Source organism: Bos javanicus, chromosome 15 (genome assembly GCF_032452875.1).
Source record: "Bos javanicus breed banteng chromosome 15, ARS-OSU_banteng_1.0, whole genome shotgun sequence".
Taxonomy (NCBI): Eukaryota; Metazoa; Chordata; class Mammalia; order Artiodactyla; family Bovidae; genus Bos; species Bos javanicus.
This window is the reverse complement of record NC_083882.1, coordinates 80984015-81089669: the sequence shown is the minus strand read 5'-3', so window position 1 is coordinate 81089669 and position 105655 is coordinate 80984015. Positions and strand designations below refer to the sequence as shown.

General features: G+C 56.7%; 3 protein-coding genes across 4 annotated transcripts; 2 read left to right on the top strand and 1 right to left on the bottom strand.

The window, feature by feature from the left end:
• Positions 1-8520: 8520 nt before the first annotated feature.
• Positions 8521-42728, bottom strand: P2RX3 (purinergic receptor P2X 3). Its single transcript, XM_061381519.1, has 12 exons — positions 40853-42728; positions 32776-32911; positions 31542-31613; positions 31318-31381; positions 30263-30356; positions 29956-30033; positions 29053-29194; positions 28147-28283; positions 11036-11129; positions 10715-10780; positions 10099-10176; positions 8521-9691 (listed from the first exon to the last, which is right to left on the bottom strand). The coding sequence occupies exons 1-12, from the start codon at positions 40969-40971 to the stop codon at positions 9578-9580; spliced, it is 1194 nt and encodes a 397-aa protein (XP_061237503.1). The 5' UTR covers positions 40972-42728; the 3' UTR covers positions 8521-9577.
• A 146-nt stretch (positions 42729-42874) lies between these two features.
• SSRP1 (structure specific recognition protein 1) lies at positions 42875-53020 on the top strand. The gene is made up of 17 exons (XM_061381518.1): positions 42875-43013; positions 43444-43566; positions 43996-44181; positions 45117-45222; positions 45499-45689; positions 45776-46006; positions 46130-46233; positions 46329-46457; positions 46664-46885; positions 47821-47893; positions 48285-48423; positions 48541-48586; positions 50418-50547; positions 50972-51142; positions 51304-51392; positions 52087-52273; positions 52523-53020. Exons 2-17 carry the CDS (start codon positions 43513-43515, stop codon positions 52592-52594), a joined length of 2130 nt encoding a protein of 709 aa, XP_061237502.1. The 5' UTR covers positions 42875-43013; positions 43444-43512; the 3' UTR covers positions 52595-53020.
• A 2090-nt stretch (positions 53021-55110) lies between these two features.
• TNKS1BP1 (tankyrase 1 binding protein 1) lies at positions 55111-78193 on the top strand. Of its 2 annotated transcripts, none has more exons than XM_061381516.1 (12): positions 55111-56367; positions 57366-57473; positions 58537-59167; positions 60592-60661; positions 64798-66489; positions 68633-70650; positions 75183-75525; positions 75701-75851; positions 75958-76085; positions 76715-76869; positions 77090-77162; positions 77787-78193. In XM_061381516.1, exons 2-11 carry the CDS (start codon positions 57380-57382, stop codon positions 77148-77150), a joined length of 5343 nt encoding a protein of 1780 aa, XP_061237500.1. In that variant the 5' UTR covers positions 55111-56367; positions 57366-57379; the 3' UTR covers positions 77151-77162; positions 77787-78193. The 2 variants fall into 2 exon arrangements, with proteins under 2 accessions (XP_061237500.1, XP_061237501.1); XM_061381517.1 differs by lacking the exon at positions 55111-56367 and adding an exon at positions 56841-57019.
• The last annotated feature ends 27462 nt before the right edge of the window (positions 78194-105655 follow it).

Genomic DNA, 105655 nt, shown 5'->3' with positions numbered 1-105655 from the left:
GGCTTTCCAAAATGCAGGGGTTGTGTCAGATTTGAGAACTGGGAGGAGCCATGAGGTCGTGCCTGGGGCCCCCATATGATGGGGCAAGGAGAAAGGGTCTCTCAGGGCGCCTGGCTCTTCCAGCCCTGAGCTGTTTTCACCTCGGAGACTGGCCGGTTTTCTATTCTCCCACCTGCCTGCTGCTGTTCAGGTGCTCAGTCATGTCCCATCTTTGCGACCCCATGGACAGCAGCACACCAGACTTTCTGTCCTTTACTAAGTCCCGGAGTCCACCCAAACCCATGTCCATTGAGCCGGTGATGCCATCCAACCATCTCATCCTCTGTCGTCCCCTTCTCCTCCCACCTTCCATCTTTCCCAGCATCAGGGTCTTTTCAAATGAGTCAGCTCTTTGCATCAGGTGGCCAAAGTATTGCAGTTTCAGCTTCAACATCAGTCCTTCCAATGGATATTCAGGACTGAGTTCCTTTAGGATGGACTGGTTGGATCTGCTTGCAGTCCCAGGGATTCTCCCAAGAGTCTTCTCCAACACCACAGTTCAAAAGCATCAATGCTTTGGCGCTCAGCTTTCTTTAGAGTCCAATGCTCACATTTGAACATGGCTAAAGGAAAAACCATAGCTTTGATTATACCAATCTTTGTCAGCAAAGTGACAAAGTGCTTTTTATTATGCTGTCTAGGTTGGTCATAGCTTTTCTTCCAAGGAGTAAGCGTGTTTTAATTTCGAGGCAGCAGTCACCATCTGCAGTGATTTTGGAGCCCAGGAAAAGAAAATCTGTCACTGTTTCCACTTTTCCCCTTCTATTTTGCAGGAAGTGATGGGACTGGATGCCATGATCTTAGTTTTCTGAATGTTGAGCTTTAAGCCAACTTTTTTCTCTCTCCTTTCTCTATCCTCTTTCACTTTTATCAAGAGGCTCTTTAGTTCTTCTTCAATTTCTGCCATACGGGTAGTGTCATCTGCATATCTGAGGCTATTGATATTTTTCCCGGCAATCTTTATTCCAGCTTGTGATTCATCCAGCCTGGCATTTCTCACGATGTACTCTGCATATAAGTTAAATAAGCAGGGTGACAATATATAGCCTTGACATAATGCTTTTCCTATTTTGAACCAATCCATTGTTCCATGTCCAGTTCTAACTGTTGCTTCCTGACCTGCATACAGATTTCTTAGGAGGCAGGTCAGGTGGTCCGGTATTCCCATCTCTTTAAGAATTTCACAGTTTATTGTGATCCATGCAGTCAAAGGCTTTAGCAATAAAGCAGACATTTTCCTGGAATTCCCTTTCTTTCTCTCTGATCCAAGGATGTTGGCAATGTGATCTCTGGTTCCTCTGCCTTTTCTGAGTCCAGCTTATACATCTGGAAGTTCTCGGTTCACATACTGCTGAAGCATATCTCGAAGGCTTTTGTGCATTACCTTGCCAGTATATGAAATGAGTGTAATTGTATGGTTTGAACATTCTTTGGCATTGCCTTCCTTTGGGACTGGAATGAAAACTGACCTTTTCCAGTCCTGTGGGCACTGCTGAGTTTTCCATATTTGCTCGTGTATTGAGTGAAGCACTTTAACAGCATCATCGTTTAGAATTTTATGCAGCTCAGCTGGAATTCCATCACCTCCACTAGCTTTGTTTGTAGTGATGCTTCTTAAGGCCCACTTGACTTCACACTCCAGGATGTCTGGCTCTAGTGTTGTGATTATTCGGCCCATTAAGATCTTTTTGTACAGTTCTGTGTATTCTTGCCACCTCTTAATAATCCTCTTCTGCTAGGTCCTTGCTGTTTCTGTCCTTTATTGTGCCCGTCTTTACATGAAAGGATGCCTGGTATCTCCAGTTTTCTTGAGGAGAACTCTAGTCTTTCCCATGCTGTTGTCTGCCTCTATTTCTTTGCACTCATCCTTGAGGAAGGCCTTCTTCTCTCCCCTTGCTGTTCTCTGGACCTCTGCATTCATTGGGGAGATCTTCCCCTTTCTCCTTTCCCTCCTGCTCTCTTCTTCCCACAGCTATTTGTAAAGCCTCTTCAGGCAACCACTTTGCCGTCGTGAACGTCTGTTTCCTTGTGATGGTTTTGGTCACTGCCTCCTGTCCAACGTTACAAACTTCTGTTTGTAGTTCTTCAGGCACTGTGTGTGCCAGACAGAATCCCTTGAATCTATTTGTCACCTCCACTGTATAATCATAAGGGATTTGATTTAGGTCATACCTGAATGGCCTAGTCGCTTTCCCTACTTTCCTCAATTTAAGTCTGAATTTAGCAATAAGGAGCTCGTGATCTGAGCCACAGTCAGTTCCAAGTCTTGCTTTTTGCTGACTGTATAGAGCTTCTCCATCTTCAGCTGCAGAGAATACAATCAATCTGATTTCGGTATTGACCATCTGGTGATGTCCATGTGTAGAGTCTTCTCTTGTGTTGTTGGAAGAGGGTGTTTGCTACGACCAGTGCGTTCTCTTGGCAAACTCTGTTAGCCTTTGCCCTGCTTCATTCTGTACACCAAGGCCAAATTTACCTGTTACTCCAGGTATCTCTTGACTTCCGACTTTTGCGTTCCAATCCCTTATGACAAAAAGGATGTCTTTTTTTGTGTGTTAGTCCTAGAAATTCTTGTAGGACTTCATAGAAAACAATTGGATTAAAAATATACTGAGCATGGCCCTGCCCTCCAGAGCAAGACCGAGTGTTTGCCACAGCCGGTCTCTCCCGTCAGGATGGTTGCACAAGCCTTTTATCCTTATCTGACAGAAGGCAGACAGAAGAAGGGAGAACTACAAACCCAAAGATTCCAGAATGAAAACTCCAATCACAATATGCTAAGCAAAATGATCACATGGACCACAGCCTTGTCTAACTCAATGAAGCTCTGAGCCATGCTGTGTAGGGCCACCCAACACGGACGGGCCATGGCGGAGAGTTCTGACAAAATGTGGTCCACTGGAGAAGGGATGGCAGGCCACTCTGGTATTACTGCCTTGAGAACCCCATGAACAGTATGAAAAGGCAAAAGGATAGGACACCGGAAGAACAGACCCCCAGGTTGGAAGGTGCGCCATATGTTACTGGGGAATAGTTCAGAAAGAATGAAGAGGCTGGGCCCACATGGAAACACGGCTCAGTTGTGGATGAGCCTGGCAGTGGAGGTAAAGTCCGATGCCGTAAAGGACAATATTGCACAGGAACCTGGGATGTTAGGTCCACGAAGCAAGGTAAATTGGATGTGGTCAAGCAGGAGATGCTAAGAGTGAACACTGACATTTTAGGAATCCCTGAACTAAAATGGACTGGAATGGGTGGCTTTGGTTCAGAATTTAATTCAGCCACCTGGAGGTGAGTCCGAGGCCCAGCTCTCTGCGAGACGGCTCCCCGACCACATCCTCATGGGAGGCTGTCCTCCTCGCTCCCCTCCATCGTGCATCCCCTCTCTTGTCCCCAGCCTCCCTCCCCTCCCTGGAGGGGCCATGGTCTCAGCAGGGAGCTGCCTCGCTCCCTGAGGGGCATGGGGCCCAAGTCAGGCCGTGTGCAGCCAGGTGGCTCCCGGGCTGGCTCTCCAGCCCCGGGTCTCCCGGCTTCTTCCATATTCTCGGTCCGGGGATCACTGAGACAGAACAGTGTTCCTGCTCTTAGCTTCATCCCAGGCTGGGCTCCAGGAAGGATCAGAGCTTGAAGAAGCAGGAAGCTGAGACTGCAAACTGGGTTCAGAGGGCAGAGAGCCCTGGGTCGTGAGAGAGAGAGTGAGAGAGACTTCCTGGGGGTGTGGATCTCCGTGGGGCCCAGGGAGCGTGCTCAAGGATGTCTGGGGCACCTGTGTACACGGGTGTGTGGGTGTCTTGGTGTGTGCATGAGTAGTCTTCATACACCTGTATATGTCTGTGTATATGTGAATCTGTGCTTGTAAATATGCACAAATCTGTGTGAGTCAGCGTGTATTTGTGTGTTGCTTGTGTGCACATTTTCTACATCTCTATGGAGACGCTCGTATGTCCGTGTACATCCCTGAGTGTGTGTATCTGTGTCACTTTGTACCTTAGACACCTGATCCGTGTCGCACACCTCCATGTGCACCACTGTGTCTTTGGGCAGCATGTTTGGGAGTGTGTGTCCGCGTCAGTGTGTGTCTGAACAGATCTGCATACAGGTCTACTTGTGTGAGTATCCGTGTGTGTATCTATCTGTACAGGCCTCGGATGAGACGTGGAGTCTTAGGACTGCACCGTCCGGGGACTTCCCTGGTGGTCCGGAGGGTAAGACTGTGCTCTCTAATTCAGGAAGCCCAGGTTCCATCCCTGGCTGGGGAACTTGACCCCACATGCCTGCCGCAACTTAGAGCTCGTGTGCCGCGATGAATACCCCACGAGCCACGACTAAGACCCAGGGCCGCCAAAAGAAACAAAGAAGACAAATGTTTAAGAGAATCCAGTTTTGCAGGCTGTGCCTGCCTGCAAAGGTGCTGGAGTTGATGGAGGAGACAGGACGGGAGACCCGCAGGGGAAGTGGTTGGTGTTGAAGCTGCAGGGTTGAGGCTCTCGGACGTGAGCAGGCCTCTGGAAGTAGGAGAATGGGCCTTGGTGTTGCCTTAACCGCACCAGGGCTGGGTCCTGGGGACTGCCTCGGGGTGAAGAGGCCTGTCCTCAGCGGAGGGGTCTGTCCATCTGCCTTGCATGGAGATTGAGTCAGGAGGCTCCTAATCCAGCATCTCAGTCTCTCCAAGGGCAGGGAAGGGGAGCTGCTTTGGGGTCCGGTCACACCCATGTCCCTGCTTTGCAAACTGCAACAGCCTCAGTCTGTTTTTTAGGATTGATTTACCTCATTTTGGCTGCGCTGGGCCTCATTGCCGTGCACGGGCTTTCTCTGGTTGTAGTGAGCGGGGGCCACTCCTCACTGTGGTGCTTGGGCTGCTCACTGCGGGGGCTCCTCCTGCTGCAGAGCACAGGATCTAGGCGCATGGGCTTGAGTTGCTCCGCCGCATGTGGCATCTTCCCGGCACAGGGGTCGAACCTGTGTCCCCTGCACTGGCAGGCAGATTCTTTATCTGCTGTGCCACCAGGGAATCTTTATCAGCGAGGTCCTGATTCTTTGCCAGGGAAGTCCAACAAGCTGGTTCTTGAGACTGTCCTTCTAAAAGAAGCGGAAGCACTGGGGCGGGATGGCAGGGAGGGAAGGCTAATCTCTGCACAGGAGGCTCTGGGACTGGTATTCCTGGGTCTTGCTGAATGGCAGTGAAAGGGAAAGTGCTACTCGCCCAGTCGTGTCCGACTCTGTGCGACCCCATGGACTGTAGCCCACCAGGCCGCTCTCTCCATGGGAATTCTCAGGCAAGAATACTGGGGTGGGTTGCCATTCCCTTCTCCAGGGAATCTTCCTGACACAGAGACTGAACCCAGATCTCCCACATTGCAGGAAGATGCTTTACTGTCTGAACCACCAGGGAACCCAGATTCCCTCCTCTCAGCCTTCACTTATCTCCTTGACTGGGAATGGGCTCTAGCTAATCCCAGTGTCCCAATATACGACCAGCCAAGGTCAGAGAAGGAGGAGGGGAGGAGAAAGGGATGGCAGGAGGGCTCAGATCCTTCCAGACTGAAGCTTGCTTGAGGCAGGCCAGGGTAGTAGATAAAATGTGCTTCAAGTATCCAGTCCTGTCTCTTATTCACCCTCAAGTTCAACCATTATATATTCTTTCCTTTGGCTGTTTAAGGCCTTTCACCTTTGAAATCCTTGACTAAAAAGCAAATATTCTTAGGAGAAGAAACTCCTGAGTGTGTTGTCTGTTAATACCTCCAGGAGATTGATTGATAACTTGCCAAGAAAAAGGTTTTGTGAGAAGGAACACAGAAGGGAAAAATGTGTGTAACCGTTAGAACACATGTTGGGGGGAGGGGTTGTGGAGAAGAAGAGCTATTAACAAGGAGCCAGCGAAGCCAAGAGTACTGTGTTCACCATTTTCTTTTCCTGGGGACCTGGGAAGCCTATATTTCCCCGGTATTCTTTGAAGTAAAGCTGGGTTCTGCAGCACAGCACTGAGTCTGACCAGTGAGAGGCCGTTGGAAGTGATACAAAGGCCAGACCTGGCATTTATTTGTTTGCTTATTAAATATTCATTTATTTATTTAGCTGCACTGGGTCTCAGTTGTGGCACGCTGGATGTTCGGTCTTCATTGCTCACGCGAACTCTTAGTTGTAGCGTGTGGGATTTAGTTCCCTGACCGGGGATTGAACCCAGCCCCCCTGCATTGGGTGACGTGGAGTCGTAGCCACTGGACCACCAGGGACGTCCCAGGCCTGGCCTTTAAATGACCCTCTATGGTCACCCATGACCTTCCAGTTCTCACTTCCCTTGCTGTAGTGATCTGGGGGTTCACATGTCTCAGACGGCATAGCTACCAAGTGGAAGGGCTGTCTGACCTACTTCATTGCACAACATTCTGAGATTTCACGATTTGTTCCTGCAGCAACAGCAACTGTTTTTGCCTAACACATAGAAAAGAAGGGGCCAACAAATTCCTTCATTTTCCCCAGATGGATGTGGCACGCAAGTTGCGACCCCAGACTCCAGGTTCACAAACGTCTGGGTTTGAGTCCCAGATCTACCATTTTAGTCTAAACCTTAGCCTCAATTTCCTCAACAGAATGAAAGTTGAATTAGACAAAGGCTACTGCTCATTTAACCCACTGCTTGGCGATGGCCGGTTATCACGGAATGTAAACTTTGCTGCTGAGCTGTTAGGAATGAGCATGGGTTCTGGTTCAAATGCCCACATATTGCAAATTTATTTTTCTATTAGGGCTAATGACAAACCACAGCAAGCTCTTCCCTGGTAGCTCAGATGGTAAAGTGTCTGCCCACAATGCGAGAGACCTGGGTTCGACCCCCAGGTCAGGAAGATCCCCTGGAGAAGGAAATGGCGACCCACTCCGGTACTCTTGCCTGGAAAATCCCATGGATGGAGGAGCCTGGTGGGCTACAGTCCATGGCGTCGCAAAGAGCTGGACACGACTGAGCGACTTCACTGCTTCACAGCAAGCCTGGGCTTCCCAGGTGGCACTGGTGGTAAAGAATCTGCCTGCCAATGTCGGAGATGCAGGAGACGGGGGTTTGATCCCTGGGTCAGGAAGATCCCCTGGAGAAGGAAATGGCAACCCACTCCAGTGGACAGAGGAAGCGGGTGGGCTGCAGTCCATGAGGTCGCAGAGAGTTGGACACGAATGAGCACAGCGCAGGGGTGGGTGGGGCAGCAAGCTTATCCGGGTTAGGGGCGGAGTCAGTGACGCGAGTGCTGAGCACACGTGATGAGGCCGAGGTAAGTCAGTACTGGGACTGCTCTTGATGCCAGCCCTGAGTCTTGCACAGGGAATCCTGACCTAATCGGCCGTGGGGAAGACAACATCAGGGTCACACGTCCACACGTGCTGGCCTGGGATGGGCAGAGGCGCTGTAGGACTGTCGCAGTCTGGAGGGAAGGGAGGGGCTGCAGGAGAGGGTGCCCCCAGGACGGAGCCGCCTCCATCCCCTCATCAGAGAACAAACACCGCTGTAACCCCAGGCTTGGCCCAGCCTCCTGAGAGCTGGGTTCACCGGGAACGCGGGTGGGGCTCCTGGCTGGAGAGGTCAGCTCTGCCTTCACTGATCCCTCTACTGTTCAGGTCTCCGGACGCTGCCTCCTCCTCTGGCTGGTACCTGGGGAAGTGTCACCCCAGCATCCTGAGGACAGGGGCTGGACTGAGGCAGAGCAGAAGGGGCGACGGGCCCCCTGCGGGGAAATCTCACCCCTTCTCCCCATGCGGTGGGGGTCACAGGGGTCGGGCCTTCCTAAACGACTCCCTCAGGTGCCCTGACCCCCATTTCCCTGCACCTTCTCTGGAGGGACCAGCCCTCCCCGTATAATCAAGCTCTGCTAAGACCTCATGGTCTGGCCTGGGTGCCCATCTTTCTGCGGCATCTCCCGTGAAACTGGTGGCGCTCCCACTCCAGAGCTGTTCAGTGGCACGAGCCCCTTCCCATGCCTCATGTTGTAGTCTTTTCCAAAAGATGACTCACAGAGCGTATGCCTCAGGCTTCATAAGGGCTTCCCAGGGGGCGCTAGTGGTGAAGAACCCACTCAGCAAAGGGGGAGATGTAAGAGACCGTGGTTCAACCCCTGGGTCGGGAAGATGCCATGGAGGAGGGCATGGCAACCCACTCCAGGATTCTTGCCTGGAGAATCCTGTGGACAGAGGAGCCTGGTGGGCTACATACAGTCCACAGGGTCTCAAAGAATCGGACACGACTGAGTGACTTAGCACAGGCTTCGTAATGCTTAGCTGGACCTGCCCCTGGTGACCTTTCTGGGCCCCTAACACAGAAGGAAGGGGGCGACTGGGCACAGGGAGGCAGCCAGGCTGCCCGCGTCCGCTCCTGGTTCCCCCCTGCCCGGCCCCGAGCGGCAGGACACCTCTGGTTTGCTAACTGCAGGACCACGGACGAGCCATTCCCATGGCCTCGGTTTGCTCATCTGTAAGGAAGAGAATCAGACAAGAGGGTCCCTAAAGCCCCTTTAGTTTCTGATGTCACAAGGCCGACCACCTCGTTCGGGCCCCGCGGGGATAGGCCTGCTGACTGGCTGCTCACGGGGTGCTGGGTCTCACCCGACCTTTTCATCCATGTGATGGAGAAGACCCGCTGACCTCCTGGCACAGGGCGCCAGGTGGGGAAGCCCACTCTGCACCGGGCAGGGGAGTAGGTGCCTAGTTGGGCTCCTGAGTGAGGGGCCTGCATGTGTATGACCCTGTGGGGGTCCCAGAGAAAACAAGAAGGTTCCCTTCTCCGGCTTGAGGTGAGGGAAGGAAAAATTCACCGACGGTTACGTCTCCTGTTTCCTTCTGTGTCTGGGATCCACCTAAGTCAGAGAAAGGGACCCTGCACCCCCGTCTGACACGGGGCCTGCCTGAGTTGCTGGGGACTGCAAGGGCCGCCCTCGTGAGGAAGCGGAAACGGGATCGTGGTCAAGGTCCGGGAGGCTGAAGGGGAAGGGCAGACAGATGCCTCTGGTGTGCCCTGTCTCCTGGTGGGGTGGGAGTGATGAAGTGAGTCAGACCCGGGTCCAAATCCCAGCTCTCTCGATTCCTGGCTGTTCCTGGCTGTGTGTCTGGGGCAAATGACTCAGCCTCTCTGAGCCTCCACTTATCTTCAGAAAAGGGAACCTAATACCTACCTCGCAGGACTATTCTAAGGAGTAAATGAGCTAACACGTGTGAAGGTGCCTGGCACTTGGGCTCCTGTGGGCTATGGTTATTCCTATTTTTATCTCTTACTCTTTGGAAGGGGGACGGCCAGGTACCACCGCCCTGGGGGTCTGGGGAAGCAGAGCGGGGTGAGGCAGGGGGTGCAGGTGAGACGGGGGTTTTCGTGGGAACAGGACCTGTCTGCAGGGTGGCGGGGCGGTCAGACCCAGGCCTCGGCTGTGGCCCCTGTGGGTGGGCAGCAGAAATGAGAGCTGTTTCCCCTCCCATCCCCACCGCGCCCCGCTGGGTCTCCTGGCTGGAGGCTGGGCGCCCCAGGCTGAGCGTGCGGCCTGGTGGGAGAGGCCACGGAGAGGTCCTAGTGGCCGATAGAGTAAGCGCCTGAGTCTGTGGACTGCTTCTCCTCCGTGGTCTGGTCGCTGGTGTCCCCGGGATGGGCAGAGGCTGGGACCCTCAGCGTGGTCTCGCTCACCTGCAGGCAGAAAGGCTGGCGTGAGTGGGCTCCGACCGCGAGTGGGGTCCTCCCGTGGGCCCCCGTGTGGCGGACTCAGCCGTCGCGGGTCACGGCCGGGTCCGAGGAGAGCGAGGGCAGATGGATGTGACCCCAAGATTCTTCCCATGCAGCTAAAGGGCAAAGCGAACCCCAAGGCAAGCAGGGTCTGCCCACCCCCGAGGGACGACGAGTGGGTGGGGATGCTGAGAGCGATGACCACGCCCCGCGCTCGGCCAAGGTACGCCCGTCAGACACCCGACGTGCACTGAGGCCCAGTGAACTCCCCTTCGTGGACCCAGGACAGTCCAGGGTCCAGCTCCCTCCCTGCCCCATTCCCTCTCCCTCTAGAGGACACCTCCCTCCCCCCCCACCCCCCCACCACTCACCTCCTCGAACTTCCTGGCCTTGTACTGGTCGGCCCCCTTGAGGAAGTTCAGCAGGATGATGTCGCAGAGGACGGTGCCCTGGTGGAACAGCGGGCGGCCCTGAGCACTGCGGGCGGGGGCAGGGTGGGGGGAAGCTGGGGCGGGGGCAGGACTGCCCTGGGGGTGGGGCGCGACCTCCAGAGCTGCCCGGCTGACCTTCCTTTAGGAAAACGCCCGAGGGCTTTGCTCTGTCTCTGGGACCCACCTCCGCAGCTCCGGGGGGTGGGCCCACCCTGAAATGCGCCGGGAGAAGCCGAGAGAATGCGGGGGACGGGCGGGGCGGGGGCATTGTTCCCGACTCCGGGGAGCGGGCTCTGCGCCTGCTCGGCTCTCAGGTCTGGGAACCCTGGGGTCTCCCCCAACCACCCCAAACCCCGCCACCTTCACGGTGATGGGGAACTCGGACTTGGTAACAGGGGGGACGCTGGCCACGTGGGGGTCAGGACAGGAGATGCTGGCCCAGCGCGGAGGGGATGGCTCCAGGCAGCAAAGGGCGTCCCCCTCCTTCTCCAGGCTGGCCTGCTTCCCACCCACCCCGCGCCCCGGGCGAGACCGAGCCTGGAGGGCCCGCACTCACCACTCCCACCGAGGTGAAGGCCGCCACGGAGCTGATGATGGTGGGGATGATGTTGAACTTGCCAGCCTGGTGCACAAATACCAAGGTGAGCGCGCAGGGCGCCCGGCAGGGCCGGGTGAGGCCTGAGGCTAAACTTGGACTCCCAGCCAGGGCGGCCGTGGAGCCAGAAGGCTCTCGGGGGACCAGTGGGCGCCTCCACCCCCACCCCGCTGCAGAAATGTGACCAGCGAGGGTCGCTGGGCGGGTCAGCCGCAGCACCCGCCCCCGACGGCGGGCCCGGAAAGGGCCTTGGTCTCGCCCCGCCCCCGGCCCGGAACTCACGTCTCCGTACACCAGCACGTCGAAGCGGATGCCGAAAGCCTTGAGGAGGGTGCGGTACTCACTGCCGTTGTCCATCTTGTAGTACTTGGCGAACCTGGAGGCCAGAGGGGAAGGCGCAGGCTCGTTGCGGGCTCCCGTCTCTCCTGCTTGAACCCTCAGGGTCCCCTGGAGCCCTGCAGCCCTCGTTCACAGCCCAGCCCTGCCCGACGGTGGGGCGGGCCGCGGTCCTCCCCGTGTGGTCAGCTGGCTGCCTGCACAGCCATCACCTGGAGGGTTTGTTAAGGAGGCAGATTCCAGGCCCGGCCCTGAACCCAGAGAACCAGCAGCTCAGGACTAGGTCCCGGGAGGCTGCCTTCTGAATGACTCCTCTAAGTGAGTGTGACGTGGAGGCCAATGAGCCCAGCTGGACTCCAGGCTTCCGCGGTTCTCTTTCTCTGGGAGTCCTCTCCCAGGCGGGTGTGCCCCTTGCCGTGGGCGTCTCGGCCCGCTTGGATTCAAAGCCTGCTTCTGCGACTTGCCAGCCGCCCAACTTGGGACAGTCACTAACCTCTCTGAGAGTCGATTCCTTCATCTGTGAGTAAGCATAATACAGAAGTCCTTCTATGAAAACAATGAAGTCACACTTGTCAGGGGCTGAGAACAGGGTCTGGAACAAAGAAAGCCTGGGGAGAGGCTCCCTGGTGCCGACACTGTGAAGGAATACACTGATTCCGAAAGTGCTCTGTAGAGCGGCTTTAAAAAGTGCTTTTAGGAATTTTCTGGCGGTCCACTGGTTGGGACTTTGTGCTTCCAATACAGGGGATGCAGGTTTGAACCCTAGTCAGGGAACTAAGATCCCTCATGACACAGGGGTGGCTGAGATGATGATGATAATAAATGCTTTTAGACACTGAATCTCATAAGCCAGCGGGATAAGGGTGTGACTGGCTCTAGGGGTTAAATGACTGGTCCAGGGTGACTCACCTGGCTGAGACCTAATGCTGGATTTGCCCCTCCTCCACTCCTTTTCAAGAACTCGCTCTCTGAGCTTTCTCTGCTGTGTGCCCGGAACCACGCGGAAGACTGATCAGAGTGATCACATTTCATTCTCACTGAACACAGTGAGGTGGGTATCATACCATTTAGGGATACCTGTGGTGGTGAAGGGGTCTACTTGCCGTCTCACTGTCAGCAAGGACTTGAATTGCATTTATCTTTTGGTTTCTAAAGCCAGTGCGTTTCCCGGGCCTCTCCCAGAACAGAGGACAGCTGAGAAGCTCAGTCCCTGGAAGTGTCCAGCGACTGACACGACGCCCCTCCCAGGGATGTTTGCTTTCCAAACTGTCCAGCGAGGGGGGGGATGAAGTGCTGAGCCCAAGGGGACAGATAACAGAAGGATCATGGGGTGGGGCGGGGGTGGGGGGGGGGGAGAAGGTCACGTGTGGTGGGGGGGAAGAGCCACTTTAAATTGTAAATGCCGGCTACTGCCACTGCTGGCTGGGTGGCTTCCCCTGTGGCCCATCAGTAAAGAATCCGCCTGCCAGTGCAGGAGACTTCAGTCCCTGGGTCGGGAAGATCCCCTGGAGGAAGAGCTAGCAACACGCTCCAGTATTCTTGCCTGGGAAATTCCATGGACAGAGGAGCCTGGCGGGGTACAGTCCGTATGATTGCAAAGAGTCAGACACCACTGAAGGACGCAGCCAGCACGCACGTCAGCTCTGGGAACTCCGGGGTCAGACAGAAAGGAGCTTAAATCCTGGTTCCACCACCACAGGCTGCAGGTGTGGGCTCTTTCCTGGGACTCAGCCCCTGAGGTTTCACTTCTGGCGTCTATAACCGGGGTGTGCTGAGGCCTCCTCTGCAGGTCAGTCAGTGAGAGGGGTGACCCCGAGCCCACCCTCTGAGGTGGGCGCGCTCCTGACCTGACCTCCGTGTCAGACGTCCTCTCTGTCCTTCTCTGCAGAGACCACTCCCGCCCAGCCCCCTGCCCTCGGGTCAGGCTGGTCCAGCCAGTGGGAGGTGCCCGCGCGTGGCCAGAGGGTGAAGGGAAGACAGGCAGGGTGCTTTTTGTCTCCCAGCTCCTCTGCGGGGCCTCTAACCAGGCTGGCCTCCCCGCTGAGGCCCAGAGCCCGCAGGGCAGCCTGCCTACCTCTGCAAAAAGTGCCTCCATGCAGTCGCCCCTTTTGAGAGCCCTGACTGTTCCCTCCTGGGACTCTGGCCCTTCCCTTCCCCACTTTACAAGCAGGAAGCTCGGGCCTGGAGAGCTCTGTCTGGGTCAGGAGGGCGCGTGGCCGGAGGGGACCCACCTTCGGTTTCTGCCTGTGCCCGAGGGAAGCACCTGTCTGCTGACGGAGGCCTTGGAAAGGCTGGAAGGGGTTCGGGGAGAAAACAGCCTCTGGGGAGGCTGAGCCAGGCGTGTGTTTCCTGCAGGGGCTCTGCAGCTGGAGGGAGAGGCTGGGGAGACAAAAGGGTCCTCCTGACACTGAGACCCAGAGGGAGAACAAACCCAGGCCTGGGAAGGAGGCTGTGAGAAGGGCAGCCACTTAACCCCAAGGGCAAAGCCTTGGTGGGGGCGTTCCCTGGCTGGCCAGTGGTTAGGACTTGGTGCTTTCACTGCTGGGACCCAGGTTCAATCCCTGGTCAGGGAACTAAGGTCCTGCAAAATGTGCAGTGTGGCCGAAAAGGAAAAAAAAAAAAAAGATTTGGAGGACAAGGAAATATGGCAGCAGCTACCTCATCCTCAGAAGTATGGTAAGTATCAGAACCTCGCTGGTGGTCCTGAGGCTATGAGTCCGCGCTCCCAGTGCAGGGGGTCTGGGGCTCCATTCTTGGACAGGGAACTATATCCTGCCTGCCGCCACTAGACCTGGTGCAGTCAGATAAAGAAATATGTAAAAGAAAATTAGGGTCAGTGTGGTCTGGGTGGAGGTGGTAGAGAGCTTTACAGAGCAAGGCAAAAAGCACCAAACTCGAACCACACCAGCTGTAAGAGAATAGGACGAACAGCAGAAAGGAAATCATCTATGTAAAAATGAAGAGGCCCCAGAACCTAATTCTGCCAGCAGACCTTGCAGGAGAGTTCAGGAAGTTTGCAGAAGAAGGGTCTGGCGTGGGCAGAAGGCTCCAGAAAGTCCTTGCTGTGGCTTTCTCAGGTTGGCCCAAGGCAACGTATGAACCAGCTCCATCTCCCCACCCACATTCACAGAGCAGCAGAAAAATACACATGTCTCTCGAGCTACTCGGGAAATTTCAAGAAGGCAGTGTTGGCCCATTTTGCAGATGGAGAGACAGTTGACAAGGTCGCTTGCCTGAACTGGAATTCCGATGCACGCCTACAACTCCTCAGTCTGTGTTTTCAGCCAGAGCTATCTTGCCTCTGGGCGCTAAGTGGCGGTAATTACTCTTTTGTTCTTGCCTTTCTTTGGGAAGGACAGAGCACCAGATCTGAAAGCCCTTCTGTGCTCTGAGTTCTGTCTCAGGTCACTGGAGCACTCAGGGCCCTTGTCTGAGCGGCAGCTGAGGGCTGGGGATGGGGCGGGCGGGCGCGCGGGCGCAGGGCCGGAACCGGGACCGCGCTCCTGAGGTCTGCGTCCCTGGCTCACGGCCGCAGTCGTGGGGAACGCTCTGACATGGGCTCGGAGAACAAGAAGTCGGTATCCTGGGTACCGCCGCTCAGAGCGGGGCTGGCTAAATTTATCTTGGGAAGGAATGTGAAGAGAACAGAGAGAAGAACCAAAGCGGACTTGGTTCCCCTCCAGCACCTGCCTTCCAAGAGGCAATAAGCACGCTCAGATCATTATCTCGCCGCCCACACGCCCTCGGAGGAGGCTTGGCAGGGATGGGTTCTCCTCCCGGGAGGGCGGGAGGAGGAACGGCTTTCGGCCGGGGGGTGACGGGAGGCCCCGGCTGCAGACGTGGGAGCGACCCAGGCGTCCTGACTTCTGCACTCCGTGTGGCTGCAGTTGTGGGGGGAAATCACGGAATCCGGCCCCACCCTGCGGCAGACACAGGCTCCCTGCGCACCAGGCTAGGGGTTATCTTCTGTCTCGGCATCCGGCTGGACCGGGTTTCCCAGCCCCCTCGCCGTTACCTGGGCCCCCAGGACCAGTTCTTGTCAACAGACAAGTGAAGGGAAGTGATGGCTGTTACAACTGGGCTGGGGTTTGTGAGAGCCGTGTGCCTTCCTCATCCTTCCCAGCCTCATGGCCGGGTGCTTAGGAGCCAGGGGAGAGCTCAGGCCCCAGAGGAGGCTGACCCATGGGTGGCAGGACCCCCAGAGGACTTTACACAGCTCTCCACCCACCCTGACCCACAGGGCACGGGGCCTTGAGCAAGGCATAAGCCTCTGCTGAGCCACTGAGCTGCAGGGCCTATTAAGGCAGCTAGCAGTACTTACCCTGACTACTACAAACTCTTCCCTCATAGCTCAGTCACTGGGAAAGAATCTGCCTGCAGTGCAGGAGACCCGGGTTCAGTTCCTGGCTTGGGAAGGTCCCCTGGAGAAGGAAATGGCAACCCACTCCAGTATTCTTGCCTGGAGAACCCCATGGACAGAGGAGCCTGGTGGGTGACAGTTCACGGGGTCGCAAGAGTAGGTCACGACTTAGCGACTAAACCACCACCATCACGTCACAGCTCAGAAGACTGAGGCTCAGAGGGAAGAAGTATTTGTAGAACAAAGAATGAGCTAACACTGGGGAGTCATTCAAGATTACAGAGGGCGAATTCCAAGGACACCACATTGCCAGAAACAAACCCTCTTAGAAGTCCAGGAGGTTGGCGTGTGGGTCCCTGGCTGTCGTTAACCAGCTTTTTGACCCCGGGCAAGTCTCTCAACCTCTCTGAGCTTTTTGCTTTGGTCGATAAGTGAGACTGAAAAGAGCCGCAGGAAGGGCGGAGACGGGATGGTGCCCAGATGGACATCGTGAGTGCTCAAGGCACGTCTGTTTCCTCATCCTGAGAACAAGGCAAAGTGAAACCACAGAATCGAGGGGACTTCCCGGTGCGCCAGTGGCTAAGATTTCGTGCCCCCACTGCGGGGGGCCCGGATTCAACCCCTGGTGAGGGAGAACTAGGTCCCACATGCCGAACGAAGAGGTCACATGCCGCACCCTAGGATCCCACGTGCCACAGCTGAGACTCGGAGCGGCTGAATGAGTAAATAACGAATAAAACAAACATTTAAAAAGAGCATTGGTGAGCCATGAGGCGTCCAAAGAAGGACCCCAGCCACCTCACCGAAAAAGGAGAAGGGCATGGGATTCCCTGGCGGTCCAGAGGTTCAGACTAGGTGCTTTCATTGCCACGGGCCTGGGGTTTGACTCCTGCTTGGGAATCAGGACCCCACAAGCCATGTGATGTGGCCAACAGATAAAAAAATAAACAGAGAAGTAAACGAAAGGGCTGAGCTACCCCATACCTGCGTGCAGGCCTAGTCACTTCAGTCGTGTCCGATTCTCTGTGACCTTACGTACTGTAGCCCGCCAGGCTCCTCTGTCCATGGGATCCTCCAGACAAGGATACTGGAGTGGGTTGCCATGCCCTCCTCCCGGGGAATCTTCCCCAACCCAGGGATCAAACCTTCGTCTCATGTCTCCTGCATTGCAGGCAGATTCCTTACCACTAGTGCCACCCAGGAAGCCCCACTCCATGGCTGAGCCCTGATTTTCCCCAAGTCCTCTGATTCCTGCCTCTCTGGCTCCGGTCTTCTTGGCTAGGAAATGAAGTCAGTGAGGACGGTATCTGCATTCAACTCCTCGGCCTGGAACGCCAAGCCCCAGGTCTGCCGTCCCAGCCTCACCCCCAGAGGCCCCTCATCGCCTGCACAGCACGCTGCCTGCTTTCTGGACCCCCGAACACACTCCGTAGACGCCGACTTCTGTGCGTCTGTCCCTGATGGCCCTTCTCCTCCCGTTCCCCATCGCGCAGACCCCTGTTCATCCCGCGGGGCCCAGCTGCACGGCCGGCACTTCTACTCCCCACAGCTCTTCAGAGCACCCTGCTCCGTGCCAGCCGTGGTGCTGGGCACCGCTGACGCACCACAAGCTCTGCTCTCAGGTGAGGAAGGGAAACAGGAACGAGCCGCGCAGACCCACACTCAGGGAAAGCTGGACGCACGAGCACAGGGCATGGAGGCTGGCGGGTCAAGGAAGGCGCCCTGCGAAAGCGACGGGGATGCTGAGACTTGAAGCGCGGGGGGCTGAGAGGTAAGATGGCCGGAGCTGGGCAGCTTTCCTGGCTGAGGGGTCTGCAGGCCCTCTTGAGGGCAGGATGCTGCGTCCTGAAAAGCTCAGCGACTTGGCAGGTGGAGGACAGAGAGGAAGCAGCCCTGGCTGGTGCACCTCGCCCCGGGAGCCCGCCTGTGTCTCTCTTCCCACTGCCGAGGTCAGGGGCTGCGTGCTTTGGCTCGAAATTGACCACGGTGGTGCATTTACACCACGGAAATCGGCAAGCAGTACAAATCAGTGCTCTGTTCCCCCCGCCCTGCCCAGTGTGCTGGCTTCCCTGGCTTCCACAGGTGGCTCTAGTGGTAAAGAACCCGCCTGCCGATGCAGGAGACCTAAGAGATGCAGGTTTGATCCCTGGGTCGGGACAATCCACTGGAGGAGGGCATGGCAACCCACTCCAGTATTCTTGCCTGGAAGATCCCAGGCACAGAGGAGCCTGGTGGGCTACAGTCCACGCGGTCGCGAAGAGTCCGACACGACCGAAGCAACTTAGCACGCGCACACGCTGGCTTACAAGTGCAGCACTGAAGCTGTAACACCCTTTGGGCTGCCTTTCCTGTCTCTGCTGGGATCCAGGCCTCTGCTCCAGTACCTGCCACCCCAGACTGTAGCCAATAATTAGGACTATCGGGACTTGCCTGGTGGTCCAGTGGGTAAGAAGCCGCTTTGCAACGCAGGGAACGCAGGTCTGATCTCCGGTCAGAGCCACTAAGCCCACACTGCAACTCCTGGGCCCGTACGTCACACCTAGAGAGCCCGTGGGCCGCAATGAAGATCCCGCGTGTGGCGACAAAGACCCACTGTGGCCAGATAACACAGAAATAGTTTCTAAAACACTAACCGGGGACTATTAACTACAAGCTGGATCTCCCCGTCTCTCTTTGCCCAAGGGGCTGCCCAGTTCAGCAAGGAGTCGGAAAAAGCTTGCTAGAGGGGTAAATGGATTTCTGAGATTCCTGACATCTCACAGTGGACCTTCGCAAGGTTGGCCTCTGAGTTTCCTCCTACCGACTTCTCCCCATTCGTCAGGTGGAGCTAGGACAAGGCAGGAACAAAGGCTTTCTCTCCCCAGCAGAAACGTTTAGATCTGACAGCTGGCTGGGTGGGGAAGTAGATGCTATTGGTGGGAACAGTGTAGGAAGTAATATACGTGCAGCACTTTCTCCCGCTAAGCACCAGGCCTGCGGCTTCCACACCCGTCATTTCATCGAGGCCTCTCACAACAGCAGCTCCATGGAGCAGCTGGTGGCTTAGGGGCCCTGGAATGAGACTGTCCTGGGCTGGGATTCTGGCTTTGCCACTTGGATGAGCTACAAAACCTGGGGCTCAGGGCTTGGGTCTCAGTTTCCCCAGATGCACCATGGAAATACAGCAAGGGGACACAGCTGGGATCCAAATGGTGCCTCTGGAATCCACAGCTCCCTGCCCACCCGCTGCCGCTTCCCTGCGAGAACAGGCTTTGAAGGGAGGGTTGGCTGCAGCCTCGGAGCAGGCCAGCAGCTCGTTCAGCTGGTGCCTGCAAAAACACGGCGGCCGAGGAGGAAAGCACGGTGCGGCTCCGACACGATGATGCCAGGACTATCGGGGGGAGAAGAGACCCCGGACACCTGCCTGTGCTGAGCTGGGAAGCCGGGGGAAGCCTGGGAGAGGGGCACCGACTGGCAGGGCTGGGCCTCGGGGTACAGGGGGCCCCCGGAGCCCAGCTGTTTGAAGGGTCACCTGTCTTAACACCCAGCCTCTCTCTCTGCTGTTATGACTGCGCCGTGAGGCAGGAGGGATCTTAGTTCCCTAAGTGGGATTCAACCCACGCCCACTGCACTGGGAGCTCGGAGTCTTAATCACTGGAACTTCAGGGAAGCCCCCCAGCACCCAGTCTCTGCTCTCCGACCTCCACAGGCTGCCTTCCTGCCCCGACTCCTCCCTGGGTTCTAGTGGGGGGCTGGTGGGTGGGAGGCACCGGCGGGGGACCGGCGGGCGGGAAGCAGAAGGTGGGGTGTGAGTTCCACCCGCTGCTGCCGCTTCGCTGGGGTCCTGCCTGGAGCTGGGTCGCTGTGCGGCTGTGGCCCGTTCCAGGCTCCATCCTCTGCACTGACTTGGGGGCCAGGGGTGGGAGCCCTGCGTGTGCTTCACAAACCCCAGCTGAGCTGGGGGCTCAGAGGGGCCTTTCCCGCCAGGCCCCTCGCAGAGACACCTGTTCTGTGGCCAGATAGGATGCCCTCAGCACAGGACTGAATCAGACACTTCTGAGGCCTGACAGTACTGAGAAGCTTGCGTGTGTGTGTGTGTGTGTGTGTGTGTGTGTGCACGCACACATGTGCACACGCGTACTTCCTCCTGCCTCTCCAGCAGCAACAATGAGTAAGTTATGAGCGTCAGCTACCGTAATAAATCACTTGTCAGAGGTGCTGCTGCAGGGCAGTGTGGAAGCTTCATTCTTGGGGTGGGGAGGGTACACATCACAGGTCTACAAATAAAGAGCGCATGCTTCAGCGGCCTGAGTCTCCAAAGCCCTTCCCCAGACCCCCACACAGACTGAATCGGGCTTAGAGACAGTCACCTGTATCCAGCCCATTTTACAGAGGGGGACACTGAGGCCCGCAGAGGGAACGAGGGCTTGCCAAGAAATCACACTGAGTTTTTGTGGCAAGGCCCGAACCACCGCCTGGACCTTCCTTCTGCTTGCCCTCTATTTTGCCTTTACTATTCTTGGCTCGCCCCAGCACCAGATCTGTGTGTGTGTGTGTGTGTGTGTGTGTGTGTAAACATTCTCGTTATTTGAATGCAGGTTTATTGTCTCTACTAGATTAAAGATTCCTTGACTGGGTCTTCCCTGGGCGTCCCATGGTTGGGAGTCATCCTGCCCACACGGGGAACGTGTGGGCAGACCAGACCAGACCAGATCTCTGGTCTGGGAGGATCACACAACCCACGTGGCAGTAAACCCGTGCTCCACGACCCCTGAGCCCACCTGCCCTGCATCCCGTGAGACCACTGCAGCAAGCAGCCCACTCACCGCAGCAAAGAACCAGTGCAGCCAAGAATAATAAACAGATAAAGTTATCTTAAACCGGGGCTCTGTGACAACCTAGAGGGGCTGGATGGGGAGGGAGGCGGGAGGGGGGTTCAAGAGGGAGGGAACGTATGTATACCTATGGCTGATTCATGCTGATGTTTGGCAGAAACCAACCTAATACTGTAAAGCAATTATCCTTCAATTAAAAATAAATAAAATTTTTAAAAAGTTAAAAAAAAATTCCTTGATCCTAGGAACTGGTCCTGCTCTCTCCAGGTCAGCCACAAAGCCCAGCACACGCTGTAACTGCAGGTTAAAAGAAAGCCTCAAAGCCCTCCCCACTTTAGCCTGGACGGGTCTCCTGCCGCTGCCTGAACACCTCCAGTGACGGGGAGGCCCCAAGGGTGGGAGCTGCCCAGCTCACCTTTGGACAGCTCCAGCCCTGAACGGGTTCCCTTGTGGCTCAGATGGGAAAGAACCCGCCTACAATGCGGGAGACCTGGGTTCGATCCCTATGTTGGGAAGATCCCCTGGAGAAGGGAAAGGCTCCCCACTCCAGTGTTCTGACTTGGAGCATTCCATGGACTGTATAGTCCACAGAGTCGCAAAGAGTCGGACATGTCTGAGCAACTTTCGTTCACTTCCCTTCACTTCAACCCTGAGTGGTGCTTTCCCACGCTGAGCTGATATTTGCAGTCACTAAACTGAATGGAGAAGGGTTTTTATCATCATGTACAAATCCCTTGGAAGCTCTCAGACATCTGTTTAGAAATGATCCATCTCCCAAGGAGTGGTGGAAACTCCTTCCCAAAGCAGGGACTCGTAACTGTTACAGCAGCAGGAAAAACAGCAACGAACGTGCAGGATCCGGTTGAACCTGCGAGGGAAAACCTGGGCCTGGAATTTGGGTGTCTGAGTGAGGGAGGTGGCATTCTCAGCAAAGCTTCTGCCTGGTGGGAAGTAATTTGGCCAGCCAAAATATACTTTTACAGTTGATTTTTTATACTGACGGGAAAATATCTCCTGGCAGACTCCTTGCATGGGGCTGAGGCAACATCCTTCCAGCAGGCAGGGACTCCTCCCCTGTGAGAAGAGTCCCAGGTTACATCGATTGATTCACGTTCTAGGAACCTAATCAACAGCAAAGGCAGACATTTAAAATATGGTGTATTGGATCTCTTTTTTAAAAAATACTATTATTAATTTATCTTCAACAAGGCAGGGAAAGGTCAATGGACACAGAGCTGGAAAATACACCAGACAGCCAAGTTACTAGCTGTTTGATACTGGGAGTGATCTTTTTTTTTTTGGCCTCAGTTTCCTTATCTGTAAAATGGGGGTGACCACACCAGTCCTGCCAGCGTACTTGGGGCCGTGAACATGAGCTCGGGGGTCAGCCTGCCAGAGTTCGGATTCCAGCTCCAGCACTGTTTGCTGTGTAGTCGGGGGGCAGATAGATGCAACCTCTGAGCCTCAGATTTCCAGTTATAAAATCCTCCCTCTTCAGAGTCGACGGGGTAATCCCCAAAGGGCACTTGCCAAGTCCCAGGCTCATGAGTGAGCACCCAGGAGTGCCAGCCAGTAGCCTCTACCCATCCTGTTGGCTGTTGCGCGGGTGGATAGACACGGGAGTGAGAAAGGGCTGGATGAATTCAGGGTCCCTCTAACTGCCTTGCCTCTCACGGTAAGCTAAAGGAAGCAGAGATGAAATCGGAGGACAGAGAATTCCAACCCGTAGCCCGGAGCCGAGAGGACCTGCACGTGTTTCTGCAGAAATGATGGAAATGACTGATTTTATCACACTTTCTACGGCTTTTGGAAGGAGAAAAAATCCAGATTGCAGAAAGCGCGCTCAAAGCCAAGGGTGCCGTTCGATTCTGTCTCTGTCAATCGGCCCGAGAGCTCGCTGAGCTGCAACATGGAGGCGGAATACACGCCAGATTTCCGAGTTTTATGAAAGCTGCGGTGGGGACGTTTCCAACACCAAACGATCGCTAGAAACACCTCCGGCACGAGGAACATCTCGTAGCTGAACAGTGTTTTCTGTCCCAGACTGAGAGAGGAAATCCAAAACTGCGTTGCCTTTTAGTATAGCAGAGCTGTCTTGGGAGCTCTCAGGGGAGGAACGAGAAATCCAATTGTGCTAAATGCATGGTTCTGATTCTGTCGTTCCAGCAATCAGGGTGGGGGTGGGTGACTATATCCCTGACAGCTGCTGAGTGGCCGCAGATCAGGCCCCTGGGTTTGAGGACTCATGTCCTCTTCACTGGGCCGTGTAACCTTGGGCAAGTCTCAAAATCTTCCTGAGCCTTCCTTGGGGGTGAGAGGCAGATGATGAGCTCTAAATCCTCTCAAAAAGAGGTCTGAGAGGGCTCTTCCTACTTAACTCTAGGGGCTCCCAATCTGAGGTCCAGGGATAAGCTTTTCAAGGTCTTCAAAGCCCTGGAATTCTATGCTGTACGAATATAAATGCAGAGAAAGAAAGAAAGAAAAAAAAAAAAGATGGCCAAACTGCCCAGGAGGTTAACTTCCCGTAAAAGGAGCAGAACTGGGGGAGGGGAGGGTGCTTCCCTGGCAGTCCTCTGCCTTGCATTTGCTATTCAGAGAGCGGACTTCACCTTATTCGTAGAAATCGAGGATCCTGTCCAGAAAGAAATCGCCTGCCAAGTTGCTCACACGTGTGAATACGTGCATTTTTCTGGGGCAATCAAGGTTTTCTTACGGGCATGGAAGGCTCAGAGGCCTCCATGAGGTAGGGCAGAGCTGGGACCTCACAGAGGAAAGCTGTCAGGCTTGTGCTGAGTGTCTCAACTGACCTGCTCCTCCCAGCCTGACCCCGCCCCTCCGCCTTGCCCCGCCCCGCCCTGGGCTGCCCCGGCTGCTCCTCCCTGCCTGACCCCGCCCCTCCTCCCTGCCTGACCCCGCCCCTCCTCCCTGCCTGGCCCCGCCCCACCTCCCTGCCTGGCCCCGCCCCACCTCCCTGCCTGGCCCCGCCCCTCCTCCTTGCCCGGCCCCGCCCTGGGCTGCCCCGGCCTTTGCTTCTCTTGCTGGCTGCTCTGTGGGCCAGGAACCACTTCCTGCCCTCTTATCTTCAGACCTGGACCGTCACCAGCGTTATGTTGCTGCCCCCTTTGTGGACAATGTACTGTCCATTGAGGCTCTCCTCTCCCTTTACCCAGCTCTCCTCCAGTTACCCAGTGGGCATGTGCCATCCGTTTCCTGCTGAGACCCTGACTGATACAGGATTTTCAATTCATCTTTGTACTGTCTCTGCCTAGCCACTCAAAGACTCACACGTGTTCCCTGACACACTTTCACTCAGCCTCACCGACTCACACAACTGATGCACGCACTCACTCTCACGCACTCATCCCCAAATGCACGCACACACCTGTTCCGGGCAGCAGGACAGTCAGTGCCCCCACAACACTGCCTGCCCCAGCCCTCTGGGGGATGCAGTCAGTTCTCTGGTTAAAATCCCGCCCCGCTAAGCTGTGGGGGCGCCCAACACACAGAAGCCCTTCTGCTGGGGTGGCTGTCACCTTGTGCACCCTGGAATTGCTAACTCTCGCCAGTTCTTATTTCTTAAATTTTTTAAATCCTTTGGCCACGCTGCATGGTCTGTGGGCTCTTAGTTCCCCAGCCAGGGATCAAATCCATGTCGGCTGCATTGGCAGCGGGGAGTCTTAACCTCTAGACCTCCAGGGAAGTCGTGCCAGTTCCTATTTTCAGAAATGCTGAGCTCTGTCTGGGACTGATGTGGACGAACCCACCCACTGCACGTTCTCAAGGTACTTGGAAAGGAGCTTCACGATAACACTAAGTTAAAATGGCCTTTGGAACCTTACACCACGCTGACGAGACCTGGGAGTAAAAATAAAATCTTTCCACTCACTTTCAGGTAGGGACAGATGGGAACCTTCAGGAGATCACACAAAGAAAGATTAATTTAGATGGACCGCACCAGGTGCTTTGGGTGGGAGTGGAAGGGAGACGCGTGTTAGCTCAATACGAGGTCACCTTTCCAATGACTGGAGCCATCAGTGACGGACACATCCCGTCTGGGGCTGCATCCAGAGACTGCCATAGGAACTGGGAGCTAATGACCTCTAAGGCTCCTCTAACACGCACCTGTGACCTTGGCCTCATCACCTCCCCCTTCGGAGGGTCTACTTCCTTATCCGTTAAATGGCCGAGTTAGTCGAGGTGCCTTGGACAGCTATAAATTCTCTAAGTCTCTGACTTCTGCAGGCAAAGATCCTCAAGATCCTTGGGGTGGGGGCTGGCATTTGGAAAGGAGCTGCAGAAGTAATTAAGGATGGAAACTCGAGTCTCTAGCTGCCTCTGAACGTCTGAGTTTGCAGATTAAGAGAAAGCTGAATCTTGCCTGAATGATTTCATTCCCTCCAGAGCAAACGGCAACAGCAGGACGTTGGGAAAAAAAAAAAAAAAATCTAGCCTCTTTTGGAGATGAGGAAGCCGATGAATTTGACTGGGAGACAAAAGACTGGGCTAGGAATGGTGCCTCCAGCAGCAGCAACTAGTCTTTCAGCCTCCCTGGACCTCAGATTCCTTGTCTTTAAAGTGGGGATGAATGCATTCATCCTGACCGTCCTAAAGGAGAACGTGTCTAACCTTCCTGGTTGGGTTGGAAAGCAGCCAAGAAAACAGGTTTGCATCCAGGCGCCCACGCTTACCGGCTCTGTGACCTCGAGAGAAGTATTTCACTCGCAGGCCTCTGCTTTCTCAGCTGTGAAGTGGGGGGAGGGAAGGTCCTCCAGGCAGGGGGTGAGGAACTTTGAGCAAACGCACATGGGACCCTTCACACACTGGCAAGGAGCCTGGTGAGACTCTACGGAGCAGACACACAGGATCCGCACCGCGGCTGGCCTAACCCTTGTTCTCTTCTCCGAGGTTTTGGATCGGTGGCCAGGAGCTTCCCCGACAGGTGACCTCAGCTTAGCATTGGGTGTTCGTGTGGCGCCTGCAGTTTTCGGCAACACGAGGGCAGTGGCTGGCTCCCCCGGGGTGGGGAGTGAAGTTGGGGGGTGCTCTGAGGGGGCAGAGCCAGGGCCACAGAGATGCTCCCTGTGCCTTTACCCTTTTGGGCTCGATGCTGCTGCTGCTGCGTCGCTTCAGTCGTGGCTGACTCTGTGCGACCCCATAGACGGCAGCCCACCAGGCTCCGCCATCCCTGGGACTCTCCAGGCAAGAACACTGGAGTGGGTTGCCATTTCCTTCTCCAGTGCATGAAAGTGAAAAGTGAAAGTGAAGTCACTCAGTCGTGTCCGACTCTTTGGGCTCTCTGGAAACTCTTAAACCATAAGGGTCAAATAGAGCACCTTTGCCTCTTCACACTCGAGCCAAAATCACCATGGACAGTGACTGCAACCGTGAAATTAAAAGGCGCTTACTCCTTGGTAGAAAAGCTATGACAAGCCTAGACAGTGTGTTAAAAGGCAGAGACATTAATTGGCTGACAAAGGTCCATATCATCAAAGCTATGGTTTTTCCAGAAGTCATGTACAGATGTGAGAATTGGACCATAAAGAAGGCTGAGCAATGAAGAATTGATGCTTTTGAACTGTGGTGTTGGAGAAGACTCTTGAGAGTCCCTTGGACTGCAAGGAGATCCAACCAGTCCACCCTAAAGGAAATCAGTCCTGAATATTCTTTGGAAGGACTGATGCTGAAGCTGAAACTCCAATACTTTGGCCACTTTATGCAAAGAACTGACTCCTTGGAAAAGACCCTGATGCTGGAAAAGATGGAAGGTGGGAGGAGAAGGGGACGACAGAGGATGAGATGGTTGGATGACATCACCGATTCAATGGACACGAGTTTGAGTAAGCTCTAGGAGTTGGTGATGGACAGGGAAGCCTGGCGTGCTGCCGTCCATGGGATCACAAAGAGTTGAACACGACTGAGTGACTGAACAAAAACAGCACTCTAGCCTGGAGGTCTTTGGTGGGGTCAGCTATCTGGGACCCCCACATCTTAGTTTCCCTTAGGCTCCCAGGGATTATGCTCGCAGGGTCCTTAAAGACCCTCTGACCTGTCTCCCCACATTTAACCCAGGCTTATTTAGGACTGGCCTTCCCTTGTGGCTCAGCTGGTAAAGAATCTGCCTGAAATAGGGAGACCTGGGTGCGACCCCTGGATTGGGAAGATTCCTTGGAGAAGGGAAAGGCTATCTACTCCAGTATAGTCCATGGGGTCACAAAGAGTCGGACACGACTGAGAGACTTTCACTTCACTCATTTAGAAACAGGTCTAACTCATGTCCTGCTGTGCCTAGGGTGACAGAGGGTAGGGGTGCAGGGTATGTGTGGGTGAGCCCACCACGACCAACTGAAGATGAGAACTCCAAACCAGTTCTTCTTTGAATGAAAGACTTTCTTCTAAAGCTGTATGAGACCGATAGTCGGGGTCTTCTTCCTAGCTCTACTCTTCATAAGCTCTCCTGCCAGATGAGTTAGCTGGAGTGCTGAAGAATATCCACTGGCCAGAGGGAATTTATGAAGATGAAGACTTGCATTTTAGATCACAAGAATTTTTATTAATATGTTACTATTTTAAGCCACCATACAAATATCCTTTGTATTGATTTCAGTGTGATGTACTGACTGAATAAATATGACAATTTCTGCCAGGGAGCCAAACAGTATTTTTAAACTACTTTAAATTATGTGTTGTTTCCTATGGTTTTTTTTTTTTTTTTTTAAGTTTAGAGTTGATTATAAAAGCACTTTCAATTTAAAAAAATTCTTCTTTCCAGAGAATACACACATATTTTAAACTATTAATTGTAAAGCTTGTTGTTGTGTTTAGCCTCTAAGTCATGTCCAACTTTTGCGACCCCATGGACTGTAGCCTGCCAGGCTCCTCTGTCCATAATGGCGTGGATAACTATTTTTTTTAAACTACAAACAAAAATTTTAAAAGGCAAAATGATTTTTTTTTTTGCTTATGGATGCCATTATGTTGGATAATACCATTATAATAGAGAAAATTTGAATATATATATAATTGAAATACATTCTTAATCATATTTCCCCTGATTCCTGCCTATTTACCTAATTTAGCCTGTTTACAGTATATAACACTGTGTGCTTAACCAGGGCCCTGCCAGAAACTTCAGGACCTTAAAAAATTAAGGGAAAACTCCCCCAGAGAGCTGAAGTCTTCCACACATTGTCTGATCAGCTCCTCAAGATAATAAAGTTCATAGATAAGGAAATGGGGATGGAAGGTCACAGGCTTTTCAAGGGCTTTCAGCTGGTTCCCAATAGTTCGCCCAGAGTTCTCTTTTCTCCCTTTCTTCAAAATGGGGAGAGGGATCCCTTATGTTTCAAAGCCATTGGGAATGTAAATGAGATGGTATTTAAAGACTGAGTTCTTGTTTGGAAAGTCACTGAAGAGCTAACAGGAACAGTATAATCATTACTTGTCACTCAGATGAAATCTCTTGGTTACGGACAGAGATACAAAATTTCCACCTTTTGAGAAGAGGATACCAGCTATCACCATTGCTTGGTGAAGCAAGAAACCTCAGAAAATTCTGGTGCAGTAGACAAATGGGACGACCACAGCTTCCGAGCCGGAGGAGCTCAGAATGGGTTCAGAATCACGGAACGTTTCAGGAGGCCCTGATCTTGGGGCCTAACCGCCAGCTGGCAGTGTGACCCCTCCGCAGGGTCCCTGCTCGTGGCGGTGAGCTCGGAGGACGGCACAGGGTCTCCGAGGGGCTGACGGCTGGAAAGTCCTCCCTGATTTTGAGCTGAACCCCGAGGGGGTAACGTGGTGCCTTCTCTTCCTGGGGTGCACTGCGGCCTGACGTGTCAGGGTGCCCGCCTCCTTCTCGCAACGTCCCGGGGGCGGGGCGGGGTTACCTGAAGTTGTAGCCCGGGGAGACACTGCTCTTCTCGGAAACGCCGTCCAGCCGGGTAAAGGAGTATCTGGGGACGCACTCGTCCCAGGCCTTGTCCAGGTCGCACGCCCAGCCGATCTTAATGCCCAGGACGCCGCCCTGGAAGGACAGGGGGCGGACTGAGCCCTCCGGTGCAGTGGGGTGGGTCCCAGCGGGGTCGGGAGGGGGGGGGGGCAAGGGGCGGACTGTGCCCTCCGGTGCAGTGGGGTGGGTCCCAGCGGGGTGGGGGGGGGGTGTGACAAACGGATGGGGGATTTCCTGCCATTCTCCAAGTGGAGGGCAGAGGTCGGGAGAAAGAAGAGGGCTTTGTCACGCGTCGCTTAGTAAAGAAGGGCTGTAGCTGAGGGTCACAGCCCCTGAGCCTCTCAGATTCCTGCTTTCAGTGTCTTTTTTCTCCCCGTGGCGCTGGCTCTTGTCGAGCCCTGCCCTTTAGCTGCGGCATGTGGTCCTAGCTGCCCCACAGCAGGTGGGATCTGAGTTCCCGGAGCAGGGATTGACCTGCTGTCCCGGCATTCCGAGGCGGCCTCTGAACCGCCGGACCACCAGGGACGTCCCTGGGTTTTTTCTTTTGGTTATCTTTAGTCCCTTAGTTCCCATGCAGAGAAGTGACCACTGATCCATCTTCCCGTGGTGTGGGTGCTCCTGGGAGATCGGAGGCCTCTGCCTGCACGTGGAGCATGAAGCCAGGGGCAGGGGAGGGGGGCTGGGGGTGGGCAGGAGCTAGGGAGGCAGGAGCATGGTGGGCACAGGTCTGGGGTGGCCCCACCCAGGGTGCGGCCACCCTGCAGCTCCTCCCCAGCTCTCAGGACTGCCTCCATCGGCCAAAGGGCCCCCTGGGCCCCCAAGGCAAGAGCGGCTGGCTCCTCACCGTTTGGGCCAGCTTGGCAAAATCCTGCCCCGCGAACTTGACCACGTCGCCCACCCGCAAGATAGGGCAGAAGGGGGCTCTGTCGGGGTGGAAGCGGCAGGTCTTCACATCGGCGGCTGTCAGGTCAGGGAGGAGGTTCCCCCTGGGGAGTGGAGGGGGATTGAAGTGTGGGTTTCCTTCCAGCGTCAGCCCTCTGGATGCTCGCCGCCCCCCTCACCTCCGCCCTGGCGCCTTCCCGATGGCCCACACCGCCGCCCTCCTACATGAGGGTGGGTGGCCTTATCCTTGGCTCCTCTGCTGTGCTCTGCACGTGGACACCCACCCAGGAGGGGCTGAACTGGGGCACCACTGGAGAGGGGCTGCCCCAAGGGAAAAGGGACACCCCACCCACACGTGGGCTTGAGGTGGGGAGGAAAGGACCCCGCCTTCTTCGGAGGCATCCTCCGTTCCAGGCCCAGAGTCCGCTGTCCCTGCCCCCAGCCCCCCTACCCAGCAAAGCCCCCGTGTGGGTCCTCAGCCCCGGTGCAGGAGGCTGGTGGAGAAACTGTCCCAGAGTCCACCCTGGGGAGGTCTCCCCCTGGGGAGCGGGGAAGAAGGGGTGTCCCCTTCCCGGGGGTGGGGAGGTGGCTGCAATGCTTTTTGGCTTCAGGAAGGAACTAGGACTCAATCCTTTGGCCCCCTGATGTGAAGCGCTGACTCCTGATTCTGGGAAAGATTGAGGGCAGGAGGAGAAGGGGATGACAGAGGATGAGATGGCTGGATAGCATCACCGACTCAGTGGACATGAGTTTGGGCGAACTCTGGGAGTTGGTGATGGACAGGGAGGCCTGGCGTGCAGCGGTCCAAGGGGTCGCAGAGTCCGACACGACTGAGCGACTGAACCGAACAGGACTGAGGACTCACTTCTCGAAATTGAAGAGGGGGAAACGGATGCTGTTCTTGATGAAAATAGTGAAGTTCTCGGCTTCCATCATGACAGGCCTGCAGGCGGGGCGAGAGCAGGAGCCCTGAGCTCGGGAGGAAGGAGGCGGAACCAGGAGGAGGGACCACCTACCTCCCTGGGAGCACCTCCTGACGGCCACGTAGTCGTGGTATCTCGAGGTCTGAGGGAGAGCGGGGCTGGGGGAGACTCTGTCAAGGGCCCCTTCCCTGCCCCAGGGGAAGACGGGTCCGGGGGGCCCAGAGGCACAGGTTGTGCCCGGATCCTTACGTCTCCACTGTGTCCACCTCTGCCGGGCACCAGCCCTGGATCTCGCAGGTCCGGAGCTCAGAGCTGTAGTTGACGCAGCGGCCGGTGAGGATCCCTGCGAGAGTGGAGCCGCGATCGCTGGGTGCATGCCCAGCCCTTCACCCCTTCCCCTCTCCCCATCGGGGACGCCCCCCAACACACACAGGGATCCCGCAGGCGGAGGGAAAGGGCAGGCTGGGCCAGGGAGGTGGACTGGGGGCCCCGTGCTCCTCAGAGCTCCTCCTGCCTCGCCTCCCCAGCCCTGGACCGGGCGGAACGGAGGGGACGACCTATCCCTCCCGAGTTCCGAGCCCCTTCACGGTGGAGACCCCTTCACGGCGGAGACCCCTTCACATGGAGACCCCTTCACGTGGAGACCCCTTCGCTGCAGGCTCTTTCCTGCCTCCGAGCCTTGGCTGCTTCTGCTCCTCTTGCCTAGAATGCCCTTCTCGAAGCCGCCTGCCAAATCCTGCCTGTTCTTCAGGGCCCATCTCAAATGTCCCTGACTCTAGGAAGCCACTTGGGGTACCCACCAGGAACCAGGGCCTCCCCTGGTGGCTCAGCGGTAAAGCATCTGCCTGCGATGCAGGAGCCACAGGAAACCTGGGTTCCATCCCTGGGATGGGAAGATCCCCTGGAAGAGGGTACGGCAGCCCACCCCAGTGTTCTTGCCTAGAGAATCCCAAGGACAGAGGAGCCTGGTGGGCTACAGTTTGTGGGGTCGCAGAGCTGGACACGACTGAAGCAACTTAGCACGCACACGCCAGGAGCCAATCTCTCTACCCCCAGCCCCCGCGTCCCACTGTGCGTCCGTGACGGCCCTGCCCACCTTGGGCGCACCTGTGTGCACCCCATCGCTGGACTGGGAGCTCTGGGGGCAGCCCCCGCTGGGCTGGCACATGGTGGGCTTCTGTCAGAGTGGGCAGCAGCCCCCGAGACCCCTGATTCCCACCCTCTCCCCTGGCGGGGACATGCTGCCCTCCGGGTCCCGCTGACTCCGTGGGGTTGGGAGCGGATGGGTAGGGGGCCACACTCACCTCCCCCCGGGAAGCGCTCTGGTCCGCACTGGCTGTCCGACACACAGCGGAACTTCTCCTCGCTCTGTGGGGAGACAGGTGTGGGGAGGATCCATTACCCCAGGGGGCAGTGCGGGGGGCGCTGGAGGGTGGAGGGGTCCCACGCAGCTCCAGGGGCTGGACCCTGGGCCTCTGCTTGCATCCTCAACCCCACGCCTCCCCCAACCACACTGCCCTGCCCTCACCTCTGGGCAGAAGCCTTGCATCTGGTTTTCCGTGACAATCATCTTGGTGATGATGACAAAGACAGAGGTGCCCTTGGGAGGAGGAGGAGGGAGAGGGAAGATGCAACAGTGCCAGTTTGAGAGGTGAGTACGGCTGTTACCCCCACTGTACAGATGGGGAGACTGAGGCTGTTATCCCCACTGTACAGATGAGAACTCCGAGGCTGTTATCCCCACTGTACAGATGGGGAGACTGAGGCTGTTATCCCCACTGTACAGATGGGGAGACTGAGGCTGTTATCCCCACTGTACAGATGAGAACTCCGAGGCTGTTATCCCCACTGTACAGATGGGGAGACTGAGGCTGTTATCCCCCACTGTACAGATGGGGAGACTGAGGCTGTTACCCCCACTGTACAGATGGGGAGACTGAGGCTGTTATCCCCACTGTACAGATGGGGAGACTGAGGCTGTTATCCCCACTGTACAGATGGGGAGACTGAGGCTGTTATCCCCACTGTATAGATGAGAACTCCGAGGCTGTTATCCCCACTGTACAGATGGGGAGACTGAGGCTGTTACCCCCACTGTACAGATGGGGAGACTGAGGCTGTTACCCCCACTGTACAGATGGGGAGACTGAGGCTGTTACCCCCACTGTACAGATGGGGAGGCTGAGGCTGTTACCCCCACTGTACAGATGGGGAGACTGAGACTGTTATCCTCACTGTACAGATGGGGAGACTGAGGCTGTTATCCCCACTGTATAGATGAGAACTCCGAGGCTGTTATCCCCACTGTACAGATGGGGAGACTGAGGCTGTTATCCCCACTGTACAGATGAGAACTCCGAGGCTGTTATCCCCACTGTACAGATGGGGAGACTGAGGCTTGGACCCGGAGATCTGGCCAAGGTCACGGGGCTAAAGGCAAAGGTGGGGTCCACGCCAAGCTCTTTCCAGACATCCTCCCGACCCTTCTTGCTCCCCCCAGGGTGCTGTCCTTGATTTCAGGACAGGTTGTTGCAGAGCCAGGGAGAAACCCGGCTCCCTGATGCCCAGTGCTGCCTAGCAAAGTCGGAAGGCAGGCCCAAGCCCCCAGCACCTCCCAGCTGCTGGGAAGGGGTCCCCCAGATCCCTGATGCCACCGCGTCTGGTCTGGGAATCCCACTGGCACTCCTCGCCTTGGCCCCTCCTCGCCAACCTCCCCAGCATGGGGACGCCCACAGGGTCCTGGGCTGGGCAGAGGGACGCACCTGGGGTGGGGTCACGTAGTCAGACACGTCCATGACTCGGTTGGCATAGCGTCCGAAGCCCTTGACCTTGGTCACCACCGAGGACTCGATGGCCGTGTCCCGCACCTGGTACGCCTTCTCGTGCAGGAAAACCCACCTGGTGGGGGGAGCGGGGGCAGAGAGCAACAGAGGAGGGGCGAGGCCCTCAGACGGAGGGCGGGAAAGGCCACTTTCTGTCCGCCTCCAGAGGGCATGGGGCGCCTGGGCTGCAGGCCTGCGCCAGCCCAGGGTTGGCTTAGAGTCACGTTCTCCCCATTTCTGCACTTCCCCCTACTGCTACTGCTGTCACTTCAGTCGTGTCCGACTCTGTGCGACCCCAGGGACGGCAGCCCACCAGGCTTCCCCGTCCCTGGGATTCTCCAGGCAAGAGCACTGGAGTGGGTTGCAATTTCCTTCTCCAAAGCATGAGAGTGAAATGTGAAAGGGAAGCCGCGCAGTCGTGTGGACTCTTTGCGACTAAAGAGCCCTTTTAGACTTCTTTTGTCCCCCTCAGGGAACCCCTCCTTGAAATTTTAATACTACAGATGCCATTTGTACACTGTGTGTTGTTTTCTGCCTTTTACATAAAAAGAGTGAGCTGTTTGGACTTCCCTGGGGGTCCAGTGGTTAAGCGTCGGCCTGCCAGTGCCGGGGACTCGGGTTCAATCCCCGGTCCGGGAAGATCCCACGGGCCCTGGGGCGGCTGAGCCGAGCACCACAACTACTGCAGCCTGGGTGGTCTGGGGCCTGTTGCTGCACAGGAAGACCCAGCGACGAGAAGTCCTTGCATTGCAGCTCGAGAGGGGCCCCTGCTCTCCGTAACTAGAGGAAGCCCGTGTGCAGCAGCAAAGACCAAGCGCGGACAAACAGTAATCAATTTTTTTTTAAAAGCATTTTTAAAAGAGTAATTTTTTTTTTTTAAGTTTTCCAAGAACCAGTTTTCAGCTGTGCTGTCTCTCTCTCTGGCGGCTTCCGGAGAGAGGACGCAGAGGGTCATGGGCCTCTGACCCCGGTGCCTCCCAGGCTTTGCTAACGGCTGTATCTTAAGAGCTGGCACACGTCAGGGATTCAGCGGACAAGCCAACGCAGGCCCTGGGCGCTGGATGAGAAGGACCGGGCAGGACGGCAGGGACCTGCCAGCTCGCGCCTGGCCCGTGACGGGGGTGGCTGGGAAGGGAGGCGGGGCCGCTTATTTCTTGGGTTGTGCTGCCACCCAGTGGACATTTACCGGTACGGTCGAGATGGAGTAAGAAACTACGGTCCTTGTCCCCCAGACCTGAGCCAAAGAGTAAGTTTAATAGAGAAGTGAGAAAACGCAAACACGAAGGGGAAATACTCAAAGGAGACCAAGTAATAATTTAGCAAAGCCCAGGAGCTTCAGTTCCTGCGCAGGGGCTAGAGAAAACCCTCTGAGCCCTAATCTTCGAGCTGTCTTGTAGATATGGAAACCCCCCACCAGGTGGAAGAATTTGCTTAGGTGGTGAGCAGACTATAGCCGTGACATGAGCTGCAAAAATTCTGAGAACTGGCCTCAAAAAAAAAAAAAAAAAAATCAAAACAAACCAACCCTGGAACTGAAGATGAACTGAAAGCAATCGAGATGCTGCCGGTCAGACCACTGATGACCAATCTCAAGACGACGGTCAGAGCTGACAGCGCTGTTTCTGCCTGCAGCTTTGCCCCCTTCAGGCGATAAAAGCTGAAGCTCCCTGATTGTCGGGGTGGGGGTGGTGGTGTGGGGCGTCTGCCTTTGGAGAGCATCTGGCATCCCCCGAAAAGCAAACTTTCCCTTCCACTGACCTGGCCTCTTTACCAGCTTCGGAGAGGCAAGCAGCTGAGGCTGCTGTCAGTCACGCGGCCCCCCCCCCACCACCGCAGCGTCAGGGCAGACAGGGACCACGTGGGTCGGGGAGGATGCCCTGGGCTTCTTCCCTTCCTGCCTCCCTCACGGGCCTCCCAGCCTTCTCCAGCAGCAAGCAGGGGCTGCCCCTGGTCCCTTGCTTTCCCCTGGGTTTCGGGGAGTCAACGCCCTGCCCTCGGGCCTCAGGCCACTCTCAGCCTCAAGGCCACTCGCGAAAGTTCCATCTGCTCCTGATGGCATGCGAGGAGGCGTCTTCACTGTTCCCGCTGTGCAGATGATAGAACTTCCTTCAACATGTTTGCAAAACGCTGCGTGTGCCCCGCTCCGGAGACACAGTGTGACCCCTCAGGGAATCTAGGGGCGCATGTGGGGAATATGGTGTTGGGGTCGCCTCTGATGCTCACCAGGGCGATGGCTGGCGGGGGAGCCCTGTGAGATGAAGACGGGCAGGAGGAACGGAAGCCGTGGAGCAGAGAAGACAAGGCTGGGCGGGGGAGGCTGAGGGCTGGGAGGCGGCTGCAGCCGGAGCCAAGGGGCTTAGAAGCAGGGGCTGGGACTGCAAGCTTGGGAGCTTTCTAACCTCTGGGGTCCCCTGATGTTGGGAGACGCAGAGGGGAGCAGCTCATGGGTCGTGCTGGGGTTGTAGTCACTCGTGGGGCCCTGCCTATGGGACTGAACTTTACAAGCGGCTCCTCGTTCAGTTTTCAGTGAGAGGGTTTGCAGTCATCCCCTAGTGGGGCTTCCCTATGGCCCCTGAATTCTTTTTAAAAAATGATATTAATTATTTGGCTGCATAGGGTCTCAGTTGGGTTTCCCAGGTGGCTCAGGGGGTAAAGAATCCGCCTGCAATGCAGGAGAGGTAGGTTCGATCCCTGGGTTGGGAAGATCCCCTGGAAGAGGGCATGGCAACCGACTCCAGTATTCTTGTCTGGAGAATCCCGTGGGCAGAGGAGCCTGGTGGGCTACAGTCCATAGGGTCGCAAAGAATCGGACACGACCGAAGCGACTGAGCACGCACACACGCAGGGCCCCAGTTGCAGCACACGGGGTTCTATGGTGTTCCACCGTAGCTGCCTCAAGACACCTGGGATATTAGTTCCCTGACCAGGGATCGAACCAGTGAACCACGGTCCTCTGCATTCGAAGGCAGGTTCTTAACCACTGGACCGCCAGGGACGTCGCCGGCGCCCGAGTTCTGAACGCTGTCTTGAGTGGGAGGGAAAGGGTGGTGACCACCAGCGCTGGCTGAGGGCGCCTCACCTACCTTGCTCTTCCTGCCTTGTTCCGGGCAGCGCCCTGAGTAACGAGCCATTAAGAGTTCTCTCTGTGCTTCCGAACCGCTCCCTGGAACACCATGCCTCTGTGGAAGTCTGCAGCGGGGTGAGCTTTACTTCCCTTGCCCTGCCTTCTGTGTTTTGCAATGGGAGGGGTATCATCGAGGTCTCAGGAGAGAAGGCGGCTCATGGAGACGTCCCACCTGCCATCTCGTATCCCAGCAGAAGGGAAGGGAATGATTATGGAAAACAGGGACGTCATCCAGAAGAGCGGGGACATCGTCCAGAAGAGCTTTATCAGCGGGCTGCGGCCCTTGGAGCCAAGGTAGGGAGGGAGGTCCGACAGAGCACCTCTGCGGCTGTGGTGCCCTCGCCCGGGTTGGGGCCACGGGGGCCACACACCCCCTGGACCTCCGTGTGCCTGGCCGTGGAACGGACACGCCTCTGTGTGTCCAGCAGTGAGATGACCGGCCTCTCCTGTCCTTAAAGTCTGGGAACCTTTGGGTGAGAAGCGGAGTTCAGATGGTCACCATCACTGCAGGATCAGCACAGCATGCTAAGGAGGCAAGAATCCTTACTCACCACCCAAGGGGACTGCTGTGGTATCATCCTCACGTTACACACGGAGGAGCCCAGGCCAGGGGTGGGGCACCGACTCGCTGAGCTGCGCGCATGCTCTGACCCTGGATCACCCCTGCGGGGTCCCTGGCAGGGTCCCGCCCCCCCGGGGCCCTGGTCCTTGTCCTGCTGGCCTCGCCCCATCAGCCGGGAGAGTGGCCCTCGGCTCAGGGACGTCTCAGGAGGAAGAGCCCAGGGCCCAAGGGACAACTGTCCGGCCTCTCTCCTTCTCCTCCTCCTGCCTCACGGCTCCTTTCTATGCCCAGGCAGGGTTCCCCCTCCGAGTTGAACAAGCGGAAGCATTCCAGTGCCCCCTCGGGGCATGCAGGCAGCTGGAGAAGGGGGGGTGTTCATTTCCGGAACAGAGGGGCCGAGTCTGTCTCCAGAGGCCAGGGCTGAGGAGACGGGATGGCACTGAGCCTCCAGTTCTTGGCACTGACTCTGCTGCTCTGACTTCTTCCCTCGCGTTCCTGGTTCATTATTTATAGAGCGGGAGGCGGGCGGCAGCTCCCTGGCAGGTGGGATGTGCAGGTTGGAAGTCCGGGCAGTGTCCTGTCCTGTCCACCTCCCGGGAGTCATGGAGGAAATCGGGAGGGTATGAGGGTGTGTGTGTGTGTGTGTGTGTGTGTGTGCGTGTGCGTGAGCGTGCCCGCAGGCATCAGATGAGTCTCTCAGGAAGGTGTGAGCTGGGCCTAGGGAAAGGGGGGCACGCCGGGAGCCTGAGAAATGGCAACAGTCACCAGCTTCCCGAGTCACCCAGCCCAGGCACTGCCATGTGTCACCTCCTCCCTCCAGAACCCTCAGAGGTGGCATTGTCCTGATACGGGGGCTGAGATGTGGAGACGGAAACTGACCTGTCTGAACCCCACTCCTGTTGGGGTCAGAGCCAGGCTTCTGACCAGGTCTCCCCATCTGGGGAGATGGGCGCGGGGCAGGCAGAAAGCAAGCCATGGGATCCCACGCCCCTCTCTGTAAACTGGATCAATTCCCCCCTCTGACCCCACGCGCCCTTTTAACGGCTTTACATGATGGACGTCTTTGGAAGCTTTGACCTGAGGCTGAACGTCATGAACCAAAGTGAGAGGCCGTGCAGATGGGGGTCTTGGTGTGGGAGAGCCAGTGCAGGGCTGCGATGGGCTGGGGGCGCCTGCAACCCCAACAGGCCCTTCCCGGGGCGGAAGGGGCACCCCAGAGGCGGGAGGCCCTCACCCCTGCTTTCCAGGCTGTGGGCTTCCTGAACGAAGGCCCCGGGAACCAACCCCAGGCCGGGCACTGGCTGGCGCGTCTGGGCACTCAAGCCTCAGGGATTGTCTCCTTCCTTCTTAGGTGCCCGCGGGATCCAGAAAAGGGGTCGGCTTTTAGGAAGTCCTCCCCCCACCACCACCGCAGAGGAGACTGCGCATTACGAGCTGGGCCCAGAACAGGCACGAGAAAGGCCCAGGAGTCCTCACTGAGACACCTCCCTGCACTGGGGCGGGTCAGGAAGCCAGGGATGGAGGGGCGGGAGCCACAGGCAAGCAGCTGAAGCTCAGGCCAATACGTGTGTGCGTGCACGTGTGTGTGTGTGCGCGTGGGTGTGTGTGGAGTCGATCAGGTGATCAGGCGGCGTGTTGCTGTACGTACACAAGAGGAGTAATTGACTCCTGTCACTCACGCCCTAGGTAAAGCTGTGCATCTGGTCTACCTGGCAGGGCTAATATGGAAGCGATTCAAGTCAAGCATTAACCTCAAAGCACTAAAAATCCTTTCAAATCCTCCTGAGTTGGAGCCACGGTCACCTTTCTTTGCCTGACTGCCTGGCCTCTTAACGGTTTCTCCTGTGTCCACTTCTGCCCACGCCAATCCCTGGGGTGTCAGCCAGGGCTTCCCACCTCTCCCCCTACACACACACACACACACACACACACACACACACACACACAGGTTGAAACGCACCAGGAGCTTCCATCACAGCCCATCACCCCTCTGCAGCAGTGAAGGATCGGAGGTCCAGCCTCCGCCTGTGGCTGCAGCCCCGTCCTCCACCATCCTCTCCTTGGCTCCTTCTGCTCCAGCCACCAAGACCCCTTCTCGTCCCACATTCACCAGGCTCTTCCACCTGGCAGAGCCGGCCTTCTCTGTCTTGAACCTCCTTCCTCCCCTTCTCGCATCTGGTGGCTCTGACTCATCCTTCAGCTCTTGGCTTCAAAGTCTCATCTCCAGAAAGCCTTCCCTTACTTCCCCGGCTGGGTCAAAGGCAAATCTCTCGGAACCCGCGACCCTTGGGGCACTGCGTGCCCCTTCTTCAACCCCGAGCCACAGCTGCCATTTTACATCTGCTCGTGGAGACGGTCTGATTAGCATCCATCTCTGGCCGGGTCAGCTCCATGGGGGTGAGGACCCGTCCCGCTTGGGCCCACTGTTCCCGTCTCCGTGTCAGGAGAACACGCTCGATACACTCCTGCTACCTTCCTGACCACAGACGGGCGTCCGGGCTCAGGTGCACAGAGATGCGGCTGAGACCAGGGGCTGGGCTGAAGAGAGCGCTGATGGAACTGCCAGGCGCTGCTCCGTGGGGAGCTGTCAGACTGGGAGACGGATGGGGCTGGATGTCAAGACGCCAAAGTGCCTCTCCTACCCGCCCAGCAGGCCAGCCTGCAGCACTGAGAATGGGGCGCTGGACTGGATCAGGGAGGGGGAGAGACAAGGGCGGTGGGGGGCGTGGGCGATGGAGCCCGCTGGGTCTCTCCTCCATCAGCCTCCGGCCTGGAGCCCACGGAGCCAGGCCAGGCTGGAAGGTACTGAAGTAGCTCTGTGCTCACCTGGACCAACAGACCATTCAGCGGCAACGAACCACAGCCGTGCACACACAGGCGAACGTGGAGCCTTAAGAACCAACTTTGAGCCAGGCACCGGAGATGCCGACGGAGAGCACGTGCAAACATCCTATCTCGTGAAACCCCCGTGTGGGAACAGAACTTCATTTAAAGCCATTTAATCTCATCCCAAAGCTTGAATCCCTCCTCTCATGTCTCTGCGAGGAGACTGCACGTGCAGCCTCGTCTACACACCGCATGAATGAAACCCACTGGTTCTCAGCACGCGTGTGGAGCTGCTAAAAATTTTCTTCATCCACGGCCACCCGTCTTTCCACGCGCTACTCCAGCCTGGCGGGCCAGCAGGTCCCCTCCAGCAGCCCCAGCCCGCACGCACACGGGTCTCCTTTGACCTCCCGGCACAAACTCCTGATGGTCATCGGCGGCTTTCTGTCTCCCACACACAGACCCGTTGTCTCAAGGAACAGCACGAGGCTAGAGACCCACATGCCAGGGAAAAAGAAACAGACCTCCGAGGTTTCTGTCCCGCTTTCCTAATTTGAACGACCATGAGAAGGACAGAACCTGTGTTTCCCCCCGGCCATTGTCTGTTTCATGAACCTTTGTGTGTACTTTGTATGTACACATGTATACGTGTGTGTACGTGTGTACATTGTGCATCTGCAAGAGGGGGGCGCCAAGAGCGGGTGTTTGGACCTCCCTGGCTCTTAAGCAACTCCCAGGATGGATTCTGGGGCATGAATTCAGGCGGACGTAGGGCACTGATGCTCTCTGACAAAGGGGAGTATTTCTGGTCCTTGAGGGGGGCGGTCCCCTATGTCATGCTCAGGAAAGCCTCCTTTCTCTGCAGTATATCTTCCCTGGAGGGGTGTTTGCACTCGTTTCTGCCTGCCGCCAGTCCCCCCACAGGGGCAGGGTCCCCAACTCTAACGCTCTCCCTCCCTGTCCTGAGCTCAGAGAACGAGGGCTCCCCTTCCGCATTCTCGCAGCATCTTGCCCAGCCCGCCCCTTCTCTGTGTCCTCTCCGCCATCCACCTGGTCAACCTGTCGCGGATTCCCTTGTCTCATTGCCTTCCCCTCCCTTCCCCTGGCTCCCTCATCTTTCTGAGACCCCTGAAGAGTTGATTGAAGGCAATGGGAAGATGTGTGTGTGTGTGTGTGTGGGGGGGTCTGTTCTCTGGCTGGGGCTGGGGCTGGGGGAGAGGAGAGAGGGAAGGGGAGATGGTGGAAGGGCAAGAGCTCCCCTCCTCGGGGTGATGGCCACGGTCCAACTAGGGAGGGTTTAGTGGGAAAAGAACTCCCCGATGACGGCAGTGGAGGACAGCGCCTGGGACAGGTCCCCACAGATGAGGCTGCTGCCCCCCAAAAGCGGAGACACTTAGGCAGCTGGGCAGCAACACTGAAGGGAGGCAGGGGAGGATGGGACCCGGGAGTGGCCCTCGGGGTCACTAGGACCTCAGGTTTCTAGGTCCTGGGGGCCAGAGACTCACCCCACGAAGTAGGAGATGATGAGAAGCTGAACCGCTCGGTTGATGATCCCAATGGTCCAGCTCTTCACGACCACCGACTTGGTGGTCTCGTAGGTGAAGAAATCTGAGATGCAGTTCATGCTGAGAGAATGACCCCTCAGGAGAGACCCGATGGTGGACTCAGGAGGGAGGGGTCATCCGGATGGAGGCTGGGAGGGGGGGCGGCTTAGAGGGGGCTTGAGGAGCCTGTTCCTTTAAGTCAGGCAACCCTAGCTCAGGGCTCAGCTTCTCTCTGCTCTCAACCCTGTGGGCTGCCAAGAGTCCAAGGCCAGGGTGGGGGACCCCCTTTTTGTTGGTCTCCACCCCACTCCCCTATGATGTCACGGCAGGGGTGGGGTCTCCAATCCCAGGCTCCTGATTGCCTGGGATGCAGCTGGCTGGGGCCCTCTGGGACTTATGCTTTATCTGCACTCTGTCTACCGCTTCGGTTCTGTTCTCTTGTGCTGCGTCTCCATCCCAGCTCACCAGCTGCTCCACGCTCTCCTGAAAGCCCCTTGCAATACCCCACCCCACCCACCTAGCAGCCTGCTTGGGCTGAGTTTATTCCTGTCTTCCTATAGCGCTCAGTTCTACAGACACCCCGCTCTTTTCAAGAGCTGCCATCAACAGCCTGGGTTGGGGGAGGGGTGGTCTCCTGAACCTTTCTCCTGGTCTCAGGGGAGAGGGTAACTAAAGAGTCACTTAGTTTCTATTTCCTATTCATCCTGGCAGTGGCTGAAGTTCTACTTTCAGCATTGCATTATAACACTGGGTGTTTTTTTTTTGGGGGGGGGTTGTTTTACTGTCAATGTATTTATCTGAATCATCTGTTTGATTACATGCTCCTGGAAGCTTGGAGCTGTTTCCATCTTGCTTGCTAGTTTCCTCAAATCCTACCACTGTGTGGGAGCTCAATGCGTATTTATTGAATTTAGTTGAATTTATGTTGCTAGAGAGTGTGGGAACAGCCATCACCCAGAGGGTAAAGCCATGAGTTTTGGGAACAACGGTGCGTTTACTTTGTCTCTTGTCCCAGGATCAAAGCTACTGGTGTAACCACAGGTCAGACTGTCAGAGAAATGTTCAAGTTTCAACATTCTGCCCTAATGTCTCCATGCACGACACATATCGTCAGTCATTCTGAAATAGAGTCACGGTGAGGATGACAGAGGAGAGCTCGACCGTGGTAGGTAGATCTGTCTTCAGCTCTGTCGCCAACTGAGACCCCAGGGCTCCTCCCCTAAGGGCCTCAGCTTTCCCCATCTGCAAAAAGAGGTTGGAGCATAGAAACCCAGACATCTCTCCCAAGTCCGGCCGCCTCTGATTTTGCAAGATGCACCCCAGGACTCTAGAAGGTGGGGGTGTGGGGGTGGCTGGCTTCCGCAGTCCCAGGGTGATAGGCTTTCAAAGCAGTTGTGGCTCCGTGATGAACCTGACACCAGCGCTTGAACTTGGCATGGCCGCTGGCCAGCCCCTTCCAGGCAATTCACAACTTGTAGGGGCTGCTGGAAGTTTCGGGGGTGCAGCGAGCTCATTTGCAAAAGGACCCAGTCCTCTCTGGACAGGGGAGTGTGGTGCAGTCACAGCGACATCAACGCCTGCATTCTCCTGGAAGCCAGTGGGAGGGGGCACTTCTCTGCACAACTCTTCCAATCTTTTCCTTCTTGGGTCAGACTCCTTTCGGCTTTACGGAAACCACTATTGTACAGGAGATACACGCCCTCATTGCAAGGGCCACGCGCTTCGGGGCCCAGTCTGATAAAAAACACTACGCAAATTCTCTTCTAAAAAGCCTAGGCATCTTTAGCGTTTAAGGGGCCCCCGATTTCCGGGCCCGAGGGTCGGGGGCAGCGCGGGCGGGCGGGCGGGCGGAGCCGGGGTCAGCGGTCGCGCGGGCGGGCAGGGCCGGGTACGCCCCGCGGGTCCTCCGGCGCTGCCGGCACTCTAGCCGGGCGCCTCGCGGGCGGCGCCTCTCTAGCCGGCCGCCGTCTCTGTGGCCAGCGCTTCCGGTGGCGGGACGCGGGGCCGCGCACGCGGGAAGAGCCTGCTCAGCGCCCCTGCCCGGCCCCCGCCCGCGCCGTCCCCCCGCCCCGGCGCGCTTACGGCCTGGGCGCCGGCGGCCGCGAGGCTCCGGCCCGAGGAGGTGGGTGGTCGCCGGCCGCGTGCAGGGCGCGGCCCCGGCTCCCCCGCGGGGTGCGCGCGGTGGGCCGGCCCGCGTTGGAGGCGGCCGGCCGCGGGCTAGTCCATTTTGGGGGGCGGGGGGACCTGCGGGTCTGGGGGCGCTGGGAGGCCTGGGGGGACGCCCTGCGCGCTGAGTCGGCCGGGCCCGGGGGGCTGCGCTGCTCGGTGCCGCGGCGCCCGGTGCAGCGCCCAGGTCGGGTGTCGGGTTGGGGGGGGGTGGTGTCAGCACTTCTTGGGGCAGGCCTGGCACCCCAGGAATGGGCCCGGCACCCCAGGACTGGGCCCGGGCCCCCGGGCGGAGGAGATAGGACGCATGCCCGGTGCAGCGGGCCCATCCGGGGGCACCGTGAGCGGCTCTCCTTCCTATCCACCTCTCTCCCTCTCGAATCCAGATCCCCAGCGCGCCCTCCGTCTGCGCGCCCACCCAGGAGTTTCGGGGGTACCAACAGGGCTAGGTCAGCATGGCAGAAACCCTGGAGTTCAACGACGTGTATCAGGAGGTGAAGGGCTCCATGGTGAGAAGGGCCCCGCGGAGGGAGGGGAGCGGACCTGCAGGGCCACTGATCATGCCCGTGCTCTGCATGGGCATGCTGGTTTGGAAAAGGAGTCAGAGTACTCGTGTGTGCTTAGGGTTCCCGGCCACTGAGAAGCGGTGCCCAGGGAAAGGACCAGAATCAGGTCCGCTTGAAGGGCCTCACAGCTGCTATACCGAGTCCTGGAGCCTGGAAAGTGAGACCCTGCAAGGGTTGTGGATGCTTGAGCCAGGATTAGAGCCCAAGGGTCCTAGCGAGCTTGTCTCCCTTTACCGGCCCTCAGGGCTCCTCACGGCTGCTGCTGCTCCAGTCTGTGGATGTCAGACGGGCCCAGACGGGGCGCCAGGTGGGACTGACCCTGGTCTGCTGCGCTGCGGCGTCCCCACACATTTGGGCCTGTTTCCCCCACAGAATGATGGTCGGCTGAGGCTGAGCCGCCAGGGCATCATCTTTAAGAACAGTAAGACGGGCAAGGTGGACAACATCCAGGCCGGGGAGCTGACCGAAGGCATCTGGCGCCGGGTGGCTCTGGGCCACGGGCTTAAACTGCTCACGAAGAACGGCCATGTCTATAAGTATGACGGCTTCCGGGAATCGGTGAGACACCCTGTTGCCATCGCCCCCCCTTGACTGCCATCACCCCCTCTTGACTATGTATCTCCTTTAGTTTTAATCCTCTAGACAGTTACCCCTTCTTCTGGTAACTGTGCGATCGCTGGTTTGGGCTCCTTACAGCAGGACCAGTGAAGCTGTTAAGCAATCAAGGTTCAGTTTTGAGTCAGTCTCAGGAGTTTCTGGAGAAGGCAATGGCAACCCACTCCAGTATTCTTGCCTGGAAAATCCCATGGACGGAGGAGCCTGGTAGGCTGCAGTCCATGGGGTGCTAAGAGTCGGACACGACGGAGCGACTTCACTTTCACTTTCATGCATTGGGGGAGGAAATGGCAGCCCACTCCAGTGTTCTTACCTGGAGAATCCCAGGGATGGCAGGGCCTGGTGGGCTGCCGTCTATGGGTCACACAGAGTCGGACATGACTGAAGCGACTTAGCAGTAGCAGGAGTTTCTTTGTGCCCTGACTCCAGAAGTTTTTCTGCTGTTTTGATTTTGTTTTTTTTTTTTTTGGTGTCTTCTGCTTGTTGTCTTTATCCAGGTTCTGGGTCTTAACCTGATGCTTTAGTTTGGGTTTTGTTTTTCCATTGTGACCTGCGTGCATTCAAGACTTTACTTCATTTTCGTTTCCATTTTCGCTAAAGCCATACCTGTACAAACTCAGAAAAAAACATTGCGAGACCCCTGACTGGGAATGTCAGCCCCTTATTGTATTCCTCCCCCAAGCTGAGAAATAACCCAGAAATAATTTCTTCCCACAGTCTTTTAAACAGTTTTATAGCTGTGACTCTTAAGTCAGCAAGGATTTCTGATACAAGGTATACTGGGACAGCTTCTCAGAAACAGATAATCCCAGAACATTCAAGTTTGTGTTCAGGCCATCAGGAGTTTACTGGCCTGGTTCTCTTTCCTTTCCCTACAGGAGTTTGAGAAACTCTCTGATTTCTTCAAAACTCACTATCGCCTGGAGCTAATGGAGAAGGACTTGTGTGTGAAGGGCTGGAACTGGGGAACCGTGAAGTTTGGTGGTGAGTCCTGCGGGAGATTGAGGTTTCGGGGGAGGAGGAAAGATGAAAGATTTCCCCCTTTAACTCGTCTTGCTCTCTCTCTGCTACTGCCTCTGATCTCTTGTCCGTTTGTAAACGATCGTGTGTTTATCGAGGACCAACGGTGTATTAGGGGGTCTGGGATAAACAGACAGCCCCTCAGCCCTCTCCGTAGGGAGCCTACAGTCTGGTGGGAGCGCAGTTTATGCTGAGCCAGGGGAAGGGCCTGTGGATGGATCGTCCGCCTTTTCCCCACAGGGCAGCTGCTTTCCTTCGACATTGGCGACCAGCCGGTCTTCGAGATCCCTCTCAGCAATGTGTCCCAGTGCACCACCGGCAAGAATGAGGTGACGCTGGAATTCCACCAGAACGATGATGCAGAGGTCTCCCTCATGGAGGTGCGCTTCTACGTGCCGCCCACCCAGGAGGACGGCGTGGACCCCGTCGAGGTGAGGCTTTCTGCGGTGCTGAGCGGGCCCTGGATAGCCCCGCGGCTGGGTCCCAGCGGCTCGATGACCCGCGTGTGCTTCGTCAGGCCTTTGCCCAGAACGTGCTGTCGAAGGCGGACGTGATCCAGGCCACCGGAGACGCCATCTGCATCTTCCGGGAGCTGCAGTGTCTGACGCCCCGAGGCCGCTACGACATCCGCATCTACCCCACCTTCCTGCACCTGCACGGGAAGACCTTCGACTACAAGATCCCCTACACCACGGTGCTGCGGCTCTTCCTGCTGCCCCACAAGGACCAGCGCCAGATGTTCTTTGTGGTAAGCTGCAGCCCCGGGGCTGCCCGGCCTCTGGGAGGAAGGCGTCGCCCGTGTCTGTCTAGTTCACCCGCTGGTCCTCCAAGCCCTGGCTGGCGCTGAACCCCGTCGGTCCTTCCCCCACAGATCAGCCTGGACCCCCCCATCAAGCAGGGTCAGACTCGCTACCACTTCCTCATCCTGCTCTTCTCCAAGGACGAGGACATCTCCCTGACGCTCAACATGAACGAGTGAGTGAGGCTGTCCCCGGCCTGGGCAGGGGGCGGGTGCGTGGGTGGGCGGGCGGAAGGCTGCAGTGCCCCCGCCCGCTTCTTGCTGTCCTCAGGGAGGAGGTGGAGAAGCGCTTTGAGGGGCGGCTCACCAAGAACATGTCAGGATCCCTCTACGAGATGGTCAGCCGGGTCATGAAAGCGCTGGTGAACCGCAAGATCACGGTCCCGGGCAATTTCCAAGGGTGAGCACGCCGGCCTGGGCTGCTGCCTGCTGTGGGGGGCGGGGGGTGCATTCCCAGGTGACCCCCTGCTGGGAACACCGCCCCCGCGGGGCCCTGGGTGGGCGGTCGCTGGAGGGGGCAGCCCCTTGAGGCTTACACATTGGGGGGCCTGGGGCATGCTGTGCGCCTGCTGCCCAGGTGGCACTGACCGTGCCCCCCCCCCCCAGGCACTCGGGGGCCCAGTGCATCACCTGCTCCTACAAGGCCAGCTCAGGGCTGCTGTACCCCCTGGAGCGGGGCTTCATCTACGTCCACAAGCCGCCCGTGCACATCCGCTTCGACGAGATCTCCTTTGTCAACTTCGCCCGCGGGACCACCACCACGCGTTCCTTTGACTTTGAAATTGAGACCAAGCAGGGCACCCAGTATACCTTCAGCAGCATTGAGAGGTGAGTGCCTCTGCCCAGCCCTCCCGGGCACCCTGGCCCTGACCCAGCCTCCTCCACTGGGCGGCCCAGCCTCTCCAGGCCGGTGACTCTTCTCTGAGCAGAGTTTCTCTTCTGCTGCCTGGAATTTGGTCCTCTCCCTTGGGGTGCTTAGTCTTTGGCAGCCGCTGCATTGCTTGCTTTCTGTACTTAAAAAAATCCGAGTGCCGTACGTGTTTGGTACTAGTCCTCCTCCTCTTCCCGCACGATGGAAATGCTGTCTCCTTCTTTGCTTGAATGATCTCTGTGCCTGAGAACACAGCAGCTGTTCATTGAATGCTGGCTGGGGGCTACATGTTTCACAGACACGTTCACAGTCAGCCTTCATAACAGCCTGAGAAGGCTGGGTTGCTGCTGCTGCTAAGTCATTTCAGTCGTGTCCGATTTTGTGCGACCCCATAGACGGCAGCCCACTAGGCTCCCCCGTCCCTGGGATTCTCCAGGCAAGAACACTGGAGTGGGGTGCCATTTCCTTCCCCAGTGCATGAAAGTGAAGTCGCTCAGTCGTGTCCGACTCCTAACGACCCCATGGACTGCAGCCCACCAGGCTCCTTCGCCCATGGGATTCTCCAGGCAAGAGTACTGGAGTGGGGTGCCATTGCCTTCTCCAGAAGGCTGGGTTACAGACTAGCAAAACGCCCAGCCCGCCTCCCCGCTGCTTGTGCATGTTGGTGGACAGGCACACACTCCTTCCTGCCTTTTATTCCTCTGAAATCTTAAGATCCTGTAAGTTTTCTTCAAGACCAGCACCTGACTCTTCTCTGCCTGCTGTCCGCCAGGGGTCTCTGAGATCCCGGGCGTGATCAAGCTGTCGTGCGGCCCCTGGGGGGTGTCAGGACAGCCTGCAGCCCACCCCGCGTTGGACCTGCTCATTGGGTAACGGGCCCCTCTCCTCTCAGGGAGGAGTATGGCAAGCTGTTCGACTTCGTCAACGCTAAGAAGCTCAACATCAAAAACCGAGGGCTGAAAGAGGTACCTGGGCGTGCTCGGGAGGAGCCTCGCCTGCTGTCTCTGTCGGGGAAGGGGCTGGGGTTGGCGCGGCTTCTTTTTCACTCTTTCTTCTCTTCTCGCCCTTGTAGAAAAAAGAGGTGCGTGAGACCCTCCCCCTCCGGGTACAGGTTTCCTGGCATGACCTTAGAGCAGGCTCCGCAGCCCCCCAGGGGCCCCCCGGGGGCCGGGCGCGGGAGGGGCTTGGACTAACCGGGTCGCCAGGGAGTCGGGCAGACGCTCTGCGCTGAGCTGTGTGTGGACACGCGGTCCTGGGGCTCCAGGCGTGGTTGCTCCCAGCTGCTCACAGGCATGGGGATGGCTTCCGCGGGCACAGGGCGGGGGGCTGGCCCTGAGCCCCATGCCCGCCCTGCAGGGCATGAACCCCAGCTACGACGAATACGCCGACTCGGACGAAGACCAGCACGACGCCTACCTGGAACGGATGAAGGAGGAGGGCAAGATCCGCGAGGAGAACGCCAACGACAGCAGCGATGACTCGGGAGAGGAGACCGGTGGGCTGGGCAGCCTGGCGGGGAGCGGGGCGGGGTCTTCCGGGGGTGGAGTGGGGCGGGGTCCCCGGGGGACGGGGGTCCCAGGGACGGAGCTCACGGGCCTGTGCTCTTTTTCAGATGAGTCCTTCAACCCGGGTGAAGAGGAGGAGGATGTGGCAGAGGAGTGAGTCGTGGGTCTACCCCGCGGGGTGAGGGTGGCCCTTAAGCTTCAGGAACCGGAATACCTCTGGGTGTTCCCAAGTCCCGGAGTTACCTACTGACCGAGAGTAGAAAAGTGACCGCTACTGAAGTGATACAGGGACACGTTTTAAAGTTGTCAAGATGCTTTGTAAGTGCGAAGCACCTCCTGAAACCAGAAAAGGACAATGGAGAGAACAGGGGTAGGGGCAGAGCTTGCCCGCTTCCCAGCTGCGGTCCTCGGGTCAGGCGGTGCATCTCTGTCTTCCCCTATGAGATGGTAGTGTCTATCACGACTTTTTAAAAAAAAATTAGTTTTGGCTGGGCTGGGTGTTCGTCGCTGGGTGCAGGCTTTCTCTGGTTGCGGGGAGCAGGGGCTGCTCTCTGCTCTCAGGGTGCGGGCTTTTCACTGCAGAGGCCTGTCTTGTTTTGGAGCACAGGCTCTAGGGTGCAAGGGCCTTCAGGAATTGTGACTCATGGGGCTTAGCTGCTGTGCAGCGTGTTGGAATCTTCCCAGAGCAGGGATCAAACCTGTGTCCCACTGGGAAGTTCTCTATGGAGACTTCTTGATTGCCAGTTTCAGAAATGTGACTCAAACTGACTTTCGCGTAAGAGTGAGTTTTATTAGGTCATGTAACCAGAGAGTCTGGTGATAGGATTGGGCTCAGGCACCTGAATCCAGAGGCTTCCCTGGTGGCTCAGACAGTGAAGAATGCACCTGCAATGCGGGAGATACGGGCTCCATCCCTGGGTGGGGACGATTTCCTGGAGAAGGGGATGGCAACCCACTCCAGTATCCTTGCCCGGAAACATCCCATGGACAGAGGAGCCACAACTTAGCGACTAAACCACCACCACCACGACTGAATCCAGGTGCTCAAAAGTTGAGCGGAATATTAATTGTTCCTTCTGATTTCCTTATTTTTAGATAGGGGCATGCATTGCTAAATGACCCTGAGCAGCATGGGGCAGGCTCAGTCCTACAGTTTAACACTCAGAAGCGCTGCTTTTTTCAGAGCAGTGGTGAATAGTGTGGTTGCCTCCCCTTCCCGAGTCTGAGTTCTGAGATGTGCTCTGATGGGTCAGAATTAAGCCATGGACCCCCCCCGCCGCCCCGCACCCTGCTTAGAGCCTGTGGTTGGGGTGTGCTCCCCCTGAATGGGGCTGGGTGGTTCTCTTGTTCCAAAAGAATTAACAAAGGTTGGGCAGCAAAAAGAAAAGGAAAATATGCTGGAGTCCACTGGTTCTACTTGCTACATACTTGGGAAGGTCAGTGAGCAAATGCTTGTGAAAATGCCTTGGAAATGGCTCCTCACCGTGATGCAGGTGTAAGGGGGCTCCACCTTCTGAGGAGCTGAGCACATGTGATGGAGGGGACTGCTTAGGGGTACTGGGTTGGACTGAAGGTGGTCCCCCCACTTTTTACATGGTAGCTGATTATCTCTTCAACAGAGAAAACTGCAGGGTTAAAACAGTTAGCTCAGAGGAAGCGGTGAAGTGGACCTGGGGCATTTTCTGGGCAAGATGAGACCGTGGCTTCGTCTCCAGGGGCGTGGGGTCTGGGTTAGGCCGTGACCCAAGAAAGCCGCAGAGGCCCCCCCCCCCGCGTCATTTGCGTCTTGCTGATGGATTTGACGGGGAAGCCGCTTCCACAGCTGGGTGGGGACCGGGTGGTCGAAGGCACGTCAGCGAGAGGAGGACGCGCGCCGCAGCCCTGCTCTGTCTCTGCTCCCTGGGCGGGGATCTTCGGGCTCGTCCTCCTGTCCTAAGCTGGTGGGGGGCTCTCCTCTCTCTCTGAGCCCTGCTGTCCTCGACAGGTTTGACAGCAATGCCTCCGCCAGCTCCTCCAGTAACGAGGGCGATAGCGACCGGGAAGAGAAGAAACGGAAGCAACTTAAAAAGGCCAAGATGGCCAAGGACCGCAAGAGCCGCAAGAAGCCCCTGGAGGTGCAGACTCTGCTGGGTGGTGGGGGTGGCCGTCCTCTTTCAGTCTCTCTGCAGCTCCCCCCACTCCGGTAAGGCCTGCCGACTGGTGCTGCTTGGTCGAGTTTTGTAACCACCGGCGCTGGCCTTGAGGAGGAGCCTGGAGAATTTTCAGTCTGGCCCTTGAGACAGTTAGCTTCTGGGAGATCCAAATTGGGAGCAGGCTTCTGTCCTGGAGCCCAAGGAGAGGGTTCCGCGTGAGCTTAGGCTGGGGTGCAGAGCGGCGGAGGTCATGGTCTCCATCCCTGGGGGGCTCTCCGTCTAGCCTGATGCTGCGCAGTCTTTTCTCCATTGTGTCCCTCTAAGAAGGAGCTCCAGGTCATCTCTTGGGGAGAATGTGGAGCTTTGTGGGCAGTAGGTGGCTGACGGCCTCTGGGTTCCTACACAGGTGAAGAAGGGCAAGGACCCCAACGCCCCCAAGAGGCCCATGTCTGCCTACATGCTGTGGCTGAATGCCAGCCGGGAGAAGATCAAGTCAGACCATCCGGGCATCAGCGTCACGGACCTCTCCAAGAAGGCGGGTGAGATCTGGAAGGGAATGTCCAAGGAGAAGAAGGAGGTGAGGAGCCGCGGACAGGCAGCGTCGGGACCCTGGGATCTGATGGAGGCGGGTGGGCCCAGGGCTATGGTTCTGTGCTGGTTTTGCCTGCATCGGGGCAGGGGTTTAATATATATATATATTTTCCTGATTTTTTCATTCCCTGTGTGTGCGTGACTCAGGAGTGGGATCGCAAGGCTGAGGATGCCAGGAGGGAATATGAAAAAGCCATGAAGGAATACGAAGGTGGCCGTGGAGAGTCTTCCAAGAGGTGAGAGTTGGGAACAAAATGACCCAGGAGCTGCTTTTCTGGCAGATATTTTTGCAGTTTCAGGTTGAGAATTGGAGTGTTAACAGACACGCTTCTGACTGCAGTAGGGCAGTGCTGCTCAGATCGGGGTAGGCAGTTGCCCAGGTACGGGGAATGGGCTAGAGGATTTCTGAAAGTAACTTGGATAAATATGGCTCATTTTCCTAAGAGCCATATTTTCCTTCAATTTTATTTTAAGGGGTGGGGGAGATTAAAAATAATTACTATTACGGAGCGTAAGTCACATGAATTTTAAAGGTAAAGTAACAGATGTTAGGAAGATCCCTTAGAGAAGGAAAGGGCAGCGCACTCCAGTATTCTTGCCTGGAAAGTGCCATGGACAGAGGAGCCTGGCGGGCTAGTCAGTGGTCTCTCAAAAGAGTGGGACACGACTTAGTGACTCACCAACAACAGACGTTGAGCAAGTTTTGCATATGGGGCTGCTTCAGGCTGTAGCCCCTGATCCTTCCTGTGATTCAGTTATGATGAGCTCCCCTGGGGCACTCAGGGCTGACACGCCTGGCTGTGTACGTTTAGCGTGAGCTGGGCAATGTGGCTGGGATTGGGAAAGGCCCTGTGAAAGCCAGGAGAGGTTCGGCCCTGATGATGTGGGGAACCTGAGGGCCCAGCACCCCCTTCCCTCTTGCTCACCTAGGGACAAGTCCAAGAAGAAGAAGAAAGTCAAAGTGAAGATGGAGAAGAAATCCACACCCTCCCGGGGCTCATCATCGAAGTCTTCATCAAGGCAGCTGAGCGAGAGCTTCAAGAGCAAAGAGTTTGTGTCCAGTGACGAGAGCTCTTCCGGAGAAAACAAGGGCAAAAAGAAGAGAAGGCGGAGTGAGGTGTGGCGGGGCTTGGGGGGCCGCGGGGCATGGAAGGGTGGGGGCCGCTGGGCTGGTGGCGGGACAGACAGACGCTCCTGGACGGAGGGGTAATGAAGGGGAGCGGGTGGGTGGAATCTGTGCTTCGAAGGCTAACACTGGGGTGCAGGGAGCGGGTAGCCAAGTGGGGGTCCTTCTCTGAAAAGTGGCTGGGGGGGAGGGTGGCCTGGACTCTGTACCTCTCCCCTGTAAGAGACCTTTGGCTTTCAGGACTCCGAAGAAGAGGAACTAGCCAGTACTCCCCCTAGCTCAGAAGACTCGGCATCAGGATCTGATGAATAGAGAAGAAGATTGTGTCTCCTGGGGCTTGCCCCGTCCCAGCCCCAGTCTCCCCACCCGTGTTTTGGTACCTGTTTTCTCCTATGAAATGCAGTCCTTGGGTTCTGTGCCATCTGAACAAGCTTTCCCGCTAGTCTGCACTTCCCTGGGGCCGCAGGGGAGGCGTCTCACCCTGCGGCTTCAGAAGATGGCTGTTTATAATCCGGGGAGACATCTGGTGGGGGCCAGGGCAGGGCTGGATCCCACCGCGCGCCCTGCCTTCCCGCCCTTTGGGGTATAGCTGCTGCTTGTCCTGTACAAGTTGCCGCAGGCAGGGGTCCTGTGAGGGCAGGTCTGTAGCTCCTAACTGGGGCCTATTTCTACTTTTATTTTGTATTTCTGGTCTGTGAAAAATGAACATTTAATAAAGGGAACTGACTTTGGAAATCACGTCCTTAGGCCTCCTCTCTCACCCCGCTGTATGGCTCTCACTCTTCTTGGTGTTTACTGCACTCATCTGACCCTTCAGCTGGGAAGCGAGTCTCCAGGTACAGCCTGTTCTGTTCCCGGCTGGACAAGCATTGGTTTTCAGTCTCTTCTGGTGGGATGGGCCACCTGAGAGTCTAGAAATGACAGCTGATCTGATTAGGCAGCCTCTCTCACAGCGGCACTCCATTAGCAAAGCTGAGAGGGCAGCTCCGGCTCCAGCCTTAATCACCTGCGAGTCCAGGGTCTTGGAAGTCTTTCGATAATGGAATCAGGATTGACCAATCTTCCCCGCAAATGGGGGGGGGGGAATGGAAACTTGAGCCCGCAGAATTGGGGGGGAAGAGTGCTGTGTGTTGGGGTGGGGGTGGGGGTGTAGCCTGATAGGGGTTCGGGAAAGGGGTGGAGTATGTGTGAAGCCTTTCTTGTGGAGAAAAGGGGTATGCGGCATTGTTAGGCGGGGAGGAATTTATGTTGGGCGGGGCAGGCATGCCTGCTAAGCCGCTGCAGTCGAGTCCGACCCTCTGCGACCCTGTGTGGACTGCAGCCCGCCAGGCTCCTCTGTCCATGGGACTCTCCAGGCAGGGATGCTGGAGAGGGCTGCCGTGCCCCGCTCCAGGGGCCCTCCCTGACCAGGGATGTGCCACCTGGGAAGCGCGGGGGCAGGCGCCACAGGAGACGCGCGAGGGTCAGCGGTCATCCTCGCGGGCTGCAGACTGAGCCGGCGCGCGCGGAGAGCCCAGGGGCCGGCCTGTGGCTCTGGCCGGGGGAAACCTCTCCCGCGCGGGCCCCGCAGGGCGGCAGCCCGCCCACCGCCCGGGCCCGGGCCGCCTCCTCTCTAGGCCGCCGTCTCGGTGGCCTTCCGCCCCAGCGCCGAGTTGCGTCAGCTTCGCGGGGGTCCGAACCGGGGCGGGCCCTCGTGGGCCGGGGGCGGCTTTATTTGCATGCGCCCCGGCGAACTAGGCGGCGCGCGGACACTGGCGAGGCGCCCCAAAACTCTCGAGGCGCCCGGGGGCGGGGCCCGGCGGGATGTGGGCGGGCAGGGGCGGGGCCCGGCGGCCCCCGGGGCGGGGAGGGGGCGGGGCCAAGCGCCCCTGGGGCGGGGATAGAGGCGGGCTAGGGGCGGGGATAAGGGCAGGGCCCGCCGGCTGTGGGCGGGGCCGTGGGCGGGCCCAGGGCGGCCCCGCCCGGACTCCTCCAGGCTCGGTCCCGCGGCTGCGGCGGCGGCGGCGGCGGCGGCGGCTGAGACTCACGACGGGGTGCGGAGCGCGGGCCTGGCGGAGCCGGACCTTGGAGGAGAGCCTGAGTGCGCGGGGGCGGCTCCAGGGCGGGGGCGAGGTACGGGGGCGGTGGGCGCTCTTGCGTCGAGACCGCGGCCGAGATTGGGGGCGGGGGGCGGTCACGAGGAAAGTTTGCACGGCCCGGGGGCCCGGGAGCCCGGGGGCTGGGGCGTGCGCGCGGGGGCGCAGGGCGCAGGGCCTGAAGCGCGTGCCGGCCGAGCCCGGGAGTGGGGCCGAAGCTGCAGGCGGAGCCCGCGGCGGGCGGAGCCGGCGGAGGGACCCTAGCCCCCTTCTCCCCGACTGGGCCCCCGCCCCCGGCACGCCCCCGGCCGCCGCAGCCCGCCCCCGCCCGGCGCGCGTCCCCGGGCCCCCGTCTGTCCGTCCGCCGGCTGCGCCCCATCCCGCGCGCGGGGCCTTCGCCGCCCCCTCCTCCAGCCTGCCGTCCCCTCCCCCCGGCAGCCGCGGCCCCCTGTGCCCGGAGCTCCCCGCCGGGCCCCTCCAGACGGCCCCTCGCCCCGGGTTCTCTCGTCTCGCAGTTGGCCCTCCCTCCTGCGGCAGTGTCCTCTCCGGCCCCGGCCCCGGCCGGCGGGAGATCTCAGGGTCGGCGGAGGCGGCCCTGCCTGCGGCGAGGCTTTTTTGGGCCTCCGCCCCGGGGCAGGAGCCGCCTGGTGTCTCCCCTGTGCCCTCAGGGTCCAGCCGGTCTCTGGACTCTTAACGCATGGGGGATGCTCGGAGCCGCTGAGATTTTCACAGCTCTGCTCTCCGGCCCTGGTCACCCGGGTTTCCCGCTGGGCGTCTGAGCTGCTGAGACCCCGTCCTCAGTTGGCGGGGGAGGGCGAGCTCTCCCTCTTGTGTGCTACAGCTCCCCGCCCGGCTGAGCCTCCAGGTGAAAGGGTTTTTCGGTTCTGGACCAGCTGGTCTCCATTTCTAACCACCCACACCACGTATCCCTGGTAATAACGTTCAAGGACAAGGAAACAGTCTTGCGTTTTTTTTTTTAAATTTTATGTTTTCTGCCGCGTGCCCCTCCTCCACGCACACTCGGGCCGGCTGTGAATGTTACTCACCCACCCACAGTGCGCCTGCTGCACCGGACTTGGCTGACCGGACTTGCACGGGCCTGGATGTCTCTTTCCCTCCTGCCTAGTCCCTCCTATCCTGGGAACAAGCTGGGACAGGGTCAGAAGTGAGAGGTTTTCCCGGAAGTTGGGCACCTGAGGTCCCTTCTTTGGATCTGGTGCTGTCTTGCCAGACCAGCTGGAGTAGGTGACTCTGGGCAAGGCAGGGCTCCTTGCAGGTTGGAGAGGGTTGGGTTGTCCTCAGGGACCCCATGCATACCAGGTGATAGGAAACATAGCTTTTCCTTTGGAACAGAGGGCCGCGGGGTCTATCAAGGAGGCAGGGCAGTGGTCATTCCCGGGGGCTCTTGAGGGTGGGATGGCGCTTCAGGATCCAGGATAGGACCTGAGGAGGTGGTGAAGTGTCTGAAAAACAGGTGACAAGACTGGGTTCTTCCGGAGACAAGGCATGGTCTGCGGTAGCCTGTGGTTGGGGGAGAGGACGAGATGGTTTCCAAGGGAAGCCTCCTAATAGGAGCTATCCTTTAATGGCCACTTACTGGGTGCTGGGCACTGAGGTCAGCAGCTGCATGGATCATCTCATGTGAGCCTCTTTTTTTTTTCAGTTTTGGCCACACCTCCCAGCGTGTGGGACCTCAGTTCCCTGACCAGGGATTGAACGGGTGCCGCCTGCAGTGTGCGGTGGAAGGAGGAGACTTAACCGCTGTGTTGAGTCTCATTGTGTTCTTCGTACAGGGAAACAGGTTTAGACCAGTGAGGAAAGTGCCTAAGGTCACAGAGCTGGAAGGCAGGAGATCCACCCAGCATTTGAATCCTGGTGGAGCAGACCCGGAGCTCCAGTTACAGGCCGAGAGGAGGGGCACCCGTTTGCTCTCGGCCATAGGCTTCTGTCACCTGGGTTAAAATCTCTTCCGCAGCCTCCCTCGAAAGCCCTCGGGTCAGGCCCAGGCTGGTGAGTGATGCCCAGGTAGCTGCTTCTGGTGGGCTGTGGACCCTCCCATGGTGATGGGCCCAGGAGGGGAGCCCTAGGGAGTTTTCCCCCCAAGCCACCCCGCCCCCCGGATGTTCTCTAGCCTGGTCTCATTCTCCCAGCCCCGGGCCTGGGCCGGCTCCTCCTTCCTCTTGGCGAGGCTCTGGAAATCCAGTGGGAGGCCATTGCTATGGCAACAGGACTAGGCCCTGACTTTACCTCATCAAATTCCGAGCCGAAGCCAAAGCGATTGAGAAATTAAAGGAAAAAAAAATGTATTCCAGATGTTTACTTTTTATTCCTTATTTTTCCGTGTTTGGATGAGACGGCTCTGGAGGAGGCGGGAGTCGGGGCAGGGACGTGCAGGGAGGAGGAGGACTGGGTGGGGGGGGGAGCCGGGAGGGAACCACTCCCAGCGGCAGGCCGGGGAGCGGGAAGGGGAGGCCCGCGGGGCAGGCGGGTGGCGGGGCGGGGCCCAGGTTGGGGAGGAGCGGGTTTTTCCCGTCTCCCGCGAGGTGATTCACCGGGAGACTTCAGGCTTGGCAGCCTTCTTTCCCCGGCCCTCAGTCGATCCCGCGAGCGGGGGCCCCCTGACCCAAGGAGTGTGTGTGTCGGGGGGAGTGCCTTGGGAGTGGTAAGTGGGGTGCCCTGGACAGCTGGCTGGAGGAGGGAGCAGGGGGCGGCTCCTCGGACCTGCAGGACTTTAGGGTTAGGAGACGGACTTGGAGAGCCGACGCGGGGTGGGGGGGCGGCAGAGGGGAGGACGTGGCCGCCGGGGACCTCCCGTGACCTCCCCCAGCCCCCCTCCTGAAGCGCCCGCTTCCTGTCCCGCACCGGCCGCCAGACGTCGGCCGCCAGAAGTCGGAGACTCCCTCTCCAAGCGCGCTGCCAGCGCCCAGCTCTCTGGCCATCTCTCTGCTCTCCCTCTTTTCCTGGGTCTTCTGCCGCCCCCAGCTCACCCCTCTGCCCCCCACTCCCAGGTCTGCCGCATGTGATGCAAGTGTCTGCTCCCAGGGAAGGCGCAGCCATGGCCTCCCCAGCGCCCCGCGGGCCGGACGAGGAGCTGGTATCCACTGGGTCCGAGCGAGGTACCTGTGGGTGCGAGGTGGAGCGGGCTGGCTGGAAAGGGGGCCAGAGGCCCGAACCCCCGTTCGGTGTTGGGGGCCAGTGGGTGAAGGCTGACCCTGTTGGGGAGGGAGGGAGGAGTCTGAGGACAAGCGGGATGAGCCTGAGAGGGCCTGCGCTCTGGTGGAGACCCTTCGGAACTGTCTGAGATCACAGCTCTCCAGCAGAGAACATGCTAACCTTGGAGAGGATGTAGATCAACCAACTTGTTTGACAGAGGAGGAAACTGAGGCCTGGGGGTGGGGGATGGGGAAGGGTATGCACCTATGGGCTTGAACCCAGGCCTCCTGGCTCCCTGTCTAGACGCCTTTCTTGCACTGAGTGGAATGAGTGGGTGATAAAATATCCTATTAGCAGGGCTGTGGCCATGAGTAATTCAAGGTCTTTTATTTGGCATTGAAATGCCTTATATAGAAGGTATGTTTCTGGTCTTTTTTTTCCCTTCTGTAGCAGATTTCCTTCTGTTTGGCTTAGGTCAATAGTGAGTTTGCGTTCCTGGTCACACAGCGGATGGTGGTGGGGAGGTGGCCTGGGTGTGCCCCGGAGGAGGGGGGCAGCAGGGTGGCAGGGTAGGGAAGCTGAGCTGGGAGAACGAGTTTGCTGTGGATGTAGTTTAGCAGAGTGGCATGCTCGAGGGAAGGACCAGACTGGGGGAGATGGTGGGCTGACTGCCTGGTGTGGGCAGGCAGGTGTTCATTTATTAGCTTGTTTGCTCATCTGGTCATTCACTTGGTAAGAATGTGTGTTAGGTGTAAAGTGGGTACAGTGAGAAATAGCTGCCAGCTGGGCCCTTAAATGGCTTTTCACTTGTAAGGGTGACTGGCTAGATAGACATTTTGGGAATTTGGAGATGAGGGAAAATGTTTCTGGGATGTGTTTGGAAAATCCAGGAAGCCTTCATGGAAGTGGTGACATTTGACTTGTACCTGGAAGGGTGTAGGAACATTCTGAGTCCATAGGGTGGGAGGTGAAGTTCTGCCTCCTATTCTTCTGACATTGGCTCAACCAGCCCTTTCCTTTTGGTAGGTGACCCTCGGGCCAAACCCCCTGTCAAGCCCAAACCCCGAGCCCTGCCTGCCAAGCCAGCCCTGCCTGCCAAGCCCAGCCTGCTGGTGCCCATTGGGCCTCGGCCTCCCCGGGGTCCTCTGGCCGAATTGCCTTCTGCCCGGAAGATGAACATGCTGGCGGGACCCCAGCCCTACGGCGGCAACAAGCGGCCCCTTCCGTTTGCGCCAAGGTCTGCGGCCGAGGCCCTGGCTGGCGGAGAAGCCACCCGGGAGCCTGGGAGAGAGGAGCCTGGGAAAGAAGAGACGCCCCCCTTGACCCCTCCGGCCCGATGCGCCGCCCCCGGGGGCGTGCGCAAGGCACCCCTTCCCTTCCGCCCAGCCTCGGAGCGCTTCGCTGCGCCCACCGTTGAGGAGATCCTGGCCAAGATGGACCAGCCCAGGAAGGAGGGCCCGGCTAGCCCCGACCGCCTCTGGGGCTCCCGCCTCACCTTCAACCACGATGGCAGCTCCAGATACGGTCCCAGGAGCTACGGCGTGGCCCCAGGCCCCAGGGACGACGCTGGGACCCTCTCCAAGGAATGGTCCCAGGAGGGGCCCGCGGGGTCTCCTGCCGACTGCCCTGAGGAGCCCAGCAAGACCCCCGAGCAGAGGTGAGGGGTGGGGGGCTGTGTGTCTGGTTGCAGCCAGCCTGGAGGACAGGGTGGGTAGTCTCCTGTGAGATGGTGATCTTCCCTTGGAGGTTAGCTGTGTTGCGTGCGTGCGGGCCAACCCTGGACAGAGTCACGGACCATTCCCCCCCGCAGACCGAGTTAGTGTGTGCTTTATTCTGTAGTCGTCCTCTGTACAGAGTCCATGTGTTTGTAGGAGAACTCAGATGTATAGCGTGGAAGTTTATTTTCAGTGCTTTTTTCATACTGAGAGCCAAATGCTGCCTCACTTAATCCACAGCCATCCTGTGTAGTGAAGGGAATATTAGGCCCATTTTAGAGATGAGGAAACTGAGGCTCAAAAGTGACTTCCCCTGGTCCCTTAGCAAGTGACAGACAGAGCTGGGGTTAGAATTAGGGCCTCTCTGATTCCAGTGTGTGCTCTTAACTGCTGGCCCGTCCTGTGGGTGCAGTGGTGTGCCAGGTGCTGGGGGGTGTGTGGGTGTGTGTGTATGTGTGTGGCACAGCCTGGCCGTGAAGAGAAGTCTGACGGGAGAGGAAAGCAGTGAACGCCCCTTGACGCCAGGCCAGTGGGTGTGAGCGCAAAGGCCGCACAGCTGGGTTGGAGACCGTTGCGTGTGGCATCCCTTTTCCCAGAGCCGGTGCCAGCGTGTCCTGGGGGCTCCTGACCTGGACATGTCCCTGGGCCCCGGGGAGGAGGCTTGAGGGTCCCAGCTGCCTGGAATACCCTCAGGGCAGGGAGTGCCAGATTGGGCCGGTTGCCCCCCAGGCCCTGTAGCTCTCTGGCCCCGCTGACACCGCTCCTGCTGCGGAGAAGGCCCTGCTGAGGTCTGAGCCGAGCTGGAGGCCCAGAGCCTCGCTCGCGTTGCCTGCCATCCTCTCCTGGGAGTGTGGGCGTCTGAGGCCTCCTGTTCCCCCTGGGCTCCCAGGGGGCCCGCCCTGTCCAGGCTGGGTTCCGCTCTCCTTCTCTTTTGCTCCCAGCCTGGCTTGAAAGGAGCAACCTCGACCTTGCAAAATCCCTCTGGTTGTCTTCCTCCCCCTGCAGTTCTCCAGAAGCGTTGGCTGGGGAGGGGCCAGCTGCCCTGGCCCGGAGAACCTTAACCCCTCAAGGGCTCTGGGGCTTGGTGGTCTTACTAGGAGCCCCGAGGGCTCTGGGGCCCCGCAGGCTCTTCCCAGAGGGGTTGGGGGGAGCTTACCCCGTGACATGCAGGTGGGACACACCCGCTGCCTCTGGGGTGCTCTCTCTGGGAGCCACCAGGGTCTTTGTCCCCTGGGAGGACGTGCCCTGGCGGGGTGCATGTCGGGTTCTGTTCCGGTCATTGGGTAGACCCCTGATCGCCTTCCTTCTCCACCAGCCTCAGGCTCCTCTGATCTGTGCCTCCGTCTCCCTTCTTTCTCCCTCACAGGAAATCCCCCTCGGACCTGACCTTCAACGGGGACCTGGCCCAGCCGGCCGTGTCTGAGCCCACGACCGACGTGAGTTCCCCACCCGACGACGCAGTCTCTGAGCTGGAAGGGTCTCGTTTGTGCCTCTCCCACCGCCCTCAGTTTAGCTGGGGAAACAGAGGCTCTGGAGGAGGTTTACGTGACTTGCCCCAGGACTTATATTTCTCAACTTCCAGGCCACCCTGGCTAAGTGTGGCTGAGGCCCTGAGGCTCCTACAGTGTCCAGGATGACTGCCCTGGACGGCCTTTTGTCTGCTGGGCAACCTCGGGGGGGCGGGGGTATTGACTGACGTAACCCCGGTCATAACTCTGGCCCAGTAGGCCCCTCAGGTCCCACGCAAGAGGTGCGCATGCCAGGGCTTGAGGTGCCAAATAACTTGCCCAGGGGCTAAAGGCAGGATTTGAGTCCAGCACGGTCCCTGGCCAGGTCTGCTCTCTTGCAGAAGAGGGGAAGTAACGTTTCACAGGGGTCTCCTGTTACAGCCCCTCTGCTCACGGTGTGCTCGGGGCGGACAGTCTGCGTTTCTGAGTAAATGACGCGAAGGGTGGTCTGTCTTGCTCCAAGAGCCCTTGCTAGCTGGAGGCTGTCCCGTCCGGCAGGGAGAGAGACATGAGTGTGTGCATTTGTCCAAACGTATTTATCGAGCATCCACTGTGATCCCGGTGCTGCGGAGACAGCCACGAGCAAAGTATCCACAGTCCCCCTGCTCCCAAGGAAGCGTGTGTCCGTTGCTCAGTCGTGTCTGACTCTTTGCGACCCCGTGGACTGTAGCCCACCAGGCTCTTCTGTCCATGGAGTTCTCTGGGCAGGCATATCGGAGCGGGTAGCCGTTCCCTTCTCTCGGGGAGCTTCCTGACCCAGGGATCGAACCCAGGTCTTCTGCCTTGTAGGCAGATTCTTTACTGTCTGAGCCAGGAGGGAAGACCTTGCTCCCGCTGAACGCGCCTTCTAATGCAGGAAGGCAGACTCCAACACCGGGAGCCCTGTGAACCGGCAGACAGGTAGAGCGTCAGACAGGCCCCCGGGATACCTACCTGCACGGGTCCTGGGGCGAGGGTGACGGGCATTTCTTGCCAGGAAAAGGGGGATGGGGTGAGCTCTTGGATGTTTGGGGAACAGCCTTTTTGGCAGAGGGAGCTGCAGCTACAAAGGACGTGGGCTCTACCCAGCGAGGAGACTGGGGTGTCTGGGTCACAGAGACAGCAGAGCTGGGTGGCGATGGGCCACTCGGGGGAGCGCTGGCTTGCAGGAGGGAAAGAGGCTATTGAGGGGCTGGAGGAGAGGCATGACCTTGCTCCATTTGCAAGGAGTCTCCCTGCCCAAGATCTTGGCCAGGGGCCAAGGGCAGCGGCAGGGGCCAGTCGGGGCTCTTGGGGTCACCCCGGTGAGAGACGATGGTGCTTTGGATCCTGGAGGCAGTCCCTGGGGGAGACGGTGGGCGGGGGGGCCTCTGGTGTGAAGGTGGAGGGAACGGACTTGCAGGCAGGCTGATCTGCCGGGAATGAGTGGAGAGTGAAGGGCGCCACTGGGGGTCTGTGGCCCAAGTGGTTGGGAGGTTACCCTTTACAGAGAAGGGGACCAGAGGAGCTTGCTTCTGGATCTGTTGAGTTGGAGACGCCTCGTCCAACGGGGTCTGAGGGGGTCAGTGGGGTGTTTGAGTCCGGAGCTGCAGGGACGTGAGGTGTGGGAGGGAGACAGAGGCCTGGCAGAGGAGCCCAGGAGAGGCAGGAAGGAGCGGAGGTGAGGGAGGGAACCCTGCTGGTGTGGAGCACAGGAGCTGCCCGGGCTGGGGGAGGCACTGGAGCGGGTGGTCAAGGGGCGCCCCTGAGAATTGGGGGTTGCAAGGGGGTTCTTGGCTGCACTTGGCTAGAGTGGCAGGGTGGCAAAGTGAAGAAGGGAGCCCGTTTTGGGGGGGCTCAGCGGAGGCTGGGCCCAAGGCGTTGAGGTAAGAGGTGCTGAACGCAGAGCCCGGGTTTAAGGAAAGGGGTGTAGCTGGAGGGATGGGAGGGGTGGACAGCAGCATGTGTGTGTTTTTTTTAAGCCAGAAGAAATGAGAGCAGTTTGTGTGCTGATGGAAACGGTCCAGTAGAGAAGGAAAAAAATCTGTGATGCTGGACACAGAAAGGAGGGCTTGGCCTGAGCTCTGAGCAGGGACGGCTCTCGTGCTGGCGGCGGGGCGTGGGGTGCCTGGGTGGGGGTCTCTGAGTCCTCGGGGAGGGATAGCAAGGCCCTCAGCCTGGAGAGCCTGGGTGAGGCGGGGAGGTTTGAGGACGGACTGGACCGGGTGGGAAAGCTGGGAGGTGGGGGTGCGTGGAAGGGGGATGTCGTGGGATTGCTAGGTGTTCGGGGCCCAGCTGAGCCCAGGGCAGCTGCGGCTGCAGGGAACCCACCATCCCAGCACCTAGCATCTCAGCGGCGGGCTTGTCTCCAGCTGCCCCGGTGCAGCCTGGAGCTGGGGCAGAGCTGTATTGTATCAGGTTAAACTGGGGTGAGGGAGGGAATATAGGGAGCTGTGTGAACACAGGGGTGGAGGAGAGAGGGGAGTCGAGTCGGGATGGGGAGAAGGGAGGAGACTGAGTGACCGCGCTTCTCAGACGGGCGGAGGGGAGGGAGAGGGGGCACTGGATGGACGGGGATGGACATGGGTCAGCAGGTCACCTAGACCTGACGCTCTGGGAGGCTCTGGCTGAGGACCAGGTCTAGGGTGGACCCTCAGAGAGGTGGCTTCCAGGGAAGTCGAGGAGAGGAGGTCAGGGAGCGGAGCCAGGACGCTGGAAGGGTCAGTCGTGGGGCTTCGGGAACCCCTGTGAGCTCTTTACCAGGGGCAGTGCTCTGGAGAGTGGTGGTGGTCCCGGAGCTCTGCTCTGGGGGCAGAGGGGTCTTGAGGGGTCTGTCCTGGGCTCTTGGAGGAGGATTCCTGGGGGGCGTGGTTTAAGGGCACAGGCTCTAAATTAACCTGATTTGCAGAGAGTGTGCAGGCTGGAAGGATCGGAGGGTGGCCTTGATGCGGAAGCAGGACGCCCCCCTGCCCAGGCCCAGGGGTCAGGTGGTGATGGGGCAGACGACCCCCCATGGGAGAAGGCGGGGGTGTGACCTCTGGGGAGGGCAGAGGTCAGATAGAGCAAGACTCAGGTCACGGCCTGGGGCAGGCCGGTGCAGGGGTGAAGGGGGGCCAAATGCTGGGGGTCCCAGGGCCCCAGAGTGTCCGTTCTTCCCCTGTGCTGTCCACAGCAGCCGGGTGTGCAGATCTTGCTCAATCTTCTCCTGACCGCCAGGTGGACATTGTTGACCTGGCCCTGGGGTGCAGGTGGGGACGCGGGGGGTCGGGGAGACCCTGCGTGGGAAGGTGTCCAGCTGACGGGGGAGGTGCCAGTGTCTCCGACCAGCGCTTTCATGGCCCCCGGGGCTTCTGGCCTGAATCCCGGATCCCGCTGCCCCTCAGGCGGAGCTGGGGCCATGGATGCTCAGAGCAGGGGGTGTGAGTTGCTCCCGGAAACTGGTCTGAAGCTGCGCTGGGCCTGGTGGAGTCCCACCCTGAGGCCGCACACCCAGACAGCCAGACTCGCTACTTTTCCTTTTGCCTTTCCTTTACAGAGCCGGTTTTAAAACGTGTGTTTTATTTGTTTATGTACTCGGCTGCACTGGGTCACACGGGATCTTTGATCTTTACTGTAGCTCACGTGATCTCCAGTTGTGGCATGCACACTTTTAGTTTCCACACTTGGGATCTAGTTCCCTGGCCAGGGATCGAACCCGGGACCCCCCACACTGGGAGCGTGGAATCTTAGCCCCTGGGCCACCAGGGAAGCGCACAAAGCCAGTGTTCTTGACTCGTGAACCTTGGACCCTTAGGAACTCCTCACATGAGCTTTGGGCTTGGGGGATGCGGGTGGGCGTGGTCTGAGCGATCCCCTGGGAATAGAGCGCTGTGCATTTCGTGGGGGGAGGGCCACGCGGGAGGGGTCTGGGACCCGAGCAGTCTCAGACGCCTGAGGTCATTCTGGAGCTTCTATCGGTTGTCCTGGGGGGCTGTCCCCCCGAGCCCCGGTTCCCCCCGTGGAGTGAGAGTGTCAGGCAGCCCGCCGCTGACCTGGGGTCTCTTGGGGGTAGGCAGGGGCCTCCCCAAGCCGGCGGAGCAGTGACAGCTACTGACTTTGTCTTGCAGGTTCTCAAGGTTCCCTGGGTGACCCCCGGTCCAGGCCCCACCTTGGAGAATGGAGGCGCCCCTGGCCCGGGTCTCCCTGCTGAAGCCTTGGGTTCGGGCCCCGAGTCTCCTCGCTCTGACTCCCTCGAGCGGGGCTCTCCCCGCCAGCCCCACCGTCCAGAGGCCCAGAGCCCTGCTGCTCCTGGGCATCCCTCCCTGCCCGCTGAGACTCTGGGCTCCCCGGCTGCGGGCCCCCCCGAGGAAGGCTCCCACCACCCACCCGCGAGCTCAGCCGTGGCAGCCTCGGAGGCCCCCAGACCCGGCAGCCCCCCGGTGCGGGAGCTCGCGGTGCACCCCAGCCCCGAGCGGTCCCCAGCCACAGCACCCCAGCCCCTGATGGCAGCGGGTGAGCTGCCAGACGTGCCTCGGACGTTTGCATCCGGGGACGGGGCGGCCCCGGGGGATGAGGACTGCCCTGCTGGCGGCCTGGCCCAGCGGCGGTTTTCTGAAGGCGTGCTGCGGCCTCCCGGCCCAGACCGAGAGCAGCTGGGGGGCTCGCTGGCCACCCTGCCCCAGGCCCCGGGGGGCCTGTCCGCCCTGGACCACCCCTTGGGGAGCGGGACTGAGTCCAGCTGGAGCTTGTCTCAGTCCTTTGAATGGACCTTCCCCACGCGGCCTGCAGGCCTTGGGGTGTGGCGGCTGGACTCCCCGCCGCCCTCCCCCATCACCGAGGCCGCGGAGGCTGCAGAGGCCGCAGAGGCTGGAAACGGGGCCGTGTCCGCCCGTGAGGAGGCCGGAAACTGGGCTGCGTCCACCTGCGAGGAGGCCGGAGGTGAGGCTGCAGAGGCCAGAGATGGGGCCGCGTCCACCCGGGAGGAGCCTGGAGGCGGGGCTGCATCCCCCCGGGAGGAGGCCGGAGGCTGGGCCACATCCACCAGGGAGGAGCCCGGAGATGGGGCCGCGTATGCCCGCGAGGAGGCCGGAGGAGGGGCAGCGTTCACCTGCGAGGACCCCGGAGACTGGGCTGCGTCAGCCTGTGAGGAGGCCGGAAGTGGGGCTGTGGAGGCTGCGGAGGTCAGAGACAGGGCCGCGTCCACCAGGGAGGAGGCCGGAGGCGGGGCCACGTCCATCCACGAGGAGGCTGGGGACTGGCCCTCGTCCACCCGGGAGGAAGGCGTGTCTCAGCGAGGGTCAGGGGCCCCGTCGGCTGCAGAGGGACCAGGAAGACCTGCTTCTCGGGGGCCGGGGGACGACCCGAGCTCTTCCCCGAGCCCGATGGGCAGTGGGGCGGACTATCCTCTGGAGTCCTCACCAACAGCAGGGCACCCACCTGCACCAGCCTTGCCGCAGGTGGAGACACACGGGGAACGGGAGCCCCCTCCGCCCACCCGGGAGGCCGCCCTGCGCGTCCTGGAGCCGGTCCTGGGGCAGGAGCAGCCAGCGCCCCCAGACCAGCCCTGCGTCCTGTTCGTCGACGCCCCCGAGCCTGGGCAGGCGCTGTCTGCCGAGGAGGACCCCGTGGCCCTGGCCCTGGCCGAGACCACCCGATCCAGGACAGCTGTTCAAGATCCCTGCCGGGCATCCCCCGAGCCCGCGGGGCCCGAGAGTGGCTCCCAGTGGCTGGATGACCTGCTGGCCTCGCCCCCGCCCAGCACACGGCGCAGCGCCCCGTCTGAGCTGAAGGGCGCTCCGCCCCCCAGCGCCTGCTCCGAGGTGAGGGGGGCCCTGGGCGGGGTTTGGAACGGAAGTCAAGGGCTTTTGGGGGCCTCTTGTTTCAACACGGATGCCTTGTGTTGAGAGTTTGGGATCCAGCCGTGAGCAGGCACCTCTGCCCCCGCCCCTGCCCTGGAGGTCCGTACCGTCTGCTCAGCTGGCGGAGCAGAGAGTGTGGGCTGCTACTTAGAGTCTAGTCTGAGTCCGCATCTGACCCCGGCTTCCACCAGCTGAGTGGTCTCGGTAACGTACCCAGACGTCCAAGCTTCAGAGCCCTTTCACAACGATGACATTTACCTCATAGACTTAGGGGCTTCCCTTGTGGCACTGCTAGTTAAAAATCTGCCTGCCAGTGTGGGAGACAGAGGTTCAATCCCTGGGTCGGGAAGATCCCCTGGAGGAGGGCCTGGCAACCCACTCCAGTACTCTTGTCTGGAAAATTCCATGGATGGAGGAGCCTGGTAGGCTGCAGTCCGTGCGGCCGCAGAGTCGGACAGGACTGAGCGACCGAGGACACTTAGGCTTGTGTTGTGGGCAAGACAGAAGTGGAAAGCGCTGGATGCAGGGCTTGGCACCCTTGAGCGTTCGGTCCGTGAGGACTGGTGGTTTCATGAAGGGCACCAACAGAGCCAGTTAGACGTGCGTCCTGGACCCAGACGGCCGAGTTGCTGTCTTGGCCCTGTTCCTGGCCCAAGTGTGAGCTGGAACACGTGACTTTCCTGCCCGCACCTCAGTTTCTGCGTCTGTAAAATGGGGAGAATGGTGCTGGGCTCTACCTCGCAGGGTGATGGCTGCAGTGCCTGTGAAGTACTCAGACTAGCGCCCATCACAAGTGCTTGGGAGTGTTGGATCTTGCGAGTGTTCTTACTGTGAAGTTCAGATTTGCTTTCGTAGAGGCCCAGAGGAGGCGGAGCCTTGTGCAAAGGTTACCCAGTAAGCTGGCAGCCGGGCTAGGGCCAGAGCACCGATTCCAGGGCCAGTGCCCTTTCTCCTACCGGGCTGCCCAGTAGTCTCAGGGATGGGAACCAGGTGGCGATAGAAACGTACTTTTAGGGGCGGGGCTGGGAGGAGGGAGGAGCCGGGGGCCTCTGGGCGGGGCCTGGGGGACGAGCAGGAAGGAGTTAAGGCCGCTGGGCTCGCGCGGTAGGTGTGTCCGTCCGCGGTAGGTGTGTCCGTCCCGGGATGCGGTGACTCAACTGGCTCCCGGGCGGGGCCGCTGAGAGTTGCAGCTGCTGTACAGGGAGGGGGGCCAGGGCTGTTGGACAGGTCCGGGCGGGCGAGGGGAGCGGCCCAGCCCCGTCCCGGCACTCGCCGCGCCCAGTGGGCCCCGGGGCGGGCGGGGACCGGAGGCCGGGACCATGGCCGGGCCTGGGGACCGGGAGCCCAGTGTGTCGGTCCTGGAGAGGCTGCTGGCCAACGCCGCGCTGCGGGACGAGGCCGGCCGGCTCCGCAGTCCCGAGCCCAGGGCTCCCCCGGCCGCACGAGTGAGTCAGGGAGTTCCGGACGGGGTCGGGAGCCCGGAGCCCTGGTTGGGTCTTCTCCCTGAACTAGAGGAGGCCGTCCCTTTGGGGCTGGCGGTGAGGACCCAGAGACCTTCGCAGGGCGGCCGCTGGCAGGAGGGAGCTTCCCTTGGGGTCAGGGCTGGGGGTTCACGCGGGCTGGAAGGGTGAAGGGTGTCCTGGGGAGCTTGCCTTGGAAAGGGGCGGCTGTGGAGGGGCGCAGGGTCTTGAGCGCTCCTCGCTGAGGGCATGCCCTCCCCCACGACCCCGGATAGACCCCTCTGCCAGGCAGCCCTGCTCCTGGCGTTTCGCCAGGTGTTGCCCAAGGGCAGTAAACAGGACTTCGGGATTTACCGCCGAGGCCCCAGGGGGTGCTGGGACCTCTGCTGAGCCTTCGGCTTCAGTGATTCCATTTAACTCTCTCGTCCTACCCCCTGCCGTAGTAACTGACCTCACTGAACGATGGGGACCCCGGGGACCCAGAGTGCTTAAGTGATTTGCCCAAGGTCACACAGCCCGCATCCAAACCCAGGCTCTCCGAAGCCAGAGTTGGGTCCTAGGCAGCGCTGACTCTCGCTCCGGACCGATTGCCACCCTGACTAATTTTAAGTCCCGTTTGTGTCTTCTCTCTCTCTTATTCCCAGGGACTCCTCGGCTGGGCCCAGAAAGACCTGCAGAGTGAATTTGGAATTGCAGGAGGCCCACATCCTGGCGGTTTCCGGCCTTCCACCTGGTCCCAGGATGCTTCTCGGGACTACAGCCTGGGAGTTGCAAGCCCTCGAGGGGACCCAGGCCTCGGAGAGAGGGACTGGGCCAGCGAGTGTGGGCATGGAGTTGGGGAGGGGGGCCCTGGGGAATGGGCTGGCAGGTGTGCCCTCGACTGTGAGGAGGACGAGGTCGGCGGCCAAGACGGCCGTGGAGCGGGGGCCCCAGGGGGCCTCGGCACCCAGGACCGGGCGATCGGGAAGCCTAGCGCTCCGCAAAGCCACGAGGTGGACCTTCAGCACTGGGAGTTCGGGAAGAGGGATTCCCAGGGCACCTACTCCAGCCGGGACGCAGAGCTCCAGGACCAGGAGTTTGGGAAGAGGGATTCCCAGGGCACCTACTCCAGCCGGGATGCAGAGCTCCAGGACCAGGAGTTCGGGAAGAGGGATTCTCTGGGAACCTACAGCGGTCGGGACGCAAGCCTTCAGGACTGGGACTTTGGGAAGAGAGATGCCTTGGGCGCCTACGCGAGCCGGGATGAAGAAGGGCAGGGTCCGGAATCAGGGCAGAAGGACCCGCTCGGTAGGTACAGCAGCAACCAGGACGCAGGGCAGCAGGACCCGGGGTTCAGAAGGAGCGACTTCGGCAGGAGCGCCTGGGTGCCGGACTACAGCGGCGGCCTCACTCGGGACTTCGGAGCCAGAGCCCTGAGCGCCGGGTTCAGCCTCGAGGAGGCCCAGCGGCAGGACACGGAGTTTGAGAAGAAGACCCCGGGCCGAGTGAGCCCCGGGGTGGCTGGCAGGGACGCGGGCTGGCCCGAGACCACTGAGGCGGGGAGCGTGTTCTCTGCCAGCGGCTCCCAGCTGCAGGACGGGGATCTGGGGCAGAGGGACCCAGGCGGCTGGCAAGGCGGCGCTGACTCCCGGGAGGTTGGGGGCCCGCAGGCGGGGGGCGCCCGGAGCCCAGGGGAAGCTGACAGGGAGGGGGCAGAGCGGGGCTGGGCCGGAGACTTCGGCCTCGGTGTGGGCGCCCAGCCAGAGTTGGCCTTCAGCCCGGGCCAGCGGGGTTGGGGCAGTGGCTTCTGCGCGGAGGCCGCGGAGCAGAGCCCCCAGTTTGGGATAATCGGTGACGACAGGGCGGGTGGGGCCAGCCTGAGCACTTGTGGCCAGCTGGGAGGCGGCCCCTTCTTGCCCCCTGAGGGGGCCGTGGGCTGGACTGACCAGCTGGGTCTCTGGAACCTGGAGGTGTCCAGCTGTGTGCGTGCTGGCAGCTCCAGCGAAGCCAGGGAGGATGGCGTGGGACAGACCGGCTGGGCAGACCACGCGGGCGTGACCGATGCAGGGCTAGTCTGCCGTTCGCAGAGTGGAGGGGCGGAGGCCCCCGGGAGGCTCGGAGTCGGGGACCAGGACTGGCCTTCCGAGGTTGGAGGCCCCAGCCAGACCAGAGAGGGTGGCGTGGGGCAGACTGACTGGTCAGGCGCGGAGGCGGGAGAGTTCCTTAAATCGAGGGAGCGCGGAGTGGGTCAGGCAGACTGGACGCCTGAGCCGAGAGACCGAGAGCTCGGGCCTGGTGGGGTGGACTGGGGCGACAGTCTAGGCCTGAGGCATCTGGAGGTGCCCTGTGAGCTAGACTCGGAGACTTCTCAGGGGCCGCGGGGTCGCAGGCTGGACCAGGTGGACTGGGCCCAGGACTCGGAGCTCCGGAACGTGGAGCTCCCGGCTGAAGCCAGGGAGTGTGGCGTGGGGGACGTCAGCCAGCCCCTGGAACCAGGTGTGGGGAATGATGACCTCTCAGCCCTCGGCTTGGAGGCCCGAGGCTCCTCGGAGGCCAGGGAGCTCGGGGTCGGCGAGATGAGTGGGCCGGATGCCGAGGACGGAGACCCCTTCCTGCCGCTCGTTGTCATCTGCCCGGAGGAGGACGGATCCGGGCTTCAGGAGTCCCCGGCCTTCGGACCCAGGTAAGGGAGCCACACCCCAGGGTCGGAGGGCGTGACAGCCCCCTGGAAATGGCCCCCTTTCTGCCTGGGGTGGAAGCTGCTCTTCCACCAAAACGTCTAGTATTCAGAGAACTGCGATGGTTCGGAGTGTGAATTTTTCTTTATTTACTTCTTAAATTGAGCACTGACACACACACAGGTGAGTTTCTTTTTTTGAAGCGATGACTGTGGTGGTTGAAGTGTGGTTTTTGCAGCATGATTGTGTGTGTGCTGGAGGAAGCACCCAGTGCGGGATGGTTTCTGGCAGGCTTCGGATGCTGCCGGCTTGGGGGGCGAGGCCTGGCATGATCCTGGGCTGGGCAGGTCCAGCGTGGAGCGGGCGGCAGCGCTCATGTCTGCCAGAGGGGAGGACCTCCGTGCTGCTTGCCTGCCCTGTCTTAAGGCTCCCAAGGGCAAGGCTTCCCTGGTGGTCCTGTGTTTAGGACTCTGCGCTTTGACTGCTTGTGGGCCCGAGTTCAGTCCCTGGTCAGTCGGGGGACTGAGATCCTGCACGTGGACCATGCAGCACGGCCAATAAATAAAAAACAGCCACACCAGCAGAGAATAAACCCTGGTTCAAAAGGGAACCTGAAGGACACTGGGACCTGGTATCTGGCCCGGTGACCTTTTGGCCTCCACACCCAGGGTGGCTGAAAAAGAACTTTCCAAAAAAAACACACAGTTTTATGAGTCAACCGTAGTCTGACTCTGAAATTTTTCTATTGTAAAACCAACTGGGGCGATGTCTCACCCCACTTAAGGGTGCTTAAAAGGCATCATGTTTATTTTGCCGTCACTTCTGTTGAGATCGGGTTTAATTCTCTTGACTTGAGTCGCAGGTCTGACCTTTGCCAGATCTGGGTGGAGGGGGGTGCGTCTCACGTGTTGTGAAGAGGAGACAGGAGGGGGTGCTGGGTGGAAGCTGTGTTCGCAGTGGAGGAGGGGGTGCTGGTAGCTGGGGGGCTGGAGGTACCAGGAAGGCTCTAGAGGGGACTTGGGTGTCTGAGGTGTCTGAGGTGTCGGGAGAGGCATTGGGGGCTGAGGACAGGGCGGGGGAGGGGAAGGGGAGGTGGGCAGAGCCTGGGGCCAGGGTGAGGCCCTGGGGGGCATTCTGGGCTCGGCTGCTGCGGGGAGCTGGAGGGGCACTGGCTGGGGCAAAGCCTGCAGGGATGGGCGTAAGTGACCGGACCGCTGTGAGCTGTCACTTTCCGGGTGCGGGGAGAGCGTAGGCCGCCCGAGGTTGCCCCCGAGTCCTCTTCCCAGGATGCTCAGAACTCCACCATCCCGCACACCTCCCCTCTGTGATCTTCACACCTGCCCTGTGAAGCAGGAAAGGGTTTTTTTTTATCACCTCCAATTTGCAGGCCGAGTGGTATGACCCACTTAAGGTCACTGAGTCAGCAGTGCCACTTTCCGACTTCTGGGTCTTAAATGCCTTCAAGGCTTTTGGACTTGCAGGCAGTGGGACCCACCGCCCTCCACGTGTTTCTGAAGGTGGGGAGTGGGGAGAGAGTCTCCCCTGTTAAGGATGGAGAGAGAACTTTCCAAAAGTTCTGGCTGGGGGACTGGGTTGGGGAAGGGGCAGGGTTCTGGCAGAGAAGCTCAGCTGTGTGACCTCTGGCCTCCGTCGCACCTTGAAAACGCCCAGCTTTTTGGGCCGTGTTGTACATTTGGCAAACACCGTGTACTCAGTGGACATATGGCGGACTTAGAAAGTAGGGCTCTCAGCACCAAAAATACAGCAGTAATGGAGACCTGTTTACCTTTCTCCAGGGCAGTGTTTCTCGAGCTTATTTGATTAATGTCCACAGGACTGGCGTTCTAAGCTTCTGACTCGGGGAAATTCTACACTCGGGAAAGTTGCTCTCTGGAGGAAGCTTTGTAGGTTCTCCCGGTAACGAAAAGTCCTCGAGGACAGCTCAGAGCCCCTGGCTTTGGGCCCGTCCGCCAGGTTTGGGGCCTGGTTCTGCCACCACCTCCATGAGCCTGGGCAGGGCCCGTCTCTGCTCTGGCTTCCCGCCTGTGACGAGTGGGCATCATTGACTCCCAGCCCCTGGGGGCCTTTGGGCTGGGGGTCCGTGTGCAGGGAGTGTCAGAGCTGCAGACACGTGGTCAGCCCTGGCCAGGTGCTCACCGCCAGTATTGACACCTGCTTGGCAGATGTAGACAGTTGTGGGGCCTTGGGGGATGTTTCTGGCTGTCGTCCTGCGTGGGACGGAGGCCCCCCGGCTGGTGGCCATTGGCTGGACTGCTGTCCGAACAGTTGGGCGAGAGCGGCATGGGCGTTCGGCGTGTCCCTCCCGTGTCTTGGGCTCCTTGTCCTGAGGGGAGAAGCACTCCTGGGCCCCCCGAGAGCTGCTGCACTGCCCCCTCTCCTGCCCCAGCCCCCAGGCCCCGGGATACAGCAGCCTCCCAGCCACCTGGGGGGGTCTTCGTGGGCTGGGAGAGGACCTTCATGGGTTTCTGAGGGCTGGCCCCCTCGTTCTGTGAGCAGGGGAAGCAGCCCCAGAGAGGCGGCTCGGCTTTCTCAAGGGCCCACAGCTTGTGAACGCTGCTCCTTGGCATTCCCTCGGGCCCCTGCATGTGGTTGGCATTCTCTTCCTGTCTCTCTGGGGTCAAGGTCAGCTGCTGCTCGTATATACACATCTTTCCAGCTTCAGTCCCGACCGCTCTCATTTTGGGTCTTGGAGCCTTGAGCACAAGGAAACGAGTCTGTTACACGTGGACCTCCGTGTTTGTCCCTGGCATGGTCCTGGGGATGGTGTTGGATCAAGTCCTGGCCCTCGGGATCCTCAGAGTCCTGACGGGCAAGGGGCAGAGCTGGTGTCAGTTGAGACGAGCCCTCACTCCGGGCACCTGGTACAGACAGTGGGGCGGGATGTGTGCTCCCCCCACCCCTCTGCAGGGCCTCCCCCAAGGCCCATGGGCTGCGGGTGTGCCGGGTCCCCTCTGCCGTGGACGTCTTCGCCCACCCATCTGCGGGTCCACAGCCCCTTGGCCCCGGCCTGCCCCCAGCCTCCCCTCTGCCCCCAGCCTCCCCTCTACCTCACCTGGAAAGGCTGGTGGGCGCAGCTGCCCGGGGAGGCTACCTCTCCCTCCCTCCCTCCAGGGGCCTCCTGTGTCAGCAGCCTGGGGAAGGACAGACTGACACGTGCTCCCCTGCTCTCCCTGCTTCTGGCCTGGCACTGACTCACCTGCTTCACGCTCTTCCCCTCCAGCCCGGGATCCTAGCTTCCAGGCCCTGCCCGCCTTCCCCACGCCCGTGTGCATGGGGTGTGTGTGAGAGCTGTGTGTGTCTGAGGTGTGGCTCTGTGGTGCTTCTCTGTCTCTCCCACGCCGTGTGCAGTGTGTGTGTACACTGTGTGCAGGGTGTGTGTGTGTGTGTCTCGGGTGTGGCTCTGCGGTGCTTGTGTGTGTGTGTGCGCGTGTCTGTGTGTTGGCTGTGGCTCTGTGGTGCTTGTGCCGGTGTGTGGAAGGAGTGACCGGTGAACGGTGCCCACCTCCCGCAGGAGACGGGCCGTGTGTGTGTGCAGGTGTGTCTGTCTCAGGGGCAGGCAGGCAGCTGGGCCACACACCCGCTCCCCGGTGCAGAGCGTGAGCTGCTGAGCATGCCTTGCGTGCCGGATGGTACGGGTCCTGTCTCGAGGGCGCAGCGGGCAGAAGACGCAGTTCAGGGACAAGGTGGCGTCCCTGCCCACCGGCAGACGTCAGCTCTGTCCCAGGCCCTGGCCCCCGTGGGGATGCAGGTGGCTGTGTCCCCGAGTTGCTTGCTGATGGGCTGTGGGGACAGAGCACCTGGATTTGCAGTGGGGCTGGCAGCTCGCGCCCAGGGTGTGCAGGGCGGGGGAGTGGGCCCGGGGGCCCCCCAGGGGGAATCCAGGCTGACTGAGAGCGCGGGGGTGCCTGCCGGGCAGAAGCAGCTTGTCCAGGCGCGCCATCGGGTACACGTCGGGTACGCGGCCGTCCGCAAGGCCCGTGTGTTCAGAGGCATGCGCAGAGAGGGCTGAGCTGGAGGGTCAGGGCTGAGAGGCCGGCTCGGCAGGCGGACCGCATCCCGGGAGGATCCACAGCATTGGCAGCGGTAGGATCACGTTGGTGGGCACGCCCACCGCACTGCTCTGTGCGAGATGTTCAGTCTCACTCCGCGCCTGCAGAGACTCTGTACTTAGAAGACCCTAAGGCTCTTGGGGTCCCCCGCGCGCGGCTCTGTGCAAGGTGTTCAGAGCCTCACTCTCTGCCACCGGTGACCCCGTAGTTAGCAGACCCCTTGGGGGTGAAGGGACTCCCCCATCGTCTCAGGAAACGGGGAGCCTGGCATTTGAACACGCCGGGCTGGCCCAGCTCGCTCCCTGCGTGCAGTCCATGGGGAGGCGTGGACGGGCCGCAGGAAAACAGGCCGAGAAAGGCGCTCTGTGGGTGGGGGTGGGGGGCGGGTGCGGGGATGGGGGGTGGGGGGAGGGGTGTGGGCGGGCCCCGCGGCCCGCATGACCTCAGTCTCTGCTCTGTCCCCGCAGCCCTGGTGATCACCCGGCCCGCTCCCCACCCACGGGCTCCCAAGGCCAGCCGGGTGAGAGGCTGGCTGCCCACAGCCCCGAGGCCACGGCCCCGCGGGAGTCGGCATCTCTGGGGTCCAGGGCCCCGTCGGAGGAGGAAGGGGCCGCAGCAGGTGCGGACCGAGTGGAGCCCCGGGAGCCCGGCCAGGACCCCCTGTCTTCCTGGAGGCCACAGCCGGAAGGGGAGGCCAGCTGGACAGACGCGGTCCACAGCACCCGGGATGCCACAGGGGCCAGTCAGGGCGAGCAGACCCCGCAGGGGCCGCCGACCAGCACCCCCAGCCAGGATTTCTCCTTCATCGAGGTCAGTGGGTGGGCTCCTGTCGGGGTGGGGGTGGAAGGGGGTGTGTAGGTGCTGTAGCTCGGGTCTCACCCCAGGACCTCCCTCTTGGCGGGGCGGTCTCAGCCCGAGGGGGCGGGAAGCTGGGATGAGGCAGCTCTGCGGTCATGGCAGTGGTCTGTACCCCCATCCCCCACAGGACACCGAGATCCTCGACAGCGCCATGTACCGGAGCCGTGCCAACCTGGGGCGCAAGCGTGGGCACCGCGCCCCGGCCATCCGGCCCGGGGGCACGCTGGGCCTGTCGGAGGCTGCAGCGTCGGACGCAAGGCTGTTCCAAGACTCCACGGGTAGGGCCGGGCTGTCCTGACGACCTCCATGTCGCTGTCCTGTGGGCGGTGGGCGGGGGGTCTGGGGTTGCCGCCCCGTGCTGAGCCCCTGCCCGGGCCCTTGCAGAGCCACGGGCTTCACAGACGCCGTCCTCGGACGAGGAGGTGGTCGAGGAGCCTCAGAACCGCCGGACACGGGTGACCAAGGGCCTGAAAGTCAGCCTGTTCCCTGGCCTGAGCCCGTCGGCCCTGAAGGTACCCTCTGGCCGTACCGCCCCCTGGCGTCCAGCCTGCCCTCCGTCCGTTTGTCTGTCCGTCTAAGCCCCGAAACCCTGTCCGTCCTCTGTGCCTGCTGTGCTCGTGGTGGGCGCAAGGCGGGATGGAGGGAAGAACACAGAGGGTCTGGGTCCCAGAACCCCACGGGCTGGCAGGGCTACAGTGGTGCAGCGGGGTGGAGGTTCAGGTGTCCCTGGGGGTACGGCAGGGGTGAGCCGCACAGAGGGAGGTGGGAGGCTGGGTGCGGGACTCGGGGAGGCCTCCGGTCACAGCTTCAAGGCACTAGCAGGCGTGTAGTGTTTGCGGTGGGGAGATGTTGCAGGCAGAGGGCGCAGGGAGTGCAGACCCTGGGGGTGTCCCTGCTGGCTCCGTCCAGCCCACTCGGGCTAGATTCAGGTCAGCAGTGTCTCCCTGAGGGCCTGTGGGGTGGCAGGCACAGCCTGCCCTCGGGGAAGGTCATCGCTAAGCAACTTCCCCTCCCCGGGGTAAGAGGGCTGTGGAGGGCATTCAGGCCTGGGCCAGGGACGCCACGCCCTGGGGAGAAGGCCTGGCCCTCCCTGCCCACGCTGGCCCCGGTGACGTCCGTCTGTGCTCCGGCTTCCTCTCAGGCCAAGCTGCGCTCGCGGAACCGCTCGGCTGACGAGGGGGAGCCCTCAGAGGGCAAGGCGGGCCAGAAGGAGTCGATGCAGCGCTCCAAGTCCTGCAAGGTCCCCGGGCTGGGCAAGCCCCACGCGCTCCCGCCCAAGCCAGACAAGTCCTCAGGGTAGGTGATCTGCGTGCCAGGAACTACCCATCTCGGCCTTAAGAGGAAAACCCTGCTTTACAGGGAGACAGAGGCTTGGAGAGGGTATCATGCTGCGGGTCGGCACTCTTCAGCTGGTGCCAGGGTGCTGGTCTCTGCGGCCAAGCCTGACGCCACCCCTCTTGGCCAGGGGCGGGGGGCGTTTCTGACTCCCTTCCGACTTCTGCTCCCTGCCCTGTAGGTCAGAAGGATCATCACCCAACTGGCTGCAAGCCCTGAAATTGAAGAAGAAGAAGGTCTAAGAAGTCGTTGAGGTGCGGGCAGGAGCTAGGCTTGGCCTGTCTAGGGTTGGGGGCTGGTTCAGGGCTGCTGGGGCCCCTTCCCCAGAGGCCTCCGGAGGCCCCAGACCTGCTTTTATGGCCCTCATCTGCTAGGCTGGAGGAGGGATAGGCTAGCCACTCCAGTATTCTTAGGCTTCCCTGGTGGCTCAGCTGATAAAGAATTGCCTGCAGTTGGGAGACCTGGGTTCCATCCCTGGGTTGGGAAGACCTCCTGGAAGGAAATGGCAACCCACTCCAGTGTTCTTGCCTGGAGAGTCCCGTGGACAGAGGAGCCTGGCGGGCTGCAGTCCGTAGGATCGCAAAGAGTCGGATACAGCTGAGCCACTAACACTCCGAGGCTGGGAGCAGACGCTAAGGCCAAGCTCCAGAGTCCTGCGTCCCTCGGCTTGGGGACGTCCACCCCGCCTTCCTCCTAGGGCTCAAGGATGCTGGCCTGCCCTTCTGGTCTGGCACCCCTGGGGGGCACTCACTAGGCTGGAGGTCCCCAGCAGGGCCTTCCTCATGCTGGGCCTCGCAGAGGGGCGCCTGGGCAGGGAGGTGAAATGTCCCCTCTGCCCCCCTGTCCCCATCCAACCTCTTCTCTTCCCTCTGTTGCAGGTCCTTCCCATCTGGCAGTCTCAGGCAGTGCCCGTCCCTGTGGGGTCCCTGGCGGGGAGACGGCTGAGCCTCCCCGGCCACAGCCCCTGCCCGTGCGCCTCTGGGGCGTTGGGGGAGGCCCCGATATGCACTTTGTATCAGCGTCCCAGCTCCCCTGCACCGCCCCTCCCCGCCGGTCTTCCACGGCGTTGGTCCCTCGTCCCGCCTCCCTCTCTGCTTCCTCTTGCAGCCCCCCTTGGGTTTTCTTTTGATACCAGTTTATAGCCTTTTTTATAAAAGCCTTTGATTTTTGTAACGGGCGGAGCCCAGCCCCACCCCACGTCTCCCTCCGCCCTGCCAGGGGCCCCACAGAAACCAATAACGTTTTGCCACTTGAAACAATAAAGTTTTTTGGGAATTGGTGCTGCCCCGGTTGTGGTGTGTGGTTGTGGTGTGTCCCCATTGGAGGCCAAACCCGGGAGGTGCCAGCTCTCGCCCTGCCCAGCTTGGAGCCTGCACTGACACCCAGCCTGTCTCTTCCCTAGCACTCCCTGGGCTCAGGGACCTGGAGGAGGATGTCTTGGTTACAGTAGGCTGATTCCTGATTCGGACAAACCCCAAATCTACATAGCTTAACACACAAAGGTTTCTTTTCCAATCGTAGTCCCATCTGGGGTGGGTTAACTGTCAAATTACATTAATAGCCCTCACACTCCCTAAAGATAAATACCAAAAGGTTTAAGAACCTCCGGTGGATGGGATGATTTCCCAGTTCAGCTTTGGTTCAGGTAATTCTGTTTGGCCTCCGTCCTCCCTGGAGGCTCAGAGGGTAAAGAATCCGCCTGCAATGCAGGAGGCCTGGGTTCCTTCCATCCCTGGGTTGGGAAGATCCCCTGGAGGAGGGCTGTGAACCTCACAGTCATGCAGAACCCAGGCCCCTTCCCTGTTGTGGCTCAGCCGTGGTCAGGGGCCCCAGAGTCTCTGTAGCATCCAGTGGAGACGGGTCGATCCTTTGGGAGACCCGTGGTCCACTGGCCAAAATTCAAGTCATGCCCCCTGCTACCTACGAGGGAGACTGGGAAATGTAGTCTAGATGTTTGTAGGGAGGGAGAGAGAGAACCAGATACTGGTAAAAATTCATCCTCACGGGAGGAGGGTGTTGGTTCCTGTGATCCCGAAGGGTCTTTGAACCCATATGTTCAGGAATGTCTCCCCGGCCCTGGTCTTTCCCACTTTAACCCCTGACCATCGGCATCCAGCTGCCCCTCAGCCTATTTCTCTGCCTTCTCTGTTGTCTGAGAGGTACCAGCCTGTTTCAGGCCTGGGATCGTCTCTCCCTGAGCTTTGGGGAAAGGAGAGACTTGTGTGAACTCACCTTGAAACTGCCAGTGTCAGTCAGTCGTGTCTGGCTCTTTGCAGCCCTACAGACTGTAGCCCACCAGGCTCCTCTGTCCACGGGATTCTCCAGGCAAGAATACTGGAGTGGGTTGCCATGCTCTCCTCCAGGGGTCTTCCCGACCCAGGGATCGAACCCAGGTCTCCTGTATTGCAGGCGGATTCTTTACCAGCTGAGCCACCAGGGAAGACAGAGACCAAACAGAATCACTTGAACTGTAGATAAAGCTGAACTTAGAAATCCTCCCACCCACCGGAGCTTCTTAGCCTTTTGGTTTTTATTTTTTTATTTTTAGGGAGCATGGGGGGTCTTAATGTAACTCGAGAGTCTTGACCAACACGGTGGACTCTAGAGAAATGCACAAACCAGCCCGGAATTCCCATCCCTGGCGTCCTAGCGCCGTGGTCCTTAGCTTCCTAGCGTGCTTACTAAACACGCGCTTCCCAGGATTGCGATCTAGTAGGTGTGCCCGGGAATCGACGTTTGGGGAAGCCCTCTGAAGCAGAGGGGAGAGACAGGGGCCCTTCCGCGGGTGCCTGGCCGTGCCCGGGGTGCGTCTGTGCCGCGCGGCCCCGTGCCAGCTCTCCTGGGAGCCGGCGGAGCCGGGTTGGCACGAGCTCTGTCCTCCTCTCTCCCACCTCTCGTCCCGCCTCCTCGCAGGAGTAGAACTGGCAGGGGCCCAGGGCAAACACTTAAGACTCATTAGTGGGGAGTAAGGAGCCGGGCGGTCCCAGCGCCCGGCCCTGCTTCCGGAGAAGGCGGAGCCACGGCTGGGGGACGGGACAGCCCAGCCTCCCTCCGCCCGAGGACCGCCTGTTCCGGGCCCACGTTGGGAGTCGGAGAGAGGAGAGCAGCGTACCCAGGCTCTGAGCCTAACGGCAAGTGTCTGAGGACAGTCAGAAAACTGTTCCTACGCCGTGCAAGGGTTCCTGGGAGGGGCCTCGGAGGGGCAGGTCTGTGGAACCTGGCTTTGAGTTTTGGAAACTGAGAGTCACTTGGATGCCTGGATTGGGGAATTCCTTGGGCAGTCAGGCAGGCTGATCGTTTTTGGTTAAAGGTGACCCTGAAGGCAATTTCTGAAGAGTTGAGTGAACTTTAGAAGAGTTATTAGAATAAAGATGGCATCACTTTTGAGGGCATCACTTTTTTTTTTTAAATTGCTAGTCCTCTGATATCTTAAAATATTAATATTTCTATATCTGGCTGCTCCAGGCATGCGGGGTTTCCCTTGTAGCTCTGTCGGTAAAGAACCTGCCTGCCAATGCAGGAGCCATAAGAGACGCTGGTTCGATCCCTGGGTCGGGAAGGTCCCCTGGAGAAGGAAATGGCAACCCACTCCAGTACTCTTGCCTGGAGAATCCCATGGACGGAGGAGCCTGGCGGACTACAGTCCATCGTGTTGCAAGAGCCGGACACGACTGAGCGACTAAACCACCACCACCAGGCATGCAGGATCTGAGATCGTCCTTAGAGCGTGCGAGGTCTTTTAGTTGCGGCAGGCAACATCTAGTTCCTCTACCGGGGATCAAATCCAGGGCCCCTGCACTGGGAGCCCTGAGTCTTAGCCACTTGACCTCCAGGGAAAGTCCCGAGGGCTCCCCTTTAAAGGCAACAAGTCAATGTGTTTCTAAAGGAATCAAACCCTTTCCTACACGTTCGAAAGTGGAGCTGTCCCGTCCTGGGATTTTTGTTGATAACCCCAGAGAATCGGGTCCCAGTCTCGTTATGATTAGAAATGTCTCAGCACTCTCTCCCCCGATTCCTTGCTTCCACGGCCCTCACCGAGAGCCTGGGCCACATGTGAGCTGGATCCTAGAGGATGGAGGAAGAACCCTTTGGGAACTGAACACGGTGGCGCGTAGGGGACTATCCCGCGTTCCCTGCAGCCCAAGGTTGAGATTCGTGCTGGGCTGAGTCTGAGAACAAGTTGACGGCTGCCTGTGGTGCCCTTGGTACTTGGGTGGTGGTGGTGGGTGTTGTGGGACGTCTATCCACTAGTGATGTCTGCTGTCCTTCCACCTGCATCCTTCCGCCCCCACCCCCCACACCCCAAAGTGGTCCAGCTGTCTGCCGGGGACACAGCCCATCCCTGAGACGCTTAGAGATTGGCAGTCCCAGTGGTGGAGTGAAGCAGGTCAGACTTTATCTGTTTGACCCTCAGGCACCCTTCCTGAGCCTCAGTTTTACTATATGTGGCTCAGATGGTAAAGTGTCTGCCTGCAATGCGGGAGACCTGGGTTCGATCCCTGGGTCAGGAAGATCCCCTGGAGAAGGAAATGGGAACCCACTCCAGTATCCTTGCCTGGAAAATTCCATGGATGGAGGAGCCTGGTGGGCTACAGTCCATGGGGTTGAAAAGAGTGACTTCACTTTCACTTTCAAATTAAATGTATTTAAAGTAACTCCGAGCCTCAGCTTTGTAAAATAGAGGATCTGCTCTACAGAGCTGTTCAAGGTCTAAATAGTGGCAAATGAATGTCCCTGAGACAGAGAACGTGGTCCTGGCTGCTTTTGTCTTCTTCCTTTTGTTTATTTAGGTGAGGGGAACAGAGGAGCTTTTTTGGATCCATCTCGATTCAGATGCCTGGAGCAGGCTGGTCCGGGCCTGGAAGCTGGTGGGGGACAGGGTTTCCCAAGGGCTGGTTTGCCTTTGGGGCCTCGCCGAGCCCGACGTGTGGGGTCATCTGTGACAAGCCTTTGGCCCCTGAGCAGCTGCCCTGCCTCCCCGCCCCTCCCCTGCCAGAGGGGGCCTGTCTCGGACGGGGAGAGACGCAGCACTCCACCCCGGGGACAGGGCCAGGCCCTCGAGGCTGCAGCCTCCCACATGCAGAATGATTAAGCGGGTTTTAACCGCTGCCCAAAGACTGACTCTAATTTTACTTTCATTTATATGGCACTCTGTCTCCAAAGGGCCAAACACCCATTCATTCATTTTTTTTTTTTTGAAGACTCAAGTTTTTTGATTTTTCTGACGAGAAAAAGCAAAACAGATTCATGGTAGACCACTTAGAAAACACAGAGAAGTATCCATACAATTAAGAAGAAATTGCCCTTCCCTTTACCACCCAGCTATACCATTTTTAAAAAAGACTCCTTTTTATTTTAGAGTAGATTAAAATTGCGCAAGGAGTACAGAGTTCCTCTCAAGCCACACCCAGTTTTCCTTGATGTTAATATCTGGTATTAGCGTGGTGCTTGGATTATAACCAATGAACCTTAGTCTTTGCCCGAGACTCCTTTTCTGTCCCAGGAACGCGCTCAGGACCCCACATTACATTTTGCTGTCATTTCTTGAGGCTCTGTTTGGCTGTGACCGATTCTGAGAGCTGCCTGATTTTGGATGACCTGGCAGTGTTGAGGAGTGCTTGTAGAATGTCCTTTAAACTTGAGTTAGTGTGATGTTTTTCTCCTGATCAGACAGCAGTTACAGGTTTTTAGGAGGTAGAGGTAAAGTGCCAGGGGGCTTCCTGGTGGTCCAATGAGCTCCCAATGCAGGGGGCCCAAGTTCGATCCCTGGTCGGAGAACTAGACCCCCACGTGCTGCAACCAAGGCCTGGTGCAGCCAGATAAATAAACATTAAAAAAGAAAAAAGAAGTAAAGCACCATGCCTATGATATCATATCAAAGATACCTGCTACCCAGCGCAGTCAAAAATAAATAATGAAAATTAAAAAAAAGAAGGTGCCTGCTATCCATATGAGTTATCACTCTATTCACCGATCATCTAGCTGAGGCAGTGTTAATCAGATTTCTACAGTATGAAACTGAAAGTCAGTTGCTCAACAGCGTCCGACTCTGTGAGCCCAGGGACTGTAGCCCACCAGGCTCCCCTGTCCATGGGATTCTCCTGGCAAGAATACTGGAGTGGGTTGCCACCCCCTTCTCCAGGGGATCTTCCTAACCCAGGGACTGAACCCACGTCTCCCGCATTGCAGGTGGATTCTTTACTGTCGGAGCCACCAGGGAAGACTTCTCCGCTGTCAAGTGTCTTCTTGGCTCATGACAGTCATGGCAGAATCCTCAAACCATTGTTCATACACAGCCTCAAAATTTCGGTACTTCCTGGACCCACCTCCAGATCTTGTTTAATGCATTAACAAATAAACACATATATTACCATGGCACAAATCTGTTTTTCAGTCTTTTGATAACTGCTATGTCCTAGTGAGAGTCCTAGGTCCTCCTGTTTCTACTGTGGTTTGACGTCTGTGTTCACTGCAGAAAGAAACGCTGCGCTTCGGTTGGCATTACTAAATGCTTAGTGAACATTTTTTCCCCTCACTCCAAGTTCACAGATGGCTGAGTTCCTAACAAGGACCCCAGCTTAAGAAGGAGCTGGTGGATGCTGGGGAGATCCAGGTCTTCCAACAAATGATTGGAGTCTGTCCCCAGGGGATCGAGGGGGTGGAGAGAGAGGAGGAGCCCTGTGTTCCGCGGGTATCGACCCCAGCCCAGGCGCACCACAGGGCCTTGGGAGCCTCAACCTGGCTTTCCCGATCTCGCTGTTCTAGAGGTTTCAGAGAAGCCGCTGGCAGCTCCCTGCGGAGACTTTGCCCTCACTGATGAATGGCTGCTGCAGCGCATCTATTGACCCAGCCCTTTGTTTTCGAGAAGCAACCTGCCTTTCTCCTGTTAACCCCTGCCGGCCTGGCTCCGAACAGGATGCCTTCTGTGCTCCGGACCCGGCACCAGGGCAAGAGAGGTCAGGAGAAGGGGAAGATCGGAGATGCACCCGCCAAAGGCCAGGCGCTCTGCGGGGCCGTCTCATCCAAGTGTCGGCTCCTTTCATCTCCTGGCAGGGTAGGAGCTAGACTTCAGACCCCGGGTCTGCCCGAACTTCAAAGGCTGTGCTCTCTCCGGGGTTCCAGAAGCTTTTAGCCATGCTTCGCCACGCGGGTGAGTCTGGGGTCTTCATAACTTCAAGATACACACATAGCCACCCCTTCCTGTCGCTCTCTAACACAGTTTGGGAATGATTGTACCCAGCAGGGGAAGAGTCATTGACTCGAGCTCTGGGCTTCTAGGAAGATGAGAAAGCAGCCTCCGCCCCCAAGTCTGCTGTTTCCAGCCGCTGGCAGCCAGGATTGTCGCTAGCAATCCGTATCTTTGAGTCAAGCACTGTCCTCCCTGGGGCTCCTGGTTTAGAACATGCACTGTATGATCCTGTGTGCATGCTAGTCACTTCAGTTGTGTCTGACTCTATGCGACCCCATGGGCTGTAGCCTGCCAGGCTCCTCTGTCCATGGTTTTCTCCAGGCAAGGATACTGGAGTGGGTTGCCACGCCCTCCTCCAGGGAATCTTCCCGACCCAGGGATCGAACCCACGTCTCTTACCTCTCCTGCACTGGCGGTTGGGTTCTTTACCACTAGTGTCTCCCGGGAAGCCCCTCAGGAACTGTAATTCCTCTGACTTTAAAGTCTTCCCTGAGTGTTTGTGCAGGGGGCAGGGCAGAGGCACAGAATGGGAAGTCATGAGCTCTGAGGGCCCGGGACCCAGCCAAGGCTATGCTGAGACACTCCACAGACTTCTCCATGCAGTGCAATCCCACAGACGTTTATCGGGCCATCTGTTACTCATGCTGGGGATGTGGAGATGAGTCAGGAATAGCCCGCATCTCAGTCAAGAGAGATGACTACAGCAGATAAACTGAAATCCGGTGTCTTAGAGATAGCTGTGGTGACTAGGTACAGTGCAAGACAGGGCAGAGTGCTGTGCTGACCTGGGGGAGCTTGAAGGGAAATATCGTTAACCACTTAACAAAGTGCGCAAGGTGGAGCTTGTCGGGGGCAGGTGGTGAGTGGGAGAAGAGCGAAGGAACAGCACCCCAGGTGGGTGGATCGAGGGTGGTCAGACTGGGCAGAGTCAGGGTGAACACCTGTGACGCTGACCATGGGAGCTGTCTTAGTCTGCCCCCGGCTGCTATAAGAAAACACCATGGCCAGGCAGCGTGAGCAGCAGGCCTCTGTCCATGGCTCGTAGGTGCCACCATCTCCTGTGTCTTCCACACGGTCTTCCTTCTGTGCGTGTCTCTGTCCTAGAATCTTCTTCTTCTTTTTATAAATATGTATTTATTTATTTGGCGGCATCAAGCCTTGTGGCATTCGGGATCTAGTTCCCTGACCGGGGATTGAACCTGGGCCTCCTGCTGTTGGGAGTGCAGAGTCTTAGCCACAGGACCGCCAGGGAAGTTCTTCCTCTTCTTATAAGGACACTAATCATATTGGCTTGGGGCCCCGCCCACACACCCTCGTTTTCATAGAAGCCCTCTCTAAGGATGGTGTCTGCAAACACGGTCCCAGTCCCAGGTGTTTCTACATGTGACTTTGGGGCGGAGGGCACAGTTCAGGCTGTGGGAACAGGAGTTGTTTGTGGAACTCGGAGGACCGCTGGGGGTGGGCGTGGACAGACCGGGGTCAGCAGAGGCCTTGGCTGTCAGCGTTAAGCTCTACCTTACAGGGCTTGGTGGTCCTAAGCTGGAAAGTGAAAGTAGCTCATCTGTTCCTGTTCCCAGCGCCCTGGAAATTCTGGGCGGGGTGCGATCTCACAGGCCTACTGCTCCCCGCAGGACTGCTCATCGGGGCCCCGCCCCAAGGAGGGGCCAGCCCCTCCATCCACCCGGGTCCGGGTGTGTGGGAGCCCTGCCCCACCCCGCCCCACCCCGCCCCGCCCGCTGTGCGAGTCCCAGATGCCTGTCTTGTAGGAAATCTTCCTGCTGTCCAGGAAGTCCCATCTGGATGGGCAGGGTTGTACGCAGACGTCTCCAAGCAGAGCCCAGTGGACAATGAGCGCTCAGGCGTGCTCGCCAATCACAGGAAGCTGGGCGGAGCTCTGCCTGGGGGGCGTGGGCCATCCCGGGGCGTGGGCCATCCCGGGGCGTGGGCCCCGAGGAGGTGTGAGGTCCCACGTTCAGATCCCTCCACTGTTCTCTTTCCTGCTTCCTCCTCCTTAACAAGAGGGCCCTTCCTCCACTAGCTTTAGGATTCCGAACCGAGAAGGAAATGGGGGCAGAAGGGCCAATTGAGGGCGTGGAGCAAGGCACCCGCCTCTAGTAAGAGCCTTTCCGCGCCACCACCCACCCAGGACTGGGGAGGCACCGGAAGCTGGCTGGCCGGGGATGGAGGGTGAGGTGAATACTTCTGCTGGGTGATTAAAGGAAAAAAAAAACAGTTTGTTGACTTAGGGTATCCGATTGATGAATTTTAAGCACAGAGCCTTGATGAATGTTTGCATACGAATAAGTTTGTGTAACCACCACTCAGATCCAGATATAGAATGTACAGAGCCCAGAAGACTCCCTCCCTGGTAGCCTTTGCACCCCACCCGCGGGTCACCACTATTCTGACTGTAGATTAGTTTCCTCCTTGAAGGTCCATCAGTGGGCTTTCTGGGTGGCTCAGTGGTAAAGAATTCACCTGCCAATGCAGGAGATGCAGGTTTGGGCTCTGGGTCAGGAAAAGGGCATGACGACACACTCCAGCGTTCTTGCCTGAAAATTCCTTAGGCAGAGGGGCCTAGTGGACATGGAGTCCCAAAGAGTCAGCCACGACGGACCACGCACACACATCACATAAAGGGAATCATAGGGGACCTACACTTTTACCTCTGGCTTCTTTCGACACTTGTTGTTACATCTGAGAGATTCTCCCACTGGATTCTGCAGGAAACAGGGCAAACCCTCCTCAGTCTCTTCCTTATACGCCCCTGAACTTGGGCCCCAAATTCCTTGGCATTTCTCCTGGCAATGTGTCCCTGCCCTTGAATCTGGGTGACTTGTGACTGCTTTGACCAAGAGTGTGGAGAGCGATGCTGGATTTCCGAGGTGAGGCATAAGAGGTGAGGCAGCTTCTGCCTGATTTGCTGGAAGGCTGCTGGTTGGAGTGCTGGCTCCCCAAGGAAGAAGTCTCACCACCTCCATGTTGTGAGGAAACAAGCCGCAGGGGAGACCACGTGGGTGCTCCGTCCGTCTCGGAGTCTGTGCAGCCCAGGTGTCCGGCAGGTGGGTCAGCGGGTCCCTGAGGGTTGCAGCCCCCAGGTGTCCGTCATCCTCGGCCAAGTCGCTGCCCTGATTGACCTGTGTCCCAGATCCCTGACTCACAGAATGCACAATTAAACGGCTGTTTTAAGTCGCCAGGTTTGGGAGTCGTTGGCTACCCCGATAATAACTGGAATACCGGGTGAGAAGTGGCTGGATTTGGGAAGGCTGAGTGTAGCCTTCTCCCTGGGTGGGAAATGGCGAGGAAATCTGCTTTCTGGAGCCTGCCAGCTGCTTCAGAGCCCTCCTGTGGTCCCATCCTGTGGCCCGCTCTTCAGACCTAGTCTTCCTGGTTTTAGGCCAGTTGTCCACTGATCCTCTGCCTTCCTCACCCCAGAAGCCAAAGGCTTCTCCTAGTGAGGATGTGATTCCTCCCTATCAGAAACTCCTGAAAAGGGCTATGTGTGGAATATTGGGGGAGTACAGACAATCTCTGAGGTGTGCAGAGAACACAGAACACAGCTCCAGGCACAGAGTGCTCACGAGAGGAGGGTGTTCGTCGCTCAGTCGTGTTTGACTCTTTGACTCCATGGACAGTAGCCTGCCAGGCTCCTCCGTCCATGGGATTCTCCAGGCAAGGATACTGGAGTGGGTTGCCATTTCCGTCTCCAGGCAGTGCGTGAGAGACCTGTGTATCCAAAGCACCATCATCCGCACCCCGCCGCCTCCAGGGGTCCTCTCGGTGGCCGCTGGGTGGAGACCCTGCTCCAGGAGCAGGACTTCGGTATCCTGGCTCTTGGAACTCTTTTCTGAGAGTGCAGCTCTGGGTCACGCTCATTACCTACACTGTGAATGTCATCCTCGGTGGGGGATGGAGTGTAGGATGGCACTTAAAGAGACAGACAGAGGTGGCACAATGGCTCTCCCTCCTATTGGCTGTGTGACAACCGAGAAGCTGTCTGACCTCTCTGAGCCTCCAGTCCCCAATTTTGTAAAAATGGCATAGTAAAAAATAGCCCTGGCTTTGTCCAGGACTGCAGGAAAGACTAAATGAGGTAACAGTGCATTGACAGCATCAGCTTGGTGCAGAGTAAGCCTTCCATAAATGCCAGCCCAGCCAAACTAAAGGAAATGGAGTGGGGAGGAGGGGAATTGTATATGATAGGAATTATTATCGAATTTTTTCAGACGAAGAAAAGCCCTAAGGTCGCGGAACTAATAAAGGGAAGCGGTGTGGTGCCAAGTCGGATCTGACCGTTGGTGGATGCCCACACTCCTCTCACTCTGTAATTCTGTCGTCAGAGCAGGTCTGGAGCCCATGCATGACCTTGCAGGGCTTCCTGACCCGCCCAGGCTCACAGCCATGTCCAAGGTCAGTAGAGCTGGCTTGCTCTCTTTGCAGTGTGGTGGGCAGCCCACTGCAGTGTGTCCTCCAGCCCCAGTGAGCCAGGCCCTGCCGGGCTGCAGCCACCGAGGAGCCCTCTGGGTCTAGAAGGTTGTATTGCAATACAACTGTCCTGCCTTCCAGAAGGCTCTTGATTTTTTTTTCGTAACCTAGACTGAATACAGGTGCTTAGAAGTTGTGCTTGCTTCAAGCAGGTGTACCAGTAACAGTCTGACTGATATTATTATTTCTAACAGCTTTATTGAGATATAATTTACATATACAAATCACCCATTTAAAGTGTGCAATTCAATGGCATTTAGGATATTAACAGAATGGCGCACACTCCATCAGTTTTAGAACATTTGTGTCACCTCATGAAGACACATTGCACCCCTTTGGCATAACTGTCTGCCCTCCCCTGACCCCCGACCCCAGGCAACCACGAGTCTACTTTCTGCCTCTATAGATACGTCTCTTGTAGACATTTCATATAAACGGAATCATGTGTGTGCTTTTGTGTCTGCTACTTTTACCTTGCCTGTTTTCAAGGTTCATCCATGTGTGGCAGGCACCTTTCCTTTTTTATTGCTGAGTAATATTCCGTGTAGGACTACACTCCATTCTCTTTGATAAGCTTGGGTTGTTTTCACTCTTTGGTTGTTCTGAAGAGTGGTTTTATACATATTTGTGAAACAGGAGGGAAAGGGGCCAGGGCACACCCTCTGAAAGGGTGACCTAGCCCGAGGCCACGACAGAAACTGATTAGAACCAAACAGGTCCACAATGGTGGACGAACTGACTTCCACTAGACTGCGAGCCTCAGTATCTGCTCACTGTAACACATCAGCAAGCTAAATGACACACCCACAGCTGCCATGACAGTCGCCAGTCTGACAATAAAGACCAAAAAGTGCACAGTAGCCCAATTCCTGGAAATCCCTACCCTTGCCCCCAAATAGCTGGAATACTTCTCCCACTCATTAGTTTGTGAAATTACCCACTCCTATAAAACTGACAGCCTCATCCCGTGGTGCCTCTCTACCTTCTGAGATGGTCCAGGCTTTGTGGAGTGTGTTTCTCTTTAAATAAATCCACTTCTTACCTATCGGTTTGTTTCCCACTGAATTCTTTCTGCGATGAGACATCAGGAACCTGAGCTTCATTAAGTCCTGAGACCAGGTGTGTGTGTGACCTCAGTTGGAAGACTGCGTGTTCAAGACTCAACCTGAGTTTCAGTTTCACTTGTGCACATATTTCTGTGTGGACATATGTTTTCATTTCTGTTGGGTACATACCCGGGAGTGGAATGCCTGGTTACACGGTAACTCGATGTTTGATCTTTAGGGAAAGTGCCAGGCTGTTTTCCAAGCAGTTGCACCCTTTTACATTCCCACCAGCCATGCAGGAAGGTTCTGATTTCTCCAGCTCCTCACCAACAGCTTTTTTTTGATTCCAGCGTCCTCACGGGTGTGAAGGGGTGTATGTTTGTAGTTCTGCTTTGCATTTCCTTGATGGGCACCGATGATGGCCACCTTCCATTTGCATTTTGACCTTTTGTATATTTTTTTTGGTGCAATGTCTCTTCAGACCCTTTTCCGATTTGTCTTTCTGTTACTGGGTTGTAAGAGTTCTCTACATATTCTCCATATGAGTTCCTTATCCCGGTTGATTTGGAAGAGTCTTTAGGAAAGGCCATTTCATAACTTCTCCGATCCTGTGTTTACTGGCTGGAGAATTGCATCAGAAACAAAACATTGCTTCATTCCTGGGGCAGAGCTGATACCTCTTGGAAGCAATATACATTCCTGGTGCTGGTGAAAACAGATGAGATCGTCCTGCTTCTCATTTCTCGAGCTTCACTTAAATCAGTGAGTCTCATATGGTATAGAGGGGAGGTACATGTCAGAAGCACCTGTTGGACTCTTTCTTGTTTTTTTTTTAGAGAGAATTAAAAAACTTGCTTTATTTATTTGGTTGTGCCAGCTATCAGCTGCAGCATGTGGGATCTCGTTCCCTGACCAAGGATCCAACACAGGCCCCTGGATTGAGAGTGCAGAGTCGTAACCACTGGACGACCAGGGAAGTCTCTGTGGGACTCTTCAATCCTCAAAAGCCTCAGCTTCCTCCGAAAGTTAGATATGCTTTCATCTTTCCTCCGGTCCCCATTATCTTTTTGAGAACCACTGTCCTAAAAGGAATGCTTTGAGATTAACACTGGCATGACATGAAATGGCCCCTATGTTTGTTGCTGTTCACTCGCTCATTTGTGTGCAACTTTGTGACTCCATGAACGGCAGCATGCCAGGATTCCCTGTCCTTCACTATCTCCCAGAATTTGCTCAAACTCTTGTCCATTGAATCGGTGACACCATTCAACCATCTCATCCTCTGTCATCCCCTTCTTCTCCTGCCATTAATCTTTCCCAGCATCAGGGTCTTTTCCAATGAGTCAGCTCTTTGCATCAAGTGGCTGAACTATTGGAATTTCACCTTCAGCATCAGTCCTTTCAATGAATATTCAGGATTGATTTCCTTTAGGATTGACTGGTTGGATCTCCTTGCAGTCCAAGGGACTTTCAAAAGTCTTCTCCAACACCACAGTTCAAAAGCATCAATTCTTCGGCGCTCAGCTTTCCTTATGGTCCAACTCTCACATCCATACATGACCACTGGAAAAAACCATAACTTTGACTGTATGGACCTTTGTCAGCAAATTGATGTCTTTGCTTCTTAATACGCTGTCTAAGTTTGTCATAACTTTCCTTCCAAGAAGCAAGTGTCTTTTACTTTCATGGCTGCAGGCACTGTCCATGGTGATTTTGGAGCCCCCCCAAAATTAAATCTGTCACCGCTTCCACATTCCCCCATCTCCTTGCCATAAGTGATGGGGCTGGGTGCCACAATCCTAGTTTTTTGAGTTAAAAAAAAGTCTGTATTTCTTAGTCTGTGTCGTCTTAGTTGTGGCACTTGGCATCTTCACTGCATTACGTGGAGCCTTTCACTGAGATACATGGACTCTCTAGTTGCTCCAAGGCACGCGGGATCTTGGTCCCCAACCAGGGATCAAACCAGCGTCCCCTGCATCACAAGGCGGATTCTTACCCCAGGCCCGTCGGGAGTCCTCAATGTTGAGTTTTAAGCCGGCCTTTTCACTCTCCTCCCATCGCCCTCATGAGGACGCGCTTTAGCTCCTCTTCACTTTCTGCCATAAGGGTGGTGTCATCTGCGTGTCTGAGGTTGTTGATCTTTCTCCCAGCAATCTTGATTCCAGCTGGTGCTTCTTCCAGCTCAGCGTTTCTCATGATGTCCTCTGCATAGAAGTTAAATAAGCAGGGTGACAATATACAGCCTTGACGTACTCCTTTCCCAATTTTGAACTGGTCTGTTGTCCCGTATCCGGTTCTAACTTTTGCTTCTTGTCCTGCATACAGGTTTCTTAGGAGGCAGCTAAGGTGGCCTGGTATTCCCATCTCTTTAAGAATTTTCCAGTTTGTTGTAGTCCACACAGTTAAAGACTTTAGCATAGTCAATGAAACAGAAGTAGATTTTTTTTCTGAAATTCCCTTGCTTTTTAGATGATCCAACAGATATTGGCTCTGGTTCCTCTGCCTTTTTTTTTTTTTAATCTATTTTATTTTTAAACTTTGCAATATTGTATTAGTTTTGCCAAATATCGAAATGAATCCGCCACAGGTATGCATGTGTTCCCCATCCTGAACCCTCCTCCCTCCTCCCTCCTCCCTCCCCATAGCATCCCTCTGGGTTGTCCCAGTGCACCAGCCCCAAGCATCCAGTATCCTGCATTGAACCTGGACTACCGACTCATTTCATACATGATATTATACATGTTTCAATGCCATTCTCCCAAATCTTCCCACCCTCTCCCTCTCCCACAGAGTCCATAAGACTGTCTATACATCAGTGTCTCTTTTGCTGTCTCGTACACAGGGTTATTGTTACCATCTTTCTAAATTCCATATATATGCGTTAGTATACTGTATTGGTGTTTTTCTTTCTGGCTTACTTCACTCTGTATAATAGGCTCCAATTTCATCCTCTGCCTTTTTAAAATCCAGCTTGTACACCTACAAATTCACAGTTCACCTACTGCTGAAGTCTAGCTTGAGGATTTTGAGCTTATCTTGCTAACATGTGAATGAAATGAGCACAAATGTTGGAACATTCTTTGGCATTGCCTTTCCTGGGTATTGGAATGAAAACTGACCTTTTTGGAGAAGGAAATGGCAACCCACTTCAGTATTCTTGCCTGGGAAATCCCATGGACAGAGGAACCTGGTGGGCTACAATCCATGGGGTCGAAAAGAGTCGGACACGACTGAGCGACTTCACTTTCACTTTCAAGAAATAAATAAATGTATTTATATTGCAAAAAAAAAAAAAATTAAAAAAAAAAAAGAAAACTGACCTTTTCCAGTCCTGTGAGCCACTGCTGAGTTTTCCAAATTTTCTGGCATATTGAGTACAGCACTTTCACAACATCATCTTTTAGGATCTGAAATAGCTCAACTAGAATTCCATCACCTCCACTAGCTTCATTTGTAGCGATGCTTCCGAAGGCCCACTTGGCTTCACGTTCCAGGATGTCTGGCTCTGGGTGAATGATCACACCATCGTGGTTATCTGGGTCGTGAAGATCCTTTTTTGTATAGTCCTTCTATGTATTCCTCTCACTTTTCTTAATCTCTTCTGCTTCTGTTAGATCCTTGCTGTTTCTGTCCTTTATTGAGCCCATCTTTGCATGAAATGTTCCCTTGGTATCTCTGATTTTCTTGAAGAGACCTCTAGTCTTTCCCATTCTATTGTTTTCCTTTATTTCTTTGCATTGTTCACTTAAGAAGGCCTTCTTATCTCTCCTCGCTATTCTCTGGAACTCTGCATTCAGTTAGGGATAGCTTTCCCTTTCACTTCTCTTCCTTTCTCGCTATCTGTAAGACCTCAGACAGTCACTTTGTCTCCTTGCGTTTCTTTTTCCTGGGGATGGTTTTGGTTACTGCCTCCTGTACAATGTCATGAACCTCTGTCCATAATTCTTCAGGCACTCTGTCTATCAGATCTAATCCCTTGAATCTATGAATCTAGTTCTCACCTCCACTGTATAATCATAAGGGGATTGATTGAGGTCATACCTGAATGATCTAGTGGTTTTCTCCACTTTCTACAATTTAAATCTGATTTTGGCAATAAGAAGTTCATGATCTGAGCCATAGTCAGCTCCCAGTCTTGTGTTTGCTGACCGTATAGAGCTTCTCCATCTTTGGCGGCAAAGAATGTAATCAATCTGATTTCGGTGTTGACCATCTGGTGATGTCCATGTGTAGAGTCTTCTCTTGTGTTGTTGGAAGACGGTGTTTGCTATGACCAGTACGTTCTCTTGGCAGAACTCTGTTAGCCTTTGCCATGCTTCATTCTGTACTCCATGGCCAAACTTGCCTGTTCCTCCAGGTATGTCTGAGTGGCAGCAAAACTGAGATGAAGACCCCGGGATTGGCAGCTACGGCCAGTGCTGATCCTGAGACAGAGAAGAGTATGGAGTTTCCTCCAAAAATTAAAAATAGAGCTGCTCTATTTTTCAGCAATCTCACTTCTGGGTATATAGACAAAGGAATTGAAATCAGGACGTAGAAGAGATACCCACACCCCATGTTCACTGCAGCCGTGTTCACAATAGCCAAGACATAAAACATGCATCTGCTGTTGTTCAGTTGCTCAGCCGTGTGTGACACTTTGTGACCCCATGGGACTGCAGATGCCAGACCTCCCTGGCCTTCACCAACGGAATGTTATTCAGGTGTGAAAAAGAAGGGGCTCCTGCCACTTGCAGCAACATGGACATTTGTGCTCAGTGAAATAAGCCCGTCACAGAAGAAAAATACTACATGCCAACACTTACATAAGTCGTGTAAAATAGTAAAACTCATAGCAGCAGAGAGTAGACTGGTGGTTGACAGGAGTTGGTGGGGAAATGAGGAGATGTTAATCAAGAGGTACAATGTTTAGGTTATACAAGATTAGTAAGGACTACTGGATGGCCTTGTGTCTATAGTTAATAATACTGTGTTGTATACTTAAAAATTTGCTAGAGGGTAGATCTGTTATTAAGTGTTCTTATCACACACACAATGATGAGGATAGGAGGAAACCTTTGGAGGCAATGGATAGACATATCGATGGCACAGTATAGATGATGGTAATGGTCTCATGGGTATACAGTCCAGTTCACTTCAGTCTCTCAGTCGTGTCTGACTCTTTGTGACCCCATGAATTGCAGCACAGCAGGCCTCCTTGTCCATCACCGACTTCCAGAGTTTACCCAAACTCACGTCCATTGAGTCGGTGATGCCATCCAGCCATCTCATCCTCTGTCGTCCCCTTCTCCTCCTGCTCCCAATGTCTCCCAGCATCAGGGTCTTTTCCAATGAGTCAACTCTTCGCATGAGGTGGCCAAAGTATTGGAGTTTCAGCTTTAGCATCAGTCTTTCCAATGAACACCGAGGACTGATCTCCTTTAGGATGCACTGGTTGGATCTTCTTGCAGTCCAAGGGACTCTCAAGAGTCTTCTCCAACACCACAGTTCAAAAGCATCAATTCTTCGGCGCTCAGCTTTCTTCACAGTCCAACTCTCACATCTATACATGACCACTGGAAAAACCATAGCCTTGACTAGATGGACCTTTGTTGGCAAAGTAATGTCTCTGCTTTTGAATATGCTATCTAGGATGGTCATAACTTTCCTTCCAAGGAGTAAGCATCTTTTAATTTCATGGCCACAATCACCATCTGCAGTGATTTTGGAGCCCAGAAAAATAAAGTCTGACACTGTTTCCACTGTTTCCCCATCTATTTCCCATGAAGTGATGGGACTGGATGCCATGATCTTTGTTTTCTGAATGTTGAGCTTTAAGCCAACTTTTTCACTCTCCACTTTCACTTTCATCAAGAGGCTTTTGAGTTCCTCTTCATTTTCTGCCACAAGGGTGGTGTCATCTGCATATCTGAGGTTATTGATATTTCTCCCGGCAATCTTGATCCAGCTTGTGCTTCTTCCAGCCCAAAGTTTCTCATGATGTCCTCTGCATATAAGTTAAATAAGCAGGGTGACAATATACAGCCTTGATGTACTCCTTTTCCTATTTGGAACTAGTCTGTTTTTACATGTCCAGTTCTAACTGTTGCTTCCTGACCTGCATACAGGTTTCTCAAGAGGCAGGTCAGGTGGTCTGGTATTCCCATCTGTTTCAGAATTTTCCACAGTTTATTGTGATCCACACAGTCAAAGGCATTGGCATAGTCAATAAAGCAGAAATAGATGTTTTTCTGGAACTCTCTTGCTTTTTCCATGATCCAGTGGATGTTGGCAATTTGATCTCTGGTTCCTCTGCCTTTTCTAAAACCAGCTTGAACATCAGGAAGTTCACGGTTCACGTATTGCTGAAGCCTGGCTTGGAGAATTTTGAGCATTACTTTACTGCGCCTGAGATGAGTGCAATTGTGTGGTAGTTTGAGCATTCTTTGGCATTGCCTTTCTTTGGGACTGGAATGAAAACTGACCTTTTCCAGTCTTGTGGCCACTGCCGAGTTTTCCAAATTTGCTGACATATTGAGTGCAGCACTTTCATAGCATCATCTTTCAGGATTTGAAATAGCTCCACTGGAATTCCATCACCTCCACTAGCTTTGTTCATAGTGATGCTTCCTAAGGCCCACTTGACTTCATATTCCAGGATGTCTGGCTCTAGGTGAGTGATCATACCATCGTGATTATCTTGGTCGTGAAGATCTTTTTTGTACAGTTCTTCTGTGTATTCTTGCCACTTCTTCTTAATATCATCTGCTTCTGTTAGGTCCATACCATTTCTGTCCTTTATCGAGCCCATCTTTGCATGAAATGTTCCCTTGGCATCTCTAATTTTCTTGAAGAGATCTCTAGTCTTTCCCATTCTGTTGTTTTCCTCTATTTCTTTGCATTGATCGCTGAGGAAGGCTTTCTTATCTCTCCTTGCTATTTTTTGGAACTCTGCATTCAGATACTTATGTCTTTCTTTTTCTCCTTTGCTTTTCGCTTCTCTTCTTTTCACAGCTATGTGTAAGGCCTCCCTAGGCAGCCAGTTTGCTTTTTTGCATTTCTTTTCCACGGGGATGGGCTTGATCCCTGTCTCCTGTACAATGTCATGAACCTCTGCCTATAGTTCATCAGGCACTCTGTCTATCAGATTTAGTCCCTTAAATCATGGGTATACACTTACCTCCAAACTCAGCAAGCTGAATAAACTAAATACGTACAGCATTTTATGCACCAAGTATACCTCAATAAAGTAGTGTAAACAAAAACAAGAACAACAGAAAAAGAAAGAACATTCCTTTTTTTGCAGACAGCTGCTTAGGGTTCAGATTTTTCTGTGATTGAAGCCAAGAATGTAGCATGGTAGGCACCCTCATGCCCTGGGGAAGAAGGAAGGGGATTAGGGCCATCATTATGTCTCTAAGAAGGATCTCAGCAGCAGCATCCAATATTTATTAAGCTCTGACATTGAGCCAGGCGTTGTACTCAGCTCAGTTCAGTCGCTCAGTCGTGTACGACTCTTTGCGACCCCATGGGATGCAGCACGCCAGGCTTCCCTGCCGGTCACCAACTCTCGGAGCTTGCTCAAACTCATGTCCATCCTGTCAGTGATGCCATCCAACCATCTCATCCTCTATCATCCCCTTCTCCTCCTGCCTTAAATCTTCCCCAGCATCAGGGTCTTTTCAAATGAGTCAGTTCTTCGCATCAGGTGGCCAAAGTATTGGAGCTTCAGCTTCAGCATCAGTCCTTCTAATGAATATTCAGGACTGATCTCCTTTAGGATGGACTGGTTGGATCTCCTTGCTGTCCAAGGGACTCTCAAGAGTCTTCTCCAACACCACAGTTCAAAAGCATCAATTCTTCGGTGCTCAGCTTTCTTTGTAGTCCAACTCTCACATCCATACATGACTGCTGGAAAAACCATAGCTTTGACAAGACAGACATTGTACTAAGCGTTTTATGTTTGTTATCTCCTAAGTCCCCACCATGGCCTTACGGGTTAGGCACAGTTTTGTCATTGTTTTCCAAATGAGGGAAGTGAGCCTGGATGGGTGGACTCACCAACTCTCACCCAGACCGCAGGTGGCAGAGCTGGGATTCAAACGCAGGCTGTCTGCCTTCAACTCTTGCACGCTGAAACTCTTCCTTCTCAAATTCAAGAGCGACCAGGCTCTTGAATCCAAACCTGATGTTCATTTTCACATTGTCAATTTCCATAGAGGTTTGCCTAGGAGGCAGCTGAGCTGTAGAAGGACCCCTGAGCACGGGTTCAGGAAACTGGCCCTGAGAACTACCCTCGCACACTCAGGTTTTGTGTGATTTTGGTCCATGACATCATCTCTCTACAAATTTCCTTACCCTACAATGGAGATAACACATCTACGTCATAGGGTTATTGTGAGGGTCAGATGAGATTATGGCTGTGAGAACGCTTTGTAAATGCTAAAGTCTGAAAAGTCAAGAATTGTTATCCTTATTGCATTGTTCCCTTAATTCAGGTCAAATCCTGTAATTAGCAGCCTCAAATCTAGATAACAAGAGTTCCGAGTCTTAGCCAAGAAGTTCAGCATTGGCTCACTCATTTCAGAGCAATATTCAAGACAATAGCAACGGGGCCCCGCCTAAACACTGAAGTTTGGGGCTTGCCGTACTCGGTCAAGCCTTGACTTGGGCCCATCGCTGCCTACTTCCCATCCACCTTCTTGAATCTTGGTCCTTTTGCCTTCATCCCCTTCCTCCCATCTGCACTGGTGGGCTGAGCTGATTGTCTTGGCCTTTTATCCTTCACCCTTGGCAGGAGCTGTGTGGTTCTTTGTGGCAGAGACAGAATGTGTTTATCAAATGTCCGCACGCTAATTGGTCAGGGCCAGTGAAATGTAAGCAGAAAGGACATGTGTTCCGTCCAGATCGAGGCAGTAAAGTTCCTGTGTTCCCCTTCCATCTCTTTTTCCCTCTGCTGGAAGCCATCTCTAATAAATACATTTTGTTGTGATGAACCACTGAGACTGGGACTCATTTGGTAAGCAATGTAGCCTGGCATGGCCCCGACAAATGTATTTTCTGCTATCAGTGTACCTAGAAGAGGGGAGGGAAAATCCTGCTCCAGGTAGAGCAGCGTGAGTAAGATATGCCTTGTTAAAAGAAGAATGAAAACAATGGCGTGGATGGAGCTGAGGTTTCCTCACACACAGGGCCGTACAGCACAGTTCACGTCATGTGCGTGGAGTCCTGACTGTGCGTCTCGGACAAATTACTGCTAAATCTTGGTTTCCTTAAAACCATAAATGTAAGACAATAGCAGAGACAGTAACAGCTCCCCGATCGGCCCATGGAGATGGGTGAAGATTCTGAGAGCGCCTTACTCAGTGTCTGGTAATAATTAGCCATGGTAAATATCAGTCATTGTTACAAGGGAGGAATGTGCGATCTCAGGACAAAGGAAAGGGTGCTCTAGTCTTACAGGAATCTGGAGCCTAAGATGGTAAGTAGGAAAAGACGTGGAGATAGAGTGTCCTGAAGGCACCTAGAACTGATTCATCCAGCCTGTGTTGCATCCATCTATCCACACATCTGTCCATCCATCCATCCATGCAGTGATCTCAACAAAATATTAAAACGTCACTCTCTGGATTTTGCAAGGGTGTCTCTAACCAACAGGGAGTTAAAGCCCGAAATTACTGGGGTTATTGGAGAAACTCTCTTATGGTTCTGCTGTCTCCTTAGTAGGAGCTAGAAAAACAGAACTATCTGGAAGGGAGCCAAGGTCAATGACGTCTTGGTGGAAAGGGCAGTAACAGGAAGCCAGCATCAAGGCTAAGCGCCTCTCCTGGGGGTGAGTTCTCCTGTGCGAAGAGTTGCATGGGGAGGGGTGGGAGACTGTCCACCTCGGGGCTCCACAGTTGAGGGTCTCTGGCTTGCAGTCCACCAGTTTCTGGGCTGGTGGAACGAGAGCAGGATGGTGGGAAGCTGGGAGGTGCTTCACTGAAGTTACATCTCAGAGGCAAGGAGAAGGGGAAGTGCCACCATCTGCAGCTGCACTGCTCGCAGCCTCATAGGAGGGTCAGGAGCCGTGACTCCCAAGGGAAGAGTGAAAACAATTGGTGTGGATAGAGCTCAGTTGTAAACATTAGTCAGAATGAACACAGTGGGTCTTTTCTGCCCTGTCTCCTGGTTACCGAGCCGCTGTAAACCCACAGGCTCAGCGCAGCTGGCTCCAGCTCCAGAGCCGGGCAAGTGACCTGAACCTGACTGATTCCAGCATGATTTCTTTTGGGCCATTGTGGTTGGTTCAGGGGTTACTCGACTGGTCAGATGGGATTTGGTTTCTGATCTTTTGTTTGAACTGTGGGGCAATAGAATCTCCCTTTTCACTGGACTCATGGCTGGGAGAATATGAGCCTGGAACTTCTGGAAGCTTTTAAGTACAGGGAGGAACTCTCCCCAAGGCTAACCCAGCAAAATGTAGTGTTGAGAGAAGGACAGAGGTCACATCCTGATGCTATTGTGTGTAAGTTCCTGGATCAAACCGTACCTGAAGGCTGAATGAATTTTTCAGTGATTTAAGAGTCCTGATTGATACACTGGTTCTCCAAAATACATACATGGCTCTCTGAACAGTAGTGATGGGGGATATCTCTCCACCAGAATGCATTTTCACTCTCCTCACTTCCTCTCCATTCACAATGGGTTGCTTATTCTGCAGCAGCATATGGGCTGGGCTCCTGGCATAAAAAAGGAATATGACCTGGGTTTTATCTTCAGAGTCATGATCTAGAAAGAGGGACAAAGATAACTAGAGTAGCTCATTGTAAGTTGTGCTGAGATAAAAATTAACTGTCATAGGGACTAACTGGAGAAAGGAAGCCTGGATCTCAGAGGGGCAGGGGTGTTAATTAAGGCTGTGGAGAGGATGTAATACTCATTAATTTCAATGGCTTATTTATTTATTTAGCTGCACCAAGTCTTAGCTGTGTCATGTGGGGTCTAGTTCCCTGACCTGCGTTGGGAGCATGGCATCTTGGGCACTGACCCACCAGGGAAGTCCCTGAATAGGTATCGACTGAGCATCTGCTACATGTTATATATGTGTGTGTTATATATACATGTGCTCAGTGCTGGGAACACACAAGCAGATATTTATAAACAGGTACAGTCCCTGACCTCGAGGAGCTGATAGTGTAGTGGAAACAGGGTGACTCGACTTCCCAGAATAAGGTATGAGGGTAGGAGGATCATGGACCTATGAGAACAAATAACCAAAGAACTTTGGGATTTAGGGGAGGCTTCTCCACAGAGGAAACACTTGCGCGTGTAGTCGAAGGAGGAGCAGGAAGGAACTAAGATCCAGTGGAATGGACCCTTGGTAGAAGGGGAGACGTTGTCCTCGCAGCTTCCGTGGTGCGAAGGAGTGAAATAACCAAACAAGCAGACAAAGCATTTGGCTGTCTCACTGAGAGGTTAGGACCCATGATTCTTAACTCCAGGGCTTTCTCACTCACAATTTATTTTTTCTCCTAGTCACCTTGAGTATCATTTTCTTCATCTATAAAATGGGATAACAATACTCACTTTCAGGGACTTCCCTGGTGGTCCAATGGCTAAGACTCTGCATCCCCAACGCAGGGGATCTGGGTTCGATCCCTGGTCAGAGAACTAGATCTTACATGCCGCAATTGAAAAAAAAAAAAAAAAAAGATCCTGCATGGCACAGCTAAGGCCTAGCGCAGCCAAAACAAAACAACCCAAAAAACCCCACTCCGCAGGCTCGCTCAGGGAGGGCCTGGCACAGAGAAGGTGGGCAGCAAGTACCGTCTCCAGCCCGTGGGTCCAGTCCCCTCATCCTTGGCGAGCTGTGGCTGGAGCTGTCCCTTGGTCCCCAGAACGTTCGCTTTCCTTCTGGGCGCCCCCCCACTCCGCCCCTGTTCACCCGCTCCCCACAGCCCTGCTCCCTGGGCTCCTCCAGGTCGGGCAGTGAGCCCAGAGACGGGCAAGTTCTGGGCGGAACTGGCTCCTAAATTCCCGTGTTAGAGTCCTAACCCCTGGGCCTCAGAATGTGATGGTGTTTTGATATCGGGGTCTTTAAGGAGGTCATTAAAGTGAAAATGAGGTCGGGTGGACGTGTGTGCAAGCATGCTGAGTCGCTTCAGTCATGTCTGAGTCTGTGCGACCCCATGGACTGCAGCCCGCCAGGCTCCTCTGTCCATGGGATTCTCCGGGCAAGGGTTGCCAGGCCGTCCTGCAGGGGATCTTCCTGACTCAGGGATCTAACCTTTTCTCCTATGTCTCCTGCCTTGGTGGGTAGAGTTCTTTACCACGAGCGCCCCCTGGGAAGCCCATTAGCGTGGACACTAACCTAATATGTCTCTCATGAGAAGAGGAAATTAGGATTTTGAAACCTGCAGAGGGAAGGCCCTGTGAAGACACGGATGGGCATCTGTGAGCCAAGGAGAGAGGCCTGAAATAAGCTCTTCTCTCCCAGCGCTGAGGAGGTGCTAACACCGTGGACAGCTCGATCTTGGATTTTGACGTTCCCAGACTGAGAAATGTATATCTGCGTAGTTCAAGCCACCCAGTCGGTAGACCTGGCGGCCCGAGCAGACTAACAGAGGGTGATGGTGAGCAGGTGGGGAGAACACCGGGGCTGCAGGTCACTGCCCTGCCCTCGAGGCCAGGAGAGCCGCCTGCACTCTCCTCTCCTTGGACACAGACCACAGAGAAAGACAGAGGCCCCGGGGACAGAGGGGCTTTGTCCTCCATCTGTACTGAGGGGTGGGTGAGCGGAGCCTAAGATCTCTAACCAGGCAGTCAGGCTGCTTCTGTTTTCACGTCCTGACTCCTGGCTGTGTGACTTTGCAAAAGTTGCTTATCCTCTCTGGGCTTCACCTCCCTTATTACTCCTCAGTGTGCCTACTTGCAGGGGTTGTTGTGGAGATGAGATTCGCATTTAGGACAGTGCCTGCACCAGAGGCAATGCTGCGTGCGTGCCAGTGAGCGTCAGGACGGCTTCCCTCTTACAGCCTCACTCTTAAAGTGGCAGGAATGTTCCTGGCTTCCCGGGATCAGGCTGAGGCTGAAACCTGACATTTCAGGCTGTTTCAGGCCATCAGGCAGGAAAGAATCCACAGATGTTAGCAGCTGAATTATTAACCCAGCGCAGGTCCCAGTTCCGCCAGCCGTTTGAGAGGTTGGGTAACCTCTGGGTCTCCATGTGCCTGTCTGTAAAATGGCTCAGCTGGCTCTTCATGCCCCATGCCTGCCTCGCAGAGCCGTTGTGAAACGCAAATGAGGGAACGATTGTGAAATCGCTTTGTAAAATGAAAGACTCACGTCAGTGGGAATATACGCCCCCACAGACATAATAAGAGCTAACATTTAAATGCTCACCATTATCTGGCATTCTTCTAAGTGTTTCCCATTTATTTCTCATTTAGTCTTTATAAGAACTCTATGAGCTGGGCGCTATGATCCCCTGTTTTGTAGGCGAGAAAGATTACCAGTAAGGGGTGGTGCTGCAGTTTGCACTCACGAGTCAAACGTGGGTGCTCATACCTTTCATCAGAGGGCAGAGCTGTCCAGTAGAATGTTCTGTGATGGTGGAGATGTCTCAGAGCTGCCTGTTCACTACAGCAGTCCTCCGGAACGCTTACATGTAGCTAGTGTGATGGAGAAACTGAAATTTGAATCTAATTTTTTTTTTTAGACGTTGGGATCTTAGTTCCCCAACCAGGGATGGAACCCACACCTGGTGCAGGGGAAGCGAGGACTCTTAGCCACTGGCCCGCCAGGGAAGTCCCTAATTTAATTTTAATTAATTAAAATGAAACTAGCTCTTATAATCCGTGTGGGCACATGGGAACTGTGCCATGTGGGCACAGCAACTAGGCTGTAGTGCCTCCTAACTGAAGCGCTAAAGCTGAATTTCAGACAGTCTGCCGACGAGAGAAAGGAGATGCTGCGGCTGCTCACGGCTACTAAGCCCGGGTGCTGAGGCTGCGACTCACTGCTCCTGGCTTTCACCCCAAGCTTCAAGCCAGTCCGGACTCTTCCTTCTTGGACCCACAGAGGCAGGCTGTCTGCTCCCTAGAGAGGACAAAGGTCCATTTTCCGCGGGAGCGACCAGACCTCCTATTTCTCCCTGATGGTAGGTGCTGGGGGGAGGCTGGGTGCCCCTGTCTGGTCCCCCGCACCCCTGGTCCTTACAAACCACCAGCTATGGCTGCTTCCCAACCCCCCAACCCTCCATCTCCACCCCCACCCCTCACCCCCCAAGAGAAGAGCTGGAGACAAGCTCCTGCACTCCCTCTCTGAGTTGGAAGCCGAGCTGGCTGGCGCTCAAGGCTTAATTAGCTGAAATAACTGTGAATAATCATCTTTAAAATGAGAGTGGTTAACGCTCAGGCCTCGCTGCTTCTGATTATTCAGCGGCCCCGCGGGAGCATCACGTTGTCAGCTCAGTTGTGCCAAGACCGCCAGGCTGCGCGGGATGACCGGGGTGCCCCACAGAAGCACTTCTCTGCCTGCCCTGCCCTGATGTGAGAGGCGAGGCTCAAAGTCTTGCGGGAGGCCCTGGCTCTGCACCGGCGAGAAGGAGACCACACCCAAGCAAGGTGGTACTGAGGGGTCGGCGAGACAGTGGCAGCCGGGAAGATTGTCTCGGAGAACACCCGTTAGGTGGGCTGCATGGATGTCACAGACAAGGGCACACTAGTGCTTGCTGCTGAGGGACCGTGAACTTGGCTCTTTCTGTCTCTGAGCCTGTTTTCTTTTCTGGAAACCCGGGGCTCTCACTTTCAAAGGTGGTCCTGGAGGAGTGGATGTGCGTGCATCCACACAGCGCCTGCACCCCGCGGATGGTCAGCAAAAACCGACTTGCCTTCCTTTTCGGTTTTCCCTTTCTTTCTGCTGCGAGATAAGAGGGCAGGCCTTGGTCAAGAGCTTGCAAGAAGCTGAAGTTCCAGTAGTGCGCTCTCCCCTAACACCCGCCGACACCCTCTGAGGCAGGTGGATGTCACGGCAAGCTGGGCCTTCCGGGTTTCAGACCAGAGCAGAAGAGGCAGTGAGTGGCACCCTGGTGTGGACAGGTCGTGTATGCTCTGCTCCAGAACCTGCCCTCCAGAGTCAACAGATCATGTTTCAGACTAGATCAGGTCAAACCACAGGAGACCGCCATGTTTCTAGGTCAAAAGTTGGTTGAACTTAAGTCTCGTAAGATAACTAAGGCTTGACTTTGAGTCTTTAGCAAGCAATGTGATGTTTGTGTGTGTCTATTTAAGGACAAGACAAAATACACAAATATTTTAATAATGAGACTTAGCTAGCTCTGCAAAACACAACGGAGACAGACCACCAGGCAGGATATAGCAAACTGCTAAGTTATTTGTGAGAACGTGACTGGTGCAGGAATTGAGAGGAGGGGCAGTGTGCTCTGGAGTAGGTGGGGTAAGGGGCAGCTTAGCAGAAGGAAGTAGGGTCTGAGTTGTGTCTGCAAGGATAGTTAGTCACTGAAATAAGCAGTAGGGGGTGGAAATGATGCTTTGGGCAGAGAGAAGTGGTGTGACCAAAGTCTGGGACTCTGGGAACCACCAGGGCAGGGAGACCAGGAATGGTGGACATTTCTGCACCTGCACAATCCCCAGGAAAGAGTGGGTGCCGCTGTGGAAGAATGAATGTCCAAAAAATGAAAAGCATGTGGGGATGAGTGAGCAAATTTAGCTGTTCTGGGGGTAGTGGGAGATAAAGCTGCAAAGATTGATCGTGGAGGGTTCTGAGTCCAGACAGAGGAGTCTGGGTATTATGCTGAGGAAACAGGATTCTCCAACTATGAATTCAGCAAATACATATGTGTTTAGTAAGGTTCTAGAGGTCAGAGAAAAGCTATCTAGGATCTCAAGATTTGCTGATTTTAAGTTGATGTGGTCCTGGAAAACAGAGGCTATTCTGTGTTAGTCTGGGTACATTGATTATGTTACAGTAACAAATAAGCTTAGAATTCCAGTGGCTTAGAGCAACAGAGATTTATCTCTTAGTAATTTCACAGTTTCAGCCACCA

Bases quoted from the DNA above. Each gene is read 5' to 3' on its own strand.
- P2RX3 (XM_061381519.1), bottom strand. From the start codon at position 40,971: ATGAACTGCATCTCAGATTTCTTCACCTACGAGACCACCAAGTCGGTG. The intron at 28,284-29,052 runs GTGAGGAGCCAG...CTGTCCTTCCAG, and splicing joins TTGCCAAGCTGGCCCAAACG to GGCGGCGTCCTGGGCATTAA. The intron at 10,781-11,035 runs GTGAGTTCCGGG...TTTGTGCACCAG, and splicing joins ACGTGCTGGTGTACGGAGAC to GCTGGCAAGTTCAACATCAT.
- SSRP1 (XM_061381518.1), top strand. From the start codon at position 43,513: ATGGCAGAAACCCTGGAGTTCAACGACGTGTATCAGGAGGTGAAGGGC. The intron at 47,894-48,284 runs GTACCTGGGCGT...CCCGCCCTGCAG, and splicing joins AAAACCGAGGGCTGAAAGAG to GGCATGAACCCCAGCTACGA. The intron at 51,393-52,086 runs GTGAGAGTTGGG...TTGCTCACCTAG, and splicing joins CGTGGAGAGTCTTCCAAGAG to GGACAAGTCCAAGAAGAAGA.
- TNKS1BP1 (XM_061381516.1), top strand. From the start codon at position 57,380: ATGCAAGTGTCTGCTCCCAGGGAAGGCGCAGCCATGGCCTCCCCAGCG. The intron at 60,662-64,797 runs GTGAGTTCCCCA...TTTGTCTTGCAG, and splicing joins TGTCTGAGCCCACGACCGAC to GTTCTCAAGGTTCCCTGGGT. The intron at 75,852-75,957 runs GTAGGGCCGGGC...GGGCCCTTGCAG, and splicing joins GCTGTTCCAAGACTCCACGG to AGCCACGGGCTTCACAGACG.